The following is a 121,896-nucleotide window of genomic DNA, read 5'->3' as shown; positions in this document are numbered from 1 at the left end:
AAGAATCTCTTAAATTCTTGTTTGCCTTTGCAAAGGAGTTAGCAATGACCCTTGAACTCCCTGTTAAAAGACTCCAGAACTAGTGCTTCTGCCTAAGTGTATAGGAGGGAGAACAAGATAAATGTACTGAACCATGTTTGCCTTTATTTGTAATTTCTAAGCAAATGATTCCCATCAGATCAGTCATCTCTTCTAAACCTGATTTTAGCAGCCCTATGAGTCATTATGTATTTTCTGGTCCTTTTAGTCATAATTAGGCATAAGAAGCATCAACTCCTTCCCACCCCCCATGTCAGCTTCTGGATTGGCTACTCATCTATGCTGATATTATTCTCTTATGAACAACTTTTACAACTTTAACCCTAAATCTCAGATACCAAAATACTCTAACAGTTTCAAGAAAGACAAAATGTATTATACAAGACTGTTCTGGTAAGATCATGTTTTAATCACCTATGACAAAGATACATCACATCATGTCTCAAAATTAATAGCCTGGCAAAGGTTAAAGAAAAATGGCTGAAAGTCTGTGAATACTTAATTTTAAATAAGCTTCTAGCAAAAAAGTCAGGGGTAGGAGCATCTCAAAATTGTCTTCAGAACTAGCACCTTTCACCAGCTATCTTTTATTCATTTTGCTGTGATGCAACTAAAAAAGACCAGTAAAAATTTCCCTGGGTCTCAGATAGCAGTTTTCCAAGAGCAAAAATATCACTTTCTCTGTACAGTGGTGAAAGCTGGCATTTGGATGGGCTGGATTGGGTGGACAGGCTGAAACACTGGCTTCTTTCTCATTTCAGAGAGTGTTTTCACCGCAGGGAGCAGCTGATTCCTTTTGATGATCTGTAAGGCCAGCTGGGTATTACCTATAAAAACACTTCCAATTAAAAGAAAAGCACACAATACCACCACACACAAAGCAAGCCATGAGAATCTTGGGAGGGAGAGAAAGATGATCTAGAAGAGCCATGGTCTGCAACTTTGGATGTATACTGGAATCACATAATGCCTACGTCCCATCCCCAGAAATTTTCATTTATCTGGGATATGGCCTGGGCAGTGCCATTTTTAAAAGCTCTCCAGTGATTCTAATGTATAACCCAGTTTGAGAAATTGTTTAGAGGTAGCTGCACGTAAGTAGAATTTTGTGGGAGCTAGGACCATACAGTAACCCTGATGGTGCCTTTCAGGAGGGCAAGGCCTGCAGGGTGCCAGGCACTTTACGTCCCTTCTATATCTATAAATAAAGGGCAGGCTTGATAAGGGTTCCCATGATCAACAAGAAGGTATGACAGAATTTTTAATATTTCTGTCCCTTCTAATTTATCCCATTGACATCTCTTTCCTACTTCACACCATTTCTTATTTAGGGCCTATAACCTTATTTCTATTAAGCTACATCCTGGATGTTGTCCATGCCCCAGAGCCATGACCTGGATTTAGGTTTGCATAAAGAAATCTCAGCAAGAACTGGCTTACTGTAGAACTCATTAACAACATTTGTGTTCAAAACAAATGTACAACTCAAAAGCAACATTCTGACTCATGTTCTCATTAGAATTATTTGGCAGCCTAAGAAAAAAGTTAATTACTGCTTTTAATTATAATTAAGTGTCAGAAATTAGACTGTTCTGCATTTTCACAGATAAAAGGAATTACACTTAACTTGCAGGAAATAGGAATTTGTAAGATACTAAGAACTCTCTAACTACGTTTTTGGTTAGAAGATTCTTGGTGGGTAATATCTTCTGGGAGTGCAAAATTTCAGTTTCAAAGAGAAAAGGAGACACCAAATATCTTGGGCTTTTTGAAGGCACACAGTCCTAACCAGCGAGAAGAATTGCTTACCGTTCTGTAGTTCAAGGTAGACTGCCAGCAAGATGGCCTCAGGGGGCACCTCTTTAGGATGGATCATGGAGGCCGCCTTTGCTCAAAACAGAAAGACACCCATGAAAAACCACAGCTTAAGGTACAAACTCCAAGTAATGCTCCCTTCCCCACAAAAAAACCAGCATACCGAACACAAGGTAGCAAACTCACTTAAATTTATTCCCAAGTGAATTCATTTCTAGGGCCTATCTATAGTTCTGCTCTGATGGCACTGAGCTCCCTTTGTCTTGATCCCTATCAATTAAGCTAGACATGAAATTCTTAGTTAAATAATTCAATATTTATTTTCCCTTGCCTAATCCATAATGAGTTCTTAATACAGTAAACTTTCTCTTTCCTCTTGGTTTTGGGGTTCCTTTATATCTGCAAGCTATACTTGGTTTTGGTTTTGAGATGGGGGATTGGATATCCCTGATTCTATACTCCAGTCATCATCAGTCATCTGTCCAGGTCTGCTGGTAGCTCTTCATCACAGATACTGTTGTACTTACATCCAAATCTGCGTGCCCATTTTATTTTCCTAAGTAACATCTTGGTATTGTAAACAGCAACTTGGCAATGTCAGAAATAAGAATTCAAACTTAAAAGGTTGGAAATACAGAAAAAAAAATGTACCACTTAGCACACTTGATTTCCCCATTCTTAAGGAATGAAACATAATACAATTTAGTCAAATAAAATAATTTGTTTAGGCTACATGCTGCCCATTCATAGATTAGACTAAGAACCATAACCTCAGCAAGCAGCTTCTGATCCAGTCCTAAGGAAAGGAAGCCAGGCTGGGTCTGGTCAAAAGTGCTGAGACTGTAGATTTATTTCCTGTCTGGGCCTCTCTGGACTGCAGTCTTTTCCCCATTTTATTATCAACTACTGTTTTCCCTTACAGTTTTCAGGTGCTCACTGCTTCCAGACTGCTTTGCCTCTTCTCTTAATCTAATCATAAAGCACCTAGAACGTATACTTCCACAAATATTGATTGACCAGGGGTAGGTATGGATATACGATAGGGATTTACTCTGACAATAAACAATTACACAAATAATTAATAACAACCCCACAAATTTACCCAAATGACAGGGAGAGAGACAAGTGAATGGGCTGTGAATATTCAGAGACAGAAAGATGATTTCTTCTGGAGAGTTTTGGGGCAAAAAGGCCTGCCTTAGTCTTTGCAGGGTAGCTATCTGATAGGCAGAAAAAGGTGGGAAATGGCTTTGCAGGCCAAGGTGTGAATGTAAGAGATGTTTGGACCAGAAACTTGCCCAAGGTCTGCTCCTGGCAACAATAGGAGAAAGTCTATACTAGTGGGGACTTCTCAACCAGAACACAAGCTCCTAAGAAGTTTGTTATGTATGAGGGGGGAGGCTTTTATTCCTCTCACTACAACACTGAGGTATAACAACTCAGCTCAGAAAATTCTAGGCTTAGCTTTATATAGGTAAAATTGTTTCTATATCATCTTGTGGATATTAAAATCTCTATTTTCCCTCCAATTGAATAGTAAACATAGGTAATTTACTGTTCTTTGCATTGACCACATAGTCTGCAGCTTTTTCTGAAATACAAGAATTCATGGCAACAACTTTATGAGATTTAATGGCATTTTGCTTACTGGCTGTTCAGAATGGTTAGTGGTGGTCAGGCAACCTCGGAAACATCTACTCGGAGCCCTTTCCAACTCTTCACATCATTGTTCTGCCCTCCCAGGCAGAGAGGGCCTCCCAATTAACAAAGGTCCAGCCAATGGATTAACCTAAAAACCAAGGACCAAAACAAAACCCCCTTCAGACCCCGAATCAGGCCTGACCCCATCTGTCTCTTCAGCGTGGCAGCCACCATGGCCACCTGCTGTACGAGAACCTGGGACGGACTATACACACTAACTTTAAAACCCTTTTTGCTGCAGTGATTGGGGTCTGTGGACACTTTTATTAGGGCTGTTAAACACCCTGGCCTTGCCACTGAAAATAGTGAAAAATTTTAACTTTCACCCATTTAACTTGTGTGAGAACAGTGAATCGGTTTCCCTGTTAGTTCCTGGACCAGTCCAACACTTTTCTGATTTGGGGACAGAAATGCTGACCCAAATGCTGCTAAACTGAATGACAGTTATTTTCCACATGGCAAGATTCATCACTTATAGGCACAACAAGGTTGCCACCATAGGTGGAAATTTCTGGAAGCTACCATGTCTCCTGAGATTAGGTTCAATGTCCGCCTCAGTTGCTCCAGCAAGCATGTGGGATGTGGACTCTCTCACCTGTTGCTGGGGAATGCACCATCTGGCATAAACTTTCTGTATCCGAAAACCTTAAACTTCTGCATACCCTTTGAGTTTGCAACTCCCCTTTTAGGAAGGCCACTGGGACAGGGTTGTAGCTTGTCTCCCTTTTAACTGTCTTTTCTCTATGGCGTAGGTGCTCAATAGATAGCCACTGAATGAATATTATGTTCAGAAATTACTCCTTTCCAATTCTGTGAAATCCTGCTGGGGTTGCCAATTGTGGTATTGCTCCCCTACTACAGGTATGGGTCTCTGCCCATGAATGGTCCAGGAACGGGCAGGTGACCCAAAGAGGCCCAATCAGAATCTTTCTTAAGACTTGATGATGGGAGAAAGATGGGTCCCTCTTTGGAATTTTGAACTGAAATAACATAACCATGTGGCTGCCAGCAGCCAAATTTCCTGCTAGTGGAGCTCTTTCTGCAATCTGCCCTGAGACAGCCCTATAATATTAACTAGTAAATTCCCTAAGCTAAGTTTCTGCTATTTGCCAGAAAAGTTCCATCTGACCCTTATAGAAACAATCAGCAAGGTACATAAAGATATCTTAAGGATGGTCACTGCAGCATTAAAAAGACCCAAACATTTAAAAACAGAAAGAAGGAAGGAAAGGGAAAGGGAGGGGACAAGAGGGGAGGGAGTAAGGACAAAAATATCCAACTTTGGTTAAGCTATAATTATGTTCTAAAGTGAAGAAAACATATTAGCCATCACCTATGACATGGAAAAGTGTTCACTAAACACTAAGAAAAAAAGTAAATTACCCAAAGGATGTTTTTCTTGGGAAAAAATAAATCAACATTACTATACATGTGTTTGGGAAAAAACCTGGAAGGATACACAATAAACTGTAAACAAAGATTATCTTTAAAAGTTTTGGTGAAGGGGGTTTGTGTTAGTTTTGGGATTTCGTGTGGATAGTGTACATATATGATCTTAAGTTTTTGGCACTCAGCATTAATTAGAATTAGGGAATAAAAACCCAATCAATAAAAATCTTTGGGTACATATTGCATTGACATGTGTCCAACTTTGCAAGTATATTCACTGGCAGTATTGACAAAGCTACACAGATATGTCATCCAGAATGATGTAACCTCATCCAAAGTTAGGGCTAAATCATCTGGTGATCTTCAGCACTGACCAGACCCTAATGCCATGTTAGTGTCTGTGCTTTCTGTCTCCCCAAGCCTGGGTCAACCTGATGCAAGAGTTCTACTTCTCTGTTTATTGTATTATTGGAAGATGCATCACTTTACTAGTAGAATTCAGAGGTCTATTTTAGTGCCGTATTACTAGTACTTGCTTTAGTGTGTTTGGAGCTTTTCTGGTGCCAGCTTCCTAAACCCTGTCTTTCTGAAGGGTATATTTTTAACTTTTTGGATAGATTCACACAATTCAAAATTAAAAAGCCTAAGAGTATCTAATGAAAAGTCTTTCATTCTAGTCATCCAGTTATACAGTATTCATGCTGCCACTCCTGCAACCAATGTTAGCAGTTTCTGGTGTATTCTTTCAGAGGTCTTTTATGCACATACATTATTATACAGAAAGTGTTCCACACCTTGCTCTTTTCACTTGTCTTGGGTATCTTTCCATATTAGTATACAGAGTTTACAGCTGCATTATGTTAAGCTGTATGGATACACCATAATTTGTTTCAGAGTTACTTATTTAGATGGTTTCCAGTATTTTGTCTAAATAGTTTAATTTATTAAAATCATCAGAAAAACTTCACCATTAAGTGTCTAGGTTCATTTGCAACACTGATTAGTTCTGTTTACCTTGCAAGTATATTTTTAAACTTGGAAAGGTAATAATATTCCAATGCTAAACAGCTAATCAAAAGCTTCAAACAAAATAACAAAAACCACAACCGAAACCCTTTCCTGGCTGTTTTCAAAAAAGGTTCAGCACCATCCCCTCTGGCCTCACCTGGTGGAGACACTTGCGGGCTTTGTCGTACTCACTCCTCAGGCAATAGGCACTGCCGAGGTTGAACAGCATCACAGTCCTGGCAGAGTTGACGGAACTTGGGTAGCACTGAGGGGCCCGCTTCCCAGCTGGGGAAAAAGAGTATAGACATGTTGAAGAGGCAGGGCCAAGGGCAATGGGGGAACCCAATTCACCCCCCTCCAGAAGCTGCTCAGAATAAGGCACAGTACTACTACTCAGGCTGACAAATAAAGGACACAAAAGGCTCCAGTCTAAATTTTTCGGATGCAGGCCACGCTACTTAAGTATTTACTGTGAACTTACAAACTTCTTACTTACAGGATTCCATTGGTTCATTTTCACCTTTGTCTGATCCTACAAAGACATGAAAAATAAATCTGAGGGGGTGAGACAACAAAGCACATTTCTAAAAACTTAATTTTCTTTGAAATAGATACAGAATGTCAAAGCAAATGTCAACAATATTTACTTTTTTTTGTAGTGGGGGTTCTATTAAAAGACATCAAAATGCCACCCCAAACTGCCATAAGCCTGAGAAATAACCTTTTTAATAAAGTGAATGCCATATAGTCTCACTCCTCCAAAACCTTAGCCATGATGTAAAACTGACTTTTGAATGTAGTATTTTTACTCTCCTCTGGATTGTGGAATCACTCTAAAGAGAAGAGTATTAGAACTAAAATGAATTGTCTTAACACTATCAGCCTTTCAAAGTGAGAATTTAGACCATGCAATAGTCAATTCCCAGATCTATTTAGCAAACAATTACTACAAAGTACAGCCCAAAACACAGAAAGCCGACCTAAAACTTCCTTCCCTTTATGACTGTGCTCTTAAATTTCCACACATCCTGAATTATGACAGGAAGGCAGTTGGAAATGGTGACCAGTTTTGATCAAATGTGCCCTCATTAACCTTGGTCCTGCTCATTTGAAGAGATCCCTAAGGAGACATCAGTGACATTCTCCGGGTTCAAGTGAGTAATGGCATCGGATATTCTGTCCAGAGAGATGAGGGCTTCTGCAGCATATAAATGGCCCAAAAACCTAAAATGAAAAAACAGATTCCAAACTGAAAAGCATGTCATCACAAAAATACCAAAAGTATAATAACAAAATACTTCAAATATTTCAAGTCCTTTAATTGAAATCTAAATTTATTTAGGTGTCATGGATCAATTAAGTCACTTAAATTGTTATCTCTTTAAAAATATCTTAAAATACGAAAAAATAGTTTTATATTTGCTAAGTGCAACAAATTACACATGTTAAGAAAGCAATTCAAAATTGGCAAATTTATGCTATTCTAGGTATGTAAAGAATAATATTAACATAATGAAGGGATTAAGGTTCTAAAGTGAGAACTAAGTCCTAGGATGGATACCCATTATGTGGGCATCAAAACCAGATTCCTCCTATCTCTGCTGTTAAATAGTCAAAAGAAAACAGAGTGAGACCAAATTTGGGTTGGGTCAACTCTACTTCTACTCCAAAGGTTTCCTGCTTTTCACACCACTGACCCTAGACCAGACAGCCACATCCTCTTGGCTTACCAAAAGCTGCTTCTTCCAATCTCTTTCTTTGATCATCTGATTAATTTTTTATTAATTCTGAACGATCAATTTTTCAAAATTAAAACAGTGTTCAACAGAATACCCTCCTTCTCAAAACCTTAATGACATTTTCTGCATAGGAACAAAAAACGAAACTAAAGTTTCATAGTTTTAAAGCTCTCCACAATTTGGTTCCACTTTCCTACACCCAAGCAATATTCTCATTCCTCCAGATTCCTCTGCTCTCACCAGACAGTCTCCTGGCAGGGAATACCCACTGCTTCCCTGAGGCCTTATCTCCTTGGGCTCAAAGCCTGGCCTCATTTCCAAATGTCAATAATCCTACCCCTCCTTTTAGGACCCGCTCAGGTCTCACCTCTAGCTAGCCTCTCCTAGCTGAGTCTATCCACATGGATCTCAGGTCCTCCAACCTTAAGCTCTTGACAATTTGACCACTTCCTGGCATTTATGTGCATCAATCATCTAAGAGCTCTTTATTAAGCAATTTCTTTCTGCTAATTAGCAGGGGCTGCAATGACCATTTATTTTGTCTTCCCTCCAAATGCCCTGACAGAGATGACACTTTTTTAAAAGATCAGTAACTTCAAATATATTTGGAAATAAGATACTTTAAAAATTTCATTAAAGCTTTATCTATAAGCCAATAAACATTAAAAACAAAAACACATAAGCACAAACTCAAAGAGTTACTTCAAATTGTTTTCCGTGAATTTAATTTAAAAAATTTCTTTAAAGCACATGAAATGTCTTTGTGGGACATAAAGCAAAGAAATCTTTGCCCAGGGGTATGGAAAGCAGCAAGTATCAGGTCAAAAGCTGCTGTGGTATGTAAGTACAGCCAAATGTAGAAAGACCTGTTTTCCCTCTCTGGGAGGAAAGGCTAGTGACTTGATATTAACTAAGGAACCAATGCGTAAGACAGAATGGTTATGAGAATCTTTAAAAATTCCAGATATGGCCAATCCCTTAGAAGTTACCTAAGAAATCATATAATCTAGGAACCTAGGAATTTTGTTTGTTTGACTTCCAGAGAGAAGTAGTTAAGAAATAGTTTACAAAGGAGGTTAAAAATCCTCCAACAAATGCCAAATAAAGAATCTACTTGGGACTCTTTGAGAATGGTGATCATAAAGTCAACCTAAAGATTAAAAAAAGGGTCTTTTCCCTGAGGACTCACCTTATTTGAGGGCATAAATGACAATATGCTCTAGTCAGATCTAGCAAGGGACATTAGAGTCCAAGGTTTCTGCTAGTGAATCCATTTCCGTTAATCACTGAGGTGCAACAAGTGAAAAAAATTTCACTACCAAGACATGAGTTAAGAAATTTATTAATCAGTTGCTTTTCCTACAAAATATAAATTCCACTGGGGGAGAGAGTATAAAAGAAGCAACAAACACCACAAACTAACTGAAAACATCCACTAAAACAACCAACCAGGGACACATAGGGCAAGTCACACTTACTTAAGAGATCCTGACAGCTTGGGCTGCTGAAGAAGTTTATCTGCATGATTCAAAGCCATAAGATTATCACCCAAAGCCAGAGCCACATAAGCACTGCAGGCAAGTATGGAGCACCTAGAACACAAAAGGGAAGGGGCTGAAAACCCAGGTTACAGAATTGACGTTGGTTTTATTTGTTAAATAGGAAAAACTCCCCAATTATAGCTGTGACAACCTGGACATGAGGAAAGAAGAGAGGATGACATAATACTATTGGTACAAATTAGAATGATGTATAAAACTACCCCTTGAAGCATGGTTCAGCTATTTATCTAAATCATCTTTAGTTTCCATCCAATTCACCCCCAAAATGGTCATGTGGAGTTACAATATATACTTTTGCCTGTAAAAAACACTATTGTAGTTAATGATATAGTGAGAACTTACTTCCAAAGAACATTTCATATCCTGGAAATAAAGCTAGAAAGGTGGATTTTTTTTTTTCTTTCTACACATATTTATGGTTTTGCTAGGAAATAAAATTAACTTACTAAAAAAACCCATTTAGCTTAGCTGACTGTACAGTGTTCTTCCTCTGACCCTATAGTTCTTACTAAGCAACAGTAACAAGAGTAGCAAAAAATTTCATTTACTTAGGTATTATTATCCTAAATGAATATTCAAGGACAAAAGCCAAGGTGAATAAATACACGTGAAGATAAAATTTGTCATACTGATTTTGCTAAGTTGGGTTGGAAACCTAATTTTGTTTGGTTTCCTACTGAAAGCGAAGCTCATTTAAAACAGGCCTGGGTAAAGACTTGATGCGAATAGATCACTTGAATGTTAAACAACTGCTCCACAAAGCAATCTTAAAATAAACGCCTGTCAAATAAAAATGAGGTCTGAATGGCTGACCACAAAAGACCTGACTCAGATATAGCATTTTGTGTTATGTTTACAAATTACAATACATATGTATATCATTAAGTGATATAGGTTGTAATTTCAATCTAAGGAAGAATGTAACCACTATATCACTATAGTTTTCTGTATGCTCTAAACTCCTCTTTTAGAAATGGCCTGTCTACTAAAAGCACAGCTGGCCAAATTCAAAAGTAGTATGCTGTTTCTTTTCACCGGCTCATTTCTGGTTGCTGGAATCTCACAAAAGTATCCACTAAAGGAAAAGAAGCCTCTCAACACAGGAAAGTAGACTGGTCCTGGAGGAGGCTCAAGGAAGTTGAGGTGTATGGCCTTAGGCTACAATGGGAGGGCTGAAAGACTGCCTAATGCAATTCCTTGTTTGATCAATGTAGAAACTAAGATCCAAGGTGATTAAATACGTTTTTTAGTCTGTGATTAGAGTCAGAACATTCAACACGGTAGACTCCCAATCTACTGCTTTTCCCAACCTATCCACTGCTTCTCCATGAATGCCCAAGACCTCCCTAAAGATAAAGTATAAAGAAAAGGTTACGTTATGCTTTTTCTAACTGTTGTGCATACATGTCATAGGCACTCTCACCTGTAGTTTTAAAAAGAAGAAAACAAACCTCAAATCAAACATTACAAGTTTATATTTTGTTACAAGTATATAATTTTAAATTTGACCCCTATTCATGGAAGAGTAATTCGAGAGCAGGTAAGTAGTGCCATTTCCAAGGGGATTTTCCGCACAAGCCTACAATACCGCTAGATCTCTGTGAGCTGGCTTCACATGGGGACCAGAGGAGAGGCACTGGCTATTATCTCCTGTTTTCAGAAAGCACTTCAGTGGTTAGCTCTGTGTGGAGAGAGTAAAGTGACAATTTCTTCTTTTGTCTTATTTGTAGTTTTAATTTTAAAACAGCAGTGAACATTCATTCATTCAAGAGGTATACCAAGTACCTACCATGTGCCAGGTCTATACTGCTTATGAAGGAAAAATAAAAGACTTTAAAAAATTTAGGCCTAGTCTTCAGAGGGCTAAGACCATCATCCCAAGGTCTCTATGGAAGACAGTCAAAAGTTTAATATCCATTTTCATCTGTAACCTTCCCAAAAGTCAGGGCAAAACAAGCTTCTTAAAAGCCAAAACCTGCATCTCATGTTTCCTATACAAAGACTAGGGCAATTTCTTACCAACTACAGCAGATGTTTATTAGATTCTTGCCAAAGACCATGGCTTTCAACATTTTAAATTTACTTTGTCGGGTACCCAGACTCTTTTCCAGCTTCCCCAGACAGGGGAATCTTTCTACATGCTGTAGGTCCCAGAGTTTAGGACAAGACCCACCTCAGGCAGGCTTGCTGGGAAAAGCCTGCCCTGGCCTCTCTCGACAGTAGGTGGGCTATTACTGCTCCAGCCTACTGTCAAGCCCACTTTGGGTCCAGAAATCAGTCATGTGATTTGTAGCAGGACTCCATTTCTCAGGATGCCTAAACTATAGTTATGTAGAAGGAGGTAAAAATCTGTTTTCCTCCAAATTTATCTCTTTTACAAGATACCACATCAAATCATAAAGGTTAAAAGATTCTAATAATAAAAATAATATTTATATTAAAACATTTATGTATGTGAATACAGAACTTGGGGGATTACAGTGACTGGCATTTTAGTCAAGCGTCATAGGGATTAAGCAGTTTCACTGCCTGAAATGCAAACCAATATTTATACCCTACCCCCACCCCCCACCGATGCCTTACAATGCACCCTAACTCACCTCTCACCACCCTCTCACTCATCCTCTTTTTCCTTTTAGAAAACAACACTCCACTCTGCATAATTCCTGCAGACTGGTAACACTAAAAACATACACAGTTCTATCTACTAAGCCCCTGTTGAAATCACTTTATTTTTGATAGCTGCTGCTTAAAATACTGCCCTCCCTCCGCCTTACTACTTCCTTGAGTCACTGTCCAATCTGCTTTACCAACCACTCAGTGGATATGACAGTTCATCAGACTGGAAGAACTATACCTCAAGGGAAGAGACACACTAGCTTTTCCCCCCTGTGGAGGATCTGACAAAACCCCACAGTCTGCCCTTCACGTGCTGCGGTAGTTCCAGGTCCACAGAATGCCAACACTTGGAAGAGAAGGGGGGAAAAAAAAGAAAGGAAAAGAAAGGTAAAAGGAAGAAAATAACTTTTCTTAAAGTACCAAATTATATCATCAAGCTATGCAAGACTGAACATTAAAATTTGTCAAGCCACATATCCTATGAGTTAAATGAATCTAAAATATTTGGAACAGTTTAACCCTTACTGTTGAAGGAAAATAAATTTACAGAGCAGTCTCATAGCAAACATCATGTGCAAAATCAGCTCAAAAATACAATAATATGTGAGGTATGCAATGAGGTGAATGGACTTTGAGGACAGTATGTTGAGTGAAATAAACCAAAAATGAAAAGACAAATATTATAACGTCTCACTAATACGGACTAAGTATAATCTGCAAACTCCAAGAATTGAATCTCACAGCACAGGTTATTAGGGGAAGGCTTATGGAAAAAGGTTTCCAAACTGTAACCTCTTACAGCAGTTACATCTATTCCTAAGTCGTAATGGTTCTTTCTAAATTCTGAGATGCCGAGCTCTTTGTGTATAACCTAGCAGGAGTCCTGGAACTTCGGGTATCTGTGTGACACCTGAGACCCAGAGCCAGAGTTCGGCAGCTATGAATGTCAGTATTACCCCATACAACAAATGTTAAAGAAGCTGAAAAAGAGATCAGACTTCAGTTAGAAATATGAATGAAACGGACTTGGTTACGAATAAGGTAAATCAGACTAAAGGGTAAAGGATGATATTGACTGTGTTTTAAAACTTCAACTTCTGTGTGAGACCAAAAGAAGAGAGGTTTACTTGGTGGAAAATCTGTATTTTCTGTAGCACACTATAGTTTAACTTACATGGTCAGTTTATTCAACCACCATAACTTCATGGAAACTTGAATAGGGGGTGAGATCTGGTTGGTCTGTACAGGTTAACACGAGGCCCCAATACATCCAGAGAAATTTGGGCAGAGAATAAAAACGTATTTGCAAAGCCCCCTTGAGGGACTGGGGGAAAAATGTGGAAATATTAATCTTACCCAACTGGGGAACTCCTTATATTCTCGTAAGCACTGGGGACTACCAATTTAGTAGGCTGAGCCCTCGATCTTGGGGCTTGCCCCTACAAAGCTTGTTGATGCAAAGGAAAGGCTAAGCCTACTACTAATTGTGCCTAAGGAGTCACCCCAGAGAACCTCTTCTGTTGCTCAGATGGGGCTCTCTCTCTAAGCCAGCTTGGCAGGTGGTCTTGCTGCCCTCCCCACTACATGGGACATGACTCCCAGGGCGTAAATTTCCCTGGCAACATGGGACATGACTCCTGGTGATAAGCCTGGACCTGGCATCGTGGGACTGAGAAAGCCTTCTTGACAAAAAGGGTGAAGCCAAAGGAAACAAAATTAAGTTTCGGTGGCTGAGAGATTTCAAATGGGGTTGAGAGGTCACTCTGGAGATTATTCATATGCATTATATAGATATCCCTTTTTAGTCTTTAGTGTATTACAATAGCTAGAAGGAAATACCTGAAACTGTTAAACCTCAACCCAGTAGCCTTGATTCTTGAAAATGATTGTATATGTGATTGTGAAAACCTTGTAGTTCACATTCCCTTTATCCAGAGTATGGACAGATAAGTAGAAAAGTGGAAACAAAAAGTAAATGAATAATAGTATGGGATGGGGGGTATGAGATGTTTTGGGTATTCTTTTTTACTTTTATTTTTATTCTTATTTTTATTAATTTTTTTTTTTTTGAGTAATGAATATGTTCAAGGGCTAACTGTGGTGATGAACATGTAACTATATGACACTGTGAACAATCAATTCTACAATGTGGATGACTGTATGGTATGTGAATAAATCTCAATAAAATTACAGGAGAAAAAAAAACACCAACAAACAAACAGAAATGCAAAAATGTTATTTTTCCCAACGAACTGAATATGGTACTGGATTTTAAAACTTCAAAAAAAATTTTTTCAAGCTATTTCCATTTATCCACCATAATTCAGAAAGTATTAAGCTTGTCAACTTTCAATTCTTACTAAAAATTTTAATTAAATTGGATTTTGTTTTCATTTCATGCTTTTATAAACATTTTGCTTTCTTATAATAGTTCTGTGCAATCAGAATCCTATTGATAATCGCCCCAAATCCAACAAAAATAGAAGCTCATCACAAAGAAGCTGAAAAACTTTTTATCTCTTCACCAAATCTAGCATCCCAAAGAATTCAGTTCTACCCCACAAAGCAATAAAATGCATAACCAGTCACAGAGACATAGCATTTTATACATGGACAGAATTTTAATGATTACCCCACCCACTTTGAAAGCCCAGAGAAGTTAAATGATTTGTTGATTTGTCCAAGCTCAACAGTGGCCCCATGGGATTTCCATGGAGTGGCAACAACTGAAAAACTAATCCTGGTCACCAGTTCATCTATGGAATCCTCAGAGGCAGATGTGAATCATGACAAAACATAAACTGCTAATAACGTGAAAGAAATGTCACAGACGTAGGTTCCTTCCTTGGTAGTGTGTATAGCTCAACCAGTTTCAGTAGAACTACACTTAGTTATACAACTGAAATGGGACTGGGTCTCCACTAGCAAGAATAATATGAAATTCAAATGATTACCAGTCATAATCCTATTGTAGGTATGTCTCATGAGCTCTAATAGCACTGCTGGCTAGACTAAGACCAAAAGGAATATGATTCCTTAAGTACACTAAAAATGTTATATAAATTTCCTTTTACCCATTTTGGAGCCTATTATTTAAAAAATGACAAATTAAATTAAAATTTAATTTTTATTCACACACTTTCATTTTAATTTCTATCTCAGACATTTCCTATGTTGTGCCCAATATTATTTTCTATCCTTTTCCATTACTGTTATAGTCTTTCCAGGTTCTCCATCTTAGTTTTGGAAAATAAAAAGTTCAGCTACTATCACAATCTCAGAATGAATAACAAAGATGTCCTGTAATGAATAACATTTAAAGACTTAGCACACACCACGACAGTTATTATATTGCCACGTGATACTGAAATGTTAATGCAACTAATCCTATAAACTCATTTCTTGAGTATTAATAAGATACCAGTATGCAAAAGAATGAAGATGGATCCTTATCTCATGTCATACACAAACATTAACTCAAAGACCTGAATATAAGAGCTAAAACTAAAACACTCTTAAAAGAAAACAGAGAGATTTCTAAATCTTCATTATCTTGGATTTGGCAAAGGATTTTTAAATATGACACTGAAAGCACAATTATCTATTCACCAAATGATGGGTTTAGGCTCTTTCCAGTTTTGGGCTATCATGAGTAGAGCTGTTATGAAATTCTGCTGTGGACAAATTTTCAATTTTTTTCCTTAAAAAAAATATATATATATATATTTTAAATACATCACAAGATGACAAACAGCCATATCCCACAAGGCCTAAATTGTAAAAGTCATAGCATTTACTTATTTCAAGGCCATAGAATGTGTATTCTTTTTTTCTCTAACTGAAACTCCCTAAACTGCACAACTTTGAGTGGTTTAGGAACTGAAGCAACAATGTAACAGTATCATTTACATATATAGCTTTTCCCAGTCCATTGTATCAGTACCTCTAACCTAATGCAAGCCCCCAAATTAAGTGGTTTAATTTATTTCTGAAACACTTTCCTGATTTTGTTTCAATTGTGAGAATATTTTTTTGAAAGCTTTCTTGATTTTGATATAGAATCTGACAACCACTTCAGATGTCATCTGCCTTCTGAAAACTTACTTATAATTTGGTTAGAATGAATATTTTTTAGACCCATCTTCATTTACCTACGAATGAAAAAAAGTTGAAAATACTCAAAAGGTTGTGAACCCTTATCATATGAAGTGGCCATTAGATCAGTCATGATAATTTACTGCATATTAGATATGCTGGAAGTAGGAAGTGGGGCTTTGCATTGGTGTCTTGGAAAATATTCTAAACAGCTATTTAGATTCATGGATATCTGGACTCTTTCCGTGGATACAAAGCACTGTTAATTATGTCATAACCATATAACGCAATTCTACACATCCATTAAAGAGAACAAAACAGAGCAGTGTAATGATATGAAACAATCTCTAAAGACATATTCCCGAACGGAAAAGTAAGACACAGAGCAGTGGAGACTATGCAATTACGTGTGTAAAACACACCATATAAATATATACTGGTATAGGAATTAGAAATCCCACCGGAAGGACATACAAGAAACCAGTCAGTGGTTGTCCCTCAGGAAAGAGGAAATGTAGAACTGGGATGGGACATGATTTACTTTACACTATATACCTTTTGCACTCTTTGCATTTTTATCATACATAATAACCTATTAATGTTAGATGAACTCTTAGATAAATATGAAATGCAGGTGATTTCATAATATAAACATCTCTAGAAAACATTAGGCATATTTGGGGAAAAACAATGTTTTTGGCAAGTTGAAGCCATTTTCCCAAATATTGTCCTCACCGAACTTTTCAACCCCTACCCTCCCTAACTCACTTTATTCCAAACCCAGTTTACTGTTATTAATTTGCTTTGTTTTTACACATTTCTGTCTACTCAGGAGGAAAAGACAGCACAATGAGTTAATTTTATATGTCAGAATTTGATTGATTTTTAAAAATTATTCAGTTTTATTTCACTCAACAATACCTTTCTTGTGTATACTTTGCTTTTGCCACTGTTTCACTGGTAATTTGTCACAGTACTTTTATTTTCTTGATATCTTATAGTTAATATATATGAAATAAGAATTCAGGGAATTTTAACAAAACTGAAAACAATCTAAAAAACTGTTAATTATCTTTAGCAAGTTTTAAAAAAACAAAACATAACTTTTAAAACCTTTAAGACCAATTCCTCATTTCTAGCTAAATTTGAGATGAGTCACATTTAAGGTTAAGATTTTCCTGCATATAAACCAGAGGTTTAATTCTTCCTTCCTGACAAGAGGACACAGAGGGTGTTATTGCATAAGTGGGAATTTATGCTACACTTTGACAAAATAAAACACAGAGTAAAAAAATTGGGGCCAATATCCTTTTTGCTGTTTTGTTGAGAGGGTCGGCCTGGAGCCCTGAGCTTGCTGGCTGCAATACCCTGACATGAAGGCACTGGTTTAACAAAACTTGATCAGAAAAGGGCACATATGCAGGCCATTGTTTCCTCCAGAGTCCCTAAGTATATGCAAGGAGGAGAATTGAAAACATTAGTGAAACATCTTTATTTTTTAAAGGTTAGAAAAAAAACAGATCCAAGAAAAAAACAGAAACCATTGGTTATGCCACCATTCAGGAACAGCCACTACAAAGGTTTCAACATAGATCCTTCCAGACTGTTTCAAGCATATAGAAATAAAACACAAATTATTTTATTTAAATGGAAATTTGAACTGTTTAGACATAAAATCATAGCATTTTACAGTTCTCTTGTTCCATCCTTTATTTTGAAGGAGTTGATTGTATTTAACCAAATGACCTATACCGTGAAAAATTTTACAAAGTCAGGATAGATCCCTACTTCACTGTTTACATAAATAAATTCTAGCTGAAACAAAAATTTACATCAGTTATTTTGATAGCCTGACAGTGAAAGTGCTAAAAGAAAATACAGCTTTTCCTGTATTTAAGAAAAAAGTTTGCATTTCTAACATCTTCAAGAAAAAAAGCAGCAGCAAAATTAACATCTAGCCTATGAACTCATGATTAGATTAAGAACCACGCAAGAATTCCTGAAAAGTCCCAATTTTATACTAATGGGCTAAAAAGAGATGAGTATCTTCAAAACAGAGACAGAAATAATATAAAGATGTAATGGTCAAAAACATCCCAAATTTATTAAAAGATAAATGTGCAGATTCAAGAAAGTCACTTAACTGCAGCTAAGATAAATACAAAGAAAACCACACTTAGACTCATCATAGTCTAATTGCCTCAAAACAGAGAGAGGCAAACCACCTTAATTGAGAGAGGAAAATGGCATCTTGCACACAATGACTGAACTTCTAATCAGAAAAAACAGAAGCTGAAAGATAGCACAGTCTTGAGAATAGAATGGAAAAAAAAAATTCCCTACCAAGCTTGAATTCTATATCCAGTGAAAATATCTCCCAAGAATGAAGATGAAACAAAGACAATTTTTGATCTAAAAAAAGAAAAAAAAAACTAAGACTTGTGTCATAAGAAATCCTAAAGGAAGATCTTCAGGCGTATACAGTATCATGTCCTAGTTTGCTATTGAGTACACCATCTCTCTATTATTTCTTATAGCTGCAAGTATACCTATAATTATCTCAAAATAAAAAGTTTAATTAAAACACATGCACACAAAACTACACCATGCTGAATAAACAAAACAAAACAAAAAATCTGTGGGTTGTAGTTATAACAAGACTTAAAGGGAAATGTATAGATTTAAATACTATTAGAAAAGAAGAAAGGTCTAAAGTCAATGAACTAAGATTCCATTTTAGGAAGCTAAAAGAAAAGCAAAAAAAACCTAAAGTTAGCAGAAGGAAGAACAAAATAAAAAACAGAAACAATGAAAGAGGAATCAGAAAACAAAGTCAATAAGTAAAAGTATGTTCTTTAAAAATCAACTCAATTAATTGTTAAATCCCTAACAGACTGTTCAGGAGGGGGAAAATACAAATTACCAAAATCAGAAATTAAAATGGAGATAGACAAAATAACATTATGCCATACATTTGACAACGTGTATGAAAAGGAAAATTCCTTTTAAAAATATAACTTACCCAAACTGACAAAAGATGAAACAGAAAATCTGAATAGCGCTCTATTTAAAACTTTGTATTCATTAACAAAAATATTCCCACAAAGAAAACCCTATGCCCAGATGGTTTCACTAGTGAATTCTATCAAACATTTGAGGAAGAAATAACACCTATCTTGGACACAAACTCTTTCAGAAAATAGAAGGAAACACTTCCCAGCTCATTTATCAGCACAACCCTGAAACCAAAATCTGACAAAGACATTACAAGAAAAGAAAATTATGGACCAACCTTCTTTGTGAACACAGAAGCAAATATCCCTAATAAAATATTAACAATTTGAATCTAGCAATTTATAAAAAATAATAATACCTTGTGACCATATTAGTAGGGTTTATCACAAAATTGCAAGGCCAGTTTAACACCTGACATTCAATAAACTTAATTCATAGTATTAATGGAATAAAGGAGGAAAAAAACAATGCAATCACTTCAATAGATGCAATAGCAATTTTGATTAGATACTCACTTTAAGTTTTCTAATTCCTGTTTTCTCAATGGAGAAGAAGGTGGAGCTGGAATGAATTTATCTCCATCATGGCTTTTACTGCTGAAATAAAGATAGTTTATTAATTATGAAGAACAAATTAATTAAATGTAGCATTTAGTTTTCCTATCCCAACTCCCATGCAAATTTTTATGACAAAAGTTTAAGGACAAAACAATGAAAATGCTTAGAAATTTGATAGCACTAACATATTAAAGCTATACTGTTTATTAGCTTTCTTTTTTCCAGTGCCTTTAAATTGTATATTGATTTCTTTTCTCCAATAAAAATCTCAACCTGAAAACAATATCTCCATTACATGGAGGAAACTACCCACATATTTTCACACATTTCTTATTTTTCTGATTGCCTTTTATCAACTAGAGTAAAACCCTTTAATGGGAAAAAAAAAACCATGATTTTTTTCCAAGTTTCCTATAATAAACATGCATTTCTATTATAATCAAGAATAAAAGCTAGGATTGGACAGCTGAGTTTAAAGGCTCTGTAACCATGGGCAGGCTAAAACTGGTTTGTGGGGATGGTCTGTGTTACTGTAACCTTTTCTTCTGAGCTGGTTTAACCACAGGTTATATAGCCTAAGCATGCACAGAAAACAGACTCTTGTCCTTTAGATGACCTTTTGGACACCAGGAACACAGGTCACCTCCCTTGGAACCAAGATTACGAGGACTAGGAGGCAAATCAAATGCCAAAAGGTCCTTCAATAAGGAAGATCTGGCCTAAAATCCACTCTACCACATAAGGACAACTCTATAATTAACCAATTGGACTATGCCATATCAAACCTCCTCACTTCTGTCCTCCCCCTCACCTTCCAATCCCATAAAATCCCCCTTAACTCTCAGATCGGGGAGACAGATTTAAGCCTTGCATCTGTCTCCTTGCCCGTCGACCTCGCAATAATTTTCTCAAAATCTTGATGTCATAGTATTGGCCTTTCTGCATGTTGGCCAGTGAGCCCTTGCTTGGTTAACAGTGCCATGTGTGAAAACAGAACTTTCTATAAATTAATAGTGTTTGTTTCATTGCTACTCGCTAAATGCTCCCAATTTCTATAGAATGGCATAATTTTTAATTTATATGAGAAAACAAGAAACATATAGAAATATTCTTGAGGTTAGCAGTTTACAGTATATTAAGAGAAAAGGCAGAGGATGGTAAGAAATGAGAAGTTTCAGGACTTAAGTATTTATTTTAATAAAAGTAAAAAAAAATAGGTTGTCTCTGATAACTACAGGACTCCTTGCAAATATTCCTTCTGATAATGAAGAGGTGTTGTTTCCACTTTTCTCATTCAAGAGTATCTCTTCATTTAGACTTTACCTTATTTCTCTTACTGAAATATTTAAATACTCATCCTTTCCTTTCCTATTATTCAAAGCAGTGAATTCTGGAATTTTGGAGATTCTGGCTTAAGCTTTTAGAAATTTATTTAAAAGACAAAGAAGCCGGTTAGTCAATTCTTGAAAGGATTTTGCCAAGGGAGGTCAAGGGATCAGAATACCTGCAAGTTTCACTGCTTTCACTGCTTTCCGTGTTGCCACCTAACTGATTACTGGTTTTAGACCCATTTTCTTGCTTTGGATCTTGCTGTTCTTCTGGTAACAGCAACAAGGCATTTCTGAGACAAATGGCTGCAAACTCCATACTGGCTACAGGAATGGCTGAAGACTGTCCATCACTTAAAATAAAAAAACTGAATTAGCTAAGTAGATAACATAAAAATAAATACGACTTTTCTTTTGTCTATAATAAAACCACTATAATTGTAGACGAAAACTTTGCCTTTTATAGGTAGAAAATTCAGTATGAGTAGTTAATAAGAGAACGCCAAAAATCCCAAATCCTGAATACTACATAGAGGAAATAATGGATATACATTTTATACGGTGTGTCTCTAGGAATGAGACAAAGTTGGGACATGACTTGGAATATACATGTAATGTCAATGGTAATGCAACAGAAGAACTATAGACAGGGAAAATTATAATTTGTTGACATTTTATATTATTTTCTATTGGTTTGTTATACAAACTGAGTCAGCATTAGACAAAAGCTAAATTTCTGAAAATTACTAACAACTTTGAAAATGTAGGAAAATTATAGTTATTATAATAATCTTTTAAAAATTCTTGCATTATATAGTTGAATCAAATTAAGGCCAAAATGTTGTATATCAGATACTATTTAAACTTCAGAAAAAGTTTTAAATGGCAGTGACAAATTTTCTTTTCTGTGAAAGAAAAAAAGGCAGCTAATTCTTTGCCAAGTCTATTTGAGAAATAACAGTAACTACAAATTCGAATCTTTATACAAGATAAAAATGTTCATTCTTAAGTTGTTCAACTGAAGGTTCTACATGTGACAGCTTCTATATTGCTTAGGTTGCTTTATGTGTTAGTACTTTTCCCTCCTAATCCTAGGAATTTGCTTTAAAATATTTTCATTCCTAGGGACTGAGAAAATACCCAAAAGAGAAGCACCAATGGTAACCAAAACTATATAAAAAGGAAACATCAAGATGCCCTCTTCTGGACATTCTGAATAATGTTTCTAAGGCCATCAACAATTTCAGTACCTATGCACGTAATAAACCAAAATCACAACATGCCAGATAACATTCACTATGGACATAAACACAGGGGTCTATTGGTTGAAGTAGCAATACAACATAGTTATAAAGTGGTTCCTCCTATGAAGTGAAAAACCCCAAGAGTAGTTTTATACATAAGTAACATTATGTGAAACAGTATTAAATATGTACACATTTCATCTCTGCAAAATACTTACTTATATACAGTATTCTGTATGGACTGTGATGCTAGAACTATTTTACGATGATAGCCTTGACCAACAATAGATTGCACAATTCCTTTTTTGCTCGGAAGACCTTTAGTTTCTTGTTCCGAACTCTACAAAATATAAATAGTTCACTATAAATTTAAGGGAATTACAAGATAGGGCATGAAAAGTGATTGGATACCTTTCATACTTGCTCTAAGTTTAAGCAATTTCTTAAGATCCATCAATGTGGAGTTTTTGGTGACAAAGGAAACATGTTTGGTATTGGAGGGAAGAGTACATGAGGTTGAAAGTATGATATATGCTATATTTTATAATAATGAGATTTGAGGTAATTCTAATGAATAAAAGCAATTAAACAAAATCTCAAGGATTTATAAAGAATGATTCATTTAGAATGTTCTACAACCCATGCATCATGCTGTGTATTATGGTCACTGTGGCATCAGAGTGAAGCAAGAAAGAGGGCCACAAAAATACAATGTGAAAGAAAATGGAAGCAGTCAGTTCCACTTCTTCTATTGAAAATATTAAATTGTTAACAACAGATGAACTATTACAAGCTACATATGTTAAGAATTACATGGACACAATTCTTGTCTTCCGGAAAATTAAAATCCCCAAACTCTATAACCATTAAAATGAAAATAGTAAAAGCTACTACATAGATATAGTATTTCAGGGTGTTTCACTAAGCTTCATCATCTCACTACGGGAGCCTGATGTTGCCAATTGCAATCATCTTCCTCTTCCAATCAAAGTTTCTGATTTATCTGCTGGTGGAATCCCAACTAGCAATTGTATAAAGACATCCAGATTCTCAAATACAGGACCAAGCCACAGCCAATCAAACTGGACCTGTAGAACTGAATTCCTCCCTGCAATAAGACTTTCTCCACAAATGTACTGTACTGTTACTTCTGGTTCCCAACGTATGTTCTTTAGAGCGGCACTTCTATACATGACTTCTAATTAAACAAGGATCCATTTATACATTCATTTTAAAAAGAAAATATTAGTGCTTTAAAAATATGATAAAACTGCTCTAACTGGAACTAATTTTGTGTTGAGGAGGCAGCTAAGCAAAATTAATGAAAAATTAAAAAAAAAAAGGTGAATACTCTGACCCATTATTGGAAGGAGTTTGATTCCGAGTTCTTTTCCTAGGGGTGGTATTAAATTCACAATGATTCATCTACTCAGTACTCACTTCCCTGATCCCTGAGGCCATGCAAATTGATCGAGATGGCTAGATCTAGAGATACAACACATGAAAACAAACTGGACTATGATGGAATAGAACTAAAACAACCACAATAAACCATACCTTCAATAATACACAGTAAGAATATGTGCCAGATTAGTTTTCATGTAAAAGGATCATAAATAATTAAAATATTCATTATTTTACAGTGCCATGGTAGTAGTATCACTCAACAAATCTGAAGCTTTTTCAGAAAAGTAAATGGTACATTTTAGGTGCTCTTAATAACTTCTTCTTAAATTGTTTAAATACCCTCCCTACAATTGGGTCTATGTTTTTTGTTCAGCAAATCTTTTCTCATATATTATAAACTGCCCAGGTAAGCATAGGCCCTGCCTCTGCCAAGAAATTTGAAACAATATGCACCATAGAAACAGAAAAGGTCAAAATGACGTCACTGGCATCACCAATTTAACAAACGTATAAACTGCTTTTTTCAGCATCCCTTCTTTCCTCACAATACAAAAGAAACTTAGAAATTTTATTTGGGATTTACCATGTCTCCTATAGGATTTTACTCTGATTTTGAGAGTATTTTTGGGTTTGCTTTTACTATCCTTTAGGCCATCTCAAATCTTTTTTAAAAGGAGAAGCAGCTTAGACAGAGATAGATAAATCATTTATGGCAAGTTTCCTATTGTGTGTGATCTGGTATCCACCAAGTTACAGCAACCAAAAGTCACCTTTACCGTTTTTTCAAAATTACAAATTTTGAACTTTCTAGAAGAAAAAAGTGGGACACACAAGTCCAATGAAATCAACACACACAGAAACCTAAAAGTAATATTTCTAAAAATAAGTAATTTAAAAAGAAACTATTAAATCTCACTATATTTCTCTACTCTAAAGCAGAAGTATCTGTGGTTTCCAGTAACTGTGCAAAAGAAATGACCCCAACACTTAAAATAAACAATTTCTATATTTTTTTAACATAAATTCTGCCTAGAATTCTTGATTATCCATTAATTGAAGAATTATGCAATAAGTAAGTTGTCCTTTAGAAAGCAAAGAACTAAACCATTAAAGACTTTCCAAAGACATCACTCATCTCTTCCCCTTAGCGATGTACTCAAATCATAAAATACATAAACACCATGTGTGAAAACTGCATGGAAAACACTGTTTTCTTAAATCTCTTAGCTTTTGTAGTTTCTTTTCAGGGTGTGCTGTTTAGCAGCAGGAAAAGAGCCTAAGCATCTTATATCATCAACTGCAGGCATGCCAGGCAAACTTAAGGATACCACACCTCCCAGTCCCTAAACAACGAAAGTACAGCAAAGGGATAGGTAGGTAGGAAATGGGGTGATATAGACATCTGGTAATCCTGATACAACCTGTCTTTCCCCTCCCTCCCAATGATAGTTCCATTTAAGATTCAGAAGCCTTACTGCCATTTGAAGATAATATAGGTATAGACACAGATGTAGAACAGCCTGTTTCTCACAGCCATTGTGGACAAGCACAATTCAGAAAGAAACAGCCTGGTAATCCATGAGCTCTAAATTATTTACTGAAACAAAAATACCCCACCATGCACCCCCATGCAAAAAAATGCAGTTTAATGCTGTTCTTTCCACACTCACTATGTTATCATTAGTATTCTCTAATTGCCTGGTGTACATATCATTCTCATGCCAGCAGATGGCAGGGCCTCTGCCCCAGCAGTTAGCAGACCACTGTTCACAGACCTGACCTTGTTGGCTTCAACTCTTTAATGTGACTGCTGATACAAGTGGCCATACTTACCAAGAGCCAGAATATTACCAAATGACTTCATGAAACTAAAGTTCTGTGCGACTATTAGAGAACAGAAGAATACTTATCTTTGTAAATTCACTGAAGGTTATAAAGGGGACGAGGTTTTATTCCTTACCAAGTATTTTTGTTTTCCATGCAACAGGATTGGGGGGAGAGATTTCAAAAAGATATCCAAGCCGTACTTACGCCCTTATTGGCAGCAATGCAGCACTCAGCCAGCCGTAACCAGAGGCGGGGATTTGCATGGTAAACCTGAACAGCTTCAATGAGACACTCGAAGGCAGCAAGAGGCCTTCCAATGTGAAGCAGCTGAATTCCACAGTTATACAGCAACTCATACCTCTTGTTGGTTAGTAATGTACACATGGGTCGTCCTGAAAACTTTTTGCCTAGTGATAAAAATTAGATGAGAATAAATCTTTGGAATAAAGATAACAGTTACGCTGAAAACATTTATTCCACTAAGAACTTAAAAGCTACAAAGCTACCTTGTCTATTGCCAATAACCTCAACAAGAAGTTGTAATAGCTCTCACCAATGATGCTCTGTTCTAGTTTGCTAATGCTGCAGAATGGAAAACACCAGAGATGGATTGGCTTTTACAAAAAGGGGGTTTATTTGGCTACACAGTTACAGTCTTAAGGCTATAAAGTGTCCAAGGTAACACATCAGTAATCGGGTACCTTCACTGGAGGATGGCCAATGGTATCCGGAAAACCTCTATTAGCTGGGAAGGCATGTGGCTGGCATCTGCTCCAAAGTTCTGGTTTCAAAATGGCTTTCTCCCAGGACATTCCTCTCTAGCAAGCCTGCTCCCCTTCAAAATGTCACTCACAGCTGCACTGAGTTCCTTCTCCTTGAGTCAGCTCATTTATATGGCTCCACTGATCAAGGCCCACCCAATGGGTGGGGCAACACTCCATGGAAATTATCCAATTAGACATTATCCAATTAGACAGCTGGGTGGGGCACATCTCCAAAGAAAATCTAATCAGCACCAAAACTTCTGCCCCACAAGATTACATCAAAGATAATGGCATTTGGGGGACACAATACATTCAAACTGGCACATTCCACCCCCTGGACCCCAAAATGACATTATCTTTCCAAATACAAAATACATTCATTCCATCACAATATCACAAAAACTTAAATCATTTCAGTAACAGAAGTTAAGTAAAAGATCCTATCAAAATCAATTACAGGCATGGTGGGTCCTAAGGCATAATTCTCCTTTAGCTTTGGATCTGTGGACTTAGAACAAGTTACATGCTTCCAATATACAAAGGAGGGACATTCATAGGATAAACATTTCCATTGCCATAAGGAGAAAGAGTAAGGAAAACAGGGTTAACAGGACCAAAACAGTTCCTAAAATCCTCAGGACAAATTCCATTAGATTTCAAAGTCTGAGAGTCATTTACAGAACAACGTTGCATCCTTGGGGCTTGAGAGAGCGGGAGTCTAACTCTTCCTAAGGGCCTCTGTGGCAGCCCTTTCCTCTCCAAACACTTGGGTGAGTGCTCCAACATATCCACAAATTGGGGAGACCACCTTCTCAGCCCCACCCTCCTCAAACATCCGGGCAGCTCCCGGATTCCCTTCCATCTCCAGGGCACATGCTGAATCCCTTCAGAACAGTGTGGTGGCAGCCAGGCTCTCCCCAATTCCCTGGGAATGTGCTCTACCCTCTTTGGGGCTTGGGGTGGCCAGGACATTTCCTGAGCTTCGAGGCGGAAGGCCCGCCCTTGACCTCCAGGGCAAACTCACCCTTTCCATGCGTGTGGCCTGCTCCGCTCTCCCAGCCCAAGACCTCTTGACTCCAGACCTCAAGCTCCATGGCTCTGTCTTTGAAGAGATTTTTCTTTCAGTTTGTTCCTTGTCTGTCTTCTGCAGTCCAGACTGGCAATGGCTCTGTCTGTAAAGATCTCGCAAAAATTCTGTTGGCTTCGCATGAAACATGCAGGGGTCAAAGCCATCAGACAATAGGACTTTCCAGAAATCCTTTCTGGATAATTCCATCTCCAATCTTGGCTTGTACTGAAATGGCGGCTGGGTTCCATGGTTGGTTACATCCTCATGTTGGGCTGTAGCTTCTGGGATTCCACCCCCTGGAAGCCCATAATTTTCCAAGCCATCAGCTTCTGGTTTCTTTGAACCCAAGAGTTCAGTTATAAGTTTATCTCTCTCCACTTGCATTTTACTATAAGCTGCAAGGAGAAGCCAGGGGTACAATCCTCCCCACATAGTCTGGAGATCTCCTCATCTAAAGTATTCCAGGTTGTCGCTTTCAAATTCTTCTTTCCATCTGACACCAGGACTCTAATTTGCCAAAGGCTCTGCCATTTTAAAACCAGGATCGCCTTTCTTCCATTTTTGCAACAACACATTCATCATTTTGGTTCAAGGCCTCGTCAGAAGTATCTTTAGAGTCCAATATTCCACAACAGTCTCTTCAAAGCAGTTTAGGCCTTTTTTACAAGCTCCTCACAATTCTTCCAGAATCGTCCCCTTTATCCATTTAAAAAGCTGTTCCAACATGTTTGGGTATTTGCAAACTCAGCAGCAAAAGCACCCCACTTCTCTGGTACCAAAATCTGTTCTAGTTTGCTAATGCTGCAGAATGCAAAACACCAGAGATGGATTGGTTTTTATAAAAAGGGGGTTTATTTGGCTATACAGTTACAGTCTTAAGGCTATGAAGTATCCAAGGTAAACACATCAGTAATCGGGTACCTTCACTGGAGGATGGCCAATGGCATCCGGAAAACCCCCATTAGCTGGGAAGCCATGTGGCTGGCGTCTGCTCCAAAGTTCTGGTTTCAAAATGGCTTTCTCCCAGGATGTTCCTCTCTAGCAAGCTTGCTCCTCTTCAAAATGTCACTCACAGCTGCACTGAGTTCCTTCTCTTTGAGTCAGCTCATTTATATGGCTCCACTGATCAAGGCCACCCAACGGGCGGGGCAACACTTCATAGAAATTATCCAATTAGAGTCATCACCCACAGCTGGGTGGGGCACATCTCCAAAGAAAATTTAATCAGCACCAAAACTTCTGCCCCACAAGACTACATCAAAAATAATGGCATTTGGGGGACACAATACATTCAAACTGGCACATGCTCCTACCCCTAACCCCACAAATGTTCTCCTGAGTAGAGTCATCCCAGTTGTCTGTGCTGGCAGGGCCAGAGAAGTCTCTTCTCATTTGTCAGTTCTTCAGGCAACAATATTCCAGGAAGGCAAAGATGAGAGATAAGACCCATTCTCATGGTCTTTCCCACATTTTTATAGGCCTTCAGAAGATTTCACTTTTCTGACTTTCAGCTTGGTTAACCATTTTATTTATTAAGATGTGCCATCTTAATTACAAGTATTCAGAAATGTTAGGGGACTTTACTATAGAAATAAAAAATAACTTACCGAAAATGATTATGGCTTACTTTCTCATTTATTTAAGATTTCACATTCCTTAATAAATTGAGACCACTTATGATTTTAGATATATTTTTCATCAAAGTTTTTTTTACATATTTTGTGTGTCACTCTTATTTTTATCTTTTTTGTTTACATTTTTATTGTGGTTATACATATATGGCGTAAAAATTTCTGAATTTAACCACTTTCAAGTACGCAGTTCATGGTGATACATTCACTGTCATACTTACTAAAACTTTTTCAATACCCCGAACAGAAACTCTCTACCAATTAAGTATTAATTCTCCATTCCCTCACCCCTGCCCCTCGTAACCTGCATTCTAATTTCTGACTCTATGAATTTAATATAGTCTAATTATTTCATATAAATGAGGGTCATACAATATTTCAATATTTGTCCTTTTTTGTCTGGCTGATTTCACATATGATATCTTCAAGGTTCATCCACATTGAACCATATATCAGAACTTCATTTCTTTTTACAAGGTGAATAATAATCCCACTGCACCATATTTGTTTATTTATTCTTCAGCTGATGGACCCTGGGTTCCTTCATCTTTTGACTATTGTGAATCAATGCTGCCACAACCATCGGTTGTGCAAACAACTTTTGAGTTCCTGCATCAATTCTTTTGCAAATATACCTAGAGGTGGGATTGCAAATGTCATAACCATAATTCTATACTTAACTTTCTGAGGAACTACCAAATAGTTTTACACAGTGGTTTACACCAATTTACAATCCATCAACAATGTACAAGGGTTCCTATTTTTCACATCCTCTCCAAACTTGCTATTTTAATGTTTTTTTAATAGCCATTCTATTGGGTGTGAGGGGGGTATCTCATTGTGGTTTTGATATGTGCATTTCCCTGATAGTTAATGACTTTCATATGCTTATTACTTATTTGTAGATCTTCATTGGAGAAATGTTTACTCAAGTCCTTTACCCATTTGTTGTTGTTTGTTGTTTTAAATTGGGTTGTCTGTCTTTCTGCTATTGAGTTGTAGAAGTTCTCTACATATTCTGGATATTAACCTTTATCAGATATATGGTTTCCAAATATTTTCTCCCATTCTGTAGGTTGTTTTCACTTTCTTGATAATGTTCTTTGAAGGAAGAATTTTTAACTTTGATGAAGTCCAATTTAACTATCTTTTTTCTTTTGTTGCATGTTCCTTCAATGTAAAGTCTAAGAATCCACTGCCTAATACAAGGTCCTGAAGATATTTCCCTATTTTTCTTCTAAATGTCTGTGCTGTTTTGAATCTATTATGTATTCCACAAGAGCCATGTTCTTTTAATCCAATCTCGTGGGGGCGGACCTATTGTGGGTGGGATCTTTTGTACAGGTTAGTGTGAAATACTGATACATCCCAAAGTAATTTGGGCAGAGAATAAAAATATATTTGCAGGGCCCACCTGAAGAACTGGAGAAAAACGTAGAAATGTTGGACACCCCTACCTGGGTTATTACTGATAGTCTCATAAACACTGAGGACTAACAATTTAGTAGGCTTAGCCCTTGATCTTGGGGCTTGCCCTTATGAAGCTTGTTACTGAAAAGGAGAGGCTAAGCCTACTTATAACTGTGCCTAAGAGTCTCCCCAGAGAACCTCTCTGTTGCTCAGATGTGGCCCTCTTTCTCTTTCTAAGCCCACTCAACAGGTGAACTCACTGCCCTGCCCCCTATGTGGGACATGACTCCCAGGGGTGTAAATCTCCCTGGCAACATAGGACATGACTCCCAGGGATAAGCCTGGACCTGACATTGTGGAACTGAGAAAATCTTCTTAACCAAAAGGGGGAAGCAAAATGAAACAAAATAAAGTTTTAGTGGCTGAGAGATTCCAAATGGAGTCGAAAGGTCACTCTGGAGGGCATTTTTATGCACTATATATAGATATCCCTGTTCAGGTTTTAGTGTATTGGAATAGCTAGAAGGAAATACCTGAAACTGTCGAACTACAACCCAGTAGCCTTGATTCCTGAAGATGATTGGTAAAAGTATGCAGCTTACATGGTGTGATGATGTGGATTGGAAAACCTTGTGGCTCACGCTTCCTTTATCCAGGGTATGGATGGGATGAATAGAAGAATGGAGACAAAACTAAATGAAAAATAGGGGTGGGATGGGGGTGTGTGTGGGAATGATTTGGGTGTTCTTTTTTATTTTTTGTTCTTATTTTCATTCTTTTTGGAGTAATGAAAATGTTTAAAAATTGATTGTGGTGATGAATGCACAACTATATGATGGAATGTGAACAGCTGATTGTACACCATGGATGACTGTATGGTATGTGAATATATCTTAATAAAACGGAATTTTTTTTAAAAAAAGAGAGAGAGAGCTCCCAGAGAGAGAGAGAGAGAGAGCTCAGAGATGCTTAGAGAGAAAATGCTCAGAGATATTTTGGAGACAGTTGTTGAAACCAGAACCAAAAGAGAGGCTAAGAGAGGAAATCTAGAGTTTGCCCCGGAGAAGCTAGCAGAGGACCCTCAGACACTTACGAGAGAAATGCCCTGGCAGAAACAAGCAAGGGCGCACAGGAGCTGAGAGAGGAGCTGAGAGAGAAGCTGAGACAGAAGCCCAGAAACATCTTGGAGAAAGCAATGGAAACCAGAAGCTAACCCCAGGAGAGGTCCAGCAGATTCCAGCCATGTGCCTTCCCATGTGACCCCAGATGCCATTGGCCTTTCTTCACTGAAGTATCTCCTTTTGTTGATGCCTTAGTTTGGACACTTTTATGGCCTCAGAACTAAAAATTTGTAACCTAATAAACCCCCCTGTATAAAAGCCAATCCATTTCTGATATTTTACATTCCAGAAGGTTTAGCAAACCAGAACAGTCTTACAGTTTTAGCTCTTAAATTTAGGTCTGTTCATTTTGAGTTAATTTTTTTGTATGGTGTGAGGTAGGAATCTACTTTTATTCTTTTGAATGTGGAAATCCATTTTTCATAGCATCATCTGTTGAAGAGACTATTCTTTCCCTGTTGAGTAGATTTGGCACTCTCGACAAAAATCAACTGACCTTTGATGTTAGGGTTTACTTCTGAACTCTCAATTCTATTCCATTGTCTGTATGTTTGTCCTCATGCCAGTAACACATTGCTTTGATTACTGTAGCTCTGTAGTAAGTTCTAAAATTGGGAAGTGAATCTTCCAGCTTTGTTCTTCTTTTTCCAAATGGTTTTGGCTATTCAGGGCTCCTAAACCTTTCAGAAAATTTGACGATTGGTTTTTCCATTCTGCAAAGAAGGCTACAGGAATTTTGATTAGACTTGAATTGAATCTATAAATAATTTTGGTGCAACTGACATCTTAAAAATATTTAGCCTTCCAATCCATGAACACAGAATGATCTTCCATTTATTTAGTTCTTCAATTCTTTCAGCAATGTTTTATAGCTTTCCATGTACAAGTCCTTCACATCCTTGATAAATTTTTTGTTTATCCCGTTGTAAAATTTTTCCTAGACATTTATTCTTTTAGTTGCAAACTGTAAAGATGCAAATTTTTTAAAAAAAAAATGGTTTTCCTTTACAGAATGTCATTACTAGTGTATAGAAACACCAGATTTTGCATGTGATCTTCTACCCCCACCACTTTGCAGTATTTGTTTATTAGCTCTAGTAGCTTCTGTTGTAGATTTTTGGGATTTTCTACAGATAGGATAAGTTCTGCTCCTCAACTAAAACTTCCAATAGAATGTTGAACAGCAGTGGTAATAGTGAGCATCCTTGTCTTGTTCCTGTTCTTAAGGGGAGAGCTTTTAGTCTTTTACCACTGAGTATGTATTAGCTGTGGGTTTTCATAATGAGGAAGTTTTATTCTATTCCCTAGTTTCTGAATGTTTTTCATCAAGAAGGTGCTGGATTTTGTCAAATGCCTTTTGTGCAGCAACTGAGATGGTTATGTATGCGAGTTTTTTTTCCTTTAGTCTATTAATGTCATGTATTACATTAATTGGTTTTCTTTGCTGAACCACTCTTGATTCCTGGGATAAATCTCACTTGATATAGTGGTATAATCCTTTTAATGTGCTGTTGGACTCAGTTTGCTAGTATTTTCGTTGAGGATTTTTACCATCTATGTTATCACCCCTGTCCATTCCCATATCTTTAAGAGATATTGGTCTGTTATTTTCTTTTCTTACGATCTTTTTTCTGGCTTTAGCATTAAGATGACGCTGGCCTCACAGAATCACTTAAGAAGTGTTCCTTCCTCTTCAATTTTTTAGAAAATGTGAGAAGGAGGGATGCTAATGCTTCCTGGAATGTTTGGTAGAATTCACCAGAGAAGATGTCTGGCCTGGTCTTCTCTTTGTTGGGAGTTTTGATTACTGTTTTACTCTATTTGTCATTGGTCTGTTGAGGTTTTTTTTATTTTTATTCAGTTCAGGTAACTTGTGTTTCTAGGAATTTGTTTATTTCATCTAGGTTATCCAATTTGTCATTGTACAACTGTTCATAGTATCCTCTTATAATCCTTTTTATTTTCAATGACCTCCTCTACCTCTTTCATTTCTGATTTTAGTTACTGTGTCCTCTTTCCTCTTTTTTTCTTTGTCAGCTTAACTAAACATTAGTTGATTTCATTAAACTTTACAAAGAACTAACCTTTTGTTTTGATTCTATTGCTTTTCTCCTCTATTTCTTTTATCTCTATTCTACTCTTTGTTATTTTCATCCTTCTGTTAACTTTGGGTTTAGTTTCCTCTTCTTTTTCTAGATCCTTTAGTTATGAGATTAGGTGTCTGATATAAGATCTTTCTTAATTTAATGTAGGCATTTAGAGCTATATTCCCTCTCAGCACTACTTTTGCTGCATCCCATAAGTTTTGGTATGTTGCGTTTTCATTTTCATTTGTCTCAGGTTACTTCCTAAATTCCTAAATTCCCTTATGACTTCCTTCTTTGACCCACTGGTTAAGCGTGTATTGTTAAATTTCCACATATTTGTGAATTTTCCAATTCTTCCCCTTAATTTCTAGTTTTATTCCACTGTGGTCAGAAAAGATAATAATGTGTATCGTTTCAAACTTTTTAAATTTACTGACATTTGTTTTTTGACCTAACATATGGTCTATCCCGGAGAATGATCCATGTGCACTAAAGAATAAACTCTGCTGTTGTTATTGAAGTGTTCTGTATATGTGTTAGGTCTAACTGGTTTATAGTATCATTCAAGTCTTCTATTTCCTTACTGATATTTTGTCTAGTTATTCTTTTTTATTTCTATTCTTTTATTTAAACACATTAAAATTGTGAAATATAACATATATACAGAGAATGATAACTTTCAAAGTACAGTTTAAGAACAAGTGTTTAGAGAGAAAATTTCAAAAGTATAGTGTGGATTACAGTTGCACAATTTCACTTATTTCCTTCTAGCTGTTCTAATACACTAGAGACTAAAAAAAAAAATCTACATAATGATTCAGTAGTCATAATCCTTTGTTAAATCCTATCTTGTCTGTTGCTAAACCTCCCTCTCATTTGATCACTGTCTCAATCTTCAGGGATATCTGGGTAATGACCACTCTAACCTGTTCATATTAAAAAGGGTATCGAAATTATGGGGAAGGGGGATGCAGCAGGTTGAATGTTTCTTGAAGAGACTGGTAACTCTGGGTTTTGGGACTTATCTGGCATAGGAACAATCTGGAAGTTTTAAGTTTCTGAAAATAAACTTTGTGAGTGAAACTTTCATAATAAGAATGTCAGATAGGAACCTAGGAACCTGAGTATTCTTTAGGGTTTTCAGGAATACAGTTGGTTTGGGCTTGGCTTGCTGCGGCCATTGGCAATATCTAGCTGAAGCTTGCATAAGAGTAACCTCCAAGATAGCTTCTTGACTCAATTTGAAATCTCTTAGTCCCTGAAACCTTATTTGGTAACATTTCTTTTCCCCCTTTTGGTCAAAAAGGCAGTCTCAATCCCTTGATGTCAGGGCCAGGCTCATTCCTGGGAGTCATGTCCCACGTAAATTGGAGGGTAACGAATATATTTGCAGAGATGGGCTTAGAGAAAGGCTACATCTGAGCATCAGAAGAGGTTCTCCAGAAGTGACTTTTAGCTATAATTATAAGTAGGTCTAGCCTTCCCTTTACAGCAGTACGTTTCATAAGAGCAAGCCTCAAGATCAACACCTTACTTATTAAATAGAGGGTCCCTAATTTCACATAATATCTATTCTGTCCAAAATAAAATGTCTTACATTATCCTCATTTAGTTGTACAATCATCATCTCAATTTTAAACAATTATCATAACCCAGAACACCCCATAACTCTTATCCCCCTACCCAGTAATTTACCCCTAGTACTGGTGTGGTATTAGTAAGGTATTCCTATTAAATATAGTCCCATAGTATATAATAGGTAGTTTTCCCAATATACCATTCTATTAACTCTTTGTTCAAGTTTCATACCTTAGAAGTAGACCACGCAAGAACTTATTTATATTTGTAGTGCTAATCTGTAAGATACATGACTTTAAACAACCCCTTTCAACTGTGGTCTCCTTCACTGATACTTATAATCCCATTAGTGAACTGTCATCACCTCTGCCAATTCCCATACTTTTAAGTTCAATCTCTTTAACAAGTCTGTACATATTAGGTAATTGTTCCCCTTTCTCGAGTTTCTGCCTATCTCTAGGTCCCCTATATTCAACAGTTTTAAAACATTAATTTTACACTGTCCAGGTGGTTTATATTAGTGATACCATAATATATCTCTCCTTTTGTGTCTGACTTATTTCACTCAGCATTAAGTCCTTAAGGTTCATCTCCGTTGTCCCATGTTTCAGGACCTCATTCCTTTTACTGCTCATAGCATTCCATTGTATGTATATACCAAACTTTGTTTATTTATTCCTCGGTTGAAGGACATTTGAATTGTTTCCATCTTCTGGCAATTGCAAATAATGCTGCTATGAACATCGGAGTGCAAATGTCTGTTTGTGTCACTGCTTTCAGATCCTGTGGGTATATACCAAGTAGTAGAATTGCCAGGTTGTAGGGCAACTCGATATTTAGTTTTCTGAGGAATCACCAAATCGTTTTCCACAGCAGCTGTACCCATTACACATTCCCACCAGCAGTGGCTAAGAGTTCTAACTTCTCCACATTCTCTCCAGCATTTGTAGTTACTTGTTTGTTTAATGGCAACCATTCTTACATGTGTGAGAAGGTATCTCATTGTGGTTTTGATTTGTATTTCCTTAATAGGTAATGAAGATGAACATTTTTTCATGTGCTTTTTAGCCATGTGTATTTCCTCCTTGGAAAAAATGTCTTTTCATATCTTTGCCCATTTTATAATTGGGCTGTTTGTACTTTTGTCGTTGATTTGTAGATTTCTTTATATATGCTGGATATCAGTCCCTTCCCAGGTATATGGTTTCCAATATTTCTCCCATTGAGTTGGCTGCCTCTACACCTTTTTGTCAAAGACCTTTAAGGCACAGAAGCTTTTGATTTTGAGGAGTTCCCATTTATCTATTTTTTCTTTTATTGTTTGTGCTTTGGGTGTAAGATCTAAGAAGCTGCCTCCTATGACTAGGTCTTGAAGATATTTCCCTATATTACCTTCTAGAAGTTTTATGGTACTGGCTCTTATATTTAGATCTTTGAACCACTTTGAGTTAATTTTGTATAGGGTGTGAGGTAGGGGTCCTCTTTCATTCTTTTGGATATAGATGTCCAGTTCTCCCAGTCTCATTTGTTGAAGAGACTACTTTCCTTATATTTTAAAAAGCTAAATGATTACTTATTTACATGCATTCAACATCAAGGATCCATAAATAATGAATATAAAAGAAAAAAACTTCAGGAATTTGCTTAAAAATTGTCAGATGCTGCCAACTATCACAGGTGAATGAAAAGGAACTATACTAAAACTAAACCTAGTTTGGCACAGTCAAGAAATCTTAGTCGTGACTAATCAAATATTCTGGTTTATAACATTAGCACATGGGATTCTGATGAAAGTCATGGCAAATTGAAAGCTATTTTAGTTTTCACTGATAATTCAAAATTACCCTGCTAGTAAAAGTAGCAATATTCACTAAAAATTCCCAGAGCTACACTAGTTGGCTGGCATCAGTATGATTGTATGCAGGTACACATGGCATGCATTTTGACCAGATGGTTGTTCTTTAAAATTACACTTTCCTCAGGTAGTAAAATACAAACTGTCCCCCACTGCTGGGCTTACTTGGATCAGTGCTGGCCGAACTGAGCTGTGCACAGACATTGTCATTTTCCTGCAGAGCCTTTTTAAAGTAGAAAATCCCCAAATTGTGCTTGCTCATGGCGAAATGGATGCAACCGAGATTATTCCAGAACATGCATCTCAAGCATTCACCTGAGAAAAAGGCAAATACGTCCACAGAAAAATGTTACTGTTGACCTACGTTATACAAAAATTATTCTTAACCTAGCATGAATTAATTCTATTTACAATTCCACTTAGTCCCTATAAAACAGTTCACAAGACATTTGAAATTTTGGGAAAACATCTAAAAATTTTGTAATTCTTTCATTTAAAAATATGTGTTATTAATGGTGATAATATTATTTTAAGAAACCAACCCTGCATACTGATATTGTTAGCCTATTTATTTTTAAAAACATTTTTAACAGTAAGGAGATGATACAAAAATGCAACATACTAAATTATTAATAACTTAATATATGTGTACTATAGCCATATAAATAACTATGTAGAAATTGGAAAGAATAAAGCAAGTATATATGGAAAAAGCCAAAACACATCAAGTAAAGAACATAATAAATAAAATATTTTTGTTTAATAAATTGTAAGTATCCATTGTTTTTTTAAATTCATATTTATTTAAGTACCACTGCAGCTGAGCATCTTCTCGTTCGTTGGGCATTCGTATTTCTTATCCTGTAAACTGCCTCTTCCTATCCTTTACCCATCTTTCCCTTTGGTTAAAGGTGTTTTTCATATTGGTTATCTGTTGGTTTGTATGTTACAGATATTAATCCTGTTACATATATATCAATATTTTCCCCCATTCACAGTAGGAGGGGAGGGGAGAAAGAAAAGAAAAGAGAAAGAGCAAGAGTGAGGCTTCTTCTGCAGTGGAAATAAGTCATAAACTGAAATTCCAAGAATTTTCTGCAGCAGAAATACTGAAATATTTCCATTAAAAGTTAATATGAATTTCTAAAATCAGTAATTCTGAAGAGCAGTTAATGAAGAAAATCAAGCAATAAGGAGCAGAAGAGCTCAGGAATAAAAATAAAAATTTCACAATTTGCTTTTACCTGTTTTCATGAATCCTGGATGTTCAGCAATGTTTGAACTATTTAAAAGCTTCACGGCTTTTCGATAATTGCCTCTTAAGTATTCAAAATTGCTTTTGAGAAATAGAGAGGGTGCAGACTGTAAAGAAAATACAAGTTACTTATAATTTGTTTTCAGATGCTTAATGTGAGACCGTAATCATACTGGTGCACTGGCATGTGTTCAACAGCATACAGGAATCAGTTAAGTCATGGTCATAAAAAACTAAAATGCACACATTTTAACACTCAATCTTAAGTCTCTAAATTTTTCATTGCTCTCACAAACTAAAAAAATGAAACCTGTCTGAGGGCACCTTGCATAAGGGTCTACCTAAAAACAAATACATACAACATTTATGTGTAGGAATACAGTTTGTACAATAACTGATTGTCTTCCTCTATTATGCTACTAATTTGAAGCCAAGTTAAAAAACACAAAAAGGTTCTTCCTGTTAAGATATTATTAGAAAGACTGATCTGCCTTATTTTTTAGGATACAAATGCACCTTCCCTAGAATCTGAAGATACAAATAATCACTTTTCCAAGTAAGGAAAAAAGTGTCATTCTATGAAACAGAAGAATTTTCTAACAGATTGCTTTATTTGTGAGAGCTAATCTTGCTGTTCCAAAGACTGTGTTTTGTATTACAGAGCACCTTTCACTTCTCCTAAGAATCCTCACAGTAAAGGATGCAAAAGCATGCAGATATGTAGGGACTAAAAGCCCACCCAGGAGGATATCTGGGGTCTCTCTCTTATTATTTATTCACTTTAGCTTAGGAACAGGCTTTCCTTCTAAATCCTAGTTTATCCTTTGCTCTGCCTCCCATCCACCTGCAGACTGTTCTAGTCACTGAAGAAACAAGGTCTTTTCAAGGCTTACCTCAGGTGGCAGTATTCCCTCCTCAAGTTTTCTCTGATTTAGGTGTGACTATTAACACTGCATGATGATGATTTATTTTCCGGTTTGTCTCTCCCCCATACTATGACCTCCATTAAGGCAGAGATTACGACTTTTATCTCAAGAAAGGACTGATAATAGCTGGCTGGCCAGATGGCTAGTTAGCTATTTCCCTCCTAGCCTCAGGTTTATCCTCTCAGGTCTAGGCTACAATTGTTTTCTTCAAAAAACACTTACGTACTATCCCAATGGTTAACGTGGATTCTGCTTGAGATTTCTAGTGTCAAGTTACCTCAACTATGATTTCATATGTCTAAATTACATAAAAACATCAACATTTCTATTTCCTTCTGTGAGGACCCAGGGGCCCACCCCTGCCTCCATTTTGAGAGCAAGTCAATGCACGCAGCCACCTACATGGACTGGGACAGCCGTTAAAGGTCAGCAAACCCCCTCAGGGGGGAGAAAATGTATCCTCTTAAAACATTAAAAGCCCCCTTCCTGTGAATACCCAAATCTCACAAGACCCTGCTGAAACTCTGTTTTCATATACTATGGACCTAAGACTTTATAAGCCACCCCCTTGGCACTCCCCGCTCTCTTTTTATCCCAGTTCACTTTCCACAGCCAGCTATCACCATGGGATCATCTCCTGTTTTTAAGTCTCAATTAAACCCATGTCCACATCTGTGTCTGGCATGTTCTTCAGTCTTAGGGCTAAGCTTGGTTGTAATACTTCCTTATACCACCTTAAAAATTATTTAAAAACGGGGGTTGGGATGGAGGGAGTGGAAGGAAGGAGTGTTATCTCAAATACATTAGTGTAACTGAGAAGTTAGGATTTAAGGACTGATTATGATTACTGAATCATTATATAGATACTCCTTTTTACTTTTTGGTATACTAGAGTAGACAGAGGGAAATACCTGAAACCTGAATTGTAATCCAGCTGCCTTAATCTCTGATAATGATTGTATAGCCTTTATCTTGTGCCCTTGTGATTGTAAAACCTTGTGACTAACCTTCACTTGTACTCATTTATCCAGTTTTTCAACTTCAAAGTCTTATGATCACTAAAGACAGCCCCTAATGTTTATTAATGAAGGGTTTGGGTCAGCCCAGAATGAACCCACCCCAAGTACAAAGTTATCTTGTTAAACCAAAGCTGGATCTAACCAAAATGGGCCCGCCAGATATGCACAGTAGTTTAGACTTTAACTTACAAGTCACCTATACCTCATTATAATACTAAAAATCACACCCATCATCATATTAAGGCTGCCATTTTCTTACATACGTTCTGTGACTAAACATGTAATCAATCTGAGCATGCTCAATAACTAGATCACTAATGCAATTAGATTACATCATCTGGGGCCACTGTACTCATTATCCTAAAACCTGCCCATCTTTTAATGCTATAAAACTATCAGAATTACTGCAGTTTAGGGAGACAGATTTTGGACTGACAGGCCATCTGTTCTGCCGCTTCCTACCTGGCAATAAAACTCTTTCTCTTTTTGAAACCCAGTGTCTCAGGAATTGGTCATTTGAGCGCACTGGGCAAAAGAATCCACTGCCTTGGTCTGGTAACATTAGCACTACTGAATTGAAGGAATCGGCAAGCCAAAAATGATTTGGAAGGGGCAGGTTTTGGCTACAACTTAAATGTTAATCTTGAATAAATGTTTTGAGAATAATACTAAAAAGCCCCAACTAATCAAAATGTCTAACAATAACAAAATTTTGAAGTGAACTGTGATAAACTACTCAAAGAATATTAGGTAGCTATTACAAATGATGGTTTTGAAGGCTACATACCAAGAGAAATGCTTATCATAATTTTAAGTGAGAAACATAGTATACTACCTCACCACTCTGTAATATCAAGGTTTATATCTGGTTGTATTCTATAATAGACTAAGATAAATTATTTACTATTCATAAATACTCAAAATACTCAGAGTTCAAATAAGGTTTTAGGGAATAAAAGCCACAAATTGTAAAACAAAAGAAAAGCCTAGAAGAAACTTACATTTCCAGCAGTATTCATAACTGACTTGATTTCCCTTTTGCATGCTTTTAGGGACTTCATTTGGATATAAGCTCTCACTTTATACTGTTAAAGGAAAAATGCCAGTATGTAAGAACTATGATGAATTTACATACGATAATGTAGTTTTATTTTCTAGTTAAGGAAATTAAACCAAATCTAATTACAACAGTTATACCAGTTACTTGTAAAAGCAAGTTTACAAGTATCTTAAATATTCTATTTTGACTGTACTCCTGAAATGCACTCTAAAAAATTAAAAATATGGGAGAATAAAGTTTATACTTGAGTTCCAAGCAAAAGTCCTATCAATTCTTATAAGCATATGGCTAATTAACAATGAACTTTTAAATTCTACAAACTGATTTTATCATCTAATACATTCCCAGGCCATTTCTCTTAACTTTCTAGAGAGTATTAAAAGAAATTTTATTGCAAAATATATGTATAAAGATAAAGGTGCAGCTAAACTACACATCAAAGCCAAATAAATGTACAAGCCTTAATTGATTGCTTTCAATAATCTATGACATTGCTTCCTCATTCATAACTACAAGTAAATATACATGATGATAACGTTTTAATATTTACCCTACCTGATGTATCTTTGATTTTGCAGCTTCTATTAGAGCTCCATTTTCAGCTCTATGATTAGATCCATCTTTGATGGTGTTATTACCAGCCTGCAGGGTGGTAAAACAAAGTTAACCAAAATTATATATTTTTAAACAGTGATTTCCAACTGAGTTACTCTGAGAGAGATTTTCAAAATTCAGAATCCCAGGTACCATTCCCAGAGTTTAAGGTTCAGTGGTCTGGAACGAGGGACAGGAAACTCTATTTAGCTAAGAGAAGCTCAGTGTTGAGCATAACACTGGTCCAGGTTAAAAAAGAACAGATACTACTCAGGTAAAATTCAGACTATCTTTCTAAAACTCATGTGTCATTCCCTCCTTAAAAACTTTTTCTGGTATAGTCAGTACCAACAAGATCAAGTCCTAAATTTCTATTATTCAAAGTTCTTCAGAATTTGACCCATTACTCATGTTGTCCATTCTCTCCCGCCACTCTCCGTTACATTCCTCAGGTATTACCCATTCCAGATTACCAGAAATTCTCCCAGCACACCAGATTCTCACACCTCTAAGCTTTGCTCGTGCTATTCTCTCGACCAGGATAGTTATTCTTCTCACTTCTCCTTTTTTGGCTTGTCAAAATATTATCATCTTTTAAGGTCCTATTCAAACATTGAAGCTCCTCTGAGGTATTCCCTAACCTCCCTTCAACCTGCCTGTGAACAGGTATTGCTCAATATCTCCTCCCACAGACCCGAGTTCCTCAGAAAGCAAGAATGTTTTCAATTTTGTTACCTTAGTATCTAGCAGAGTTTCTGATATATAGTAAGCACACAAAAGTCTGTTGAACTGAATTACATTTCATGAAATGTAACAAGTAATGGATATAAAAATGAAATGCTTTACTACAGTGTTTAGGAATAATACTAATATTATTCAATGAAATTCCTTATATACACTCACTTATTAAGCTGAAAAACAATAACAAAAATGTATACAGGCAGAAAGAATGATATTGACAATCTGTTTTCTGCAAATACACTTTTTTTTTTTTAAACAAAGGGGCAGGAATGGGAAGAAAGGCTATCCATTGACAATTAGGAACACAAACAAAAGGAAAAACATAATACCCAACATGTATTCTTAGTATCACTAAGTATCTTTACAGAACACGATGAAGTTTAATCAACATAAATATTCGCTGACTCTTTTTGAGGAACTTTATGGATAAAATTTTCCCCCAGGGAAGCTACACTGTTTTGGAAAATGGTTTGGAACATTCCTCAGAAGCTTGAACATATGACTCAGCAATTCTACTCCTGTATATATACCCAAGAGCAATGAAAACATGTCCACACAAAAAATTTGTATACCAATGTTCATAGCAGCATTATTCCTAATAGCCAAGAGACAGAAACAATTCAAATGTCCATTAACTGATGAATGGATAAACAAATGTGATATATCCATATAATGGAAAATTGTTAGGCCATAAAAAAGGAATGAAGTACTAATTCATGCTATGACATAGATGAACTTTGAAAACATTAAGCTCAGTGAAAAAAGCTAGCCACAAAATGCCACATATTATATGATTTCATTTATATATGTCTGAAATAGGCAAGTCCTTTGAAACAGAGAATAGATTAGTAGTTGCCAGGGACTGTGGGGAGGAGGAACTGAGGAGTGACTGTTAATGTACACGAGGCTTTCTTTTTGATGTGATGAAAATGTTCTGGAGTTAGACAGTGGTGATGGCTGCACAACTCTGTGAATATGCTAAAACCCACTGACTGTACACTTTAGAAGAGTAAATTTTACGGTATAAGCATCACATTACATATAACAAAACTGTTAAAATAAAAATATCTCATAACCACAAATATTATTCATACTTTGAAGTTTAGTCTGATCACCTTGGAACACTCACCTCATTCTTTCCATTTTTGTTATTGTTGCCCTGTGAAATCATTTTTTCTAGGACAGCAAGAAGATGCAAAGATTTCTCAGCTTGGTAGGTTAATATATACAGGTCTACAAGCAAAAAACACACAGCTTGGGCAAATTTTTCCTCTGGGGGTGAAAAAACACAGAGAAAGCAAAGTCATAATCCAAAGTGAAGTAAACATCTCAGACCACCCCCGTCAATAAAGAATGCAAAGTTCTAAAAAGCAAAGCCTAAGTTCTTACTCAAGCAAATACACATCATCTAGAGCCACAAATGGAAGAAACATGCAATGCCAACTATGCCGTTCTATTAGGCACTTCCAGGCTTCTCATTTCAAGGATTCCTGTGACTGAACCTCCCTTGGCAAAATATCTGCCAAATACCAGCACATGCAAAGAGGGGTAATACTTTGGGTGGAAGGAAGTCTGAATTTCAGGTCCTGCTCTGCCACTTACTAGCTGTGTGGTCTTTACATATCATTTAACTTTTTAGGCTTCAGCCACCTGACCTATAAAATGGGAAGAATACTTTACCTGCCTGAAGGCAGGAGCTGGACCAGGTGATCTCTGAGTTCCCTTCTAACTTTAGGAAGGTCTATGACTCTATGAAATAGATTTCCTTTCTAGGTCACAGAGAAGGGGAAAAGAAACAATTTGATTATAGAGACTACATACCTGTGTAAAAAAAGCAAGATGTGGATTAGAGTATATTAGAAAATTGAGACAGCCAAGAGGAAAATACATAGAGGAGGTCTTCAAAGGAAGAAAGACCCAACAGAGGAAAGGTGACCTTGTGTGGAAAAAAAATGATTTTCCTTTTCTTTCACAAAAGAAGATAAAAGGAAAAAGATAAAGAAAAAATAAGACCTAAAAGAAGCCTAGAGTCAGCCTTCATAATCAAGAAGAGAAGTTTCAGAAAGTCCTAAGAAACTCCTGAAGGATTTTGCTGCTTCCATTCTTACTCCTAAACAGCAGCCAGAGTATCTATTTAAAACAGAAATCACTGCAGTTGATGTGCAAAAGTCACACATCTCCAATGGCTTCCCACCACACTTAAAACCAGAAGTCCTTACCTAGGTTAAGAGGCTTTACCTGCTCTACCCGGGCTACTTGTGACTTCATTTCCTACCATCCTCCCCACCTAGCTCCAGTTCCTCTCACACACCAAACAGGCTCTCACCTGGGGACTTTTGCATATACTACTCCCTCTGGCTGGAAGGTTTTCTCCTTTGAGAGTCACATGGCTCACTTCCTCCCATTATTCTTTCATCCAAGACCTTCCTTAATTATCTTATCTAAAAATAACATCCTCCAGCAATTTCTATCCCCTTACCCATTTTAGCTTTACTTAATAGCATTTAACTACTTCACATTATATGACATACTTATTGTGTTGCTTTCTCTCCCACTGGAGTCTAATAAGCTTAATGAGAGTAAAGAGTTTCTCTTTTTTTGTTCATTGCATTATCCCAAGGACCCAGAACAGTGCCTGGCCCATATTTCATCCTCAATAAATGTATGTTACATGAAGAATCCAAATAATCCAAGTTAAAAAAAAATAATTTTCAAAGGAAAAAAAAAACAGATTTTTGACTACTGACTAGAGAGTTTGTGCTATACTGTTCAGCCATATTACGGGATAATGGGATTTTGTGAATTGTTCTGGGACTCTAAAAACTATCAATAATAGTAACTTTATAGGAAAATAGATCTGTGCCATCTCAAAAGTAGAATTCTGATTTCTAATTACACAGAAGAAAGGAAGTGATCACTTGCTACAAAATCCCTTACCACTGATGTCTCTCTTGTCCCATATGTCCGATAGCTACCACACCCTCAAGATTGAGAAAAAAAAAAGGGCAAACAACACAAAAATGCCTCCCAGAGCCACTATAATCAGTTGCATAACCAGTAGTCAGCAAAAGGGGGACCCTGTAACCCTGTATACTTCCCAAAGCACCAAAGAGGAGCAATCACAGTGTACCACATGTCCTGTAGTAACCACATCAGCAATCAGTTGTTCATAAACCAGGAATTCCATTTGTTTTTTTGAATTAAAAAAGGAAGTAACCATTATTCAAGCATATTACTTGTTTAAGATTATGGGTGTAAAAATTTCTCTTAGAAGTTAGAATAATGAAGAAACTGAGAAACAGACAAAAATGTGAATCACAAATGAAATCTGACTGCCTGTGGGCTAGAAACTGTCTGCTCTAACAACCATTTCCCAAGTCCAACTTTCCCTGTGCTGCTTTATTTATTTGCTCCCTCTCTTTTAATTTGCCCTTACCTTTCTTACTACTCCTACTTGAGGCTAGAAGTACTTAGTTAAGACAACAAAAAAGCTAACATAGTACTCTATGAGTACCCACAAAAATTTCAGTTCAGTAACAGACAAAATAGGAAATGCTATGCTGATCCCTAACATTCCAGAACACTCATAGGAAAGGATCAGATACTCCAAGGTGATGTTTAAATAGCAAAAAACACAAACAAATAAACAAAGAAAAACCAAAAATTGGTTAGTCTATCCAACCAGAAACAGCATTGTAAACAAGTCATCTTCAAAAAATTAAGGAGGTTTTATTAAAAAATGGATTCATTTAAAAATTATATAATTTTTAGCTTTTCTAATCATTAAGAAAACCTGACACAGCTTTTTTTTCTTTCTTGAAATACTGACATGTAATTCTTTGATATAGGTAATCTAAATAGAAGCACCAAAGAACTTTGCAAATATGAGAAGATAGGGATATTTCTGACTTGACAGATAACACACCAAAAGGTTCTATGAACTGATAAAGTTTCTCGCCAACTGATATTGCTTCTGTATACTGCCGCAAGTGATAAAGAATGACTGCTTGATTGTAATACAACATGCTGTTTTCAACATCATCTAATCCATCCATTTCTTCAACAGCTGAGTGGACCTATAAAACAATCAACAGGGACTATATTTTAACAACAGTAGGGAAAGAAAACAGAAAAGTGAATATGAATAAACATGAACATGGGCCTACACTTCTTATTCTTAATTTTTCCACTTTCAACAGCACCTCTATACTTTAATCTTGCATATTAAAAATTATTTCATTCGCCTGTTTCATTCATGATAAAATTCTGTTATAAAGAAAACATTCTGGTGGAGCTTCATTAAGTACCCAGCACAAGGCAAGGTACTTCTCTTCCTTGCCATTGTGAAGTTATCTTCCCTGTTTTAATTACCAATAGGGCTTCTGAGTAGAATTCCCACTTTCCAGCCTCCTGAGCTGCAAGAGGCAACATGGGAGTGGGCAAACTCAAAATGAGTTTTCCCACACACACACACACAAAAACATTCTGCAATATGTAAAGCCTGATTCCATTTTGTAAAAACAGTAACTAACTTCTTACAATGTACACGGGTTTGCTATCTTAAACTTTTTACAGACACATCTCATTTAATCCTTACCAGGACACCAATAGTATTATCATTCCCATTTTATAAATAAGAAAACATAGACAACTTAATTATCTTGCCCAAGGCCACATGGCTAGGAATTATATTTTCTGATTTTCCAATAATGATCACATTTTGTTCCCATGATAGAAAAAAAAAGGAATAAAGGAATAAAAACTTTTAAATGTAACAAACAATAAAAAAATATCATGCCACAAATGTGGCATGGGCTTTAGTAGAAATCCAATATCCACAACTGACACCAAAAGAAAAAAAATCAAAACACTTTGCATTTTAAGGCTAATGGACTATTTGTATACCCTTTCTGTAAGCTGTAATAATAAGCTTTTAAATTGTAATCAAGTTTTTGCAACCATCCAGTAATTTCTTAAAACATGAAATTGGAATTCTACCTTAATTAAAACTGACCCTTCCTTGCCATTTTGAAGATTGCAATAAATTACTGTGCAATGTTAAGTAATTTCTTCTAAGATTGATATTTCCCTATATTAGACAGTGGAACTGTGGTATATATAGATTTAACAACCTTGGTTTGCATACTGGCAAGGAACCTAAAAGTTCAAGACACTTGGTGATTTTTGTAATTTGACTTCTACAGACTTCAGTCAGCCATGTGGCGAGCTGGGTAGAGGGTTTCAATGTTAACAAGAGATCCTAGTTGACCAACAGCATGTGCATTTCAGTGAGTTTGGGGGCTCTCTATAATCTTTGCTTATAAAGTCACTGTCTTCAAGTGATTAAAAACAGTCACTTTAAATAAAGAGAGAAAACTTAATTTCCAAAAAAAGACAACTGTTCTTAGTAGTTTTGTAATGGAGAGAAAATAAACTAAGAAAGTTAATCCTTAGCCAGAAAATAGAGGGATTTTGAATAAATTAAGGAGTTTTGGATTCAGTAACGTTTGAACTCATGACATAAATAATATAATTCACCAAGATAATCTAGTTATTGCTCCAGACAGAACAAATATTATTCATTAAATGAGATAAAGTGGTAATGAAAGTGGAATATGTTGAAAAGGTGGGCCACTGGGCCCAGGACATGTGGCCCTGGACAGAAGTATGATTTAGAAAAAGGCAGGAGACATAAGTACAAATATTTCAAGGAAACTCAAGAGTTGAAGGAATATAGGGAGGCTATTAAGTCAACCTTTTTAGAGTAAAGACTGGTGAAAGGATCTCAAAAAGCCATTTTCTTGGCTTAACAGGAAGTTTGCAGGAGTCTTTTATTTTAAAAGAAGTTATCTAGGTACTGAACTTCTGCTCAAGGACCAAACCAATTTATACTGAAAAAAAACTGTCCATTGAGTCAGAGGTCAATGTACTTGACATCTATCAACAAATATCATCTTTCTTTTGATTTTGGAGCTCCATATAAAGTCATGCCTAATAATACTACAGCAATGATGAAATGTGATCACATATAAGTTTATGAAGACTCAGGTGGTTACAAGCACAGGCTTAAGAGTCAGAAGGCCTGGCTCAAATATTGCTCCCCCCCTTACTACCTGTATAAATTAAAATTATTAGTCTCTCTAAGGCCCAATTTTAAAACAGTACCTAGTATTGGAATAGATGAAGGGAAATACCTGAAACTGTTAACTGCAACCTAGTAGCCTTCATTATTGAAGACAACTGTTTAACTATATAGCTTACACTATGTGACTGTGTGATTGTGAAAACTTTGTGGTCCCCACTCCCTTTATACAGTGTATGGACAGATGAATAGAAAAATGAGGGCAAAAGGTAAATGAATAATAGGGAGGGATGGGAGGTGAGATATTTTCGGTATTCTTTTTTACCTTAACTTTAATTCTTATTCCTTTTTTGTGTGAGGTAATGAAAATGTTCAAAAATTGATTGTGGTGATCAATGCACAACTATATAATGGTACTGTGAACAACTGACTGTACACTGTGGATGATTGTATGGTATGTGAATATATCTCAATAAAATTGAGTTAAAAAAAAAAACACAGTACCTAACAGTACCTATTCCTCAAGGGTTTAATGTGAGGATCATATGAAATAAGGCATAAAAAAGGCTTAACATGATACCTGGAGAAAAGCACTCAATAAATATTGGATATTATTCTCATTTTTCATTGAATTTTAGTAGGGTTTAACAATTACTTTATTCCTATATATAATTCTGAAGAGCCTAAAGGGGTCGTGTATTTCTCAACTGTACCACATTTTAGAGTGATACTATGTGGTATAGTGGTACTCATGAATATAGGAAAGGAGCTTGAAAATGTCTCAAGACCTTCTACAGCAAAAAGCAGTCACTAAAATTACAATCCTAGAATCAAACAAACTTGGGTTCAAGTAGCTCTTACTACTTAAAACCTGTATGTCTTTGAACAATTAACACAAGCTCTCTGTCCCTCAGCTTTCCCATCGATAAAATGAGAACTACAGTAGCTACTTCACTGGGCTGCCAGAAAGAATAAGATAGATGTTGCATACAACATGCTTATTTAGCACAGGGCCCTGTCAGGTAGTAAGCATTAAATGATTGCTAGCCAATCCTATCATCATTATCATTGTTATTGGCCCTCTTGGAACACTGGGGTCCAGCCCTGTGACGGGAGAAAAGTTGCTGTTAGGACCACACCAATGACCAGTGGAATACCCAAACTATATGTAAATCCAAATATCTGCTATTTAATTGTCTCCTAATCAAAAATTCTAAAACTTGATTTTATTGTTAATAATTAGATCTCTGCAGTTACATCTTGGCAGCTGAGCTTCTTCATATGTTTCTACTTTAATTCTTTCTCAAAACTCCAGAGCCAATCCAAATATGGTATATTATTAGTCTACTGCATTCAAGTTAATAAAAAAAAAACACAAAATAAAATCACAAAACATACATTTCTCTCCTAGAATAATTTTATACAAATAAAATTAATATTAACAAATATTCCAGATATATTAGAAATTGTGGCATCAATACTAGACAAGAAATCACATCTATTTTCCTTAGCTATTTGTATTTCACAAATTAAAGAATACCACAATATTTTTATAGCAAAATTCACTGTGTATCACCTGATTCTTCAGTTGGTTAAGCGTTTGTCTCAAATTATCTGTTGTCGTTTGGTTATTTTTAAAAAACTCAGCTACTGCTGTATTCAAAATTATTTTATAATCATCTTTGTTTATATCTTGTAGGCAGGTAAGATGTTGCAGACAAGCATCATAATTTCCAGCCTAAAAAAGACCACACACATACAAAATTCATACTGGTTTTAAGAAAACTTCACTTATTTCTGAAAATATTATACTCATCTTTATTTTTAAAAATCTTCAAAAGAAAGTTATAGCCCCTCTACATACAATAACTGAAGCCACTATATGAAAGCAATACTCAAGACAACTAAGAAAGTGTGGATATTTATTTCCTAAGACTCAAACTCCGACACCGACATAAATATACATATTGGGTGGAGGGGTACTATACCTGAGGCTGGCCAATAAAAGCAATAGTATGATTAATTACTCCAAATTTTAATTTCTAATAAATATGCTTTGACTATCCCGGTAACAAGTTCTGTTTCCATGCAGGCAACCTGATAACCAAATAAGGTTTTCATACACATCATTTAATGTCAGAAAAATGAAAACAAACTTTTGGAGGAGTCCTTTTTAAAGTAATTCAAGAAAAAGAATTGAACAGAGTACTGAATGAAAAGACTTACACACATATTTACAAATCTAATTTTTAAAAATTTAAAAACAACAGTGGTATAATTAAAACATTTTTATGAAAACACAAAAAACTGGGAATCGCTCAAATTACTCCCATTCCTTTCACCATATTTAGTCAAAACAAACCTCAAAAAGTGGTTTTAGTTTAAAACTCAACGTACTTCTCTCTAAACTTAACTCCTGAATTATTACAGCACAAAAATTATAAATTTAAAAATTAATTATGGAAAGCTTCATATGTGACAGAATCCTACAAATTGGGATTAAGAGAAACCATTTTCTTACTGTGAAAGCTTGAAAAGCACTGCTTGACAACTCCTTCTCTTGATCAGTGATCCCAGAGGACTGACCTGTCCCTTCATGTTTCTCTGCTCCCTGATCTGTAAACATACAAAGTTTTACAGTTCTTTAAAAATAAAAGTTGTGCAGTGAATTTGTTCCTAGTCCTCTTCTTGTCTGCTTTCTAATGAAGTTGCCAAAGTTAAGTCTCTCTCAAGTAAAATAGCTAATTAGTGTTATGAGTAAGAAGCCACTCCTCTGAAAAAGAAATGTTTCCCCAGGCTATAAGTCAAGCACAATGATAAGTCAAGCACAATAAAATCTATCACTTATATAAGGACTGCAGCTTTGTTAATCAGGACATTCAGGCTGAGAATGCCCTGCTCTCCTAAAAATATTGGACCTGCCACCCAGCCATATACTGGGAGTCCCGCAAATTCAAGAACTATGCCAGGACCTGGAGACACAGGAAATTATAAATATAGGTACCATGTCTTCAAGCAGTTTATAATCTAGGTGGAATATAGTAACATTTAGCAATTAGAAAACAAATTTATAAGGACTCAGGTAATTTCTAGGCAAAGAATAAATGTTTTCATAGTCTCATGAATAAAAAGGCCAAAGAACAATATGTTTAAAAAGCTTGCTTAACATGAATAAGTGTTCACATCCATTCTAAGTAAAAATTAATGCTTCTATTTGGCTGGAAAAACTATCTCCCACCCCCAAAATTTACTATTTTAAAAATTAGATTTTTAAATTTGATAACAGAATCCCAACACAGAAGTAAAATCTCAGCTGAACAAAGTTTCAAGCTACTGAAAACAAAACCATTTAAGTAAAAACACTTTTAAATGCTCTGATAAATGCTTCAATAAATTCTGTATTTCCCTGAAAAGTCATCATCACTCCCCAAAATCCCTCCCAAATTATCTCACCTCTTCCTGTTCACAGTGGATCTTTCTAGACTAAGCCCAGTCTATATATTGTGGTAGATAAGGTAAGGGTGGGGGCAGACTCACAGAACCTTTCCTCCATTTTCTCCTTGGGAGCCTGGAGCCTTGATGTCAGATGATAGGAATCTAAATTGTTAAATCACACTCTATAGAAAGTGATGCTTAGTTTTTACAAATTTCAAGCTCCCTCTCTGTAAATAACATAATTAGCGCAATTAAAAAATGTTCCATTTATGAACCATCGACTATAATTAATAGTACAATAATAAGAATGTGCTTTCATCAACTGTACACATGTACTACACCAATGCAAGATGTTAATAATAGTGATAAAAATGGGAACTCTGTATTTTATGCATGACTGTTCTGTAAATCCACAATTTCTCTTAAAAAAAACAAAACAAACTGAAGTACTGCTTCATGCTAATGCATAGACAAACCTTAAAAACATAATGTTTATATCAACTGATGAACAGAAGGGCGAACCACAGAGTATAAAGACGGAATATTGAGTGGCTGCAAGAAGGAATGAAGTTGTGTGGCATGCAACTAGATGAATGAACTTTGAGGACAGTATGTTGAGTGAAATAAGCCAGAAACAAAAGGACAAATAATATGATATCACTAATATAAACTAACTATAATAAGCAAACTCTGAGAACTGAATTGAAGAGCATAGATTATCAGAGGACAGAAAGTGGGCAGAGATTGGGCAATCGATGATTAAGGAGTACAGAATGTTCAAATAAGGCTCATTGGAAAGGTTCCTAGATTGTAAGCTTTTACAGCAGCCACATCTATTCCTGAGTTTTAACTGTTATTTCTAAATTCTGAGATGCTGTGCTCTTTGTGTATAACCTGGTAGTTCCCTGGAACATTAGGTATCTGTGTGACACCTGCAACTTAGAATTAAGAGTTCTGTAGCTCTGAAAGTCAGCATTACTCTATACAACAACTGTAAAGAAGCTGAAAAAGAAATCAGACTTAAATTAGAGATGTGAATGACATGGACCTGTTTAGGTCTAAAGAAAATCTGAATACAGGGCAAAGGATGATACTGTTTGTATTTTAAAACTTCAACTTGTGTGTGAGACCTATTTATTTGGTCCAAAATTTAAATTTTCTGTAGCACACTATCTAATTTAATCTGTCTGATCAGTTTATTTAAACAACCTAATCACATGGAACCCAAATAGGGAATGAGATCTTACTATTCTGTACAGGTAAATGTAATATCCAGATACATCCCAGAGTATTTGGGGCAGAAAAAAAAAAAAAATATTTGTGAAGTCCCCTTGAGGGACGGGGGAAAATGTAGAACTGTTAAACTTCCACACCTAGGGAATTCCTGATATTCTCTCAAGCATTAGGGACTCCTAATTTAATAACCCAAGCCCTTGATCTTGAGGCTTGCCCTTACGAAACTTATTTCTGCAATGGCGGAGCTCTGCCTGCTCATAATTATGCCTTAGAGTCACCCTCAGAGAGCCTCTTCTGTTGCTCAGATGTAGCCCCTCTCTCTCTGCCAACTTTGCAAATAAACTCACTACCCTCCCTCCGTACATGGGACATGACTCCCAGGGATGTAATTCTCCTTGGCAATGTGGGACATGACTCCAAGGATGAGCCTGGCTCTGGCATTGTGGGATTGAGAATGCCTGCTTGACCAAAAGGGGAAAAAGAAATGGAACAAAATAAAGTTTCAGTGACTAAGAGATTTCAAAGAGTCAAGTGGTCATTCCGGAGGTTACTCTTATGCAAGTTTTAGCCAGATACTGCAAACTACTACAGTATGCCAAGCCCTAACCAACGTTATTTCTAAAAACCCTAGGGAGTACCCTGGGCTCTAAGTCTTTATAAAAGTTTTTCTTAGTGAGTTTATTCTTTCAGACACTTTAGGCCTCCAGATTGATCCTATGCCCGATAAGCCCTGAAACCCAGAGGTACCAGTCTCTCCAAGAACATCAACAAGTTTCATTCCTCTACCCCATAAGGTCAACACCCCTTTCCAGCACAAAGAAGTTAAAATGGTCAATGCCCAGATATACTTCAAGACTGAGAGAATGATCAAATAAGAGGGAGGAGGTGTAACTGAGAAATTAGGATTTAACAAATGGATTGCACCTACTAACTCACTATATAGATACTTCTCTTTAGTGTCTACTGTTTTAGAACAGCCAAAAGGAAATGCCTGAAGTTACTGAACTGTAATCCAGCAGCCCTGATCTTGGATAATGACTGTATAATAATATATATAATATATATATATATATATATAGTAAGTTGCCTGTGTTTGTATGGATGTACTTCTGGGTGTTTTATTCCACTGATCTACATGTACATATATCTCTGACAATACTTCTGTCTGAGTTAACCTACTGCTACTGCAAGTCTTAAAATTGGGTACAGTGCAATATTAGTGGTCAATAGGTGGGGGGGTAAGGGGTATGGGATTTTTTTTTTTTTTAATTTCTTTTCCTAGAGTAAGGCAAATGTTCTTAAAATGATCATGGTGATGAATGCATAACTATGTGATGATACTGTGAACCAATGATTGTATACTTTGGATAGACTGTATGGTATAAGAATAAATCTCAATAAAATCACATTTAAAAAAAAAAAGCCATAATGTTAAATGAAAGAAGCCAGACATAAAAGGCAACATACTGTACAATTCCATTTATATGAAATATTCAGACAGGCAAATCCACAGAGACAGAAAGTAGATTCATGATTGTTGGGGAATGGGTGGAAGGAAGAATCAGGAGTGACTGCTAGTGGGTACAAGGTATTTTTTGGAGCGTGATGAAACATTCTGGAATTAGATAGTGGTGATGATTGCACAACCTTGTGTATATACTAAAAACCATTAAATTGTACACTTAAAAAAGTTTTTTTCTCTTTCATATGTATTTTTAAAATGCAATTTTATTGAGAACAAGATTCATATACCACACAAACCATCGAAGTATACAATCACTGGCTCACAGTGTCATCACATAGTTGTGCATACTTCCCCATGATCAATTTTAGATTATTTTCATTACTCCAGAAAAGAAATAAAAATAAAAAACCCAAATCCTCCCATACCCCTTATTCCCCACCCCCCATTATTGACTCATAGTACTGGTGTGGTACATGGGTGTGGTACATGTGTTACTGTTGATGAAAGAGTATTAAAATATTACTGTTAACTACAGTCCACAGTTTGCACTAGGTATATTTTTTCCCATATACCCCTTTATTATTAACTCCTTATAATAGTGTTGCTCTAGTTATGAAAGAACTTTTTTATATTTGTACAATTAATCACAGACATTGTCCACCACAAAATTCACTGTTATACATTCTCATGTTTTAACCTCCAACTTTCCTTTTGGTGACATACATGACTTTAATCTTCCTCTAAAAGGGTGAATTTTATCTCAGTATATATATTAAAAAAGATTATAGTAAGTCTACAGTAAATAAGAGAGTGGGATACTATTCTAAGGGTAGCTATATAGATTAATGGAACAGAATCAAGAATGCAGAAATAGACCCACAAATATGTCAACTGGTTTTTTTAAAAATTACCACAATAATTCAGAAAAGAAAAGCTATTCTTTTCAATAAATGGTGCTAAAACAACTAAATATTTGTATGGAAAAAAAAAGCTCTGATATTTACCTCATAAACAAAAATAAACTAAAAATAGATCAAAGACCTAAATGCAAAAGTTAAGACTATAAAACTTAGAGAAGGAAACAGATGAGAAAGGTGACTTTGGGGTAGGCAAAGATTTCTTAGAACACAAAAAGCATAAACTGCTAAAGAAAAAATTGATTAATTAGGCTTCATAAAAATGAAAAACTTCTGCTCACCAAAAGACACCATTAAGAAAATGAATAGGCAAATTAAAACCACAAAGAGATGCCGCTAGAAAAGCAAACCTCTTTTTGGAGTTATTGGGAGGCTATAGTAAGAATACATAAAGTAATTGGCATGTATCTGGCACAGACTAAGCCCCCAACATATACATGGCAGTCGCAGATTCTATTCATTTTCAACATACAGATGGGAGGCAGGCAGAGCAGTGAGGCAGAACTGAAATAAGACTAAGACTCTAGTGTCACTTTTGAAATTAAATAAATGCCAGAGAAGAGGAACTGGGGCAAATCTCAGTTTCCCTATTTACTAAAATGAGGGTCTGTACTGGGTGACTTTCAGGGACCTTTCCAACTCAGAAACTCAGTAACCCCAAACAAGCTTCTCTAAAGAAACTGGTAAGTTTAACTATAAATTAACACTCACATCTAACAAAGGTAGCACTGGAAAAATCTCCACATGGGGAAAAATGGTACACCATCTTTGTCCCTCAACTTTACCACCTTCAATAATTCCTACAGCCACTAATACCACCACCACTATAACCTCAAGTTTCCCGGAAGACACTTCACTCTTTAACCTAGGCTGTGGAAAGGTACACAACCCTTCCCTGGGAGTTAATTTTTAGTTGTAATAGTTTAGCTTGTCTATGATAAATTCAGGCTACTCATTTCAATTTAAAAAATAGCTGAGAGCCTACTATGGGCCAAATGCTGTTCTAAGTGCTGGAGACACAAACATGAACTACTGACAAGGTTCTAGCACTTGTGAAACTCAGAGACTCTTAGGGGACACAGAATGCAAATAACACGATCCCAGATCTGAAACAATACTATGACAATACAATGGGCTGTGGTGAAGCATAGAGTATGCGCAAGAGGCGAGGTTGTATGACAGGTAAAAACCTTGAGGGCCTAAAAGACAAGAGGGAGCCAGGCAAGGCAGTCCTGAAGCAACAGAGCTCCAAATGTAAAAACTGCTTGCTGCTTTGAAATAACCATCATTCCTTCCAAATCGTTCCATTTCTATCAGGCTCTCTAGCATAAGGAATTGAAATAAGAAGGCAAGGTTCTAGCTTAAGAAGAACCAACACTATCTGTAATTTCTAATTGTAACAAAAACAGTAACAGCAGCTAACATTTATTGAGCACTTACTGTGAGTTAAATGAATGTTCTAAGCACTTCACGTGGATTAACTCATTTAATTTTCAAATCAATCCTGAGGTGGGTTATTTCCATTTTGTAGCTGAGGAGACTGAACCACAGAGGTAACAACTTTGAGCCAAGGTCACAAAGCTATTAAGTTATGAAGCAAGCCTCAAACTCCAGCAAATTCGCTCACAAGCACTTGAGCACTACATTGTGCTGCCCCCAAATGGAAGTTTCTTCTCAGCACAGGGTCTAGGAATGGAATGGGAAGGGGTCTGCAGCACTCCAGAGTTCCTTTCTTTTCCCATTTTCAGGTTGCTTTGTCTGGCCTAAACAAAAGGACCACCAACTTCAGAGACTTTTCATTTACAAAGGAATTAGTGTTTTCAATTCTCCTCCTCACTGAGTGATTACTTCTTGGGGCTTACTGCTCCCCTCTCTAGGGTGACAGGGCTCTGGACATTCATCAGTTTCACACTCCCCAGTCTTCTGACCTTTGCTTATACTAACACAATCCCCTTCACCAGAAAGCAAGAGAGATTTGGAACACTTGTTTATCTTTCAGAGAACAGTTAGACATTCAATTTATTATTGGTAACAGTAATAAACATCAGATGTTTAATTATATGCTACCTCCTATACCAGAAGCTTTATATGTAAATTACCTCTAATCATTACAATCTGCAAGACAGATGTTAATGTCACTCTATAGACAGGGCAACTATAGCTCAGAGAGGTAAAATAACTTGCCTAAGGTCACCCTGGAAGTAGTAAAGGTGAGCTTTGAATACAAAGCTGGTTTCTTTCCACTAAATCAAACAATCTCCTTTCTTAGCCTTCCTACATTTCAGAAAATTATCGAGAAGCACACAAGTCATGGGGCTCTTTGCTGTCTCCTTCCTACTTTCCCCTTCTTCTAACAGGACTACTAATAGGACCTTGGGTTGGGGCTGGAGCTGGCAGAATGTTCCCCCAACATTCTTACATAATAGACCCTCCTTCCACACTTCATCCATTACAACCCTCACTTGCAGGATACCCTCATCTCCAGAAAGTGTGACCCTGTCCTCCACATGGCTCCCCAAGAGTTGCCTGAAGTTCCCTTATTCTCAGCACCTTTCTGGCCTTCTCACCACAGGCAGCCTTACTAGCACAGTCCATGTTTTTTCTCAAACACTGGAACCTTTGGAAGAAGAATAAATATACATGGTTTAATAACATGAGATGAAATTAAAGCTCATTACTAATTAAATAAGTGTCAATTAAAACAATAAAATATAATTATCAGCAATCAGGTTCTAAAGATCTCTGATGATAACCAGCTTGGGTGGGATGTGGAGAAATTCCACTGGGTATGAGTAAAAATTGGTGCAACCTTTCTGGAAAGTAATTTGGCAATACCTATCGATGTGCGTAGTCTTTGACCAAAATCACTTCTAAGCATCTGCCCTAAAAAGACACATACACAGGACACAAATCTGCTCACTGCAACACTGTATATATATAACAGTGAATGACTATGAGTAACTTAAATGTCCTTCAGTTAAGAGACTTGTTAACTAAATCATGGTCTAGGAATAAAATGGAACACTGAATAGCTGTTTAAAAGAACTCAATTCTGCATGCTTTCACAACATACTGCTAAATCAAAAACAAAACAAAACAAAAAAACAGATGGCAAAGAGCTGAATCTCATGTTTATGAAAATGTATACATATATATGTATTTTTTAATATGTACAGAATGCAGTCTGGAAGGATACACATCAAACTTTCAGTGGTTACCTTGTGGGAGTGGGAAAGAGGAGGGAGGGATTTTACTTTCTTTTAAACCCATCTTAATTGTTTAAATTTGGAAAAAAAAAATTATTCTCACAACATATACAAAATAAAATTACCAATTACAGCCCACTTTCAAGTATACCATTCAATGTTACTAATTACATTTGATGTTATACTACCACCATCTCCATCTATTACCTAAACTTTTCCATTATACCAAACAGAAACTCTATAAGCATTAAATCCCCATTCCCTCCTCAACACACACTGGTTGATTTCCTATCTAATCTATCAGTAACCTCTAAACTAATTTCTGTCTCTAAAAGTTTGCATACTCTAATTATTTCACATAAGTAAAATCATACAATATTTGTCCTTTTGTGTCTGACTTCTTTCATGCAACATCTTCAAGGTTCATGTTGTAGCATGGATCCGTTCTTCAGTCCCTTTTATGGTTAAATAATGTCCTATTGTATGCATATTTCACATTTTGTTGATCCATTCATTGGTTGATGGACACTTGGGTTGTTCCATCTTTTTGTATTTGTGAATAATGCCACTATGAACATCAGTATATAAATATCTGTTTGAGTTCCTGCTTTCAATTTTTTGGGGTATATATCTAGAAGTGAGATTTCTAGGTCATAAGGTAGTTCTGTGTTTAACATTCTGAGGATTTGCCCAACTGTTTTCCATAGCAGCTGCACTATTTTACATTCCTACCAACAATGTACAAGGGTTCCTATTTCTCTACATCCTCAACAACAATTGCTATCTGCCATTAAAAAAAAAAATCCATCCCAGTGGGTGTGAAGCAGTATATCACTGTGGTTTGATTTGCATTTCCCTAATGACTAATGAAGTTGAGCATCTTTTTGTGTGCTTAACGGTCATTTGTACATCTTCTTTGGAGAACTGTCTATTCACGTCCTTTGCCCATTTTTAAATTGCACTGTTTTTGTTGTTGTTTAGTTTTTTTTTTTTAATGCATTTTTAAATTGCGAACTTTAACATGTATACATAACAGTGATAACTTTCAAAATATGATTTAACAAATAGAGAGCAAATTTCAAAGAATATCATAGGACACAGTTCCACAACTTAAGCTATTTCCATTATTGTGAAATATAACATGCATACAGAAAGTGTTACCTCATACAGCAACTGTTAAAAAAGCTGAAAAAGAGATCAGACTTCAATTAGAGATATGAATGAAGAGGATTTGGTTAGGACTAAGAAAAATCAGAATAAAGCATACAGGACAATACTGACTGTTTTAAAACTTCAACTTTTGTGTGAGACCAAGGCAAGAGATGTTTATTTGGTGCAGGATCTGTATTTTCTGCACCACACTAAATAATTCAACTTGTATGGTCAGTTTATTCAAACACCATAACTACATAGAACTTAGCATAGGAAGTGAGGTCTGGTAGGTTTGTACAGGTTAGTGTGGAATCCCAGTACATCCCAAAGTAATTTGGGCAGAGAATAAAAATGTATTTGCAGGGCCCCCCTGAGGAACTAGGAGAAAACGTAGAAATATTAAACTTCTCCACCTGGGGATATTACTGATATTCTCACAAGCTTTAAGAACTACCAAGTTAGTAGGCTGAGCCCTAGATCTTGGGGCTTACCCTTATGAAGCTTGTTATTGCAAAGGAGAAGCTAAGGCTACATATAATTGTGCCTATGAGTCTCTCCCTGAGAACTCTTTTGTTGCTCAGATGTGGCCTCTCTCTCTCTAAGCCCACTTTGCAGGTAAACTCACTGCTCTCCCCCGTATTTGGAACATGACTTCCAGGAGTGTAAATCTCCCCAGCAATATGGGACATAACTCCCAGAGATGAACCTGGACCTGGCATTGTGAGATTGAGAAAGTCTTCTTGACCAAAATGGGGAAGCAAAATGAAATGAAACCGAGTTTCAGTGGCTGAGAGATTTCAAATGGAGTCGAGAGGTCATTTTGGAGGGTATTGTTATGCACTATATATATATATAAAACCCTTTGTAGTTTTTAGTGTTTTGGAATAGCTAGAAGGAAATAGCTAAAACTCTTGAACTGCAACCCAGTAGCCTTGATTCTTGAAGATGACTGTGTTTAACTATTTAGCTTACATGGTGTGATGGTGTGCTTGTGAAAACCTTGTGGTTCACACTCCCTTTATCCGGAGTATGGACAGATGAGTAGAAAAATGGGGACAAAAATTAAATGAAAAATAGGGTGGCATGAGGGGATAGGATGTTTTAGGTGTTCTTTTTTATTTTTATTCATTCATTCATTTATATTTTGGAGTAATGAAAATGTTCAAAAATCATGGTGATGAATGCACAACTATATGATGGTACTATGAACAACTGATTGTACATTGTGGATGACTGCATGGTATGTGAATATATCTCAATAAAACTGAATTTAAAAAAATAATAATTCACCAAGAAGTTGAAGTAGAGTGACTCATGCGGACACTGCTGTCATTATTCCCTAGAGATTGCAAAAGATACCTAATATTCTCTGGAAAAGGAAAAAAGCCAACTTTAAGACAAATAAGTAAGTTAGACTCTAAGGCTGACAAGAAAATTTGAAATTTACATTTTTACATATATTTCAGACAACTGAGCTCAATAAAAATCCTTTCTACACGTTATCCAACCACAGTTTTACCTAAATTCTTTTACTAAGGATGAATTTTTTTTTTTAAATAGACTTTAATGGAATTAGTGTCTTTCCTTTCATCTTTCTGCACTTTTCAAGTTTCCTAAGGAACAGGTATTACTTCTGTAATCAGTTTTTTTTAAATATTTTAAAAACATTCATTATTTGTAACTACGAACTTCTTACCAGATAGGCTCTGCACATAATTCCACAAGGCGTCTTTGTTTGCCCAAAAATAGTCCCCATTGCCAACAGAAAGAGTATATGATCGTTCATCCATAAACTTAACTTTCCTTCTACTCTGACCTAATGAACATGGCTGTCTTTCTAGGCGTACAGAGCTCTTTAATCCACAAACCTTCACACTCTTTAAGCCAAAAGACTTCATTTCTCACCAAACAACTCCCTTTAGGTTTTAACTAAGTAGAAGAGAGATGCACTGCTTTTTGAAAACTGAAAGAAGCCAGTTAACTGAAAGCTTAGACACATTCCATTGCAGAATGTTAACAATTTAAGTCTGATTGGAGGATGAGCTTACCTACAAGCTATGCTTGTCAAAATGTCACTCCAAAGATATTTAAGTGAAGAAAATTTTTCCAAAGGAAAAAGTAACGTTAAAGCCTAAGGAGATCCACTGCTAGACTCACAAAATGCTTACCATGACTCTATGGAGAAAAGTTTTAAATAACAAGGATGCCATTCCAAGGAAAAACAATTCAGGTTCATTACAGTTACCACATAGCAGAGCTTCATACACCTCACATGTTTTTCTATCACCCGAACAAAACACCTGACTCATCAAAATTCCACACACAAAATGGCTGATTTCTACATAGCTCAGAGAAATAATGGAGATGTCTTTCTGCAGCACAAGAAGTATTCCCTGAACTATGGTCTCTCCTTCCAGGTTGTACAAAAGAAACTGGAGAAATGGGAGAGCAAAGATTCCAGAGCCCAAAGAATAACCTATTCATTACCAGCAATGCTACATACTTGAGCATCCTGTCCAATACTGTAGGATAAAGGAAAGGAAATACAAATCAAGAATATCAGCATGTTTTGGGGAAAAAGAGGAAAGCCATTGCCACTGCTGATGAGTATTTTTATTTTCCTATCTGACAGCAGTTTTTATGCGTAGAAAAAAGTGAGATTTACTCTAGGTTTAAAACATTAATATTTGATTTATTAGAGTTATAAATTTGAAAAGTCTATATTTTCCTCAAGCTTTCACATTCATCTTAGACATCTTATTATTGTATTTGAACATATAGGAAGCATTCATTAATTTTAAAGTGCTGTGATAAATGTTTGATCTCATTTATAAAGTTAAACACCTTCAGGATACAAATTTTAACCACTTTAAAAAATTGACTATATTCAATTTTAACAATTGTTTGACTTACACAAAAATTTGCTGAGAGGTTAAGTAACATAAATCTAAAAAATTAAAACATAAATACAGAGACTCTTAAGTACTCTTTAGTGTTCCACATAATAATACAAATATAGTAAAGTTTCAACTTAAATTCGCAAGTATAAATCAATTACTCACTCAATTATACATTTAAAGTTGGAATCACAACACCAGTATTTTACTATAAATTCTTAAACATTAAAAACACTTAACATATCAAACACAGGTCACTATTATTTCAGCTCCTTATTCTAAAAAATGGTAACCAAAAAGAATGAATTAAGCTTTGAAAGTGTCTTTCTAGGAAGAATTATAGATCATCCCCAGATCATGTGGGAAATCTATTCTTTACAGAAGGATACCAGCTAATATATGTAGAAATAGTGACAGAACAAAGAAAATTACCACTTGGTAATCCCCAGTGATATAACCGATTATCAACAGTGCTATTTACATAATGCCAAAGTACTACCTTATCGATTACTATCAATTGCAAATGGAAAAAGATGTTCTTGTCACCATCTGTATTAGTTAGGGTTCTATAGGGAAACAGAATCAATGAGAGGTGTCTATGACTATAAAATTTATAAAAGTGACTCAAGCAACTGTGGGTATGCATGAGTCCAAATTCTGCAGAGCAGTCAGCAAACTGACAACTCCAAGGAAGATGTCCGATGAACTCCTCGGGAAATGAACCGGCAACTTCGACGATCTCCTCAGGAAATGAACTGGGATCTTCGACCAACATGTTCGATGAACTCCTCGGGAAACGAACCGGCAACTTCTACGAACTCCTCAGGAAATGCTTCACTGGGCAGGTGAAGAAGAAGTGAAGGTCCTCTATCTGTCTCACTTGTAAGTCTTCAACTGATTAATTGGATTAAATCCAGCCAATTGCATTCTCTCATTGTGGAAGACACGCCCTTTGGTGAGTCATCAGTCACAGCTGCAGTCAATTGACTGATCATTTAATAAACCAGCCTGTTGGTTTATTAACCAGCCAAAAAGGTCCTCACAGCAATTGTTAGGGCAGTGTTTGACCAGACAGCTAAGTACTATCACCTGGCTAAGTTGACACATGAACCTAACCATCACAGTCCACCCCTTGTCAACTTGGCTGTTATACACATTACCTAAAACCATACTTTATCTCTAAGTAGATAACAATAACGGACAAATATTTTGCCTAACAATACTCTGCTGTGCAGCATACAACTGGAAGTGCACTAAATCTCTCCAGAATAGGGTGCAAGTCCTTGGGTGACATTAGCTCTTGATTTCCTTTAGCTTAAATACAGCAAAATGAACAGTACGGGTTATGCCATATGATAAGAGGATAACACAGAGAAGAAAGCAAAGATATTTGCTTTACAGACAAATACAAACATAATCACAACAAAACAAGGAGGAAATATTCAAGCCGTCATAGTCCTCATTTCTGTAACTGGTCACGTGGCCATAGTTCATATTTATCACTATCTTCTGCCACTACCTATTCCATGTTCCCTTTATCATCAGCAAGCACTTCAGCTGGCCATGGTTCTTTGCTTGGTGGGGTGACCCAAACCTTCATTCCTTTAGTTTCTTGGTCATTGGTAGTTCTGCCTGGATTGGGTTGTTGCAGTTTTCCACTGACTTTTATCACAGGGCATGGTAGTACTAAGAGACGCCCTAGGGGATCTCCTGTATTCCAGGAAAACTCTTCTTTACTTCCATTGTGTAGTTGCAGTGCTACTTCCCCTTGATAGTCAGGATCAATCACCCCAGCCAGTATAGTAATCCCCTTCCTTGCCTGTTGATTCAGAGGCATAAGAAGACCAAAGTGGCCAGGTGGCAGTCTTAACTTCCAGTTCAATGGGATTATTGTTGTGTTTCCTGGTGGAAGCACTCCTCCTTTTGGAACCAAGACCTGTACACCAGCAGAGCTTAAGCTTGCAGGGACAGGAAGCAAAAATTTACTTAGTGGATCACTAGGAGTGATAGTGAGTGGTGCCACTCCTGTTTCCACCCCTTGATTCCTGGACCCATGAATCCTGGCTATGAGAGAAACAGCACCACAGAGCATACACAGCCTCCTGGAGAACACTGTCCCAACCCTGCAAGGTATTGCCACCTAGTTGGCGCTGTAATTGAGTCTTCAACAGACCATTCCACCGTTCTATCAACCCAGCTGCCTCTGGATGATGGGGAACACGGTAAGACCACAGAATTCCATGAGCATGTGCCCATTCCCTCACTTCATTTGCTGTGAAGTAGGTTCCTTGGTCTGAAGCAATGTTGTGTGGAATACCATGACGGTGGATAAGGCATTCTGTAAGTCCACGGATCGTAGTTTTGGCAGAAGCATGTCGTGCAGGGAAGGCAAACCCATATCCAGAGTATGTGTCTATTCCAGTAAGAACAAATCGCTGCCCCTTCCATGATGGAAGTGGTCCAATGTAATCAACCTGCCACCAGGTAGCAGGCTGATCACCTTGGGGAATGGCACCATATCGGGGACTGAGTGTGGGTCTCTGCTGCTGGCAGATTGGACATTCAGCAGTGGCTGTAGCCAGGTCAGCCTTGGTGAGTAGAAGCCCATGTTGCTGAGCCCATGCATAACCTCCACCCCTACCGCCATGACCACTTTGCTCATGAGCCCATTGGGCAATGACAGGAGTTGCTGGGGAAAGAGGCTGATTGGTATCCACCAAACAGGTCATTTTATCCATTTGGTTATTAAAATCTTCTTCTGCTTAAGTCAGCCTCTGGTGAGCATTCACATGGGACACAAATATCTTCATGTTTTTTGCCCACTCAGAAAGGTCTATCCACATACCCCTTCCCCAGACTTCTTTGTCACCAATCTTCCAGTCATGTTCCTTCCAAGTCCCTGACCATCCAGCCAATTGCATTCTCTCAATGTGGAAGACACGCCCTTTGGTGAGTCATCAGTCACAGCTGCAGTCAACTGACTGATGATTTAATAAACCAGCCTGTTGGTTTATTAATCAGCCACAAAGGTCCTCATAGCAATTGTGAGGCCAGTGTTTGCTTGACCAGACAGCTGGGTACTATCACCTGGCCAAGTTGACACATGAACCTAACCATCACACCATCGTAACAAATTGATCAAATTTAGCATCGCTAATTGTGGGACAAATTGACATTATACTCTTTATATAGAATAGACAGTATACAGCATCACCTACAAAACATTCATGCCAAATATGTTAAACCTAGAATTAATCAAGCTGGTAGAAATAACTTTCAATGTACAGAAAATGCAGGAGATGAACAAACTAATTAAAGGACATAAGGAAGAAACAATCCAACAAATCCAGAATGTGGGATATTCTATAAGACAACTGATTCAGTCTTACAAAAAGTCAATGTCATGCAAAAATTTAAAAGAGGATATTGGGAATTAGAAGAGACTCAAGAGACAAAACAAAATACAATGGATGAATCTTGAAGAGGTCCTGGTTTGAAAAGCACAGCTTTAAAGAACATTTTGGGGGCAACTGGAGAAATTTTAATACATTGAAGTATTAATTTTCTGAAGTATGAAAATGGTATTGTGGTTATGTAAATGAATATCTCTATTTTTAGGAAACGTATGTTGAAACAAATATGCTAAAATGTAGGAATTGTTAAACTAGATGGTGGGTATATGAATACTATTTTATCATTCATTTTTTGGATGTCTGAAATCTTTTTTAATAAAAATGTAAAAAAATACTAACTATGCAGATTCCTTATTACACCCTTTTTATAGTTATCAGATCAATGTGTTTCAAATGATGTGGTTTCACAGTTCAGAATTCTGGGTGGGTACTCAAGTCTATCTATAAACCCTACCTACAAAGCTTTCACTTGCTTGGATTTTGCATTTATTTAGTTTAAGTGTACGTTCCCAGATTTAAAAATTCTTGAATTTGAGGGAAATATAGAGGGAAAAATTCAGAATTCAAAATCTAGTAGGATCATTCAACTCTTCCAGCTATTAAAATGATATCCAACTAGCAGGACTTGTAGAAATGGCAAATTCTAAGGGCAGGGTACAGTAGCCACAAAAGATGAGGCAGGTTGCCATATAATCCAACAGTCCTGCTACTAGATATATACTCAGAAGAACTGAAAGCAGGGACCCAAACAGACATGTGCACACTTACGTTCACAGCAGAATTATTCACAATTGCCAAAAGATGGAAACAATCCAAGTGTCCATCAACTGATAAATGAACAAAATGTGGTATATACACAAGATGGTGTTCTAGTTTGTTAATGCTGCCAGAATGCAAAACACCAAAAATGGATTGGCTTTTATAAAGAGGGTTTACTTGGTTACACAGCTACAGTCTTAAGACCATGAAGTGTCCAAGGTAACACATCAACAATCGGGTACCTTCACTGGACGATGGCCAATGGTGTCCAGAAAACCTCTGTTAGCCGGGAAGGCACGTGGTTGGCATCTACTCCAAGGTTCTGCTTTCAAAATGGCTTTCTCTCGGGACATTCCTCTCTAGGCTGCAGTTCCTCAAAAATGTCACTCTTAGTTGCTCTTGGGGCTTTTTTCCTCTCTCAGCTTCTCCAGAGCAAAAGTCTGCTTTCAACAGCTGTCTTCAAACTGTCTCTCATCTGCAGCTCCTTTCTCAGTTCCTGTGAGTTCTTCAAAGTGTTCCTCTTGGCGGTAGCAAGCTCGCTCTTTCTGTCCAAGCTTATATAGTACCCCAGTAATGGAAACTATCCAATCAGAGTCATCACCCACAGTTGGGTGGGGTGCCTCTCCATGGAAACACCCAAAGAACTACAATCTAATGAACACTGATTGGTCTGCCCACACAAGATTACATCAAAGATAATGGTGTTTGGGGGGACATAATACATTCAAATCGGCACAGATGGAACATTATTCAGCAGTGAGAACGGATGAACTCCTGAAGAATGTGACAATATGGATGCACCTTGGGGACATTATGTTGAGTGAAATAAGTCAGACACAAAAGGAAAAATATTGTATGATCTCGCTAATATGAATTAATTATACTATGTACACTCATGGACATAGAATCTAGAATATAGGTTCCCAGGAGAAAGAATGAGGGTAGAGTATGGGAAGCTGATGCTTCATTTGTACAGAATTTTTAATAAGGTTGATTGTAAACATTTGGAAATGAATAGAGGTGATGGTAGCACATTATTTTGAGTGTAATTACAGCACTGAATTATGGCTGAAATTGTGGCTGAAAGGGGAAGTTTAGGGTCATGTATGTCACTAGAAGGAGAGCTAGAGGATAAAATATGGGACTGTATGACACAGTGAACCCTGCTGTGGATGACTGTGGTTAACAGCACAAATATAAGAATGTTCATCCATGAACTGGAACAAATGTACATCACTACTACAAGGCTTTAATAATAGGGTGGTATATGGGAAAAACACAACTAATGCAAACTATGGACTACAGTTAACAGTAATACATAATATTTTTTCATCAATTGTAACAAGGTACCATATCAATGCTAAGTGTCAATCATAGGGGAGTATAAAGGGTATGGGACATTTCTTTTTGGAGCAATGAAATTGTTCTCAAATTAACTGTTGGTGAACGCACAATTCTGTGATTATACGGAGAGCCATTGATTGTATACTTTGGATGATTGTATGGTATGTAAATAAAACTATTATTTAAAAAAAGAAAGAAAAAAAAAAAGGATGAGCCAGGGAACGTCTTGTTGAAGTGGAAAAGTCAGTCAGCAGCTTGACCAGATGGTCAAAATTAACATCACAAATGACGGCAGATGGACATAATATACCACCAAATGATACCGTGGGTGACACAACATTACTTACATAGTAGTCCACCTGAGAATGCATAACCTAAACAAGTAATGAATAAACATATGACAAACCCAAAATGAGGACCATTCTATCACATAAAATAAAAGGAGTTTTTATTCTTCAAAAATGCCAATGTCATAAAAGACAAAGAAAAGCTATGGAAATGCTCCAGAATTCAAGGAGACTAAAGAAACATGATACAACAACTAAACACAATACCTGATCTTAGTATCCTGTACTGGAAGAAAAAAGTGCTATAAAGGACATTATTGGATCAACTGGCAATACTGGAATATGAGTGACAGATGAGACAGAAAATATTTAATAGTGCTAAATTTATTGAAGTTGATAATTATACTGTGGTTATGTAAGAGTGTATCCCTATTCTTAGCAAATAGACTCTGAAGTATTTAAGGAAAAGGGCCATGATGTACATGAATTCCTCAAATGGCTCAGGAAAAAAAATACTGTATGTACACACACACATACAAAAAAGTATTCACGTGATTAAGCAAATCGGATAAATGTTAATAATAGGTGAATATGGGTGAAGGATATACTATTCTTGCAACTTTTTTCTAATACTGAAATCATTTCTGAATAAACTTTTTTTTAAAAATTTTAATTAAACCCAGCTCAACTCTGGCTATTCTTCCTGACTGTGACTGTTGTATGACAACTTCCAAGGTCATTCTGTGAGCAGCTACCAAGTGGCCCTAAGCCCCATGCCTAACTTAGTGCTACAGAAAAATCTTCATCATTCCTATATTTGTAAGGGGTGGTACTTAGGTGTCAGGGGATTATAAAGTGAAATTCCATTCTTAGAAGTTAACCAATACCACTAAATATCCCATTGTGGTAAAAAACGCAACTGAGTACTGAAAACTTCCTCCATATGCTTTAAGAAGAAATTAAGGAATTAGTTGAGGGCCAGGGGGAAATACTGACTAGACAAGAATTAGAAAGGAAATAAGCAAAGGAAAAGCTGATAAGAAAATACAATTCCTCTGGAGAACCACATTATTGTATACATTTCAGACTAATATAGAGAGCTCTAGACATAAAACCAGTATACTGTTACACACAGGTGATTTAAGCATTTTTTCCCAAGAGAATTTTGACTAAGTTTTTCTTTTACACAATACTTTAGAATTCAGCCTTTGAGTAAGATGTGACCACACAATACCCTTCTCTCATCACAACTGCACTCCTGAATAAAATTCACCCATTTCCATAGCCTCAGCAATTTCCACTGTACAGGTGACTCTCAAATCTGTACTTCTGGGTATACTCCTTCTCTCTTAGGCTCCAGTCCTGTATCTCCAATTGCACAATGAAGATTTGTTTGGACAATCATGACCTCAAAATCAATGTTACCATATTCCCTTTAAAACCAGCAACTAGGTGTTTGTTCAAGAATGAAGCAATATCTAGTTTACTGATCTTGGAATATGTCCACAATAATACATGTTAACTGAAAAAAAAGGGGGGGGGGTGGCAGACAGTATTGCATAGTCTATTTCCCCATTGGCATATGACATTTTCAAGTCAATGTGAGTTGGGTAGGCATAGAAACAGTCATACAGAACTTAATACTGGTTACCTGGAGAGTTGGAACTGGATAAAGGCAATGGAGAACTTCTACTTTTTATATATTTGTAATAATAAAATTTTTTTTATGTTTTAATAAAATAAAAACAGCCTCAGCTTAAAATGTTTCCATTTGTTTGTTCTTCTGACCATTTTTCTGGTCATCTGGGCACAAAATTTTGAAGCCATCTTTAAGTTCTCTTCTCTTGCTTTCATAGTAGTCATCTGGTCCTATCTTTTCCTTCTTCATAATGTTATCAATCTTTCCCTACTAAACCTACCACCAGCATCTCCACAATACAAATTCTCAGATACCTTCAAACCTAGGTTTTTGCCATCCTAACTCTAGCCAAGTCTTCCTTTCTAATAATCCTAAAAAATGAAGTCAAAATAAATCATCCTAAAACACTGTTGGTATTTCTCTAGTCAGATGTGATACCGATTTCATACCACTTTTATATGTGGGACATAAACCTTGTGAGCCTTCCCCTGCCTCTTCCAATCTTTGTCCTTTGTTGGTGCCCCACCCCATTGGGATACTCTGGCCCCCTACAGAATTTGGTTGAATTACCACAGAGTAATCTATCACAGAGAAGCCATGCAACTCAGAGACAGGTAAATCAGCTCTCCATGGGATGAGCCTTGACCCACTGGAAAAAGGAAAAGGGAAGAAGCCGGACAGATGAGTCATCCCTCCTTTCTCTCTCCTGTGGACTATTCCAAAGTGCAGTTTCTTCTCCCAACCTTTTTGGAAAATCCTCTCACGCAAGTGGCCTGCAATGTCTCTTCTTCACAGGTCAAGGTGAAGCAGCAGCCAGGGACATAATGTATTTCATCTTCCTTTGCTTACTTCCTTCTCTACCTCACTCTCACTACCCTGGGATTACACTTGTCAAACAAAAAGTTAGTGCCTTAATCAGCCTCTGTTTCCCAGAGGATCTGGGCTAAGACATACACCATACCTGCACTGATCCTCACAAACTACATCCGATGAGGTAAATAAATCAAAAACTATTAGGAAGGAATTAGATTTTAATTTTACAAACAGAAGAAACTGAGGCTCAACTAAGAACCTTTCCTAAGGAGCAAAACTTTCTGCTCACCTACTATATCCAATCTGTCACCAAATTCCGCCAATTTTATTCTCTAAACATCTCACCAATCCGCCTCTCTCCTCTCCATCCTATCACTACCCTAAAGTAATAATAATAGCCAGCTTTAAAAAAAAAAGAAAATCAGGGCTTCCAAGTTTCTCATTTAACCCTTTGCCAACCCTGTAAGATAGATACTATTATCATTCTCGTACTATACATAGGAAAGCTGAGATTTAAAAAAAGGTTTCTTAAAATTTGCCCAAGATCACACAAATACTAAGTGTTAGAGCTAGAATGAACCTAGGCTATCTGACATCAAAGACCACCTCCTAACTCTTCATCATTTCTCACCTGGCCCAGTTAAAACATGTATCAGTTCATATCATCCCCCTGCTGAAAAGCCCCAGTATCTTTTCATCAGTTAGAATAAACTGAAATTTCTTCCATGTCCCAAAGGCCTAACATGAGCTGGCCGCTGCCACAACTTTATCTCTTGCTATGCTCACTTTGCTCACTATGCCACAAATATGTATTGAGTTCTACTATATGCCTCACAAACCTTGCTCTCAGGTATCCTTTATCCTCTTACTCAGTTTTCTTTTCTTCACAGTATTTATCACAACCTGAAATCATATTTATTTTTTATTTTGTTTACAAGTTTATCTGTCTTTCATACTACATTATAAGCTCCACAAGGACAGAAACTGTCTGTCTTGTCCGCTGCTCAGTGCCTGAAGTAGTGCCTGGCAGAGCAGGCCACTGTAAATATCTACTGAGAGCTGGTCTCTGGGATTCCAGTTTTGTTTTGCTTAAAGCTACCCTCTATCACAGCCATGTGATTAGATCACTTACCTTCTTAAGTCCTTTCACTGGTCTCCTCTTCTTACCTAATGAAGAACAAGGATACAAGACCCTCCAAGACAACCTCAGGAGCTCAGAGAGGAAGCAGCACGTAAACTAGATTTTGAAAGAGGAGCAAGTTCACCAGATGGAGAAGAGAAAAAAGGGCATTACAGCATTACAGAATGTCAAAAGAATATTCTTGCATTCCAAGCAAGTCATTTCTGGTGTGAAGAGCTGAGTGCGTTATTATAGAAGCATCAGCTGGAAACAGTGTGAAGAGCGCCTCAAATAATATTAAGAAATGAGAACTTAATGTCCAACTGATGGTACCATCTTAGAAAGTTTATAAGCAGGGGAATAGTACAATCCAATTAGTGTTTCAGAAATAAAATGAAAGGGCAGCAGTGAGGAGGATACATTAGATAGGAAAAGACAAACAGTGAAGACAGGTAAACCAGTCAGAAGGTTCCTGAGTGAAAACAGACCACATTAAGAGATAAAGGCCAGAACCACAAAAGTTAGGATGGGATGGAGAAGAGGAGCAGAGAGATTCAAGGGAGCCACACCAAACATTTATCAACTTTATACAAATTCAACCTTACTATCTAGATACGAAAAAACTTTCCTATCACATGGCCTATAAACATAAGCCAACCAAAGGAACCGTCCCCAAATTACTCTGGGCCATATACTTCCACTATACATACCATGCACCTCTTAACCAAAGAGTACAACTATGTTAGGTCTAACTCCTCTAACAGACTGAACAGATGGTCCTCCAAGGGGAATGTCATCTAAGGCAGCACCTGGCACTCAATGTTTGTGAATGAATGAACAAGTAGAGAAAGGTTTTATGTCTGAGGGCGGACTTGAAAACTAGATGGGCTTCCAACTTGAAGAGATCATTCCAGGCAAGTGCAATGCTATGGGCAAGTAGGAATCGTAAACCTGGGGAACAAAGACACTGTCCTAAATGTATAAGGAAGATGTTGGTCTCCTTGCCCAGCCTTGGACAGACATGCTGTTCCCTGCTTGGAACACCTTTCCAGCCCACCCTCTCACCATTCCATATGACTCATTCCTTCCCTACATTCAGGTTTCTGTTCAAAGGTCACCTCATCAGAGGCCCGATCAACCTAAGATTCTATAGCACACTATTATTCTCATTTCCTAACCCCTTATTGTGTTGTTTTTCTTCTAGCAGTGGATAGTCATTGAAAAAAAATCCTCTATCTTATCCTTCTGAACCTGTATTAGGATCGGCTCCCTTTAATTTTTTTTTTTTATTAAATTCAGTTTTATTGAAATACATTCACACACCATACAATCATCCATGGTATACAATCCACTGTCCACAGTATGATCACATAGTTATGTGTTCATCACCATAATCTATCTCTGAACATTTTCCTTACATCAGAAAGAACCAGAACAAGAATAAAAAATAAAAGTGAAAAAAGAACACCCAAATCATCCCCCCATCCCACCCCATTTGTCCTTTAGTTTTTATGCCCATTTTTCTACTCATCCATACACTAGATAAAGGGGCTGTGATCCTCAAGGTCTTCACAATCACACTGTCACCCCTCGTAATCTACATTATTATATAATTGTCTTCAGGAGTCCAGACTGCTGGGTTGGAGTTTGGTAGTTTCAGGTATTTACTTCTAGCTATTCCAACACATTAAAACCTAAGAGGTGTTGTCTATATAGCGCATAAGAATGTCCACCAGAGTGACCTCTCGACTCCATTTTAAATCTCTCAGCCACTGAAACTATTTCGTCTCATTTTGCATCCCCCCTTTGGTCAAGAAGATACTCTCAGTCCCACGATGCCAGGTCCACATTCATCCCCGGGAGTCATATTCTGCATTGCCAGGGAGATTTACACCCCTGGGAGTCGGGTCCCACGTAGTGGGGAGGGCAGCAAGTTCACCTGTCGAGATGGCTCAGTTAGAGAGAGAGAGAGGGCCACATCTGAGCAACAAAGAGGTACTCAGGGGGAGACTCTTAGGCACCATTACATGCAAGTTTAGACTCTCCTTTGTGGTAATGAGCTTCATAGGGGCAAGTCCCATGCTTGAGGGCTCAGCACATCAAACCGCTAGTCCCAATGTCTGTGACAACATCAACACCAGTCCAGGTGAGGATATCCAACACATCCGCACCTTCCCCCAGATCCTCGGGCTCCCTTTAATTTTGAATTAGTTCACCTGTCAGTTATTAGCTCAGGAGTTACTAAAATCTACATAAAGCACATTGATATTACTTTTTAAAAAAATTTTTTATTAAGGTCACTGTAAAAAGTTAAGTGTCAACCACTAAGTCTCGTCATTTAAGTTCCTTCCAATAAAACCTGAATGCCATAAATACCATTAACGTTCTTGCAGGAAACATACATGCCAGACCTTCCCAGAAGTAAGTAGAAGAGCATTTGGTTTTCCTTAATGGAGAAAATTCTAGGAATGGAGGCAATACTCCATAAAGAAAATCATCAACATTAACTAGTTAATACTGAGGAACTAGAGGAAAATAGATGCTAAACACAAGATACGCAAAAGCATAGACCGCAGTGTGCCACTGCACCATAACGTCTATTTAAATAAGTCGTTTTCACAAAGTTAATTCCATAGGACGTCGCTGACCAGAGGTAGTCCAATGTGGCCGAAACAGCCCAGGTGAGTTCCAGCCTGAGCCATGGAACATTAAGGCAGCCGTGTGCTCCGGAGTGAACCTCTCTTGATCTGCCTTTCCTATTGAGAGGTCGAAAAGTCTATGAAGTGTGAAACACATTCAAGTTTTTCAGGCTAGAGACATCTGAATAGCGGGGCAAAGGCGATCCACAGCGGCTTCATGCTTTACTTGAGTTAAAAAACTACCGGACTTAGGGCCCAAATAACTCACGCTAGCGACTGCTAAAGGAAGGGATGAGAGACAGAAATGCATGTCCAAGTTAAAGGTGCCCTTGAGTCCCATTCCCGGGGCCCCACCGCCTCATCGTTCAGTCTGCCGAACCTCGCGTGGACCGCCGCCTCACCGCGCGGGGCACGGGCGCCTCACCTGCAGCCTTGTCCGCAGCCATCTTCCCGCCTCCGCTCGGGTTTTTCCCCGCAGATGGCCTGGCCCGGACTCCTGCCGCGGGGCTGACGAACGTTCCGAACTCGGGACGAGGATTCTATGTCTACTGGCCTCCGGTCCCCTAGGTTCCGGCCTAGAGAATGGGAAAACTGCAAGTTAAGGAAGTGACGAGGATTAGCTCGCGTCGTCTAGCAACAGTAGCAGCGTCTCCACCAGGGCGGTCCCAATGCCTCCCGCCAAACGCCGTTTCCGCCCCGCCGCGCCCCCGGACACACTACTTCCGGAGGCCACAGCCAGACGTACTGGCTGCGCCGGCGTGGGAACTGCGGCCTAGACCTGCCCCACGTCGGCGTCCCCTCGGAGCCCCGCCCCCGGCGCTGCGTGCACGCGCGCCTGGCTTGACGTACGGACATGGGCGCCTCATGGGATCTGGGCACCGTGCGCTTCCTGGGTGTACCGTGTGGCAGCTAGGCGCGACTGCCCCTTGCACATCTCCGTTAAAATTCCAACGTGTCAGAGCTTTCATCTTTCATTTTACATGAAATCACAATAACCATACCTGACATTTATGTGCTAAGCACTGAGCCTTGCACTTGACCTGAACTGTCTCATTTGTTTCTCACAGTAACCTTGTGAGGGAGGCACACTGTTGCCATTACCCGCTTTAAAATTTTGGAAACTTAATTAAAATTAATTTTTTAAAAACACTTATTTTTAGAATAGTTTAAGATTTACAGAAAATTTGTAAATATGGTACATAAAATTCCTGTATACTATGCATTTTGTTTCCCCTATTGTTAACGTCTTAACTTAACATTAAATTACTATGACACATCACATCCGAGAAATCAACACTGGAACTGTATTCAGATTCCACCATACCCCACACACACACTTCCCTTTTTTTTGCTGTTTCAGGATTCCACTCAGGATTCCACATTTCATTTATTCTTCATGTCTTCTTAGGCTATTCTTGGCTGTGATCATTACTCAGGGTTTTCCAGGGAAACAGAACCTGGAGGAGATTATATAAATCCATATATAATGTAAATATTATGAGATATATTAAAGGAATTGACTCACGATGGTGGGCATGAGCAAGTCAGAATTTCATAGGGCAGGACACAAGCTGGGACCTCTGATGAAAGTTTTCTATGAGTTCCCCAGGAGAAGCTGGCTGACAGAAATAGAGATGGAAATTCTTCTTTTCTGACTGCTGAAATCATCAGTTCTCCTTTTAAGGCTTCCAACTGATTGGATGAGATGCCTCTCATTGTTGAAGGCAAACTCCTTTGTTGATTGTTGATGTAATCAGTCATAGATGCAATCAATTTACTGATGATTTAAATCCATGGAATATCCTCACAGTAACAACCAGGCCAGTGGACACCATAACCTAGCCAGGTTGACACATGAACTTAACCATCACACTTGTGCTTGGTGACCCTGATAGTTTTGAAGAGTACTAGTCAGATTTTTTGAGGAATGTCCCTCAATTTGAGTTTTTCCAATGTTTTTCTCATGGAAAAAAATGTTAGACTGGGTTTAAGGGTTTTTAGGAGGAAGTCTACAAAGATGACATGTCATTCCCATCATGTCATATCAAAAATACACGCTATCATATAATGGAATAGAATTGAGAATCCATAAATAAACCTTCATATCTATAGCCAATTGATTTTTTTAAATTCAGTTATGTTGAGATATATTCACACATCATACAATCATCTATGGTGTACAATCAGCTTGTCACAGTACCATCATATAGCTGTGCATTCATCACCCCACTCTATTTTTTGAACATTTTCCTTATATCAGAAAAAGTAAAAATAAGAATAAAAAATAAAAGTAAAAAAGGACACCCAAATCCTCCCCCACACATACACACCCTATTTTTGATTTAGGTTTTGTCCCCATTTTTCTACTCATCCATCCATACACTGGATAAAGGAAGTGTGATCCACAGGATTTTCACAATCACATTGTCACCCCTTGTAAGTTACATTGTTATACAATTGTCTTCAAGAGTCAAGGCTACTGGGTTTCAGTTTGATAGTTTCAGGTATTTACTTTTAGCTATTCCAATACATTAAAACCTAAAAAGGGTTATCTGTATAGTGCATGATAGTGCCCACTAGAGTGACCTCTCAACTCCATGTGGAATCCCTCAGCCACTGAAACTTTATTTCATTTCATTTTTTATCCCCTTTTTGGTCGAGAAGATGTTCTCAATCCCACAATGTCAGGTCCAGATTCATACTCAGGAGTCATATCCTGCATTGCTAGGGAGATTTACACACTTGGGAGTCAGAACTTACCTAGAGGGGAGGGCAGTGAGTTCACCTGCCAAGTTGGCTTAGCTAGGGAGAGAGGGCCACATCTGAGCAACAAAGAGGTACTCAGGGGGAGACTCTTGGGCACAATTATAAGCAGGTTTAGCCTCTCCCTTGCAATAACAAGTTTCATAAAGGAAAGCCCCAGGATAGAGGGCTTGATATACAAAACCACCAGTCCTCAATGTTTGTGAGAATATCAGAAAGGATCCAGGTGAGGCAATCCCAACACTTCCACATTTTCCCCCAGCTTCTCAGGGGGGCCCCTGCATATATATTTTTATTCTCTGCCCAAATTACTTTGGGATGTGTCATGTAGCCAATTAATTTTTGACAAGGGTTCCAAGTCCACTCAATGGAGAAAGAATAGTCTGTTCAACAAATGGTGCTGGAACAACTGGTCACCCAAATGCAAAAGAATGAAGTTGGACCCCTACCTCACACCATAAACAAAAATTAACTCAGAATGAATCAATGGTGTACATAGAAGAGTTAAAACCATAAAACTCTTAGAAGAAAACATAGGGGGAAATCTTTAGAACCTTCTATTTGGCAATGTATTCTTAGGTATGACACCAAAAGTATAAGCAACCAAAGAAACAATAGATAAATTGGACTTCATCAAAATTAAAAACTTTTGTGCATCAAAAGACATTATCAAGAAAATGGAAAGACCACCTACACAATAAGAGAAAATAGTTGCAAATCATATATCTGATAAAGATTTAATATTTAGAATATATAAAGAACTCCTTAGCCATTAGGGAAATGCAAACCAAACCCACAGTGAGATATCACTTCACACCCTCTAGGATGGATATTATTTTAAAAGCTGAAGAAAGCAAGTGTTGGCAATGATGCAGAGAAATTGGAACCCACATGCATTGTTAGTGCGAATGTAAAATGGTGCAGTCTGGCCTTTCCTTAAAAAGTTACCATATGAGGAGAACCTAAGATGGTGGCTAGTTGAGAAAGGGCAAAAAAACACCTCCTTGAAAAATACTAGATAGAAGCCAGAAAGTGACCCAGAACACCAGTTCCAGCGATGCACCAGCCAGACAAGGTCTGCTAAATCCACAGGGACCGTGCATTTGGTGAAACTGGGTGTCTGCATTCTGAAATGAGTGAGTGAGCTGGCTGAAAGTCCGGTGGCTGTGCTGCAGTGTGGGGAAACCATGGGTTGGCATTTGGAGATGGATTAGTTCCTTTAAAAAAAAAAAAAAATTGGGAGCAGCTGTGGTTATGACGGTGAGAACCACGCAGTGAAGCATGGCAGGAGCGGACTGTGCCAACGTCTTGGTGTCTGGCATGGAGGATAGCCCGCTGCTGATTGTCTCAGGGCCAGGGGAGCAGAGGGGAGCCAAAAGGAGAAAGAAACGGTGCCCCTTGCAGCCATCTCCCCAGCGGGTGGGGGACACTCCTGCCCAGGGCCTGACCCACAGCCCAGAGCCGCACCAAGAAACCCAGTGTAACGGGGGGTGTTTCCTGCAGCACCACGTACATACCACAGTATCGGCCGTGGACAGTGGCCTTTAGTACACCCACAGCTAATTGTCAGGGAGCTGGGAAGGCAGAGCTGTGCGAAAAGGGGGAAGTTAACACGCCCCATTCAACCATCTTTAAAGCAGGTTGGGAATGCCCCTGCACGGCCCGGCAGCCCAGGGCTTCCCTGGAGGGCCAGCATGCACTTGTTACGTGGCACAGCCTTCCCTCAGCAGAGGTCCTGGAAGAGCACGGTTGAGAAGGGGGACCTGCTCAGAAATCCCAGGGACCCTACACCAATACCAAGGACTTGTGGGTCAGCAGCAGAGACAATCTGTGGCAAGACTGAAATGATGGCTTAGACTCTTGCAACAGCCTTAAATCTCCAGGAACACCTGGGAGGTTTGATTATTAAAGCTCCCCTGCCTCCCTAACCACCCAGACACACGCCTCACATTCAGGGCAGACAGCACCAACAACACACCCAAACTTAGTGCATCAATTGAACCCCACAAGAATCAGATCCCCACACAACACAAAGACAAAGTTGGGGAGAACTGACTTGAGGGCAATAGGTGACTCGCAGATGCCATCTGCTGGTTAGTGAGAGAAAGTGTACGCCACCAAGCTGTAGATCTGACAAATTAGATTGGTATTTTTGATATCTGGAAAGAACCCTATCAAGTAAAGCAAATGCCAAGAGGCCAAAAACAACAGAAAATCTTAAAGCATATGATAAAACCAGAAGAGATACAGTACTTGGTGCAATTAATCAAAGAACTAAGGACAAACAATGAGAGCATGGCACAGTATATAAAGGACATGAAGAAGAGCATGGCACAGGATATAAAGGACATGAAGAAGACCCTAGAAGAGCATAAAGAAGAAATTGCAAGAGTAAATTAAAAAATAGAAGATCTTATGGAAATAAAAGAAACTGTTGGCCAAATTAGAAAGACTCTGGATACTCATAATACAAGATTAGAGGAAGTTCCTTGAGGACCACAGAACAGAAAATGAAAGAACAAAAGAAAGAATGGGGAAAAAATCGAAAAAATCAAAATGGATCTCAGGGATATGATAGATAAAATAAAATGTCCAAATTTAAGACTCATTAGTGTCCCACAAAGGGAAGAGAAGGGTAAAGGTCTAGAAAGAGTATTCAAAGAAATTGTTGGGGAAAACTTCCCAAACCTTCTACACAATATAAATGCACAAAGCATAAATACCCAGTGAACTCCAAATAGAATAAATCCAAATAAACTCACTCCAAGACATATTCTGATCAGACTCTCAAATACTGAAGAGAAGGAGCAAGTTCTGAAAGCAGCAAGAGAAAAGCAATTCACCACATACAAAGGAAACAACATAAGACTAAGTAGTGACTACTCAGCAGCCACCATGGAGGCGAGAAGGCAGTGGCATGACATATTTAAAATTCTGAGAGAGAAAAATTTCCAACCGCAAATACTTCATCCAGCAAAACTCTCCTTCAAATTTGAGGGAGAGCTTAACTTTTTCACAAACAAATGCTGAGAGTTTGCTAAAAAAAGACCTGCCCTACTTCAGATGCTAAAGGGAGCCCTACTGACAAACAAAGAAAGGAGACAGAGATATAGAGGAATTTAACAGACATATATAGGATATTATATCCCAAATCACCAGGACACACATTCTTCTCTAGTGATCACGGATCTTTTTCCAGAATAGACCATATGCTGGGACATAAAACAAGCCTCAATAAATTTAGAAAAAACTTGAATTTATTCAAAGCACATTCTCTGACCACAATGGAATGCAAATAGAAGTCAATAACCACCAGAGACTTAGAAAATTCACATACAATGGGAGGGTAAAAATGAGGGGGAGATGAAAACATTCCTGGATAATCAAAAGCTGAGGGACTTCATCACCAGTAGATCAGTCCTACAAGAAATGCTAAAGGGAATTGAGCAGGCTGAAAAGAAGGGACACTAAACAATTGACTGAAACCACATGAAGAAATAAAGATTTCCAGTAGAGATCACATGGTAAATATAAATACTAATACGACTGTAGTTTTGATTTGTAACTCCACTATTTATTTCCTACAGGATCTAAAACACATAAACTATAATGATAAATCAGTGGTTTTGGACTCAATGTAAAATACGTAATTTTTGACAAGAACTACATAAAGGTGGGGAATGGAGAAGTATAGGAACATAGTTTACGTGTCCTATTGAAGTTAAGTTGGTATTAAAGAAAAACTAGATTGTTATACATTTAAGAGGTTAAATTTAAGCCCCATGGTAAACACAAAGAAAGTATCAGAGAATATGACCATAGAGATGAATCAATGTTGAATTTCTTGAACTTCTTAGCTGTACTTAATGGGATTGCATAAAAGAATGTTCTTGTTCATGGGAAATGTATATGTGAATTCTGTTGTTTGTTCAAGGATGTGTGCAGCTTGCTCTCATATGTTCAGGAGACAGAGCAATAGATGATGAATGATAGGGAGGGAGGGAGGCAGGGAAAGAAAAAAAATGGTGGTGTGACAGGATGTTAAAGTTGGTGGATCGGGGTATCAGGGGAGGGGGGTTGGGGTATGCTGGAGTTCTGTGTATGGGGTTTGTATTGTTTTTGCAACTGTTCCTGTAAGTTTGAATTTATTTAAAAATAAAATTAAAAAAAAAAAAAGTTACCACATGATCTGTCAATTGCACACCTAGGTATATACCGAAAAGAATTGAAAACAGGAACTCAAACAGCAACTGGTACACCAATGTTCATAGCAGCATTATTCATAGTATTCAAAAGCTAGAGAAACATCTCAAGAGTTCACCAAGTGATGAATGGATAAACAAAATGTGGTATATACATACAATAGAATATTATTCAGTCATAAAAGGCATGATGTTCTGATACATGGTATAACATGGATGGACCTTGAAAACATTATGCTAAGTGAAATAAGCCAGACACAAAATGACTAATATTATATGACTCTGCTTATATGAATTATCTGGAATAAGCAAATTCATAGAGACAGACAGTAAAGGGAAGAAGGGGACAGTAAAGTAAAGGGGCTTGGCAAAGGGAAGAATGGGGAGTTATTGCTTGATGGGTATGGAGCTTCTGTTTGGGGTGATGAAAAGTCTTGGTAATAGACGGCAGCGATGGTAGCACGATTTTCTAAATATAATTAATACTACTGAACTGAATACTTAAAAGGGTCAAATGGCAAATTTTATGTTACACACACACACACACACACACACACACAGAGCCATAAAAAAAGATCAAAGAAAAAGTAAATTTTACATTTTTTATAAGAATAAAATAAAAATATTTATAAAGAATGTTGGTATGGTAGATTGAGTTATGTACCACAGGAAAAGAAAAACCAGTTCTTAATCTTAATCCATCCCTGTGAGTGTGAACCCATTGTAAATAGGACCTTTGGAACATGTCAAAAGGCATCTTAAAGGCAGTTAAGATGTGGCCAACTGAATCAGGGTGGGTCTTAATCCTTCTACTGGAGGCGCTATAGAGAGAAAGCCACAGGAGAGGAGCCGGAAGCCAAAGGCACCCTGAAGAGAAAGGAGAGGACATCCCCATGTGTTACAAGGCAGGACCACAAGCCAGGGAACCTCAGTGATCATCAGAAGCCAGCATCACATTGTCACAGTCCTTGGGGAGAAAGCATTGCCTTCCTGACATCTTGGTTTTGGACTTACAGCCTCAAAGCTGTGAGCCAATAAAGTCCCTTTGTTTAAGCCAAACCACCTTGTAGTATTTATCATAGCGGCTGGGAAACTAAGACACTTGGAAAATAAACCAGATTGTTAATAAAAATGTAAACACTAAAAAAATGGTACCATGCTATCAAAACAACTTATCACTAATGATGGTAATCTTGATTATCTGGCTTAGGTAGTGTTTGCCAGGTTCTCTGTCATAAAGTTACTCCCCCCTTCCCTTCCACACTCTCCTCTGGAAGCAAGACACTAAATGCAGCCACACTCAAGGAGGCAGGGGGCATGTTTAGGTTCTACCTCCTGGAGCTGAGAGGATGTACACAAATTACCTTCTGTAAGGGAGATTTGTCTCTTATCCCCCATTTACTTATTTGTTCAATCATTTATTTATATCAGCATGTACTCATGGGTATTTATTTTAAACTCTGGGTTATAATCCAATACTCTTGTTATTTTGTTGCTCAAATTTTTTCAGCTTCAGCCTTTCCCTTTGACATGGTTCCCCCTTAAAAAAAACCAACTTTCTATTCGAGTTAACATACACACAGAAAAGTGCAAAAATCATATGTACAGCTTACTGAATTTTCATCAAGTGAATATACCCATGTGACTAGTTCATAGATAAAGGTCAGAACATTACCCGCACGCTGGTAGCCCCTCACACCTCTTCCCGTCTCCCTACGAGGATAATCTCCATGCTGACTTCAAACACTGCTTTTGATTAATTGTACCTGTTTTTGAACTTAACATAAACGGATCATAGAATATATTTTTCTTTGGCTTCTGGCTTGGCTTGCTCTACTTCATGAGATTCATCCATATTTTTGGGTGAAGTCATAGCTTTCTCTCATTGTTATATAATGTTCCATTATGTGAATTTATCATAACTTATGTATTCATCTTATCATTGGGCATTTGAGTATTTTGTCTATTTTGAGGCTAATATGAATATGCTGTACGTCTCTTGACAAATGTGTGTTAGAGCTCACAAGATAAAACACATCTGGAAGAAAAAGGGGAAAAGCTAGGTTAATTGATCTTGTAGTAGGGAGCATCTCAATAAAAGGGAATTAAGAGGAATTTCTTAAAGAAATTAGACTTATGGTGTCTAATTTCCTCTAAAAAGGGATTAGGGAAAGGGTGCCAATTTTGGATTGGATGCAGTAAAAAAAACAATTTAGTGACTGGGTGTCTTAGCTTTTACCTAGGAGGCAGGAGAACTAAAGCAAAGCTAGAGTTATCCTTGGTAAAGGGGAAGCATCACTCATGTTAGAAGGGGGTGTTTCCTCATTTGTGATTGTGAAGGGCCTCATTTCTGTCCTTTCCCCCAAACAATCATGGTATGGCCTTCTATAAATGTTGTTAATAGTCTATGAATGTTATGTCTAGTTGGGGACATTCTTTTAGCACAACTTTTTGTTATTACTGTGGTTGTTGCTGTTTTAACTCAGTCCCCCTCCATTGCCTCGCAGCCAGCAGGGAGATTTTTCACTTTCTCATGTGTGGTCACAGATGTTAACTCATTTTCCTAAATCATAAGACTAGTAAGTGGCTATTACCTTAACTACCACATTTTACTTTAAAGCTTCCAGAATTTGCCAATATTGAAGACACTGACTTCTCCCTCTGTTCCCGGGCCAGCAGACATCACTGATGGAGAAGAATTAATTCAGAAGTGGGAGGTGGAAGAACTCAGTGGGGCTCTGCTCTGTCACCAGCCATGGTGATTAACTTCACTTAAAGCCAGCAAGACCACTATTGCCTCATAGTCTCTCAAGCTGGATGCGGTGCTTGCCATTTGCAGAAAAATATCTCTAAAGATGGATGTCAACAATTCTTCCCATCTCAATACACACATGCTACTGCTCACATCAAGCGGTAGAGTCTCTTTCTGCTCTCCTTGAATCTGGGCTGGCCCTGTGACTTGCTCCAACCGAGTGAATGCAGAAGAAGTGATGCTAAGCCAGTTCTGGGCCCAGCCCTTAAAAGGCATGACAGCGTCCACTTTTTCTGTCTTGGAATTCAGCCACCATACTATAAAAGAAGTCCAAGTTATCCTGCTGGAGAGAGAGGCAAAGACCATATGGAGGAGAACTGAGGTGCCCCAGCTGAGAGGTAACACCAAAGTTCCAGATATATGAATGAGGCCTTCTTGGATCTTCCAGTCCAGTCCAACTGCCAGCTGAATGCAGTCACAGGAATGACCTCAGCTTATAGCACACAAAATAGAAGAACTGCCCAGATAACACCTAGAATTGTGAGAAATTATAAATCATGGCTGGGTTTTTTAAAATCTAATTTTAAAAATTGAAATGTAATTTGCATACCATGACATGCAGCCTTTTAGAAATGTTTCATCATATATATGTTACCACAATTTAAAAACAAGACTAAAGAGACTATGACAATTAAATGCAGTACTTGGTCCTGCAGTTGATCCAATAACGGAGAAGAAAAATGCCCAAAAGGACATCATTGGGACAATTGACAAAATTGGATATGGACTATATGTTTTCTTTCAATGTTAAATTTCTTGAACTTGATAACTGAATTTGATGTGGTTACATAAGTGAATATACTTGTCTCTGGAAAATATACGTGGAAGTACTAAGTGGTAAAGGAGCATGATGTATGCAACCTACTCTCAAATGTTTAGAAAATAGATAGATGATAAATAGGTAGATAGATAGACAAATAGAGATAGAATGATATAGTAAATGTGGCAACATGCTAGAAGTTGGTAAATCTGGGTAACTGGGTGGGGGTATAGTGGAATTCTCAGTATTGTTTATATATTATTTTTTCAACTTTCCTGTAAATTTGAAACTACTTCCAAAAGTTAAAAAAAAATTTCACCCATTTAAAGTGTAAAATACAGTGATTTTTTTAGTATATTCACAAAGTTGTGCAACTATCAGCACTATCTAATTCCAGAACATTTTCATCATCCCAAAAAGAGAAACCCTGTACACACTAGCAGTCACTCCCTATCCCACCCAGGCCCCAGGCCCCAACATTCACTAATCTGCATTCTGTCTCTACGGATTTGCTTATTCTGGATATTGCAAATAAATGGAATCATAGAATATCTGACCTTTTAGTCTAATTTCTTTCACTTAGCATAATGTTTTTAAGATTCTTTCATGTGGTAGCATATATATGGGTACTTCATTCCTTTTAATGATTGAATAATATCCCATTGTATGGCTATACCACATTTTGTTTATCCATTCATCAGTTGATGGACATTTGGGTTGTCTCTACTTTTTGGCTTCTATGAATAATGCTGCTATGAACCTTCATGTACAAGTTTTTGTGTGGACATGTGTTTTCATTTCTTTTAGGTATATACCTAGGAGTGGAAATGCTTTTCATTTCCATAGATTCTGCCAGTTATTTTTTGAACTTTCAATTTCTACCTTATATAAGCCCAGCGTTTTCATTATACACTTCATCTCTTTTGCCATATCTTCCCTAAGCTTTTTGAATTGATTTAGCATTAGCTGTTTAAATTCCTGTATCTCAGTTGAAGTGTAAGTTTGTTCCTTTGACTGGGCCATACCTTTGTTTTTCTTAGTGTAGTAGTGTTGTCTAGGCATGGTTTCCTTGGTTACCCCAATCAGGTTTTCCCATACCAGAATGGGCTCAGATCCCAGAAGGAAGAAATATTCAGTATCTGGTTTCCCTGAGAGTGTGTCTTAGAAAATTGGTACACCCTGTGAGGGCTGAAGTCACTGTGCTTTTCCGCCCAGCACGTGGCACCTGTCAGCCTGTAGCTCCAGACTGGTGTAAGGAGGTGTGGCCTGTGGTTGTTTCCCCCAAGCTCTGGGGTCTGGTTCTGAATGGTAGGTGGGTAGTAAAGCTGGGCCCCTCCTCTTTCCTCTTAGGGAAGTTACCCCCACCAGGGAGAGGTCATTAGCATTTGAATAGACTCTCTGCCTGTGCTATCTCCACCCTTGTCTGGGTCAGAGTTCTGGAAACTGAAAATGACTGAGGCTTTCTCCATTGAGCCAAAAAAGGGACAGAAAGTCCCCTTCAGGGCTAATCCATGGCCACCCTCCGGGTCTCCAAGGTCAGTCATTACCAAATGCCTCTATCTGCTTGTTGGGGATTCGTAGCTCATATTGAGCACTACATGCTTGTTAATTAAAACCCCAGTTGGAGCTCAGCTGAGCTATATTCACTTGCTGGGAGAGTGCTGCTATCTAGCACCCAAGGCTTTGCAGTTCGGGCCTTGGCGGTAGGGGGCTCTCAGCTTGGATCTGCAATTTTTACTTACAGATTTTATGCTGCGATCTTGGGCATTCCTCCCAATTCAGGCTGGTGTATGATGAGTGGACAGTCGCATTTGTCCCCCCACAGTTATTCCAGATTATTTACTAGTTTATTAGTTGTTCCAGGGGGACAAACTAGCTTCCACTCTTCTCTATGCCACCGTCTTCTTGTTATTGATTTTTAATTTCATTCCATTGTGGTCAGAGAACATACTTTGTATTATTTCAATGCTATTAAATTTATTGAGCCTTGTTTTGTGGTCTAGTATATGGTCTATCCTGAAGAATGTTCCATCTGCACTTCAGAAGAATGCATATTCTGCTGTGGTTGGATGCAGATATCTATAGATATCTGCTAGGACTAACTGGTTTATAGTGTTGTTTAAGTCTTCTATTTCCTTCTGATTTTCTGCTAGTTGTTCTACCCATTATTGAAAGTGGGTTGTTGAAGTCTCCAATTATCATTATTGGATTGTCTATTCCTCCCTTCATTACTGTCCTTTTTTTTGTTTCATGTAATTTTGTGCTCTGTTAGTACTTGCATATCTGTTTCTAATTGCACATCTATATCTATATCTGCATTACATACATTTTTATCTCCAGTAACACTATTGTTTTTAAAGTCTATGTTGTCTGATGTTAGTATAGCAACTCCAGTTCTCTTGTAATTGTTGTTTGTATGATATATCTTTTCCTACCCTTTTGCTTTCAATCTATTGTATCTTTGAATTTAAAATTTGTCTCCTATAGATGGCATATTGTTTGATCTCACCATTATTGTTTAAGATCCAGTCTGACAATCTCTGCCTTTGATTGGATTGTTTAGTCAATTCATATTTAATGTTATTATTGATATTATTATATTAAGTCTGTCATTTTACTTTTTGTTTCTATTTGGCTCATGTGTTTTTGTTCCTATAGTCCTCCTTTACTCATTTCTTTTACATTACTGAATATTTTCAAGGTAGCATTTAAATTCCTTTAATGATTTTTCACTATATTTATTTTTACCTTTTTTTATTAGAGCAGTTGTAGGTTTACAGAAAAATCATGCAGAAAGTACAGAGTTCCCTTATACTCCCCTCTCACCCACACAGTTATCCTTGTTATTAACATTTTGCAATAATGTGATACCTTTATCACAATTGATGAAACAATATCATTATCATTATACTATTAATTATAGCCCACAGTTTACATTAGAGTCTACCTTTTGTGTTGTATAGTTCCTTTTTCCTGTGATATATATATGTATATCTTAAAATTTCCCATCATTACATACCATTCTCTCTGCCACTGTCTATACCAAGTCCAGCAAAGGCCAGATGGTATCCAAAACCTTCTTATCTGGTTCACGTTAGTAGTGAGAGCTGCCTGGTCTAATGAGGGAAACATGCTCTCCACAGTGGGGCGCTGGCCATCCATGGAAAAATTGTGAGACATTGTGTGGGAACTTGGTATGGGCCAGATGATGAAAAATTTACAGCCAGAATGAAAAAGAAATACCTACAGGTGGCTCCCCCCACTTGGTACTGCACCTTAGTAGCCCTTCTTAGCCCCTTGGTTGGGCAAGCAGTTCACAATGTAGTCCGGGCAGTAGCAGATCTGGGACAATTGGAAGGAATCTGGGTGAAAGGAGTCTTCAAAGTGCACACTGAACATAAGATGGCCAAAAAAGGGGGGTCACTTGGAAAAAGGAAAGAGGGGACCCTTGCAAGTAACTTGCAAACAAATATGGGTATATCTGATAGCTGTTGGAAAACCAATTGAGAAAATAAGCAGCCTAACACAGTGCTTTTAGGGCTATGGCAGAAATTACCCAAAGAAAAATTCTTTCAGCCTCTGATGGGAGGAGCAGAAGCATCCGACCCCAATCCACAGCCATACCAAGGATCCTTCCCCCACCCCTTCATATTTTCAGGAATATGAAGTTGGATTCTCCCATCCCTGACTACTAGGGGTGGGGCCAAGAGTACTCACGAGTGACCATTGGAGATGCCATCGGAAAGTGCCATCAGAGGCCCCATGTTGAGCTCACGATTCATTAGTCCCCAAAGAATAGACCAAAAGTTTTAGCACTCATAGATACTGGAGCAGAGTGCACTTTAATTTATGGTAAGCCACCATGGTTCACAAGTCCCCAAAAAGTTATAGACAGGTATGGGAGTAAATTGATTTGTGTAGAGAGAGTACCTCCAACCCTTCAAATTAGATGATTGATGTCCCAACAGTATACTGTATGTATTTTCCCAATTCCTAAATATGTATTAGGTGAAGATGTGCTACACAGGTTAAGACCTCACCACATATACCAGCAAATTCCACCTCCAGATTCAGGTAGTGAAGACTACAATATGAGGCCACGCCAAATGGTTTCCAGTAAGCTTACCTCCTTGTAGGAGCACAGTTTGTGTAAAACAAATCCTCCTGCCAGGGGGGCCACACAGAAATCAGTGAAACTGTACAAAGAGTCACTGTGAGTACGACCAGCACAAAGCCCTTTTGATAGCCCTGTATAGACCAATACAAAAACCAGATAATAGCAGGCACCGCAACTAAATAAAGTAACACCCTTGATTCATGCGGTAGTACCAAACATAGCAACCCTTTTGGATGAGCTATCTACCTAGGATACATACTTATCTTTATGTATCAGATCTTGCAAATGCATGTTTTAGTATTCCTCTTTCAGAAACCAGTCAGGACCAATTTGCCTTCATGTGGGAAGGTTTGAACATGACCTTTCAAGTTCTCCCTCAAGGATATTTACATAGCCCTACTATTTGTCATGGTATGGTAGCTGCAGACTTAACTAAATGGAAAAAAATCCCATGATATAGCAATGTTTCATTATATTGATGACATTATGTTAAACTCTGACAGTCTTGCTTCCTTAGAAGCCATGAGGACAACTCTGCAGAGCATCTTAAGAGAAAGAAGATGGGCAGTCAACGATACCAAGACTCCAGGGCCTAGGCAGTCTGTAAAATTTCTTGGGGTTGTGTGGTTGGGCAAGACAAAAGTGGTCCCAGCCCCAGTCATAGAAAAAATACAATACCCCACCCTCAAAAAGTAAAGAGGATTTTATAGGCTTGCTAATTATGTGAGACCCTTTGTACTTCATTTGGCCTAATCTTGTGACCCCTTTATCATCTGTGCCGGTTTGAGGGTATTGTGTGCATTAAATGCCATTATCTTTGTGGTCTTGTGAGGCAGACGTTTTGGTGCTGGTTAGGTTTGCTTGGGGTGTGCCCCACCCAGCTGTGGGTGATGATTTTGATGAGATGTTCCCACGGAGGATTGGCCCTGCCCATTCGGGGTGGGCCTTGATCAGTGGAGCCATATAAATGAGCTGACTCAGAGAGAGGGAACTCACTGAGTGCAGCTGTGAGTGATGTTTTGAAGAGGAGCAAGCTTGCTAGAGAAGAACGTCCTGGGAGAAAGCCATTTTGAGGCCGGAGCTTTGGAGCAGATGCCAGCTGCCTTCCTAGCTAGCAGAGGTTTTCCGGACACCATTGGCCATCCTCTGGTGAAGGTACCCAATTGCTGGTGTGTTGCCTTGGACGCTTTGTGGCCTTAAGACTGTAACTGTAGCAAAATAAACCCCCATTTTATAAAAGCCTATCCATCTCTGGTGTTTTGCATTCTGCAGCATTAGCAAACTAAAACATCATCTAATAAAAAAAGGGAGCCCAATGACACTGGAATCAAGAGGCTGAACAAGTCTTTATACAATCTAAAATAGCCATCAATACAGGCATTGGGTATGCAAATATTAGGGCAAGACTGTGAATTGGATGCAGCCAGCTACCCAGAAGGGTTTGGTTGGGGTCTGGGGCAAAAGCAGCAAGGAAAGTGTGTGCCTTTGGGCTTCTGGTCCCAATTGTGGAAGGAAGTGAAACAATGTATAGCCCAACTGAAAAACAATTACTGGCAATATACTTAGCCCTGATACAAGTAGAACCCTTAACAATGACCCAATTACTGTGAAAATTTCCTTACCTATCATTGGATGGGTTAATGATACTTGCATGAGACACAAAAGCACATGCACACAATCCAGCACCCTACAAAAATGATATGTTTACCCCTAACGGTGGAGTAACTAACATCCTAGTCTTCTCTCAGCAGAGTTACACAGATTACTTGGACCAGTTACCTATAGAGATGACCCCATCTCCCCAGTACTGGTGATGCCATTGGCTGAGCGATAACTGTGTATGAAAGAAGGGATAGGAACTCCTCCTGAAAACACATGGTATGTCCACAACTCATGCTGGGGCCATACACTGAAATGGTGAGCAGCTGCCATCCAAATGAACACCAACACCATGTGGATCTATGAAGGAGAAAGTCAAAGTAACCAATGGGCAGAGCTGCATGCTGAATGGATGGTAATCCTACATGTACCTATGCCACTCTCCATATGCACAGACAGTTAGGTAGTGTATCAAGGCCTGACCCTTTGGATAAGCCATGGCAACAAGAAAAAGGGACCTTCACAGGTAAGTACGGCACGGTGAATGGATGTTTAGACTCTTTTGCAAGAACCGGTAGCTGATGTAACAATTGGGATGTTCCAGCCAATACATCTCACACACCTCCAGGCAACGTAGAGGCTGATGTGCTAGCAAATATCAGATAGGTTACTGAAAGTAATGATCAAGCTGATTGGCTGTACCATAAGTCAGGACATGAAGACCCTAAAATAGTATGGGAACTGTGCAAATGTTTACAACTCCCTTTAAAGAACAGAGATGTTGCACAACATGTGCACAATGATTGCACAACATGTGCACAATGAAGATGCCCACTGCCACATCCATGGGGCACTCAGCCAGGGCAATGGTGGCAAATTGATCATGTTGGCCCTCTGCCCTTATTGGAAGGACAAAAATGCACTTAACTTGTGTTGACACTGCATCCAGAGTATTGCAGGTGTTCAGATGCTGCCAAGCCAACCAAGCAGCCACAATCCGAGGACTAAAAAGTTAGCATGCATGTGTGTGTTTCCTCAACTTATTATCGGTGTACCTTGAACAGGCACACATTTTACCAGACACTATGTACAAGACTGGGCACAAGAATGAGACATTGATTGGCACTTTCACTTGCCTTACAACCTTCAGGTTGCTGACCTACTTGAAAGGAAAAATGTTGTCTTAAAAAACAATTCCAGCAGTTATCTCTGCAGTAAATGATGCAAGGATGGGCCTCCCCAGCTGCAGGAGGCAATCAGATTAATTAATAGCACCCCAACAGCCAGCCAGACATCCACATACAAATGCCTGTGAGCCCATGTTTCAGCCCCTACTGTCGTAAAGGTTACAGCTGAACACCCCACCGGCATTTCTCCCCTAATAACTGAACAAGGATTAACGTTGAACTTGCCACAGGACCTACCCCGGGAACCCACGGACTGGTGCGGCCTGAGCTGGACAACCCCACCCAAGTGGATATGTATTCTCATCCCTTAGAAACAAGGAAAAGAAAGAGATATAGAACTCATGCCTACAATATATCCTGAAGGGATGCAGACAGGGATAAAGACAGGGGCATTAATAAAGGAGGGAAGCACAGTTGCTGTTACTGTGGGTGACCACCCAAGTGCCCTTATGCAATATACTTAACACTAAGCAAGAACTGTTAGGTGCTAAGGTATAGTATACCACCACCACCTCCCAAGCCCTACAGGAAGAAAGCCACTATTGAGTACCATGCTTTCCCAGGAGGGGTAGAAAACATGTATTCTGCCTGACAGTCATAATTTACCTATGCTTGCCCCTATTAAACATCTTGTGTTCTGCCCATGGCTTACTCATATTCATCACCTACCTATACACAAGGCAATGAATTCCTCAAGTGGGCCAATGATGTAGCAATCGCTCACAACCAGACAGACTGCTGGGTTTGCAGGCAACTGCCCTCTTCCAGTGGAGACAACAGGTCACAGACGGTAATTACCCTTCAGTCAAAGAGAAGGCGGTGCATGGGTGACTCATGCACAATCCCGACAGTCTTGGTGCTTTCTATGAACGAATATATCTATTTTAATCAGACAAACACCGCAACGCTAATTCATGCATACATACACCACAACTGTATGTTATGTATGGGATGGCCTAGGCTGGTTAAAAGCATCTTAGGACAATAGGCCCCCATCTGCTTAGAGCAGGTGAATCACATGTCACCAGGAAAGAAAGAACCACATATCCATAGGGGCTGGATGCCTCCTCATGCCTGCCAATATACTCACACAGTATTAGATACCCAATCCACAGGTACGCAGAACCCTAATTATAGTTTCTGTGCCTACCCTGCACCTAGCAAAGGCATATGGGCTTGTAGCACCCATTTACGGTCCTATCTGCCTGCCTCGTGGCTAGTCAGGATGTTGTTTGTTGGATTATTCTCTTATTCTGGGACAAATTATGAACCTATTACCAGAGGCCCCTCAAAATTTACAAGCAATAAGAATTCAGTGAGCCTGAAGTCTACGCTGGTAGGAATACCCACTATCTATTTTTCTGCCCTCCATGAGAGCCTTAGATGCCAAACTATGAGTAGATGCCCTAGCAAACTTTACAGCCTGTTCTAGTTTGCTAATGCTGCCATTAAGCAAAATACCAGAAATGGATTGGCTTTATAATAAAGGGGGTTTATTTGGTTACAAAGTTACAGTCTTAAGGCCATAAAGTGTCCAAGGTAAGGAGGTACCGTCACTGGAGGATGGTCAATGGTGTCCTGAAATCCTGTTAGCTGGCAAGACACGTGGCTGGTGTCTGCTCTGGAGTTCTGGTTTCAGAATGGTTTTCTCCTGGGATGTTCCTCTCTACGCTTCAGCTTCTCTCCAAAATGTCACTCTCAGTTGCTCTTGGGGCGTTTGTCCTGTCTTAGCTTCTCTGGAGCAAAAGTCTGCTTTCAAAGGCCGTCTCCAAAATGTCTCTGTAAGCTTCAGCTCCTCTCTCAGCTTTCGTGCATTCTTCAAAGTGTCCCTTTTGGCTGTAGCAAGCTGGTTCCTCCTGTCTGAGCTTATATAGTGCTCCAGCAAACTAATCAAGGCCCATGCTGAATGGGCATAGCCAACACCTCCATGGAAATTATCCAATGAAAGATCTCGCCCTCAGTTGAGTGATCACATCTCTACGGAAACATCCAATCAAAAGTCTCCAACCCAATCAACACCAATAAGTTTCCTACCCACACAAGACTGCATCAAAGGTAATAGCATTTTGGGGGACGTAATACATTCAAACTGGCACACAGTCCAAGCGCTAGATGATAGTAAACCAGGCACTCAGTTTCCAACAGAAGAGACCATGTGTAAAGTACTCCTTCAAATCACATGGCACTAGATATCCTTACTGCCGCTCAGGGAAGTATCTGTGCCCTAGTGGGCACCAGCTGTTGTATCTATACCAGATACTGAGGCTAACATTACCGACCTCCTTTCCCTTACGGAAAAGTCAATTTCAGATTTAGACCATACGGGAGCACTGGCTGCTTTTATTTCCTGGCTGTGAAAGCTACCTGGGGTATGGGGCCCAGCACTTTTAATATTTCTGTTAATCGTAGCTAATATTGGAATATGTATCTGTATATTATATTGTTGTTGTGGGTTCTGCCTCCAGGTGAGCCCCTCAATAGTCACTCGGAGACATTTGTAGAAGAGGGGCACGTAGAATGTAATAGTGTGATTTTGAGGGGTGGAATGAGGGGCTGTAGATACTTCAAAACACAAAACCTTCACTGAACTTTGGCAGCACCCCCTCTGTAGGTCCATGGTCAAGCAGCACTTCTTTTCATCTTTTTTAAAATCATGAAATTTGTGAGCATATCTGAAGTAGTTACATATCCCCAAATCTCTTCATCTTCCTAAATCATATAATCTCTGATTTTAGCTGGGTACATAACCATCTGGATTAAAGGCTATATTTTCCAGTCTCCCTTGCAGCTAGTTATGACCATAGAACTAATTTCTGGCCAAATGAGATCCAAGTAGAAAGGTTGTATGACAGCTTTCAGCAAACTGCTTTAAAAGATTGCTGGCATGTCCTCTTCTCTTTTTCCCCCAATCCTACATCTTGCTACCTGGAATGCAAATGTGATGGCTGGAACTCTAACATCTTCAACTTAGATCATGATTTAGAGGCTTGAAAATCTGAAAGGGCCTGGGTTCCTGATGCTATCACAGAATTTCCACACTAGTCCCAGTTATGTTTGGATTTTCTTGGTGTGTCAAAAAATCTATCAACTGCTAATTTGGGTTTTCTGTCACATGCTGCTGAAACTAATTCTAACTAATTCAGTGTCAAAATAAAATTAAGAAAATAGAGGAGATCTAATTTTTTGTGTGTCACTTAAATTTCCTATTTTATTATTTACAGTACCATGCAAATCCTATAAAAGATCAGAAAGAAAGCAATAAGTTTAGGTTAGACCCATTAGTATTGCAATATAATCAGGGCTGATACACAGTTGGTGTTCATGTTTTTGGTCATGCTGGTTATTTACAGCTGGCTCCACAGTGAATGAGAAGTGCCCATGCTTTATGAGTTGTTAAATATTTTGAATATCATCGCAAATCAGAGTTGCATCCAATGATTTATAACTTAACAAATAGCTATGGAATGCCACCACGTGTCAGGTATTGTGCTAGGTGTTGATTCAATAGAGAATGAAAACAAATGCAGATCCTGTCCTTGAAATCTTACAGTCCAACATAACTGATGAAGATTAATCACAGTCACACAAATGATATGTGTACATGGATACACATATGTGCATACACACATATTTAAACATAGACATATATAAATGTGTGTATATGTATATGTGTATATATATATATATATATATATATATATATATATATATATATATACACAAACCTTTGTTATTATGAGAAATGAGAGGTAGAAGGAACAGAAAATGCTATTCTGAGAGTTCATATTTGGGGGATATGACACAGTCAGAGAGTCAGAGAGCCCAAGGAAGCCAAGATCTGAAGAATGGGTAGAAGTTACTATATTAGTTAGGGTTCTCCAGGGAAACAGAATCAATAAGAGATATCTAAAGGAAAGATTTTATAAAAGTGTCTCATGCAACTGGGGGAATGCATAAGTCCAAATTCTGTAGGGCAGGCAGCAAATTGGCAACGCCAATGAAGGGGTTCGATGAACTCCTCAGGAACCTCTTCGCTGGCTAGCCAAAGAAGTGAAGGTCCTCTGTCTGTCTTGCTTTCGAGTCTTCAACTGATTGGATTAAATCCAGCTAATTGTATTCTCTCATTGTGGAAGACACGCCCTTCGTTGATGTAATCAGTCACAGCTGCAGCCAATTGACTGATGATTTAATAAACCAGCCTTCTGGTTAATTAACCAGCCACAAATGCCCTTGCAGTAACAGTTAGGCCAGTGTTTGCTTGACCAGGCACCTGGGTACCATCACCTGGCCAAGTTGACTCATGTACCTAACCATCACAGTTACCGAGGTGAAGGGAAGAGCAGGTCTGATGGCCCTGTTGGGAGAGGGAGCCTGGTGTGAGGGGTGAACAGATGTTCAGTGTGGCTTGAGCAGAGAGGACAGGGGACAAGATGAGGCCATGTTAAAGAGTCTCATTTGTCTCCTGTCCCACAAGGATCATTGTCCTTTGTTACCTAATGTCCAATGTCTTGAAAAGCAACCTTTTCCATATATTTGGTCCTTTTTTTTGTTGTTTTCTCTACATTTTCCTTAATGGTTATCTATTATTTCATGGTTTGAATGTGTCCTAATTTATTTAGACAATCCTCCATAGTAGTCATTGAGATTGATTCCCAATTTTTTGCTGTTGCAAACAGTACCACAACCAATGTATTATACATTTGACTTCTCTTTAATTGCATGATAACTGGGCAGACATACATCAATAAAAGGCTCCAATGGAAGAAAAGCCAAATGTGGTATCTTTCAGGTAAGTTGAACAGGATTTCTCTCTCATGGTCATTTTTTGTTTTTCTGGAACCTATCATCTCTCCTTCCAATCCAACCTCCTTTGGGAATTCCCAGTTTATTAGGTAGGTCTGTACCTCTCAAAATCCCAATTGTGAATTATTTCAAGTTCTTTGCGTTTAAGACTATCAGCCATTACACATTAAGCAGTAAGGTTAAGCAACAGCTTTAAATGTTCCTGAACTGTAATGACAGTTCAGAAGTTCCATGAACCTTCCATGACAGAGGAGGCTGCTCTGTCCAAAGCAGGCACAGGAACCTCAATTATGAATGCCAGTAAGTTCCAATTAAAGGATATTTAAAGGACGATTAAAGATGATGTTACTCCATCAACTAAATCAAACAGGTTTTTCTCACCTAAGGGATCCAGAAGGAAGTAAGTGCAGTCAGAAAACAGAACAAATTGCCCAGTAGCATTTTTGGGGATAGAAAGAGGTTTAAGCTTCAGAACCTCAAAAATCTCACCATAGGATTGTGTGGTGAGGGTTGGGGAGTGAGTTGCAGATGGTAATAGCTCGGTAACAAGGGTCCCATTAGACCTTCTGGATGTTCAACCACCTCCATCTAGGCCAGTCTTCCATATGTGTATATAAGCCTGAACATGTATGTGCTGGAGCAGAGGACTCTCATCATATCCAGGGTTAAACAATATTCAGTACAGCTATGGTACACCATAGCTGTGCCCTCAGCTGAATACAGTCTTCATTCATCACCCTCCCCAACCCCAGACAAACATAGTCTGGTCCAAAATATTCCTGAACTCATGGAGCTGCGTGGACCTAGAACAAAGCTCAGTCCCCCGGAGTCTCTCAAAGTCACACAGCTAAAGGGCCAAGCTGTAGGCTTTGAGGTCCAAAACCTAGAATCATCTTTTATACTTTCCCATCCATCCTTGGAAAATGTCTCTCACAATTTTTGCCCCTTTCCTTAGCCACAGCTGCCACCTGTTCTAGGAGCTCATTATAACAAGACTGAATGACTTCAGAGATGCTCTACAGGTCCTGGGCTCCCTATGCACCCCCAATCCAAACTTCCATTGTCCCCTTCTGTCTCCCTTCTGCCTCCTGCATGTGCCTCAAAAGCCCTTCTGTCCAGCTTGCTCCAGTAAAGATGGCAGAATGAGATGCTCAGGGCTCTGTCCCCCAACAAAAGCTTCAAACAACCAGGAAAAACTGGGAGAAATCTCTTTCTCAAAACTCCAGAAAACAGTTAAAGGACTGTAGTAACAGAGCAAGCCCCGAGTCAAGAAAAAGACTGCTTAAAATAGTAGAATCTTGTGGTGCCCTGGCCGGCCCCTCGCCCACCCTTCATCAGCTCAGTGTGGAGCCAGCCTGTGCTCCTAGTGCAGATCCCTGATCCCAGTTCTGGAGGGAGCAGAGTAACCCTTGTGCATCTTCTGGGAGCATGTATGTGTGGCCCAATCTGTCTGGTGGTGGCCTCAGGGACTCACTGTCCCAGAACTTGCCCTCCATATAGAAGGTAGCTCACTGAGCTCTCCTATAGAACACTGTGAGAGAGCAGTAAAGTTGTGCTCCCTGGGGCAAGGGATTGCTGATGTAGGACATATAGTGCAGTGCCTGGAAATGCTAGGGAATTGTTTCATAGGGAAGAGGGGACATTTATGTTTGTGTAAATGGGGGAATTCCTAGGGCCACATGCCTATGCCCAAGACAAGGCATATGTGCAGGAAGGATCAGGGAGGGCCCTACACTTTGTACTGAAACTGTCTGTCAAACTCTATAGATAACCCCTTAAAGACAGCATTGGCACAGGTTACTCTGCAAAGATTGGGAAAACTGTCTTCTTTTTCTTCTTCTTTTTTTTTTTTTTTTTGGAAGCTCCTTGTATTCAAGGAAAGTTCTGTCATAATACTAGCTGGATGCAAGCTTAAGGAGCAAATGCCTCAGAGTCTAAATTACAGTGATGTAATAACACGTTAAAATATCAGAACATCTGGGTTTCAACAAAAAGTTACAAAGCATAGAAAGAAACAGGAAATGATGGCCCATGCAAAGGACCAGATTAAAGTATTAGAAACCATCAATGAGGAGGACCAGACCTGGAACATAGCAGTCAAAGACTTTAAAAAGTGGTCCTAAATATGCTCAAAGAGCTAAAGGGAAAAATGGACAAAGAACTAAAGGAATCAGGAAAATGATAGATACACACCAGGATATTATCAATTGAGATGGAAATTATGAAAAACAGTCAAACAGAACTGAAGATGATGGAATAGAAACTAAAAATTTCCCAGAGAGGTTCAGCAGCAGATTGGAGTTGGCAGAAGAAAGTATCAGTGAACTTGAAGATAAGACAATTGAAATTATCCAGCCTGAGGAGTGGAAGGAAGAAAGAATGAAGAAAAGTGAACAGAGCCTGTGGGACCCAATCAAGCATACCTATGTAAGTATTGAAAGAGACAAAGAAGAATGAGACAAAGGGGTAGAGAGAATATTCAAAGAAATAATGGCTGAAAACTTCCCAAATTTAATGAAAGGCATGAATATACACATGCAAGAAGCTCAACAAACTTCAAACAGAATAAACCCCAAAAGACCCATACTGCGGCATACTACAATCACACTGTTGAAAGTCAAAGATAAAGAAAGAATTCTGAAAGCCACAAGAGAGAAACATCTTATCATGTACAAGGAAGCCTCAGTAAGATTAAATGCCAGTTTCTCACCAGAAACCATGGAGGCAAGAAGGCAGGGGGATGACCTATTTAAAGTGCTGAAAGCAAAAATAGCCAACGAAGAATTCTTCATCCACCAAAACTGTCTTTCAAAAATGAGGGAGATTAAGACATTCCCACATAAACAAAAACTGAGGGAGCTCATTACCATTAGACAGTCCTATAGGAGATGCTAAAAAGAGTTCTGCAGGTTGAAAGGAAAGGACAATAGATGATAGATAGAAGCTGCATGAAGAAATAAAGATCTCTCGTAAGCTAAATGGGTAATTATAAATGCCAGTACTGTTGGATTTTTGGTTTGTAACTCCACTTTTTACTTCCTCCAGGATCCAAAAGGCAAATGGATAAAATGTAAGGAGAAATCAGTGGTTTTAGACTCATAATGTATAAATATGCAATTTGTGACAAGAACTACATAAAGATGAGGGGATGGAGGGGTGTAGGAACATAGTTTGTGTATATTATTGAAGTTAAGTTGGTATCAAAGAATCCATGATTGTTTCAGATTTATGATGTTAAATTTAAGCCCCATGGTAACTACAAAGAAAATACTGGAAAATATGAAAGCTCACAGAGACAGAAGTTAGACTATAGGTTGCCAGGGATGAGGGGGCAGGAGAAAGGAGGAGTTATGCATAATGGGTGTAGGGTTTCTGTTTGCAGAGATGAGAAAGTTTCAGTAATGGAAGGTGGTGAGTGTACCACAACATTGTGAATGTGATTAATCCCACTGAATGGTACACTTGAGAATGACAATTAAATGCAATACATGATCTTTGATAGAATCTACCAAGAAAGAGAAAAGGCTCAAAGGGATATTATGGGGACATATGAAAAAATTGGTATACAGGCTGTGTTTTTGTTTGCTAAAGCTGCTAGAATGCAATGTACCAGAATTGGGCTGACTTGTGCAATGGAGATTTATTAACTAACAATTTGCACTTCTTAGGCCATGAAAATGTCTAACTCAAGATATCAACAGGACCATACCTGGACTCTGAAGACAGGATGCTGGAATCTGGGACACCTTGATCACATGGGAAGGCACATGGCTAGTGTCTAATGATCCTTTGTCCCCAGGGTTCATTGCTATCAGCTTCTGGCTCCGGTGGCTTCCTCTCTCAACTTTTGTAGGGCTTTTCCTATGAGCTTCTCTTATTTCATCTGTTAGCTTCTGTATGTGTTTTATCCACTTATAAAGGACGCTAGTAAAGTATTAAGGCCCACCTTGAATGGACTGGGTCACATCTCAATGGAAATAATCAAAAGGATCCACCTACAATAGGTCTGCACCCATAGGAATGGATTAAAAGAACATGGCCTTTTCTGGGGTATATAACAGCTTCGAACTACCACAGGCTGTAAGCTTTATAACAATGCTAAATTTCTTGAACTTGATAACTGCCCTTAAGGTGGATACATAAATGAATATTCTTGTTCTTAGGAAATGTACATGCAGTATTAAGAGTTCAAGGAACATGACGTATAAATCCTACAGTGAAGTGTTCAGAAAATGAATTGATAAATGGATAAATAGATAGATAGGCAGATAGGAAGAACAATATGAGAAATGTGGCAAAAAGTTGAAATCTGGGTATCGAGGGTAGGGGGGTGGGTACAGGTATGTTGGAATTCCTTGTATGCAGTTTGCATTGTTTTTGTAACTGTTCTGTATGCTCAAAAGCATTTCAAAATTAAAAGTTAGAAATAAAAAAGCTCTTGGGGCTTGCCCTTATGAACCTTGTTACTGCAAGGGAGAGGCTAAGCCTATTTATAATTGCACTGAAGAATCACCCCCAGAGAACCTCTTTTGTTGCTCAGATGTGGCCTCTCTCTCTACGCCAACTCAGCAGGTAAACCCACTGCCCTCCCTGCTATGTGGGACATGACTCCCAGGACTGTAAATCTCCCTGGCAACATGGGACATAACTCCCGCGGATGAGCCTTGATCCAGCATTGTGGGATTGATAAAATCTTCTTGACCAAAAGGGGGAAGTGAAATGAAACAAAATAAAGTTTCAGTGGCTGGGAGACTTCAAATGGAATTGAGAGGTCACTCTGGAGGGCATTTGCACACACTATATAGTCTACCATTTTAGTGTTTGGTTTATTGGAATAGCTAGAAGGAAATACCTGAAACTGTTGAACTGCAACCCCAGTAACCTTGATTCTTGAAGATGATTGTATAAATATGCAGCTTACATGGTGTGATTTTGTGATTGCAAAAACTCTGTGGCTCACAGTCCCTTTATCACAGTCCCTTTGTCCTCATCTGTATGGACAGATGAGTAGAAAAACGAGGACAAAAATTAAATGAAAAACATGGTGGGATGGGGGGATGGAATGTTTTGAGTGTTCTTTTATACTTTTATTTTTATTCTTATTTTTATCTTTTTTTTGGAGCAATGAAAATGTTTAGAAATTGATTGTGGTGATAAATGCACAACTATATGATGGTACTGTGAACAACTGATTGAACACTGTGGATGATTGTAGGGTATGTGAATATATCTCAACAGAACTGAATTAAAAAAAAAAAAATGTTAAGAAAAGGAATAAATATGCAAGGAAAAAAACTGACCAAATAAAATTTTTCCCCAGGTCTGTCCCTCTCTCAGAGGTTACCTCAAGCGAACCTCCAAGAAGAAGTTGCTTCATATCTCCCTCTTGCTCTGAAACTTCAGTAGCACTTTGGAAGGGACACTATTTTAAATCACAACCCATTTTCTCCCCTGTCCCTGCTACTCTTTGGCCCTGCCCCCTTTCAATCAACCATGCAGATAGTGCCTCTGGGAAGTGGGGAGAGGCAGAAGTACTCTTGAGAGTAGAGAGAATGCTGAGAAGAAAGAATTCATGTGCATGAATTTGAAAAGCCTCGAATGAGAAGGAGCAAAGTCTTTTGCCAATCTCCCAATCTCACATCTCCTCTCAATTAAATAAATTCTCCTGATTTGTCATCTTAAGTCCTCGCCCTGGCCAAGACCCAGAAATACTAGAGGGGATTATCAGTCTTAAAGTGTGTAAATCACAAATTAGCAAAATGATGATAGGCCCTGTAATTTATAATAATGACAGCAAATGCTTAATATAGCACTTTGTGCAGGCAGTGTTATAAAGGTAATAATTTCAATAACTTTATGAAGTAGGTTTACCCTTGCCTTACAGATGAGGAAACCGAGGCAGGAGAAGTTAAAGTAACTTGCCTAAAGTCATACAGGTAAGTGGTGAAGCCAGAATTCTAACTCGGGCCATCTGGCCCCAGATGATGACTCCAAAGACCAAACTCTTAACTCTCAAATGATACTAAAATAGCTGCAAAATCTGGAAAGCACTGTTTATATCTGCACTGTCCAATACAGTAGCCACTAGCCTTGTGTGACTAAAGAACACTTGAAATGTGGCTAGTCTGAGCTGAGATGTGCTGTGAGTATAAGTTACACACTGAATTTTGAAGACATAATATTTTTTAAAAGAATGTAAAATGTCAATATTTTTTTATATTGATTGCATGTTGAAATGATAATATTGTGTACATATTGAGTTAAATAGAACATACTATCAAAAGTACTTTCATCTATTTACTTTTTACTTTTGAAAATGTGGCTACTGAAAAGTTTTTAGATTACATACATATTGAACAACACCCTTTTGGACCTTTGTGACAGTTTGCATACCCCTAACTTGAAAAAATAAATTTACTATTGACCTCCAGGTGGCACCATATCACAGATTATACTGCATTTTGGGTAAACGTTTTAAGACAGATTTCTCACAGGTTTCAGAGTATCTTTTTGGACCAAGATAATGCTTGCCTCATGGGTGTCAAGTTTAAGCATTGTGGATCCAGTTTCAAAATGAGATTAAAGAACTTGGCTGAAAGATACACACATGTAACTGTATTGTGAGACTGCCTGTGGCTTCTCACAGTATTCCTCCATTCAGCCTTTATTTGTTGAATACAGCCACTGTCCTGCTGCAGAAATCACTCCTATACTTCTCTCCTTTCGGAGAGGACTACCAGATCTCCCCGTGCATGCCAATCTCATGTCTCTCCTTCTCAGTCCAGCTGATCTGGGCTCAGAACTCTTGTCAGCTGGGGTGTGCCTTACTCCTTGCCCTTTCATCTATCGAAAAAACAGAAAAAAGAACAACAGGACCACAAATCCTTTTTCTTAGGGCAGTATAGGAGGGGCAAAGAGGCCAAAGCCACACAATTTCAAGCAAGCAATGCAAATGAAAACAAATTAAGATTTCTTGTCCAGTGGGTATCCTTTGATTATTCTGGCTTCCTGCTACTGTTCAACTTCCTTTGGTGATTGTAGCCCTATTTTATAAACCCCATATGCAGCTAGGCCTTGCTTAGTTACAGCATATGCTGGAAAATCTGACCCAGCTCTATCTACATCTTGTCTTAATGCACCTGCAGACAGACAAGGCTTGCTATCTGATTTCCTGTGATGGTGTTTCGCTTTATTTCAAGTCCCTACCATTCTTGATTAGAGGATTTATCAAATCCTCTGTTTGTACCTTTCACCAGCCACCCTGTGAAGGACTTTGCTCCTGGCAGGGTATTACTCAGTGCTGAAGAATTTGAGGGGTGGGGAGAGGGAGTGACAGTCAAGTTAGCTTCAGTGAGAGACAGTAAATCCCTGCTAACTACTGTGTGCCCTGCTGGTTTGTATCCTGTTTAGCTCTTTTGAGAGAAAACAGAAGGTCAGAAACCAGCGACTTATGAAAAGATACTTCTTGTTAAACTACTTTGGATTTGTGATATTAAAAACAAATCTTGTTCTCTGATCACAAACCTCAGATTTATCTGTAGATAGTATTTTATATACACAATGCAGAAACTGCATAAGGGAGATAAGGCTCTTGGCTTTATTCAGAGTATGACAAATAAAATTATAGTGGCTGAGGTCAGTTTTATAGGGACAAACTAGACAAACCTGGACTGTCAACCTAACCCAAGTTTTGAAGGAGGGTGGTTAATGGAAGATATCAAGAAATGAAAAGCAACTGATCAGTGGAAGGGTCACAGTCCATATGGAAATAAAGGAAAATGGAGAGGGAAGGAGGATAAGTGAAGGAAAGTCCTGAAGTATAGGGCCAGCACTGTCCTTGAGAAGCAAGTGCCCTGAACTTCAGACATGATAGCCTTTCTTTGCAGCAAGTATTTATAATTACTTCTATTTTCATTAGGTCCCAATTTCTTTATCTGTGATATAAAGAGGTGAAAGTAGACATTGTAGGAAAAAGTATGAATGACTGAGATGGAGCAAAATGACTACTGGATGTCTTCAATGGGAAAAAAGACAGATATTGTCAAAGCACACCCTTCTTAGTTATTTGATTCTTGGGGGTCTCTGCCTTTCATTATCTTTGAATTCTTTTATTACTCTATAAATTGTAGATAACTGGTAGCAATGCAAATGATTCTTGCCCACAGACATGCAAGTAAATTTTGATATGTGGAAATACAGTTGAATTCCTTTTCTCCCTGTGGAATAAGCTGATTTTGCATCATTTTGTAAATTCATTTCAGCATTACTTGCTTGTACATGTGTGGTTCTTTGAATTAGCATTTTAATGCAATTTTATTGAGATATATTCACACATCATATAATCTATCCAAAATATACAATCAATGGCTGACAATATCATCATATAGTTGTGCATTCATCACCACAATCAATTTTAGAACATTTTCATTACTCCAAAAGAATAGAAATAAAAATAAAAAAGAAAACCCAAAATATCTCATACCCCTTATCCTCCCCTATTACTGTTTTTTAATAATTTCATTTACACATCATACAATCCATCCTAAGTGTACAATCAGTGGCTCTTGATATAATCACATAGTTATGCATTCACCACCGTAATCTATATAAGAGCACTCCATTTCTTCTGGAAAGAAAGAAGGAAAAGAAAAAAAAAATCCCATACCCCTCCATTATATCCCCCTTTTATTTATTAAAGTTTTGGTATATTCCCTTTTTTTACAATTAATGAAGAATATTACAGGGTTACTATTAATTATAGACCTTATTTTGCTTTAATTGTATTTTTTCCGTGTACTATTCACTTGTAATAGTGACATACATTTGTTCTCATTCATGTAAAAACTTTATTATATTTATACAATTAGCCACCATGATTGTCCATTCTAGGATTCGCTAAGTTATACAGTCCCAGCTTTCATCGTCTAGCTTTCCTTCTGGTGAAATACACAACTCTAGCCTTCCTTTTTCAACATACTCACACTCAGCTTTGTTAATTACATTTACAGGATTGTGGTACCCTCACACGGTACTGTGCTATCCATACAATTAACATTATTGAAAGTTCTGTACTCCCCAAGCATCAATTGCCCAATCTCTGCCTTCTTTCTATCTCCTGATAACCTATGCTTTCGACTTGAACTCTCAAAGTTTGCTCGTTAATGTTAGTTCATATTAGTGAGACCATACAGTATTTATGCTTTTGTTTCTGACTTATTTTTCTCAACATAATGTCCTTGAGGTTCATTCACATTGTTGCATGCATCACAACTTTACTCTGTCTTACAGCTGCATAATATTCCAATATATGTATGTATATATCATAATTTGCTTATCCACTCATTGGTTGGTGGACATTTGGGCTGTTTCCATCTATTGACAATCACGTAAAATGCCGCTATAAACATCGGTGTACAAATGTCTGCTCGTGACCCTGTTTTCAGTTCTTCTGAGTATGTACCTAGTAATGGGATTGCTGGATCACATGGCAATTCTATACTCAGCTTCCTAAGGAGCCTCCAAACTGCCTTCCAGAGTGACTGCACCATTCTACATTCCCACCAACAGTGAATAAGTGTGCCTATTTCTCCACATCCTTTCCATCACTTGTAATTTTCTTTTCTTTTTTTTTTTTGGTAACAGCCATTCCAGTAGGTATGAGATGTTATCTCAATGTGGTTTTGATTTTCATTTCCCTGATAGTTAGTGAAGTTAAGCATCTTTTCATATGCTTTTAAGCCATTTGTGTTTGATCTTTAGAAAAGTGTCTATCCATGTCTTTTGCCCATTTTTTTAATTGGTTACTTTGTCTTCTTGTTTTTGAGTTGTAGGATCTCATTATATACTCTGGATATTAAGCCTTTTTCAGATATGTGGCTTCCAAATATTGTCTTCCATTGAGTAGGCTGCCTTTTTATTTTCTTGACAAAGTCCTTTGAGGCATGAAAATACTCAGTTTTGAGGAGATCCCATTTATCTATTTCTTCTTTCATTGCTTGTGCTTTGGGTGTATGAATTAACCTTTGAACCAATTGTAACATAATATTAGTCTTCCAATTTGTTAATGAGTTAAATAAATCTTTGATGTGTTGTTATTTTATATTTGTGTGAAAGTCATAATTATACCCTCTTTTAAAAATTAACAATCACAAAAACCTTTTTAACTCTAAAATCCAATGATCACAAAACCATTTCTTTTAGTAGAATTCCATGGCAAAAGTGATGAATTGCTTCCAAAATGGCTTAACTTAGTCCGTTGTTATAATTATATACCAGGAACACATGATTAAAAATGAGAGCATCTACAACTACTCTAATTAGTAATAATAATAATAATAATAATAATAATAATAATAATAATAATAATAAAGTCCTAGAGATCAGTGGATTTGGGCTTTGAGTCATGAAGAAGCTAATGGTTCAAGGTACATGCTCTCTGAAGAGAAATTTTATTGGCTAGGCTTGTACCTGAGATGATTCACAGTGAAGAGATTCTTCCACCACAGGAATCTTGTCACAGCCATACTTAAGAAATATGCTTTTGTCTGTGCCTGTGCATCTATGTCTACATGAGGGCTTCCTTCCTCCTCCTTCCTTCCTCTTCCTTCCTTCCTCTTCCTTCCTTCCTTCCTTCCTCCCTCCCTCCCTCCCTCTCTCTCTCTCTTTCTCTTTCTTTCTTTCAACTTTTTACTGTAGCAACATATACTTACTCATTGTTTCCCATTTTAACCAACATTCATGCTTGGGGGCTTTCTGTTGACAGAAGTGACTATAGCTTACTGAAAATGGGATGCCGCAAGGGATACCTCACTGCAAGAAATGATGGTGGGGTCAGATTTGGAGTGGGCAGCTTTGAGAGGAGCTTTACATATGGGAGATGGGAGTGGGAATTCTGGACTGGATCTCCTCAAATCTAGAATAAATCTTATTCCTTCCCATTAAATTCTACAACCTAGTAGACACAGAGCATGTACAGAAACTAGAGGTCTTAGCTTTGTCCCCTGAAATCAGAGTTTATGAGTAAAGCTTGTGTATAAGTTATTTATTGGGGAATGTGATCCTGGGTGGCATAAGCGAAACAGGGATGGAGGAAAAACCATTACATGATCAAATTGACCATCACTTAAGGGCGACTAGTTGTTCAATCCTCAGAACATTCATATCAAAACTGTTCAACTTGGGGGTGAAAAGAGTAAACATTTATCCACTAACTCCTGTCCCCCACCGATTAAAGGTTGCTTCATGGGCCACTAGCTCCTCCCCCACCCCCACAAATGCTGAACTGTTTTAGAGAAGCCAGGACAAGAAACGAACAGCTTGGTGAGGTACTAGTTGAAGCCTGTGTGTAAGTGGTCACTGCAGCAGTGACTTAAGCAAAAGTTGAGTAGAAGACAGCTGTGTGCAAGTATATGTGGGGAAGAAACCCTGATTGTAGCATTTGCCAGTTTCCATGGTTTAAATAATCCCACAAATTTCAAGCTATCAATATGATGTCACTGAACATAGAATGAGGAAGAGATGTAAACAATGGGCTCTTATGAACTGGTAGGAGCAAGCTCACGCACACCTTTGGAAGAGGATTTGAAATGACCTTGCCTCATACCCTGTGATACTCTATTACTCAGAATTCGTATGGTTGCAATTCAAATCTGCATAAGCGAAGAGGGAATTTATTGGCTTACATGATTAAAAGGTGCAGAGGTGGAAATGGCTAGATTTAGTGGCTTAAAAGATGTAATCTGCCTTCCTCTCTTCTGGCTTCATTGCCAGGCAGTCTCATCCCTCATGGTGGCAAAATGGACACTAACAACCTCAAGTTTCCATGCTACCAGGAAGGCATCCACAGCAGAGATGTGTTCCAGGGAACAGGATAGTTCCAGGACTGAGCAATTGAGGACCTAGAATTTTTCTAGATTTGAATATATATTGATTACATACGTATATTTGTATGTGTATATTTGAAACTTGCATAGAAATAATGTTGCATACTCTACACACTTTTCTCCATATCTTTGTTTTGTATAACAATACATTTTAGATATTTCACAGCCCTTATTGAAATCTTCCTTGTTCTTTTTTATAGCTGCATGGTACTCCTTTGTGTGGGTGAATCATGGTTTATTTAATCAATCTTCTCATAGATATTTGTGTGATTTCCAATTTTTTTGTGCTTCAATGAATAGCTTTATGCACATGTCTCTGCATTGCCAGGAGATCACTGGGTCAAAGGGTAAATTCATATGTAATTTAGCTGGATATTGAAAAATTTCCCTCTGTATGGGCTGTACTAGTTTGCATTTCTACCAGCAATGTTTGTGTGTTTGTTTCCATATAGTCTTGCAATAAGAATATGTCATCAAACTTTTGGATTTTGTCAGTATGGGAGATGATAAATTATATGTCAGTATCAGTTTAATTTTCTCTTTTTATGAGCGAAGTTGAGCATCTTTTCATATTATTAAGGGTCACTTGCATTTCTTTTCCCTGTGAACTGTTTTTTTCGTATCTATAGTCCATTTTTATATGGAGTTGTTGGTATTTTTCTTCTCTGTTTATTTCCAAAATTTACCCATTGAAAAGGTCTGGAATAAATGATCATCTCAGTAGAAATGAGCACCCCTAGTATCCTAAAGTGTGGTTTTCAAAGACTAGTTCCCACTGGGCAAACAAGGACTCTTTGAGAAGAATAGATGTCTCCTAGTCTGAGATACGAAATTAAATGTTTAAGATAAGCCTGGTGCTTTTTATTATACCAGCTGGCAAGGGAACTATCAAAGAGATTGATGTCAAAAGTATTCAGAAACCAACTTAAAGAGGTCCCATTGGCCAAATGTGAGACAATTTGAGCAATATAATGGAATGCAAAGGATTGAAATACATAAAATAAGTTTAAATTCCTTAGTTTGTAGTGATGTTCAGAAAAAATTATTTAGTCATTGTTGGAGGATATTAGTGAACAAATTTATTTGGAAAGCTTGAAAATAAAGGTAAAGAATCAAGCATTTATGCTTCTTTTCCAGTTCTTCTATTTGGTAGTGTACCTTTATGTAACTAAATAGTAGATAAGGGAAAGTGTTCTTTATAGAAATATTCCAGCTAATAAACGGCAAAATTAGAATATTGCCATTTTGTAACCCTAAATGATGTAATGGAACTATTACATCATCAACAGCTGTCTACAGCACAACAGGAGAGACAGTCATTATATGCCTCCTAAACGAAGAATATAATATGATCCATGAAGTAGTCTTTCCAAGTGAAACAAACTCAAAGCAGATTAAGCTTCTAGATCTAACTACAGGAAATACAGAGGGCAGCAATATATAGACAGCACTGTCTAGTAAAACTTTTTGCAATGATGACAACATTTTATATCTGTACTAACCAATACAGTAACTGTTGGTGAGCATACTGTGTGGTCCTAACTGTAATGCAGGCATGAGCTTTTTCTTTCTCCAAATCTGGTCTTTGCCTATGCGTATGCCTCCTGGACCTGCTCCAACCTGACCTTGTACAAACCACCACCATCCGATGATGGATTGTTGCTGCACATTCTCTACTCGTGGTAGGACAGACAGCACCCAGTTCATGATCGGCATGCTGGACAGCTCATGTCATTGAGTCCCTTGATTCCCTACAATCACACATTCAGTTTATACCAGGCCTAGTATCAAGCCAGAAACTGCTTCTCAAAAGAAGTTAACAGCAGAGGGGCACAGGACTTTGCTCCAAAGCCATTCTTGTCTGTGCTAAGATTTTCCTATTAGGGCTTGCCAGAAGTGTTGTCTGGTACGTTTATTTACCAAAGAACATTCAAGTGCTATTATATATGCTATGTCAAAAGGCCCAAGTGACAGGGTGGCTTGCATCATAGCCTGGATTTGCTGCAGTATCTTTTATTGTTCTGGGACCCCACTCAAAACTGCTTGCTTTATGGTTTGTAGGTTGGAGTAGCATTGCCAGATGTGGTATGTTTGCCATCAAAATACAAAGAAGCTAAAACTATAAAACTCTTAGAAGAAAACACAGGGCTAAATCTTTGTGATTTAGACAATGGTTTCTGTGATATGACATCTAAAGCACAGCAACAGAAGAATAAATAGATAAATTGAGCTTTGTACATCTAGTATATATATATATATATATATATATATATATATAAAGAACTCCTACAGTTCAACCATAAAAAGACAACACAATTTTAAAAATGAGCAAAGGACTTGAATAAACGTTTCTCCAAAGAAGATACACAAATGGCAATAAGCACATTTGAGAAGATGCTCAACATCATTAATCATTAGGTAAATCCAAATCAAAACTACAATGAGATGCCACTTCACACCCACTAGAATGGCTATAATTTACAAAAATGGGCAATAAGAAGTGTTGGAGAGAATGTGGAGAAATTGGAACTCTCATATATTGCTGGTGGGAATGTTGAATGATGCAGTCACTTTGGAAAAGAGTTTAGCAGTTCCTCAAACACAGAATTACCTATGACCCAGCAATTCCACTCATAGGTATATGACTAAGAGAATTGAAAACATATGTCCATATAAAAGTTCATAGCTACAAATGTTCATAGCTACATTATTCATAATAGTAAAAAAAGGAAGCAACTCAATGTCTATCAGCTGATGAATGCATAAACGAAATGTTGTATACCCACATAATGGAATATTGTTCAGTCATAAAACAGACTGAAGTTCTTATACATGCTACAACATGGATGAACCTTGAAAATATGCTAAGTGAAAAAAGTCATTCACTGAAGGCCACATAAGGTATGATCCCATTTATATGAAATATCTAGAATAGGCAAATCCACAGAGACAAGTAGAAAGTAGATTAGTGGTTTTCAGGGGCTCTAGGAAGAGGGATTGGGGAGTGACTACTAATGAGTGTGAGTATGAAGTGACAAAAATGTCCTGAAATTAGATAACGGTAATAGTTGTACAACATTGTGAATACAATAAAAAGCACGGAACTGTATTTTGCTCTCCTTTAATCTAGAACAGTTTTTCTGTCTTTCTTTGTCTTTCATGACAATGACACTTTGGAGGAACACAGGCCAGTTATTTTGTAGAATGCCCCTCAGTTTGAGTTTATCTGAAGTTTCTTAATGATTTGTTTCATGATATGAATTTTGGGCAGAAAAAATGTTGAGTCTTTGTGCATCATTTCAGGAGGCACATGATGTTGGTTTTTGTCTGTCAGCCAGATCTTGCTGCTATTAAGTTACTATTTTCCCCTTTGCAGTTAACATGTAGTTTGTGGGGATACTTTGAGACTATATAAATAACCTCATGTTCTCAAGAGATGTTTTATCACTATTACCAAGTTCCTCATCAAAGTTTCACACACTAGTCTTAGCATCCAGTCATGATTTCTAAATCCTCTGTGGTTTAACATGACTTGCTTTCACTCAGACTGGAGGTGGTTTAAATACATTCTTGTTTTACTCCTAAATAACACTGATTCCTCTACAAACATGTGTATTAAAAAGTCCTGTTACTCTGAATATAGCTTCCTGACCAAGAGAGAAGGATCCAGCAGCCCCCTCGCTCACTAAGTCCACTTGGCGGGTGAACTCATTGCCCTCCCCACTACGTGGAATGTGACTCCCAGGGGTGTGAATCCCCCTGGCATTGCAGGAAACGACTCCTGGAGATGAGCCCGGACCCAGTCCTGTGGGATTGAGAGGATCTTCTTGACCAAAAGGGGGAAAAAAGATGAAACAAAATAAGGTTCCAGTGGCTGGGAGATTTCAAATGGAGTTGAGAGGTCACTCAGGAGGGTATTCCTATGCACTATACAGATATCACTTTTAGTCTTTAGTGTGTTGGAATGGCTAGAGGGAAATACCTGAAGCTGTCAAACTGCAACCCAGTGACCTTGATTCTTGAAGACGATTGTATAACTATGTAGATTGCACAGTGTCACTGTGTGGCTGTGAAAACCTTGTGGCTTGCACTCCCTTTATCCAGCATATGGACAGATGAATGGAAAAATGGGGACAAAAATTAGATGAAGAATAGGGTGGGATGGAGGGGATGGAAAGAGTTAGGGGTTCTTTTTTGCTTTTATCTTTATTTTGGAGTAAGGAAAATGTTCAAAAATTAATTCTGGTGATAGTGCACAACTGTATTATGGTGCTGTGAATAATTGTACCTTGTGGATAACTGTAGGGTGTGTGAATATATCTCAATTAAACTGTATTTTTTAAAAAAGTAAATGAACAATGAGGGGAGGAGGGGAATGGGATGTTTTGGGTGTTCATTTTTTATTTTAATTTTAATTTTATTTTTTGGAGTAATGAAAATGTTCGAAGTTTGATTGTGGTGATGAAAGCACAACTATATGACAAGACTGTGAACAACTGATTGTACACTTTGAATGATTGCATGTTATGTGATTATATCTCAATAAAATTGCATTAAAAAAAGCAAACAAGTAAAAAAAAAAAGAGAGAGAGCACGTGAGAGAGAGAAACATCCAGACAGAAAAATTTGACACAAAGAGTTAAAAAACAGCAGGGTAGATTCTCCTTTCTGTTCTCTGTTGTTTTCGTAAGTGAGCTCTGTGTCTAGACATGGAAATAAACACACAATTGTTCAGTGTAATTATATCTATTGTTTATAGCTTGAATCAGTCTGGTGGGGGAGGATTGACTAATGAAGAGGTTAACAGTATTCCTCCTTCCCACTCAAGCACAGATTGGAACAAATACAGCTTTGGAAACATAAAATAATGTTTTTGATGCCTCTATTAAGCCCATAATTTGATTTCCTTTTTATTGTAGTCCTGATGGTGGCAGGTGCAGATTTGTAGTGAGGCTGGCAGCTCAGGAAACCCATCTGGAGTTAAAATGCTGAGAGTAAGTGATCAGGCTCCGTGTTTGGTATCTCAGCAGCATGCTTCCTGGCTATATGCAACCCTAACTTCTGCTAAAAGCCTCAGTCTGCTCATCTGAAAAATGGGGGTGGGGGGATGATAGTATCCAACTCAAAGAATTGTTTTCCGGATTAAATGAGATAATGTATATGAAGCATTTAGTGTGGGGTTGATACCTAGTAAATACTCTGTAAATGTTTGTTACTATTATCATTATTGAGCATTTCGAACTGAGCTCGGGGTGATTGTAGGGCCAATGTTTTTAGGAGGAAGAATAAGAAGTTTCCAGGCTGGGTGTTCAAGACTAAAATCTTAATACCACTGTCTATTAATTCCCACAATATAGCCTCACCTCTTTGGGGATTTGAAAACCTTTGTAGCTCCAGGTATTGCCAATTAAAAAACAAATGGCCTGAGGACATGTTCACCCTCCTGCGCTGCCTTGGAGAGCAGGGACCTGGAAGGGCTAGGGGCCAGGCAGCAGGACACCAGCTCTAGAAGGATGGTTAAGGGAGTGGCCGCCACGCCAAAATGTCAGGGTTTAAATCTCACCTCCCAGGAGCCAGTGGTGTGAGTTTCACTCTTTGGTGTTTCAGTGACTCCATTTGTATTAAAAAAAAAAATTCATATTAATAATAATTATATAATTTATCATATGTGTCCCTGTGGGGAATTTTTAGAATGTAACAACATTATGATAATTATAATGTTAACTGTAGTCTATAGTTTACATTAGGGTTCACTTTTTGTGTTGTACAGTTCTAAAGTTTTTTAAAAAATTTAATTCGGCTAACATACATGCAACCTAAAATTTGCCATTTTAACCACTTTCAAATATAAATTCAGTGGTGTTAATTACATTCACAATGTTGTGCCACCATCAGCTGGGGGAAATTTTGAAAAGACAACAGGTCTTGGCTTTATTGAACCATCAGGAGATATTTTTATCACAGTTTGCAAGTTGAAGTGAGTGACATTGCCAATATTAACTATTTTTGACCTATTAAAACTATAATTTAGTATAGTTCAGTCTAATATAAGCAATATTTCCTCAAGTTTATGCATTGACCCCTCTGAAGCTCAGCTTCCTCATCTATAGAATGGTGATACTGTTACCCACTTGAAATGGTTATAAGATGAGGAATGTAAAAGTGCTTTGTCGATTGTAAGGCTTTTGCTACTGCCTTATTGATTTCCAGTCGAAAGCATCAGCTTGTGGAGAAAACGACCCAAGATGGCTTCTGAAGTGAGATAGGACACAGGGAGGAACACTGGTTGTGTGCCAAGGACAAATTCACCCATTCCAAAAAATTTTCCTTGAGTACTAGAGGTCACAGGGGTAAAGCAAAACCAAGAATGTGAAAGAAGCTGGGGGAAAGGAGAAGAAAGATGCCATTGGTCCTTATTTTGGACTGAATCCTGTTCCCCACAGAGACATGCTCAAGCCCTAATCCCAGTCCTTTTGTAAATAGGACCTTTAAAGATGTTTTTAATCGAGGTGAGGCCAGACAGAATCAGGGTGGACCTTAATCCAATATGAATGGAGTCCTTAGAAGCAGAGGAAATTTGGACACTCTAGTAGGAGACAGACAGGGAGAGAGACGGCCACATGACAGAGGCAGAGACTGAGTTACGGATTGCCAGCAAGCCACATCCAGAACCCCATAGACCAGAGAAAGCATGGCCCTGCCGACACCTTGAGTTTTGGACTTGGCTTCCAAAACTGTGACAATGACTTCCTGTTGTTTAAGCCAAATAGTCTGTGGTACTCTGTTACAGCAGCCCAGGAAAGCTAAGACAGAATTCTCTGGTGTGCTCCACTGATCCTGCTTGCCCACAGTTTGAGTTGTTGTGCCAGGAGATAGGGTGGGGTGGAAGGTCAGGGCATAGGCACACAAACAGTTCACCCATCAGGAGTGGGAAAACACAACTTGGAATCTGACTCATGGAGATTTCCAGTTCATCAACTCTTGGGAAATTCTCTCATCTGAACCATAAAATCTCAGCACAGAGCGGTTGGGAATGGAGAGAAATATTTCTATGCGAACACATATGGAAAGGGAGGTGCCATCTTCAAACAAAGCAAAAACTTAAAAAAGGGAGAGAGATAGATGGAGAAAATTTTTTCATCAGCCTTCCAGGTCAGTCTGAGTTGTGTGTGTGTGTGTGTGTGTGTGTGTGTGTGTGTGTGCATGCACACACATATGTGTATGCAGAGAGGGAGATGCTGGGGCGGCCCGGTTTACAACAGAGATGTGTTGAGGGAGAATGGATGGCCCTTTGGAAGGAGGTGAGGTGAGCAGTTTAATTATGAGTAAAAGAGAAGTATGGGATTGGGGGAGCAAGATGCTCTGTGTGTGATACAATTCCTTGAACCCTATGATCCCATATAGGGAATTTGGGGAAGGGGCTGAGTTGATGAGGGGGAAGCCAACACCTAGGACCCACATGAGAAGCGCCCAGCTCAGCATGTGACTGGCTTTAAGACACTGCCTTTGCCCCTTCCTCACATCTTTTGAGTCTGTGTGTTTAAGGCTATCCCCACCCACCTTCCCCCCGGCCCAACATTACTCTCAGTGTAGGCAAAGGGGGTTTCTATCCCTGTTTTCCCAGAGTTAGAGGCACACTAGCTTTTTCTTCCATTCAAGGAGGATAAGTGGACTTCATTATGTATGCAGTCAGCATAGGAACTGGATTTATTACCAGGAGTTGATGATGCTGGTAGATATAAAGTAGATCTTGGTTCTTTAGAATGAGGAAGGAGAACCCCCAAGTGTCTTTGATAACAGTGCCAGGCTCTGTTTGAAATATCTTACATGCATTGGCTCACTGAATCCTCACCATCAGCCTATGATTTAGGTTGCATTATCATCTCTGTTTTATAGATAAGGAGATTCAGGCACTGAGAGCTCACCATTGCCAAGGGGTGGAGCCAAGATCCAGACTCTGGCAAGTTCATGTTTTCAATCAATAGGCTGCCTTTCTCCAGAAATAGAACCCATCATTGCTATTAATTAGGAGGAATTAGATCACTAGAGACAGTCATTAGACCTTATGCCTTGGCTAATAGGGAGAGGAACTCACTGCTGGGACTTGGCATCCCGGGAATTCACTGATTTCTTTGCGGCGCTTGTCCAAGCTAGAGCCTACATGCAGATATAACACACTATGGCCCCCTATAGAGGCTTGTACATACAGGACAAAAAAGCCTATGGTGCCTTCAAGAAGAAGGAAATTTTAGTTGAAAACTTATGAAAAACCATAGCTCTCCTACAGATGAAAACAACTCATCCCACAGCAACACCAGGCATTGCCTCAAGAGGGTACCTGAAGCTGCTCCCCAGGGAAAGCTGCACAGGGTCTTCCACTGTCCCTGTTACCTACTGGTACCTATAGAAGGATTCTGGTCCTTTGCAAGGTTCCTTTGGTTGTGGCATCTTTTTCTCCTCTTCTTCCTTCTCTTCTTCTTGGTGTAGAAGTGCGTGTGTGTGTGCTCCCTTGTTTTTTCAGCTTTATAGAAGTATAAATTACATACAATACAATTCATCCATTGTAAGTGTACAGCTGGATGGTTTTTAATAAATTTATGCAGTTATGTAACCATCACCATAATCTAGTTTTAGAATACTTCCATCACCCCCAAAATTCTTTCATGCTCTTTGGATTCTTCTTATGAAATAATTTTTATTTTAAATACAGGTGGTCAAATCAAGAATCACTAATTGAAAAACAAGAGCAATATTTTCCCAGGGTAGGAGGTAAATTGGGCAACCTGTATTTTAATTTGCTTAATCTGGAGAACCTAGGCAGTGGCTGCTCAGCTCTCTTGCCTGGTGTCCCTCCTCTTGGCCCATCTTTTCTTCCAACAGTTGCTGCAGAAACCTGCTGTGAGCAAGTGTCTGTAACCTGAGGATACCTGCCTCAACTGCCCTTTGTGTTGCTTGCTTTCTGCCCCTGGGGCATCTCAGCTGCAGAAGCAAGGGATATCTGCAGGAATCTGCTCAGCCCTGCTCTTGCATTGGCCAACCTCAGGTAACCCTTGACCAATGTGGGGTTGGGAGTTGGTAGATAAATACCCTCTTTTCCCTTTTTAGGCATAGAATGCTGAGGCTCATCCTTCCAAGATTCCAGAGTCCCCAGGGGGATTAAGCCGCAGTTGCCCAGGGCTGGGACCTATTTAGTAACTCGCCCTTGCATTGCCATTCCCTCCTTCCAAGTTTCTCTCTCCTGTTTCCTGTCATCTCTTCCCAAATCAAATTCCCTGCATCCTCACTTTTGCTTCAGGTTCTGTTTTCTTGGATAGAGCTTTGGGTAAGACATCCATTGTCAATTAGGAGATGTAAGGGCCTGATGTTGTTACCTCTTCCAGATTTTTCAGGAGGACAAAAACATTTAAATTTTTGCATGAGATCTCTTGATTTTAAATGGGTGTCTTGAATGTATATAACATTGTGTGGATCAAAAACAAAACACAAAACAATAGGCCAAATATGGCTTGCTTTAATCGGTACTTTAGGATCACAATTTTTTTGTACTTAGAAACTGAGGGGAGAGGAAAGGAAGGGCTTTTTTGTTAAATAAGATAAAAATTATAACTTTTATAGGTATTTATATTTTATCAAGTGTATTTGTATGTATTATCTTATGCAATCAACTAAGGAATCCCTATTTACTAATGAAGTAAAGCTGACTAGAATGCCAAGATATAAAAGGGTAGGAAAAATGAGAGAGAAACAGAGGCCCTGGGTTTGCCCTGACATTCTGGATCATTTGGGATGGTTAGTACATCCGGTAGACCACTAAATCTCATCCCTTCTGAAGCTGTATTATCCCTGTGTGATTGATTTCACAATTCAACAACATCTCCCCTTAAAGTACTGACTGACTCCTTTTTCTTTTCTTTTTGTAAACTTTAAGAAAATGAATCACTCTGATCTTTACTGTAATTTGGATGTTTCCGATTATTCATTAATAATTGCAGCAATTATATTAGTTATTTATTGCTGTGTAACATAGTCCAAAATGTAGTGGCTTAAAGCAACAGGTTTTGTCTCTCACAATTCTGTGGATTGTCTGGGCTCAGCTAGCTGGGTCTCCTGCTCCTTTGATGTCAGCTGGGGCTGCGGTCCTCTGGAGGCTTAACTGGACTGGATCTTCCGGGATGGCTCACTCTCATTGCTGGCAGTTGATGCTGACTGTGGTGTGGAGTCAGCTGGGGCTGTCAGACAAATGCATCCATGTGGACTCTTCATGTAGCTTGAGCTTCTCATGGCAGGGCAGCTGGGTCCTGAGAGGAAGTGTCACAAGAGTGGATGTTCTAAGAAAGAGGAAGCAGAAGCCCAGAACTTCTGCTGGCCTGCTGGCACAGTGTCACTTTGGCCACATTCTGTGAAAGAACGGGGAGCACAACTCTGTCCTCAGTGTCCATGCAAAAAAGAAAGTTTTATTCTCCTCTTTTCTACAGGTCTTTATAGCATACAAGATAGCTTTCTACGTGACTGTCCGCAGGTATTTCAGGGAGGGGTACATTCTCTCCAAATCCATGAGGTGTATTTATGTATCTTTAGTCTTAAGGGACAATTTCTTTGGGGGCTAGACAGGAAACAGCAGGGGTAGGGGGCAGGAGGCAGGAGACAGGAGACAGGAGCACGGAAGGAGCCCAGCAAGAGCTCAGAGATTATTCCCTCATCTAAATGGCTGTCTGCTTTCAGACGTGCAAGGCTTTTGGCCTTTCCCTAGCTCCAGTGTCCGCCTTCAGACATCTGTAGCTTTGGGAAGGCCCTGCTCTATAGTTTGTTAAGCCAGGGGGCCTTCCATGTCTCCACAACATTCTGTTGGCTAAGCAGTCACAGAGGCCACATTCAAGAGAGGGGAAATAAAGTCCACCAAATAATTTTTGGCCACTTTTAATCTCTCTTTCATCGTCACAGGAAAATATCCTTAATTACCTGTATCTGATGGGGGCAATTTTTAAGTTTCTCTTTTTCTGGACTCAGGCAAAGTGAACTGAGTTCATCATGCTCCTCAGTTCATGAGGTCACTATCTTGGGTCCACACAAGACCTCTTGCATTCTATTTGTTGATCCCCTTGCTACTTCTGTTTTCCTCTCCACTACTGGCAACCACTTCAAGGCATTTAAAATACATCCTTTTGCTTAAAAATGTTCCAGTAAAATGTGTATTGCTGATTTAGATGCATATATTTTTGATGAACACAAATGGTATTCTGATATATCAGCACTGTTCTGAAGACTCCTTCATGGTGCTATGTATTTATTTCATCCATTTCTTCTAACCACTGCATGGAGCTCCATTGTGTTTTGCCTATCCACTCCCATGGTGCAAGCACACAGTTTGTGTTGAAACACCCATCAACAATATTATACTATGATAAACACTCTTATCCATGTCCCTATTTGGGTCAGTTTGAAAATTCCTTTGGGATATATTACCAGGGATATATGCTGTGACTTAAGGTATGTGTGTTCTTCATTTCACTAAGTCCTGTTAGAGTGCTCTGCAGAATGGCTGCATTTCTCCTGCCAGCAGGGCCAGCAGGATCCTTTACCTGTAATCCCAGAGAACACTTGGCACTGTCCATCTCTCCCTTTTTTTGTCTGTCCAAACTGGGTATAAAAAAATCTCAATGTTGTTTTATTTTGCATTTCTCTGACTACTGAGTTTGAACCTCCCAGCATGTGCCTGCTAGCCTATTTGGTTTTATCTTTTATGAATTGTCTTTTGCCTGTTGAATTTCCTATCTTTTTCTTCTCAACTTGCAGAAGTCTCTTGTACATTTTAGTTATTAGTCCCTTTCAGTTTTAGACACTACAACTATCTTCTTCAAGTTTGTCATTTGTCTGTTAATTTTTTTCCATTGTGTTCTTCATTGAACAGAAATAGGTAAGCAGGTTTCCTTATGCCTTATGCTTTTGAGTTTTGTTTAGGTCATCTAGGTCACATAGTCTCATACATTGAACTTTATACGTTTATTTTCTGGATATATTGTTATATTCTATTTTCTATTCTATTCTATTCTATTCTACTCTATTCTATTCTATTCTATGTATATTATTTTCTGCAGCTCACCTGAGTCTATGATGTTAGATAAGGATCCACTTTTATTTTGCTCCAAAATGTGCACCAGTTTTCCCAAGACCATTTACTAAACAATCTGTCCTTTCCTGATTGCTTTGTGGTGCCAGAAGCTGCCTTCTTTGTTATGACCCAGAAGAGCCTTCTTGCGCAAAAAGACAAGCCAGAGAAGAAAGCATAACTGAGCAGTTGAGAAAGAGGTAGAGATGTTGTTGTGTGAGCTCCAGATAGGTCTAAAGCCAGAAAACCTTCTCCCCTTTGTTTTTGGTTGGGTTTTGGTCATTTGCAACTGAAATGACAATTATAATCAAGATGCCCTAATCTAGATTCTATCTAGAAGAACTAATTTCACATCCTGCTGGAATTCGAATGACTAAGATAATTCCAGTCAACATAATTTATTGTTACTTGCATCGCTTAACTGAATTTGTGATATGTTTGGTTGGATTCTTTTCTTTCCTTTCAATCTGAGACAGAAGAATATTATGCTGGTGAAAATGTGACTTCATATTGAGATTCCTGAAAAAGCTTTTGAGAAATTGCAAGTTAAAAGGCTCCTAGAAAAACACAGAAAAAAAAAAAACTCTGTGGCCTTGTTTTAGGGAAACATTTCTTAGATACGAAACCAAAAGCATGATCCATAAAAAAATTGGTAAATTAGAATTCATCAAAATTCAAACTTTTTTTTTCTTTGAAAGATACTATTAAGAGAAAGAAAACACAGCTATATCCCAGGAGAAAACATTTGCAAACTACTTATCTGATAAAGAACTTGTATCCAGGATTTATAAAGTACTCACAAACCT

General features: G+C 38.1%; 1 protein-coding gene across 5 annotated transcripts; it reads right to left on the bottom strand.

Moving 5' to 3' along the window:
- Positions 1-427: 427 nt before the first annotated feature.
- CNOT10 (CCR4-NOT transcription complex subunit 10) lies at positions 428-75,523 on the bottom strand. 5 transcript variants are annotated; one of them, XR_005218421.1, is made up of 20 exons: positions 75,284-75,523; positions 51,059-51,153; positions 50,114-50,275; positions 46,381-46,531; positions 43,585-43,727; positions 41,676-41,762; positions 41,062-41,145; positions 38,105-38,222; positions 37,026-37,175; positions 25,550-25,752; positions 22,330-22,451; positions 21,044-21,220; positions 19,498-19,578; positions 9,170-9,283; positions 7,046-7,176; positions 6,449-6,484; positions 6,110-6,237; positions 3,503-3,643; positions 1,849-1,924; positions 803-866 (listed from the first exon to the last, which is right to left on the bottom strand). XR_005218421.1 is itself a non-coding variant. In XM_037846631.1 (19 exons), exons 1-19 carry the CDS (start codon positions 75,303-75,305, stop codon positions 712-714), a joined length of 2,235 nt encoding a protein of 744 aa, XP_037702559.1. In that variant the 5' UTR covers positions 75,306-75,523; the 3' UTR covers positions 428-711. The 5 variants fall into 5 exon arrangements, 4 of the variants coding, with proteins under 4 accessions (XP_037702559.1, XP_037702568.1, XP_037702589.1 ...); XM_037846631.1 differs by lacking the exon at positions 3,503-3,643 and having other exon boundaries at positions 428-866; XM_037846640.1 differs by lacking the exon at positions 3,503-3,643 and having other exon boundaries at positions 428-866; positions 19,498-19,575.
- Positions 75,524-121,896: the final 46,373 nt, after the last annotated feature.

This window comes from Choloepus didactylus, chromosome 1 (genome assembly GCF_015220235.1).
Source record: "Choloepus didactylus isolate mChoDid1 chromosome 1, mChoDid1.pri, whole genome shotgun sequence".
NCBI lineage: Eukaryota > Metazoa > Chordata > Mammalia > Pilosa > Megalonychidae > Choloepus > Choloepus didactylus.
This window is presented reverse-complemented; position numbering and strand designations above follow the sequence as displayed.

Bases quoted from the DNA above. Each gene is read 5' to 3' on its own strand.
- CNOT10 (XM_037846661.1), bottom strand. From the start codon at position 61,846: ATGAAGTCTTTTGGCTTAAAGAGTGTGAAGGTTTGTGGATTAAAGAGC. The intron at 51,154-61,644 runs GTAAGAAGTTCG...GTATGTTTACAG, and splicing joins TTATGTGCAGAGCCTATCTG to ATCAGGGAGCAGAGAAACAT. The intron at 25,753-37,025 runs GTAAGCCCAGCA...TTTTATCACTAG, and splicing joins TTCGGCCAGCACTGATCCAA to GCAAAAAGTTTTCAGGACGA.